This window comes from Cynocephalus volans, chromosome 10 (assembly GCF_027409185.1).
Source record: "Cynocephalus volans isolate mCynVol1 chromosome 10, mCynVol1.pri, whole genome shotgun sequence".
NCBI lineage: Eukaryota > Metazoa > Chordata > Mammalia > Dermoptera > Cynocephalidae > Cynocephalus > Cynocephalus volans.
In genome coordinates, this window is record NC_084469.1 from 104,522,523 (window position 1) to 104,653,771 (window position 131,249).

At 55.2% G+C, this 131,249-nt stretch overlaps 15 protein-coding genes, 2 non-coding genes and 1 pseudogene across 30 annotated transcripts; 7 read left to right on the top strand and 11 right to left on the bottom strand.

Annotated features, from left to right (window-relative positions):
* Positions 1–12,943: 12,943 nt before the first annotated feature.
* MAN2B1 (mannosidase alpha class 2B member 1) lies at positions 12,944–26,569 on the bottom strand. Of its 3 annotated transcripts, none has more exons than XM_063109695.1 (24): positions 26,387–26,569; positions 25,435–25,537; positions 25,101–25,274; positions 24,550–24,743; positions 23,865–23,997; positions 23,510–23,655; positions 23,032–23,148; positions 20,527–20,612; positions 20,311–20,431; positions 20,153–20,231; positions 19,857–19,966; positions 19,588–19,695; positions 19,131–19,247; positions 18,394–18,579; positions 17,004–17,101; positions 16,803–16,920; positions 15,615–15,733; positions 15,423–15,524; positions 15,173–15,260; positions 14,961–15,041; positions 14,525–14,752; positions 13,855–14,010; positions 13,647–13,749; positions 12,944–13,155 (listed from the first exon to the last, which is right to left on the bottom strand). In XM_063109695.1, the coding sequence occupies exons 1-24, from the start codon at positions 26,567–26,569 to the stop codon at positions 13,046–13,048; spliced, it is 3,060 nt and encodes a 1,019-aa protein (XP_062965765.1). In that variant the 3' UTR covers positions 12,944–13,045. The 3 variants fall into 3 exon arrangements, with proteins under 3 accessions (XP_062965765.1, XP_062965767.1, XP_062965768.1); XM_063109697.1 differs by having other exon boundaries at positions 26,328–26,408; XM_063109698.1 differs by lacking the exon at positions 25,435–25,537 and having other exon boundaries at positions 26,328–26,451.
* Positions 26,570–27,392: 823 nt separating this feature from the next.
* Positions 27,393–28,726, bottom strand: WDR83OS (WD repeat domain 83 opposite strand). Its single transcript, XM_063112762.1, has 4 exons — positions 28,619–28,726; positions 28,392–28,497; positions 27,867–27,964; positions 27,393–27,770 (listed from the first exon to the last, which is right to left on the bottom strand). The coding sequence occupies exons 1-4, from the start codon at positions 28,666–28,668 to the stop codon at positions 27,704–27,706; spliced, it is 321 nt and encodes a 106-aa protein (XP_062968832.1). The 5' UTR covers positions 28,669–28,726; the 3' UTR covers positions 27,393–27,703.
* Positions 28,727–29,014: 288 nt separating this feature from the next.
* WDR83 (WD repeat domain 83) lies at positions 29,015–34,296 on the top strand. Its single transcript, XM_063110222.1, has 9 exons — positions 29,015–29,156; positions 29,239–29,359; positions 29,442–29,547; positions 29,858–29,906; positions 29,989–30,115; positions 32,593–32,660; positions 32,749–32,857; positions 32,967–33,081; positions 33,990–34,296. Exons 1-9 carry the CDS (start codon positions 29,054–29,056, stop codon positions 34,137–34,139), a joined length of 948 nt encoding a protein of 315 aa, XP_062966292.1. The 5' UTR covers positions 29,015–29,053; the 3' UTR covers positions 34,140–34,296.
* DHPS (deoxyhypusine synthase) lies at positions 34,184–38,455 on the bottom strand. Of its 3 annotated transcripts, XM_063110219.1 has the most exons (9): positions 38,136–38,455; positions 37,048–37,212; positions 36,684–36,805; positions 36,507–36,603; positions 36,327–36,413; positions 35,685–35,790; positions 35,501–35,604; positions 34,477–34,602; positions 34,184–34,397 (listed from the first exon to the last, which is right to left on the bottom strand). In XM_063110219.1, exons 1-9 carry the CDS (start codon positions 38,340–38,342, stop codon positions 34,302–34,304), a joined length of 1,110 nt encoding a protein of 369 aa, XP_062966289.1. In that variant the 5' UTR covers positions 38,343–38,455; the 3' UTR covers positions 34,184–34,301. The 3 variants fall into 3 exon arrangements, with proteins under 3 accessions (XP_062966289.1, XP_062966291.1, XP_062966290.1); XM_063110221.1 differs by lacking the exon at positions 37,048–37,212; XM_063110220.1 differs by lacking the exon at positions 34,477–34,602.
* A 71-nt stretch (positions 38,456–38,526) lies between these two features.
* Positions 38,527–44,155, top strand: GNG14 (G protein subunit gamma 14). Of its 4 annotated transcripts, XM_063112748.1 has the most exons (4): positions 38,527–39,149; positions 40,099–40,160; positions 43,794–43,886; positions 43,986–44,155. In XM_063112748.1, the coding sequence occupies exons 2-4, from the start codon at positions 40,131–40,133 to the stop codon at positions 44,109–44,111; spliced, it is 249 nt and encodes an 82-aa protein (XP_062968818.1). In that variant the 5' UTR covers positions 38,527–39,149; positions 40,099–40,130; the 3' UTR covers positions 44,112–44,155. The 4 variants fall into 4 exon arrangements, with proteins under 4 accessions (XP_062968818.1, XP_062968815.1, XP_062968816.1 ...); XM_063112745.1 differs by having other exon boundaries at positions 43,794–44,155; XM_063112746.1 differs by lacking the exon at positions 40,099–40,160 and having other exon boundaries at positions 43,794–44,155.
* LOC134387063 (large ribosomal subunit protein bL33m-like) lies at positions 41,832–42,111 on the bottom strand (annotated as a pseudogene).
* Positions 44,156–44,694: 539 nt separating the features above from the next.
* On the bottom strand, positions 44,695–50,255 carry FBXW9 (F-box and WD repeat domain containing 9). 2 transcript variants are annotated; one of them, XM_063112656.1, is made up of 10 exons: positions 49,811–50,255; positions 48,299–48,438; positions 48,093–48,221; positions 46,764–46,876; positions 46,588–46,679; positions 45,705–45,853; positions 45,504–45,617; positions 45,294–45,383; positions 45,129–45,194; positions 44,695–45,050 (listed from the first exon to the last, which is right to left on the bottom strand). In XM_063112656.1, exons 1-10 carry the CDS (start codon positions 50,217–50,219, stop codon positions 44,976–44,978), a joined length of 1,377 nt encoding a protein of 458 aa, XP_062968726.1. In that variant the 5' UTR covers positions 50,220–50,255; the 3' UTR covers positions 44,695–44,975. The 2 variants fall into 2 exon arrangements, with proteins under 2 accessions (XP_062968726.1, XP_062968724.1); XM_063112654.1 differs by having other exon boundaries at positions 48,299–48,462.
* Positions 50,256–51,731: 1,476 nt separating this feature from the next.
* On the bottom strand, positions 51,732–66,482 carry TNPO2 (transportin 2). 4 transcript variants are annotated; one of them, XR_010024601.1, is made up of 25 exons: positions 64,819–64,946; positions 63,903–63,978; positions 63,674–63,823; positions 61,695–61,801; positions 61,468–61,601; positions 61,293–61,374; positions 61,095–61,217; positions 60,861–60,979; positions 59,630–59,690; positions 59,365–59,530; positions 59,047–59,199; positions 57,533–57,758; positions 57,161–57,332; positions 56,651–56,737; positions 56,461–56,568; positions 56,207–56,365; positions 55,864–55,951; positions 55,581–55,679; positions 54,955–55,050; positions 54,570–54,645; positions 54,242–54,341; positions 54,089–54,163; positions 53,840–53,967; positions 52,846–53,757; positions 51,732–51,900 (listed from the first exon to the last, which is right to left on the bottom strand). XR_010024601.1 is itself a non-coding variant. In XM_063110451.1 (25 exons), the coding sequence occupies exons 2-25, from the start codon at positions 64,915–64,917 to the stop codon at positions 53,674–53,676; spliced, it is 2,742 nt and encodes a 913-aa protein (XP_062966521.1). In that variant the 5' UTR covers positions 64,918–64,930; positions 66,406–66,482; the 3' UTR covers positions 51,732–53,673. The 4 variants fall into 4 exon arrangements, 3 of the variants coding, with proteins under 3 accessions (XP_062966521.1, XP_062966520.1, XP_062966519.1); XM_063110451.1 differs by adding an exon at positions 66,406–66,482 and having other exon boundaries at positions 51,732–53,757; positions 53,866–53,967; positions 64,819–64,930; XM_063110450.1 differs by adding an exon at positions 66,406–66,482 and having other exon boundaries at positions 51,732–53,757; positions 54,570–54,675; positions 64,819–64,930.
* LOC134389882 (small nucleolar RNA ZL2) lies at positions 55,748–55,822 on the bottom strand. Its single transcript, XR_010024835.1, has one exon. It is a non-coding gene; the product is annotated as a small nucleolar RNA ZL2 (small nucleolar RNA).
* On the bottom strand, positions 57,415–57,484 carry LOC134389865 (small nucleolar RNA SNORD41). Its single transcript, XR_010024821.1, has one exon. It is a non-coding gene; the product is annotated as a small nucleolar RNA SNORD41 (small nucleolar RNA).
* Positions 66,483–72,303: 5,821 nt separating the features above from the next.
* Positions 72,304–75,497, bottom strand: TRIR (telomerase RNA component interacting RNase). Of its 2 annotated transcripts, XM_063111645.1 has the most exons (3): positions 75,090–75,478; positions 73,040–73,117; positions 72,304–72,744 (listed from the first exon to the last, which is right to left on the bottom strand). In XM_063111645.1, exons 1-3 carry the CDS (start codon positions 75,432–75,434, stop codon positions 72,637–72,639), a joined length of 531 nt encoding a protein of 176 aa, XP_062967715.1. In that variant the 5' UTR covers positions 75,435–75,478; the 3' UTR covers positions 72,304–72,636. The 2 variants fall into 2 exon arrangements, with proteins under 2 accessions (XP_062967715.1, XP_062967716.1); XM_063111646.1 differs by lacking the exon at positions 72,304–72,744 and having other exon boundaries at positions 73,041–73,117; positions 75,113–75,497.
* Positions 75,498–76,931: 1,434 nt separating this feature from the next.
* GET3 (guided entry of tail-anchored proteins factor 3, ATPase) lies at positions 76,932–82,710 on the top strand. The gene is made up of 7 exons (XM_063112219.1): positions 76,932–77,092; positions 77,951–78,098; positions 80,460–80,608; positions 80,685–80,835; positions 81,620–81,727; positions 81,818–82,015; positions 82,360–82,710. Exons 1-7 carry the CDS (start codon positions 76,932–76,934, stop codon positions 82,489–82,491), a joined length of 1,047 nt encoding a protein of 348 aa, XP_062968289.1. The 3' UTR covers positions 82,492–82,710.
* Positions 82,711–86,572: 3,862 nt separating this feature from the next.
* On the top strand, positions 86,573–90,525 carry BEST2 (bestrophin 2). Its single transcript, XM_063112516.1, has 9 exons — positions 86,573–86,724; positions 86,900–86,994; positions 87,860–88,093; positions 88,178–88,332; positions 88,703–88,780; positions 88,962–89,114; positions 89,200–89,280; positions 89,474–89,628; positions 90,093–90,525. Exons 1-9 carry the CDS (start codon positions 86,573–86,575, stop codon positions 90,523–90,525), a joined length of 1,536 nt encoding a protein of 511 aa, XP_062968586.1.
* A 2,054-nt stretch (positions 90,526–92,579) lies between these two features.
* On the bottom strand, positions 92,580–103,126 carry HOOK2 (hook microtubule tethering protein 2). 2 transcript variants are annotated; one of them, XM_063110263.1, is made up of 22 exons: positions 103,003–103,126; positions 102,415–102,500; positions 102,272–102,344; positions 101,311–101,361; positions 101,087–101,219; positions 100,926–100,993; positions 100,504–100,566; positions 100,121–100,201; positions 99,866–100,026; positions 99,637–99,777; positions 98,818–99,019; positions 98,356–98,460; positions 98,158–98,245; positions 97,737–97,806; positions 96,908–97,045; positions 96,745–96,832; positions 96,524–96,558; positions 93,735–93,817; positions 93,551–93,651; positions 93,205–93,315; positions 93,065–93,136; positions 92,580–92,984 (listed from the first exon to the last, which is right to left on the bottom strand). In XM_063110263.1, the coding sequence occupies exons 1-22, from the start codon at positions 103,045–103,047 to the stop codon at positions 92,835–92,837; spliced, it is 2,145 nt and encodes a 714-aa protein (XP_062966333.1). In that variant the 5' UTR covers positions 103,048–103,126; the 3' UTR covers positions 92,580–92,834. The 2 variants fall into 2 exon arrangements, with proteins under 2 accessions (XP_062966333.1, XP_062966332.1); XM_063110262.1 differs by having other exon boundaries at positions 98,356–98,466.
* Positions 103,127–114,819: 11,693 nt separating this feature from the next.
* On the top strand, positions 114,820–116,646 carry JUNB (JunB proto-oncogene, AP-1 transcription factor subunit). Its single transcript, XM_063111152.1, has one exon. It carries the CDS (start codon positions 115,111–115,113, stop codon positions 116,152–116,154), a length of 1,044 nt encoding a protein of 347 aa, XP_062967222.1. The 5' UTR covers positions 114,820–115,110; the 3' UTR covers positions 116,155–116,646.
* Positions 116,647–119,011: 2,365 nt separating this feature from the next.
* Positions 119,012–122,110, bottom strand: PRDX2 (peroxiredoxin 2). The gene is made up of 6 exons (XM_063111497.1): positions 122,003–122,110; positions 121,412–121,523; positions 121,165–121,318; positions 120,453–120,575; positions 120,146–120,276; positions 119,012–119,319 (listed from the first exon to the last, which is right to left on the bottom strand). The coding sequence occupies exons 2-6, from the start codon at positions 121,512–121,514 to the stop codon at positions 119,234–119,236; spliced, it is 597 nt and encodes a 198-aa protein (XP_062967567.1). The 5' UTR covers positions 121,515–121,523; positions 122,003–122,110; the 3' UTR covers positions 119,012–119,233.
* Positions 122,111–122,304: 194 nt separating this feature from the next.
* On the top strand, positions 122,305–124,680 carry THSD8 (thrombospondin type 1 domain containing 8). Its single transcript, XM_063111498.1, has 3 exons — positions 122,305–122,458; positions 123,587–123,792; positions 124,558–124,680. Exons 1-2 carry the CDS (start codon positions 122,311–122,313, stop codon positions 123,784–123,786), a joined length of 348 nt encoding a protein of 115 aa, XP_062967568.1. The 5' UTR covers positions 122,305–122,310; the 3' UTR covers positions 123,787–123,792; positions 124,558–124,680.
* Positions 124,681–124,805: 125 nt separating this feature from the next.
* On the top strand, positions 124,806–130,068 carry RNASEH2A (ribonuclease H2 subunit A). The gene is made up of 8 exons (XM_063112488.1): positions 124,806–124,985; positions 125,212–125,283; positions 125,410–125,536; positions 125,646–125,733; positions 128,258–128,395; positions 128,501–128,588; positions 129,364–129,487; positions 129,596–130,068. The coding sequence occupies exons 1-8, from the start codon at positions 124,859–124,861 to the stop codon at positions 129,732–129,734; spliced, it is 903 nt and encodes a 300-aa protein (XP_062968558.1). The 5' UTR covers positions 124,806–124,858; the 3' UTR covers positions 129,735–130,068.
* The last annotated feature ends 1,181 nt before the right edge of the window (positions 130,069–131,249 follow it).

Below are 131,249 nucleotides of genomic sequence, written 5' to 3' on the forward strand. Positions count from 1 at the left end.
GGTTTCTGCTGTCAGCAGCATGATGTCTATGCAAATCCACTCTGATTTTCCACTTGAAATACCAGAAAGACCTGTGGATTTTCACAGGGCAATTATTGAAAGGATAATTGTGAGTTGCATACAGAGGGTATCATTTTGAGTAGTATCCTAATTTAGTAGAAAATGAGGTATATTTGGAATCCTCAAACTGAAATTTTTAGTGCCTTATTATGAGAGGAGTAGCTGGAAGCTTTGTGTCTCAATTGTCCACAAAGCACACTTGGCTGTTCACAGGTATGGTTTCCATATGCTAAGATCTTCAGTCCATGTTATGAAAGGGTGGGGGAAGAGTAATAGCTTTGTGTTTCATTAAAGAACTAAGGATCTAATCTTTGTGGTTTTTTAGTGCTAACTTATAATTTCTCAGCTTTACAGACTGTGGTTTCATAATTATTAGTATCTCACTTCATTCTCCTTCCAGTAATTCCTCCCATCCTACAAATGAAAGTTAAGCACAAGGAGCACAGTTTTACCCAAATTCACGTAGTGCAGAATAACAGAATTGCCCGGTTTTGAAGTTCTAATGTGTGCCACCACCCATACTGGGCAATGTCAAAACTTTGAAACTCAGGCACACTGCCAGTTTTATATAATTATGAACTTTTACAAATATGGCATCAAATTTTACAAACAGGACTCATAAGGCAACATGATGTTCCATTTATATGACAGTCTGGGAAAGGCAAAAGGTATAGGGACCTAAAACAGATCAGTGGTTTAGGGTAGAGGGATTCAGTACAAATGGGCACCACAAGAGTATTCTTTTGGGATGATGGAGCGTGAACTGTGCATTTGTGAAAAACCACAATTACACTTCGAATACGTATATATTCAAAATAATTAATAGAAAACAAATGCTTTTATATGCTAGGAGAAAGTTAAACTCTCCTGAACCTTGATTTTTATTTGTGCAACACTTCTTTCCACCACCTTGAGGCCTTTCTTGGTGGAAGCGAGTCTGGAGTTAGAAAACTCCCTACGGGCTACACCTGCCCTCACCTCACTAACTGGAGGGAAGTGAGAGGACTCCCGGAGTCTCTCTTTGAATTTACACGTTTCCTTGGTCAGATCTTCAGGAATACTGCGGTTCTGAAACAAAATCTTACTTCACTCTTCTTCTGTAGTGGGATCTGTCTGGGGACATCATATTTATGGGAATCAGCACCATGTCTTCCCAGGGCGTCTGGAGGCCATTTCCAGGTCTGAGTTTCCTATCTCACGCCTACTCTGTGCTTGCTTGCTGGGAAACATCTTCAGAAATCCACACCTGTTCACTCGGAATTTTCTCCAAGGCAATGCCAGGTGTCTGAGTCCAGAGGGCAGAAACAGTGGTAGAATGTGTCACAGGACACACGTCCGGTCACACCCATAAGCACTGTCACACGTAATCTCAAAACAGCCATTGACGTCACAAAGAGATGCTATGTCCTAACTATACAATCGCAGGCACCCCCATCCCAGAGCTCTCTAGAACATTCTACCCGCCCGGAGGTTCCCAGTGCCATGCACTGACCATGCACCGAGCTCCTCCTCATCTCTCAGCTGCACCACTCGGGGGTGGGTTGGCCTTGCCCCACTGAAGCCCGGACACACTTCTTCCTGGAACGCAACACGCCCACTGCTACCTGCTGCAGAGCTCCGGTCCCCATGTCCTATGGGGAAATGTCGATCTCAAAGCTCCGCCAATGCCCACGCTCACGGCCTCACACAGCTCCCAGAATGCAATGCGGAACCTCCGAGGATTTCTGCCTGCACGCAAGCGCGCAGGCGCAAGCGGCGCGGCCAGCCCCTGACAGAGGCTGCACTCAGAAGGCGTCTCAAGGAAGGGCATGCCCACGCCCGCATTCACAACAGCTTCCGTTCTTTTCCATGGTCCCGGAAGCGATATCCTCTTACTGGTTCAAACAACCCACACGGCCCAGCGTTAAGGGGGGGAAATCACACTGTGTTCATAGTGAGGAAATCACAAGTTTGTTTTATGTGGAATTGGAAGGTTAGGGTCAATAATGTGACCATGTACCATACTATTTGAATGTCCTTTGATGGGACGCTGCATTACCCATCATAAATTTAAAAAATATAGCAAAACTTTTCTTTTACGGAGTAGTCCTATCTGGTACTGACTGTTCAGCTCGCTCCATTCAGAATGGGCTTACTGTTGTTGAAGAAGAAAAGAGGCCAGGAAAGTGGAATAAAATAAATGAACCACAATGACTCCATTTTTTAAAACTTAATTGACTTGCCCAAGAAGCTGCCCTTTCGTTAGAATTTATTGCTTGACAGGCCGACCCCATCGCGCAGTCGGGAGAGTGCGGCGCTGGGAGCGCAGCAGTGCTCTTGCTGCGGGTTCGTATCCTATATAAGGATGGCTGGTGCGCTCACTGGCTGAGCGCGGTGCGGCCGGTCACAAAAATGACAAAAAAAAAAAAAGAATTTATTGCTTGACAAAGAAACTCCTTAGGAGATTTCGTTATAACCAAGAAACCCATTGTTTAGATGAATGCAGATGCCATTGTTCAGAAAATATCCTGGGAAAACAGGATGATTATTGATCTGTTGTTTCTTAAAATATATATAGGAATTACAAGTTGAATAGTCTAGATTAGAGTAGCCATAGATATTGTAAAAAGTCGGAGAAACAATTGTTCAATATGTCATAGTTATCTACTCCATCTTTATACAATGTTTGGAACTTGTTTACTGCTTAGACTCACTATAAAACTTCCTCACTTTTTCTGCTTGTTGGGCAGACTTACCCACACTGAGAGGTAGTTTCTTCCGTTTGCAAACCTAATAAATGCCTCATTTACATTTCCTTATAGACTGAAGTGTTTTGCTTTGACACTATTGGGTACCATTTTCAATGTTTTATATAAGTTAACTCGATATACATAGATTAACTCAATTATATACATGTACATAGATTAATACAGCAAATTATATAAGGCCATCCTATGACACCAACATTGCCCTAATACCAAAGTCAGACAAAAGACAAGAAAACTATAAGGGCTGGCTGATTAGCTTAGTTGGTTAGAGTACGGTGCTGATACCAAGGTCCAAGGTTCAATCCCTGTATGGGCCAACTGCCAAAAAAAAAAAAAAAAAAAAAGCGTAGAAAAAACTACTGACAAATATCCCTGATGAATAATTTTTAAGGAATTTACTTATTTATTGAAAAGTATTGATTGTCATGATGAATATTGATACAAAAATCCTCAAGAAAAAAATACCAGCAAACTGAATTCAGCAGCGTATTAAAAGGATTATATAACATGTCCATGGGATTTATCCATGAATGTAGGAATAGCTCAACATATGAAAATTAACCAATGTAATACACTACATTAACATTATGAAGGGGGAAAAAACCACATGATTATCTAAATTGATGCAGAAAATGCATTTGATAAAATTCAACACCATTTCAGTATTAAAAAAAAAAAAAAGACTAAGTAAACTAAGAATAGAAGGAAACTGCCTCAACATAAAAAGGCTGTACATGGGAGGGCAGTGACTAAGTCTGAGGATACTGCTCCAGGAGGAAAACCTGTCATATCCCCTCCTTTCTTCCACTTCCCATGGCAACCAATAAAGGCCATTTATACTATTAAAAATTTTTTTATTAAAAATGTCTATATATGAATAGACCACATTATACTAACATCATACTGAATGGAGAAAGACTGAAAACTTTTCCTCTAAGATCAGGAACAAGATAAGGATGCCCACTTTCACAACTTCTGTTCAATGCAGCATTGGAAATCCTAGCCAGAGCAATTAAGCAATAAAAAGAAATAAAGGGCATCCAAATTAGAAAGAAAAAAGCAAAATTATCTGTCTTCACAGATGACATGATCTTATATGTAGAAAACCCTAAAGATTAAAAAAAACTATTAGAACTAATAAACAAATTCAGCAAAATTTCAGGATACAAAATCAACATACAAAATTCAGTTGTGTTTCTATATACTAACAATAAACAATTCAAAAATGATATTAAGAAAATTCCATTTACAGTGCATCTTAAAGAATAAAATACTTAGGAATAAACTTAACCAAGGAGGCAAATGTCTTGTACACTCAAAACTACAAATGTTCCTGAAAAAAAATTAAACACCAATAAATGCAAAGACATCCTGTGTCCATAGATCGGGAGACTTAATATTAAGATGTCAGTACTACCCAAAGTAATCTAAAGATTCAATACAATGCCTATTGAAATCCCAATGATGATTTTGCAGAATTAGAAAAAAATCCATCCTAAAATCTATAGTCTCTACTGTACCACAAATAGTCAAAACAATCTTGAAAAAAAGAACAAAGTTGGAGATCTCACACTTCTTGACCACAAAACTTACTACAAAGCTACAGTAATCAAAACAATGTGCTACTGGCATAAAGACAGACATATTGACAATGGAACAGAATAGAAAGCTCAGCAATAAACTCTAACATATATGTTCAAATAATGTTCAACAAGGATGCCAGCACATTCAATGGGGAAAGGAAGTCTTTTCAACAAATGGCACTCAGACAACTGTACATCTACATGCAAAAGAATGAAGCTGGACCTTTACCTTACTCTATATACAAAAAAAATTAACAAAATGAGATCCAAGACTTAAATGTAAGAGCAAAAACTATAAAATTCTTAGAAGAAAACATAGGAATGAATCTTCATGATATTGGATTTGGCAATGATTTGGATATGACACCAAAAGCAGAAACAGCAAAAGCAAAAATAGATTAGTAAGCTACATCACATTTAAAACCTTCTGTACATGAAAGGACGCAACAAACGGTGAAAAGGCAACCTACAGAATGGGTGAAAATATTTACAAATTATATATCTGATAAGGAGTCAACATCCAGAATATGAAAAGAACCATACAACTTAACAACAAAAACCAAATAACCTGATTTCATAATGGGCAAAGAACTTGAATAGACATTTCTCCAAAGAAGATATACAAATGGCCAACAAGCATATGAAATGTTGTGCACCATCACTCATCATTAAAGAAATGCAAGTCAAACCCACAATGAGATATCACCTCATAAGCATTAGGATGGCTACTATCATAAACACAGAAAATAACAAGTGTTGGTAAGGATGTGGAGAAATCAGAACCCTTTTGCACTGCTGGTGAGAATCTAAAATGGTGCAGCTGCTGTGCAAAACAATATGGGGATTCCTAAAAAAAGTAAAAAAGAATTACCATATAATCCAGCAACCCCAATTCTGGGTAAATATCCAAAAGAATTGAAAACAAGGTTTTTGTTTGGTTTGGTTTTGGTTTTGGGGGCTGGCTGGTACAGGGATCGAAACCCTTGACCTTGCTGTTATCAGCAAAATTAGTTTTGGCCGTTGTTTGTTTGTTTGTTTGTTTTGGCAGCTGGCCTGTATGGGGATCTGATCCCTTGATCTTAATGTTAACAGCACCATGCTCTCCCAAGTTTTGATGCCCAGCCAACCCTAAAAACAGGGTTTCAAAGAGATACGTGCACACACATGTTCATAGCAGCATTATTCATAATAGCCAAGAGGTGGAAGCAACCCAAATGTCCATGGCCAGACAAATGGGTAAACAAAATGTATATACATGCAATGGAATATTATTCAGCCTTAAAAAGGAAGAAAATTCTGACACATGCTACAACATGGATAAATCTTGAGGACGTTTTATGCTGAGTGAAATAAGCTAGTCACAAAAAAAACCAAACACTGTATGATTCCACTTGTATGAGGCATCTAAGTCGTCAAATTCATAGAAACAAAAAATAGAATGGTGATTGCTGGGGGCTGGAGGAGGAGGGTATGAGGAATTGTTTTCTAAAAAAAAATTTTTTGTTTAGATTTTTGTTTGTTTGTTGGTTAGTGGCTGGCCAGTAGGGGGATCCAAACAGTTGACATTGGTGTTATCAACACCACACTCTAGCCAACTGACCTTACCAGCCAAAAAATATTTTTAAATTAAAAAAATCCATGTTAATAGCATCAAAAGGAATAAAATAAGAATAAATTTAACCAAGGAGATGCAAGACTTATACACTGAAAATTACAAAACATTGCCAATGGAAATTAAAGAAGACCTAAATAAATGGAACAACATCCATGTACATGAGTAGGAAGACTTAATATTGTTGTCTTAAAGTCTTAATATTGTTAAGATTGAATACTCCCCAAAGCGATCTACAATTCAATGCAATCTCTATCAAATCCCAATAGCTTTTTCTGCAGAGAGAGAAAAACTGTTTCTTTTTTTCTTTTTTTTTTTTTTTTAAAGATGACTGGTAAGGGGATCTTAAACCCTTGATTTGGTGTTGTCAGCACCACAGTCTCCCAAGTGAGCTAACCGGCCATCCCTATATAGGGATCCAAACCTGTGGCCTTGGTGTTATCAGCACTGCACTCTCCCAAGTGAGCCACAGGCCGGCACTTGGCCCCTGTTTCTAAAATTCATATGGAATTGCAAGGAATCTGAATAGACAAAATAGGTGTCTTAGTCTGTTTGGGCTGCAATAACAAAAATACTATACACTGGGTCCTGGAGGGAGGCAGAAAAATCCTCTGAGGCACATCCAGCAACCAGGGAGCTCAGCCATGTTCTTGCATAGGATCTGGTAGTTGGAAACACCCCCCAAACCAGAGAGAGAGTTAGAAACATTTCTGGGGGGTGGTGGTATCTTCCACAACCAAGCACCAGTAGGTACCATGTCTGGTCCCAAGGTGCCCTCCCTGGCCTCCCTGCTCAGCCTAGACTGGTCTTTCTGTTCAGAGAGGATCTCAAAAATATTTGGGGTAGGCACATCCTAAAATCAGGGTCCCCAAGACATGAGGTGGCCAGGGAGCTCTCCAGGAGCCTCCTTGTGTGGCCCAGCCAGTCCCACCTTATGATAGGGGACTAAGAAAACTTTATAGAAGCACCGCTGTGGAGTATATTTACATTTATAAAGCAAATATATTTCACAGAGTCTAGTTCCCTGTAGTTTCAAGTTTAACCTAACTTCTTAAAAGTACATATAAAATGTTGACCTTGCAAAAGACAGGAAATTTTCCCCATGCTATAGTCTCTGTTGTAAGATAAAGAATTGTAACACAGCTAGGTTGCTGGCTAAAGGACAGACAAGTTACTGATTGATATGTAAAGTTACTGGGAAGCTGCTGTTGGGAGAGAGAATGTTTGCTAAGATCAAGCTTTTGTTGGTGGATTGACTTAACCTCTTGCAAATTGCATTATGGAATGTCACTTTGCTTTTACTGAATGTTACCAGCCTATATTGTTAAACTATAACCCCACCTATGTTCTCTTCCTGTAACTTCCTGGTCTGGAGAATAAATGCAGGAAGAGAACCCCAATTCATGGTTAATTTCCCAAATGGAAGGAATGCCTCTCTCTTGAGGGTTCCAGGAGATTAACCCCTTTGGGGCTTCTCACTGCTCAGAAGAGATGGGCTTTGAGTACTCCTTTGCAGCTCCATCACCCAGGGGAAGAGGGGTAACAAATCTGTGGGAGGCAAAGCAACACACCACCAATGCCTGGAACCTGTTATGGGTTGAAATCCTAACTCCTGCCCCCTCTCCCACCTGCAGTACCTCAAAATATGGCCTTATTTGGAAATAGAGTCATTGCAGATATAATTAGTTAAGATAAGGTCATTAAAGTTGGCCCCAATTCATTATGAATGGGTCTTTAGAAAAAGGGGAAATTTGGGACTGGCTAATTAGCTCAGTTGGTTAGAGCATGGTGGTGATAACACCATGGTCCAGGGTTTGATCCCTGTACCAGCCAGCCACCAAACAAGGGGTGGGGGTAGAGACTTGGACACAGACACACCCGGAGAATACTGTGAAGATGAAAGAGACTGGGGTGATGCTTCTACAAGCCAAGGAACACCAAAGATTGCCAGCAAACACCAGAAGCTAGGAGAGAGCATGGACATTCGTCCTCACAGTCCCTAGAAGGAAACAACCCTGCCCACACCTTGAGCTTGGACTTCTAGGCTCCAGAACTGTAAGATGACACATTTCTGTCATTTAAAAACCACTTAGTCTGGGATACTTTGTTACAGCATCCCTAGGACACTAATACAGAACCCGCACAAGGCTGTGCTCTGGCTCTGGATGCCCTCCAGCAGAGTACTTAGAAAACTTTTTGGGAGGGCCAGCCCGTGGCTCACTCGGGAGAGTGTGGTGCTGATAACACCAAGGCCGCGGGTTCGGATCCCATATAGGGACGGCCGGTTCGCTCACTGTGTGAGCGTGGTGCTGACAACATCAAGTCAAGGGTTAAGATCCCGTTACCGGTCATCTTTTGAAAAAAAAAAAAAAAAAGAAAGAACTTTTTGGGAGATGCTCCAAATGAATGGAACCCACATGGGACCATGGCCATATCTTTGGCACCTGCCTTGGCCTCCCTGGCCAGACATGGCCCATGCCCTTCCCGACTTGAGGGAGACAGAAGAGAGTTCAAGAAGCACATCTGATGACCAGAGCCCCACATGGAATAGCAGCTGGGCCCAGGGAACTCTCCCACAGTGTCCCTACCAGGTTCAGACTGTCCCCACTCCAGAGGGGGCCTAGAAAATTTTGAGGGAAAAGCAAACCCCTCATGGGACCCTGGTTGACTTGTGGTTCCCTCCTTGTGTCTCCCTGTTCAGCCCAGGCTAGTCCCAGCCTCCAAAAGGGGACAAAGAAAACTGCTGGGGAGCAACTCCAACAACCAGGCCCCTCACAGGACCACAGCTGTGTCAGGTGCCCTGAAAATGTGTGCCTAGCTGGCCCAGGCCAGGGGGACTTGGAAACTCATGCAACACACTATGACCAGACCTGGGGTGCCTTCCCCAATCATCAGTGACCAGATAAGCCGGTCTCCACCACAAGTGGGGACTTGAAATGTGCTCGGGAGGTACTTCCTACAACCTGCCTGCATGCAGGACCAAGGACCCGGTCTCCCCTCTCTGCAGGGAAACTTTGCAAAATTTTCAGAAGGTGCAACTAGAGACCTGGCCCCATGCAGGACCATGTCTGGGCCAGGTCTGTCCTCCTTGGGCTTCCACTGCTGGCCTGGCCAGTCCTTACCTCATGAGGGATACTTAGAAAAAACAGGCCCCTGCACATGATCACAGGAGTCCCTAGCCCTCCCGCAGGGGGTCCTGGAAACATATTCAAGGGACAGATAGGAGGTGCAGGTGATTACTGACTGGGCCACACACAGGACTGCTGTCTTGCCAGGAGCAACTTCCTCCGGCCTCCTTTCTAGCACAGAAAGGATTCAGCCTCCTGAGGGGGACTTAGAAAACTTTCTGGAAGGCCCACAGGGGAATGAATCGTCCAGCGCATCTTACTTAGAACTTCCCTGTCCCAACAGGGCCAGCTCTCCCCGCCACGAAGGTGTTTCAGACCTGTTCCAAAGTACCCACCTCTGGAACTACCTGTTTTGCCAGGGATGGTTCTTACACAGGTTTTTGAAGGGTGTCCAATGAATGGCCCCACAGGAACTGCAGCTGGGACCTGGGTGCCGTCCCTCGGCTTCCCTGTCAGCCTGGGCCAGTGTCCCATCTTAAGAAGGGGACTTAGAAAAAATTTCAGGACGCACTTTCGGCGACGGTGCCCCATGCAGGTCTACGGCCAAGAGTGGGGCGCCCTACCAGGCCTCCCTGGCCACGATCCTGGCCCCATTAGGGGAACCTAGAAAAATTCTCGGGTGGCGCTCTCCACCACTTGGCACCGGGTAGAAAAGCGGCCGAGCCCAGGGCTCCCTATGTCGGTCACTACGACAGCACAAGTTGGTCCCCACGGGCGGAAGGGACCTCCGTGCACTCGTCAGCCAGCCCGCGCCATTCCCCGATGCCGCTCTCCCTGCCTTGTAGTGACAATCTCAGGAGAACCCGTTCTGAGGCGACGCGTATCGCAGCCAGGACGACCCTGCCGTCGCTACCGGCCTCCTGGAACTCGCCGGGTCCTCGTCCCACGCGCGCGGCAACCGAGCGCCGGGAACGATATAAAAGCGGCCACCAGGGGGCGCGCGACACCCGGCGCGACCCAGACGGACCCGAGGAGCCACCGCGTCCGGGCCTCATCGAACCGGGTATCTCGGCACACGGCGGTCGCAGGGTGGCCTGGTTCGCCCTCCATGGAATCCTCTGACTAGCCCAGGCTGATCCGGCCTCCAGAGGGGGCCTTAAAAATTTTTCGGGGGCGCCCTACATGGGCCTCCCTGGCAATGCCGGATCAGTCTCCCGCTCCCGGAGAGCTTAAAAATATTTCCGGGACCATTCAAAATCCTCTCTTCTAGCTATTTTCAGATACCTTTTTGTTGACTATAGTCACCCTACTGTACAATGGGACACCAGAATTTATTCTTCCTTCCTAATTGCAACTTTACCTGTTGGCCAACCTCTCCCAGTGTCCCTTCCCAAAATAAAAATAAAGATAAAATTTTTTTAAAAATATGTTTTCAGGAAGCCCATCTGGGGACCGAGCCCCACGCGGGATCGCGACTGGGCCCGGGGCACCCTCCAAGTAGTCCCTAGCTTGCCCTGTTGCCAGCTAGGAACATCGGTGGCCTGATAATCCACGCACCTCCTGATAACATATCTAAGTCCCCTTCCCCCACATAAACCTCTCTAAGTCGTCTTTTGGTGATGGTGACAGGCATAGACTTGCCAGAGAGACTCAGGGTGGGCACCTGGCCCAGGCTGTGGTTCTGCATGGGTCCTAGTATTGGACCCACTTGGTGGTACACCCCCCCCCATAACATACCCATGCCACCTTCCAAAGGTGAGGAACTGGCCTGGGCTAACAAGTAGACCCAGAGAAGGTGCCATGGGCCCAGGTGTTTTCTGGTTCCAGTCTCAGGAGGGCATCCTGAAGTTTCTATGACCTTCTGTGGAAGCCAGGACAGGCTTAGGCCACACATGGAAGCCCAAGGAGGGCACACTCAGCTCAGTTAGTGGGGCTCTGTCAACAGATGTGTCCCCCTAAGACATTTCTACATCCTGAGTTGGTGTGGACAGACCTGGACCAGCCAGGGAGCTCCAGGCTGGGGGCCTTGAGTGTGCAATGGTCTTGTGTGGGGACCTGTTTTAGGAGGCACCCACCAAAGGCATTTCTAATCCCCTCTGGTGATGTGGACTGGACTGGCTAGACCAGTATGTCCCAGGAGTGTGTCCATGGCCCAGATGCTATCCTTATGTGCCCTGATTATTGTATTCTTCCACCGTGGGATGGAGGGTACAGGCCAGTAGAGAGGCTCCAGATGTTCCCAGCTGGCCTGGGTTCATTCCTTTCCTCCCCACCCACCACCTCCCAGGACTTACAGATATTCTCTAGAGATCCATCCACAATCGGAGACCCACACAGGATGGCAGCTGGACCTGGGGTGCCCTCTGCTGGCCTCCCTCTTTGGCTGGGACAGGTCCCCATTACTGGCATGGGACTTAGGAACCTTTTCAGAGCCTCCAACAAATGGGCCCACGTGGGGCTGTGGGCAAACTCAGGTCACCATCATCAGACCACCCTGTTGGCCACGTCCAATCTCCCTTACTGGAGGGGGACTTGGAAAAATTTGGGGGGGAGACATCCTAAAACAGGGGCCATGGGTGAGCCTGGGGAGCACTCCACAGTTCTCCCTATCTTGTCCAGGACAGTCCCAGCATCAACGGAAAGACTTAGAAAATTATTCTGGGGGCAGTGTCACAGCTGGCCTGGGCCAGTGCACGCTCTCCAATGAAGAGTTGGAAATACTTTCCAGATGTGCATTTGACAAGAGAGCCATGCCACACTGGGCAGTGTCTGGAACGCCTCTTTGGACCTCCCTGTCCAGCCCAGGCCAGCCCCTACCACAGGAGGGGGACTTAGATGTGGGGGTACCTCCAATACCTGGACCAATGTGGCAGATGGGTTCAGGGAAACTTCCTTTGGTCTCACTAGCTGGGCTGGCCTGTCCCTCTCTCAAGAGGGACACTTAGCTGGCCAGTTAACTCAGTTAGAGCATGGTATTATAAGACCAAGGTCAAGTGAAACTTAGGAAAAGGGAAGCAAACCTGGTAACCAGGCCCTGTGTGGGACCACAGCAGGATCCAGTGTGCCCCTCTACCCTACCCTGACACTCCTAGCTGGCCTACACCAAACAGGCCCATTGGAGGGGCACTTGGAAACATTAAAGGGTTAACATACTACCACCCTCCCTCAGCTTCCCCATCCACCCTGGGCCAGTCCTTGTCATCAGAGGGTGACTAAAGAACATTGGTGCTCAGTTGGTGCTTTCAATGATTGGCCCCTATGTAGGACCATGGCCAGGTGAGTTACTCCCTCTAGAGGGAGACTTACAAATCTTTTGGGGAGGTGCATCCAGCAACCAGGATCCACACAGGAACAGGGTTGGGAACACCCTCTTCCCACGTCCCTTTCTGTCCCAGGCAGTCCCACTTCTGGAAAATGACTACAAATTACTGAGAAGCACAGCCAAACACTGATCTTCACATGGACTGCAGGTAGGCCTTGAATGTCGTCCCTTGCCTCTCTGAGCCACAAGGGATGTTCACAAGACTGCCAACTGGAGTGGACGTCGGTTCCTTTGGACTCTAAACTGTGGGCTTAACTGCAACATCTCCTTCCTCAGTAGCAGACCCCAGGGCACACCAGAAGCCTCTGCCTCCTCCACAAAGACCTCCCAGGTACCCTGCCCTCAGCACCCAGCTCCCCCCAGGCCAGGTGGGAGAGGACCCGGGCCAGCCAGGACACAGGTGTGAGGACTCAAGCTAGCAAGTGACCTCCCTGCAGGGCTCAGCCAGGGTTTGCTGATCTTTCTGGCTCATAATTCTGTTCTGCTCCAAAAAACAAGCACGCAAAACAACCCACACTCAGTCACATCACGACCTGAGTCTTAGTAGTGGCATTTTAATGGCTTTTGTTGGTGGGAGGAGCAGCAGTAAGAGGAGAGTCTGCCCCATCCCCCAAGCAAAGGGCTCAGGCTGGGAACCGGCCATCCCCACAGGCCTAGCCATCCTCTTTCCATTGGACTGAGGCCAGGAAGGTGCGGATTTCCATGGGCTGCAGTGTGACGGTGGCTGGGTCCAGCAAGGAAGGAGTGGGGTGGTGGGTAGGGCCTGGGGAGGGGCAGGAGAAGGAGGGGTGAGGGGGTGCAGACTTCCTCTGCCTCATTCCACCGTGCCCCCTCCCCTGGGCCTGAATACAGACATACACCCCCAAATCTGTCCCCAGAGTCTCACACTCAGATCCTTAAACTGCTTCCCTGGGCCTGAATACAACCTCCACGTCTCCAAATCCTTTCCAAAACCTGGCCACTGCCCTCAGACCCTCAAGCCAACCCCAGGGGTGATGGACACCCTCCCAGAACTAGACACTGTCAGAGACTCTCAAATCTTGTTCTTGAGACTAAACTCTATCCCCAAACCCTCAAGACCCACTGCTGGACTTGCTACAGATCCTTAAGCCCCTAACCTGGATCTGGATATGGCTTTAGATCCTCAAGCTCTACGCTGGGTCCTGGCCAACATTCCCACACTTCACACACTGCCCCCGGCTGCCAGCCCCAGGCAAGACCACACCTGACCACCACCCTGGGGCAGATCCCCACCTGTATTTGGTGTCCACTTGAGCCTGGAGGCGCTGGCCCGGAGCTGATTGGCTGCCAGAGTGGTCTCCTGCAGGCGGGTGATGGTGAAGGTGGAGAACAGGTCCTGTGCAGAGGGGACAGGCCAGGCTCAGTAGAGGCAAAGCCAGGTTTCCCCGGTGCCCCTCTTTCTTGCCTCTCTCATTTCTCCTTCCCACTCTGCCCTCCTCACCCGCAAATCCAAGGTCACGGGAGAGCTCAGGTTGCGGCCCGAATCCTCCCCCACGGCGAACTGGTGCTCCAAGCGCAGTAGCAGCATGTCCGGGGCCCAGCGGGCCAGCGTGAGCAGGTGCACTGAGGACGGAAGCTCCCGGCGCAGCCCTGAGAACTGCGGCAAGTGGGGCGGGCTGAGTCGGAAAGGGGAGGGGCTTGGACGGAGAGGGGCGGGGTCTAACTGTGGTCAGGGGCGGGGCTTATTTAGGAGGCGTGGCCAGGGCCGTTAAAGAGAGCGCTGAGCCAATGAGGGGATGAGGCAGACTCAGGGATGGGACAGTCCCAAGTTGGGGGCGGGTCCCAGCCCGGAAAGGACCGAACTGATCTGGCTCGAGACTGGATAATGTTAGAGCGGGGCTGAGGCTCCGGAGAGGCGGGGCTGGCCGAGGGGCGGGCTAGAGGGCGGGGCCGAGGTGAGCAGGAGGGAGAGGGCTGGGCTGGCACTGGGCGGAGACTGCTTGTGGGATGAGGTTAAACGGAGGGAACAGGACTAGCTTATGACCTCCGGGAGAGTGAGAGGCCGGTGAGGTGGGGGGGGGTCCCGGCTGAGCCTAGGAAAATCGGCACCCAACCCGCTCCCCGCAGACTTCATTCCGGTCTTCTCTTTCTGCCCACCCGCCTCCCCTCACCTGCGTGCGATGGGTGGTCCCGGGATGGTAGGGGGCACCGCCACCCGGGGCCAGCACCACCTGTGGGGCCAGGACCTCCTTCTCTGCCAGCAGCCGGTGCCCAGCGGCCGCAGTCCGGACCCGGTCCAGCAGCACGAGGTGCCGCCCTCGCACCCACACCCCCAATCCCGCCTCCAGCAGTGGCTCCCCTACTCCGCGTCCGTCGTCTCTCAGCAGCCTTCGGTGCACCTGGGGGGATAGTGGCCAGGAGAGGGTGAGGATTGAGGGTCTTGCGGGTGTCCCTGGGCCAGAAATCTGGACACAGGAATGGCGTTCTCAGTTTCGTCGGGGACCACAGCAGAGAAGAGGGACAGAAACCACCTTCAAGTTCCAGCAGGGGGCCAGGGTGGGAACTGCTAGGAGGACCCTGGCTTGGATGGGGCTGGGACCTACTGACCATGAGCTCCAGAGAGCCGTCTCGCAGGCTGCTGCCCCCCTGGGAGCGGTCGGTCAGCACAGTCAGCTGCATGTTTCCATCCTGGGGAATGAGGGGCGACAGTGAAGGGCAGGGCTTGGAGCCAGCCCCAGCCCCAGGCAGTTGGGAGATGCTGCGAGTGGGGGTGACTCCCGCTCTGTAGTGTGGGGAGGAGCAGGTGGGGGGAGGGGTACCGTGATGTAAATTCGGCTGTTGACTGGATAGTAATTTCCTGCCACCGGCTCAGTCTGGTTCAGGTTCCAGGTGGGTCTATAATCCCGCCTGGGGTGGGGTGGGATTTGGTCAGGCTTGGGGTCTAACTCTCCTCACTCCTCACGCCCCCTTCATCCTCTCCCTCCCACACTCACATGATCAGCCAATGTCCCCACCACCCCTGGGCCACACACACCACAGAGGACCCCTCAGTGCACTCAGTCACCCCACCTCCTCTTCAGGATCTCCCGGCCATTGCTGTCTGTGTAGAAGTGTCCCTTTGTCTCCAGTTGCGTGTCAAAGCGGCTGATGACCTCCTTCCCCCAGCCATCGCTGTTCCCAATGGGATGGCAAGATTGTGAGCCTCACCTAACCCCACTCTACCTTTGCCCCCACGCCCCAGTCCCAGCCTCTGCCACTCACCCCACAGGTATCGGTCCCACCGTCCACTCCAGCTCCAGGTGCCGCTGTCCCGGGTACAGGCGAACCACTTGAGAACACCAGGCTGAGAAGTTCTGGTGCACCTCCTGCACCAAGGCCGTCTGTGGGCACATGGGTGGAGGGCAGGTGTCAGCCTGCACGCAGGTAGAGGTGAGCCCTGCAAATGTCCCCTGGGCTGTGGACCCCACAAAGACCTACATCAGGATCAACCCAACCAGGGTCTGCCCCACAGAAAGTGGTCAAAGTGGTATGAACAATGTTCCTTGCCCCTTTTGCTCTGCCACTGGCTCAAATGCAGATGTGATGGCTGGAGCCCAAGCAGCCATCAGGGACCATGAGGTGGACACTGAATGTTGAGAAGACAGAGCAATGAGATAGAAGGGGCCTGGGGTGACTGTGGAACTGTCCCACCTTTCCTGGATGGCCCAGCCAAACTCTCTATTAGAAGAAATGAATCTTCTATCTTGTTTTAGGCACAGTTAATTTGGTAACTCTGTTCCAACAGGCAAAACTATATCCTAATACAGTGACCCAGGTATGCATACATTCACTGCAAGGGGAATCACGCTGAATATGAGTCTTGCCATTAACTATCCCATTCTTGCCCAAGAGGAAACTTCAGTAAGAGGCCCTGGAAACCGCAGTTCCCAGCCAAATGCACCCTCAGATATCCACCCAAGGTGAGACTCAACCAAGCCCTTTACCTTTTTGAGGGGGTCAGGGGAGCTGGTGAGTACTAGGATCCAAACACTTGACCTTGGTGTTACAAGGTGCCAAGCCCTACGGAACTGTGAGCTCTCATATATCCACCCCAGATATACACTCCTGTCACCACAGACCTCGGTGAACTCTTCGAGCAGCTACACTTGGGCCAAGTGGAAACATCCCAACCCCAGTTTCCAAAGCTGAGTATAATCTTGACACCCACAGCAGATGTGAATGTCTTCCTACACGCTTCCTCAGGAGAGACTCTCGTGCAACCAGCCATGAATATCAATCAGCCCTGTGCGAAGATCCTCAAATATTCCCCTCAGGTCTTAGCCCCTTTACCTAATGGAGAAGTAAATCCTCCCCGCAGCCTGCACCCTGCACATGTCACAACACCCTCCCAGGCTCCACACATCCCCGCTCCCGTCCCCAACTGCCCACTCATCATTCCTGGCCCCGGACCTTCACCAGGCGGGTCTGAGCCCAGCGGCTCACAGGCAGGGGTTTCGGTTGGTTAGGTCTGAAGATGTAGGCACCCGAAACCTGGCTGCTTATGCTGTCACCTATGCTGGCATTGTACCTGAAGCCAGGGCAAGGGAGAGTCAGTTAAGGGGCCCAGGATCCAAGCACCACCCTCCCCCTAACCTGGTGGTCCTCTCTCACCAGAAGAAGGCCTGGCGAATGGGCAGCAGGAGTTTCTGGTCCATGTTCTCAATCTCCATCAAGAGCCCCGTGTTACGGTCGAAGGTAGCCCGGATGTACTGGGCAGAAAGGGTGGACAGATGTTAATGACCATCACCTCAGCCAATTGCAGCTCCTTCCTTCCCAGGGCTCAGGACAAAACCTCAGAGTCACCCCTGTCTCCTCTCACTCTCTCATTCCTCATACTTGATACTATTAACAAGTCCCAACAGGGCCAACCCCGTGGCTCACTCCCGAGGCCGCAGGTTCGGATCCTATATAGGGATGGCCGGTGTGCTCACTGGCTGAGCGCGGTGCGGGCGACACCAAGCCAAGGGTTATAATCCCCTTACCGGTCACACACACACACACACACACAAAAAAAAAAAAAAAAAAAAAAAAAAAACAAGTCCCAACAACTCCATCTTCAACCTTATCCTCAATCTAATACTTTTATCCCTCCGTGGCTTTCCAGGACTAGTGCAGATGACTCCTTCCAGGTCTCTTTGCTTCTATGCTGGGCCTCCCATAGTCTGTTCCCCCCCCAACAGCCAAAGGGCAACTGTGACAGCCTAAATCCCATCACAGTCATCATCTGCTCCGGAACAGGACTGGCTTGGGCTTCTGGCACAGGAACCCTGGTGCCAGGACTAACGAGATTTGTGGATACCCAAGGAAATATTTTTATTTCTCTTAGAATCAGAAGAAAACATATATAATAATGAATAGGGCTGGCTGGTGAGCTCAGTTGGTTAGAGTGCAGTGTTATAATACAAAGATCAAGGATTGGGATCCCTGCATTGGCCAGCTGCAAAAATAAATAAATAAATAAATAACATATTGTAATGAAGCCTGCCTGGATTATATTTATCTTTATACCAATACCATCATAAAACATATTTTAAAACTTTTTTTTTTTAGGGGCTGGCCCATGGCTCACTCGGGAGAGTGCGGTGCTGATAACACCAAGCCAAGGGTTAAGATACCCTTACCGGTCATCTTTATAAAAATTTTTTTAAAAACTTTTTTTTTTATGGAAGAAGGGGCCCACAAAGGCAAAAGTACCAGGGCCCGTGTATCACCTTATCAGGAAGGCCTGACACACACACCCCTCTAAAATTGCAAACCCTCACCTGCCATCAACTCTGACATATCTGTCAGGTGTCATCCATGATCACACTGGGATCTCATAACAGCCCCAGGAAAGGACATTAGGGCTCAGATGAAGGTCACTCACTCAAAGACACACCATCAGGGGAGTGGTGATGGTTGACCATAAACCCAGGACCTGCTGACCCAGAGACCACGAAGCTCACCATAACACTTCAAATTTGTCACGGGGGCAGGGAAAGGGATCTGAATGTGGTCTCACCTCATTTTCGATGGCCAAGTCACGGGACCAGGACTTCTGGGGTCTGGAGAGGGGGATGCGGGCCTTGGGGTTCCGGCCAGGCACCTGGACTACTGAGTAGATGCTGAAACCGAGGGCGGGCACGGAGGCTGAGAAGAGCAGCTCCGGATGTTGCTCCTGACTGTCTGAGCTGGGAGGTATCACCACCTCAGGTATGGAAGGAGGGAAACTGAGTCAAGAGGCTGTGAGTACACATATAAAGCCACACAGACACAGAGGCATCAAACTCAAGGAAGGGGAGGAGTCCCGGGATGAGGAGAAGAAATCTAGGTGTTGGGGAGTGTCCCAGGAAAAGACTGCAGAGAAGATTCACAAGGTGGAAAACATCCTCTGCGGAGGGCGGACAGAGAAGTGAGGAAGAGGGAAGAGATCCTTGAGGCAGGGGAGTGTGGGACAGATTCCCAGGGGAGGAAGAGGTTCGTGGAAGAGGACTTCTGGGATGAAGGGGATATCCATGAACAGGAAGAAAATCTATGGGGGGATATTTGAAAGGGGGACCACCCGTGAAGGTACATGTTCCCAAGCGGAGCTGATTTTAAAGGGCAGAGGGGAAGATATTTGTGGAGGGGTAGGTATTGATGGAGAGGGATTGTATCCATGAGGGGGAGATACCCAAGAGGGAGGTGTCCATGGGGGGGAAGGGGGCATGTGCATGGGAGCAAGTGTCCAAGGAGGGAATATTTATTAAATGGGCTCACATTGCTCTGCACAGTCCTGCCATTGGGGTCTTTCACGAGGAAAACGCTTTTGCTGACTGGCAGCCGCACCATCCAATCCACGTTCCGCCCCAGAGGGTTATAAATGGTGACCTGGAACTGGGGAGAGACGGTCAGGGAGGGCATGGGTCACAGCTGGCCTTCTCCACCACGCACGACAACGTGTCTGGGTGATGCTGGTGCAGTCATGGCCCTCCAGGCCAAGCCCCCTGCTGGTGCAATGCTGTCATTCTTGCCCCAGCTTCACTGCGCCCCACGTGATCTTGCCTCAGTAGGGTCCTACAGAAAATTTGACCACCACCCTTTCTAGAGCCCCTCAGCCTGAGCCCCGCTTCCTCTTCGCCCCCCCCCACGATCCACCTGGTTCCCCACCCCCACCCGACTCTAGTCCCACCCACGGGACTTGCCTCCCGGCCCCGCCCTGCCCGCCCTGGCTCACCCGCGCCGCCGTCTGGCTGATCGGGCAGAGGCTGATGTTGAGATCGCGGCAGAACTTGAAGTCCTCCTTGGAACCGCTGAGCCGCGCCAACGCGTTGCTCACGAGAACCTGGGGAGCAGTGCAAAAGGATCCCACCCGTTCTCCTCCCCGCCCCTCCCACAAGTCCCGCCCCCACTGGCCCTCCTAGGCCCCACCCCATTGCCCTCGACCACGCCCTACAGCTGACCCCGCCCCTCCTTGTCTCCGCTCCCAGGCCCCGCCCCACGCACCTCGCAGGGTCCCCAGCCCTCCGCTAGCTGGCGCGCGTAGTCGTCGGCCACGTGCTGCCGGGAGGTGCCGCTGACGGCATCGTGGTGCTGGAGCACCGCCATCGCCTCATCTGCGGGCAGATGGTGAGTCCGGCGGGGTGCCGCAGGATTCTCGGGCCCGACCCCAAGGAGATGCGAAAGGTCCCATGCTGCGGGCAGGGTTCTTAGGGGCTTTAAGAGGGGACTCGAGGGAGTGTGACTTAGGGATGGTTTCCAGCTTCAGCCCCACTCCCGTCCCCTCATGGCCTGACACCTACTGAGTGGTGCACTGTCTCCCAAGCCATAGGATCCCACGTTGGCCGCCGGGCCCGCCAGCGCCTCCAGCTGGTTGCACACCTGGGGAGCAGAGGGTATGTTGGGGCACCGGGCCTGCCGGACCTCCTGGGCTGCCCCCTTGAGCCCGGAGCCCACCCACCTGCAGAAAGTTGTAGCTGAGGCGCTCGTAGCGTTTGAGGGCCGGCCGGCTGGAAAAATAGCCAGTCCAGAATTTGTGGGGGCCGTCCGCGTAGGGGAAGAAGTCGTCCTGTTTCACAGACCTGCAGTGGCAGGGGCATTGAGGGCAGGGTCATGACCCATGGGGCATGCCAATCCCCCCTCACCAAGCTCCCCGGTTCCCCCTCTCCCCAAATACCAGGTGAGGTTGGCCTTGTTCAGCTCCCAGAGGTAACAAGCCGGGGTGGAGTAGAGAACATGGACTCGGCTCCCGTTTGCCTGTTGCTGGGAGGAGGCGTGTGTAAGCCCTCGGGAGTCCGCGCTTTCCCGGGAACACCCGTGCGCACATACACACCTCCCCGCGTGGGCGCACATTCATGCACCAGGTAGGTGCAGATTCAATGAATACACATTTTAAGTGCAAACCAACAGTCAAGGGTGGAAATGAATTTTGGCCCAAGCCGAATATTACCATCCTTGAAAAGGATTTCAGGGATGCAAGAATAAACTTGAAATTTTCCTAAACATTTTAAATAATTTCAATTTTTTATTTCATTTTGTATTTTCTTCTTTTTGGCAGCTGGTGGGTAAGGGGAACCAAACCCTTATCCTTGGTGTTATTAACACTGCTCTAACCAACTGAGCTGACCAGCCAGCCCTAAATAATTCCTATTTTATTATTCAAAACTTTTGTGGAAAACTAAATGTGACATTATAGAGCAGGAAGAATCATTTTTCAGCACTGTCAGGTTACCAAAAGACAGCTTTTATACTAAACTCACTTTCAACTTAGTGAGGTGGAGGAGGAACAAGAAGGTGACTTCCACATGGAAAAGGATATTTGTTCTGCTCATGCTCTGTCACCAGTGTGTGCAGTAGGTGCTCGGTAAGCACTTTTTTTTCCTTAAAGATGACCGGTAAGGGGATCTTAACCCTAGATTTGGTGTTGTCAGCACCACACTCTCCCAAGTGAACCACGGGCTGGTCCTTCAGTAAGCATTTGAGTGAAGAAAGGGATGTGCATGGGCTACATGCCTTTATGTGCATACACATGTCTACACACCTCCACACACAGTCATCTCTCTGGTTACATACATAATACTCACACACACTGTTCACTCAGCAAACAATCACTCAGGTCTTCAGTATGCTCAAGATTGCGGACACAATCTAGAACCAGATTATAACACCGAAATCAAGGGTTTGGATCCCCAGACTGGCCAGCCGCCCAAAGAAAATAATAATAATAGAATCAGAGAGACCAGCCCCCACCCCCATGGCATGCACAGCCAAGCAAAGGAGATAGACACTGAAGAGTCAGCTGGTTGCAATTGTCCTGGATTTGGCACCACAGGTATTTGTGGGGGCTGATCTGAGCACAGAGGAAAGCAAAGTCTCCCCCTGGATTTTGGTGAAGGTTTCCTGGAGGAGGAGACGTTGCAGTTGGTGTCTTAAAGGAAGAGCAGGAGGTTTTCAGCCAGAAATAATGTAGCAAACAACCACTAACACATATTCTGTGCCAGGCACTGTCCTACTGATCTACACAAACGACCTCATTAAACTCTCATTAACAGCCCTATGAGGTGAGGACCACCATTATGCCCCTTTTATAGATGAGGAAACTTAAGCACTGTGTTTAAGAACATTTCTCAAAATCACAGAGCCAGTAAGTGGCAAAGCCAGGATTTGAACCCATGGACTCCACTTACAGAGTTTGTGAAATGGAGTTGGGCAAAGGAGCAGTCAATGGCAAGAGAAACAGCGAGAGGGTGTGACATCATGGTAGCCCAGGGATATGGATTTTGCAGGAGAAAGTGGTCGAGGTGCTGAAGTCTCCTCAGACACCATGGGCATGGGAGGACTGAGAAATATCTTCTGGAAGGCCTTCGGTGATGGTTACTGAGAGCTGTTTTGGTGAAACAGCAGTGCAGGGAGCGAGTGGGTGGTGAGGATGTAGAGAATACACAGGTGGTGAGGACAAGATTGATGAGAAGGGGCATCTGAGATGGAAGAGGGGAGACAAGTTTGTGTGCTGATGGGGAAGAGTGACTGCCGGTGCACACAGCCACAGCTGCAGGCCACTTACAGTGACACATCAAAACATCTGTAGTAGGAAGCATAATGGCCCCCCAAAGATGTCCACGTCCTGATTGCCAGAACCTGTGACTATGGTAGGTTACATGGAAAAGGAGAATCAAGGCTGCAGATGGAATTAAGGTTGTTCATCAGCTAACCTCAAAATAGGGAGATTATCCTGAATTATCCAGCAGACCCAATGTAATCACAAGGTTGTTTAAAAGTGGAAGGGGGAGGCAGAAGAGGAGAGAATGAGAAAGAGATGTGATTACAGAAGCAGTGTCAGAGGGATGCTCTGAGCTGGCTTTGAAGATGGAGGAAGGGGCCACAAGTCAGGGAATTCAGGGAAGCTTTCAGAGGCTGGAAAAAGCAAGGAAACATATTCTCTCCTAGAGCCACCAGAAAGGCACAGTCCTGCCAACACCTTGATTCTAGCCCAGTGAGCCCCATGCCGGACTTCTGACCTACAGAACTATAAGACAACATATTTCTATTGTTTTGAGGTGCTAAGTTTGTGGTAATTTGTTATAGTAGCCATAGAAAACTAAGATAGCACCCATAGCTATGCACATGACCCAAGGCCCAGGGATCCAAGCACACAGGGGTACCACGGGGTGGGCACACTGACCTGGGCATTGACCAGCCGGATGAGCTTGTCCAGGTTTTTGAACCACATGTTGGCGTTCTCATATTGGAAGTCCGAGCCCATGGTCATCACGGTGTGGTTGGTGCGGTAGTACTGGGCCTGCGGGCCAGAGGGGAGTCCTCAGGCTGGGGTGTCCCGGTCCCCCCCATGAATAGCTATGTCTTGGTATATATGTGGTTAAGAATGTAGGCACACATGCAGGCATGGTTAGGGGGGTGGGTGTGGCACATAGGAGAGTAGGGACACATATAAAAACAGCCACTAGCTGTTGAGCAGTTCTCCTGGGCCCACCACACAGATAAGGGCACTGAGGCACTGTCCCATGCCATCTCATGCACACAAATCCAAGAGGGGGACACAGTGATGGTGAAGAGAACAGTGCCTTCCTCCAAGGGGTATGAGGAGGTGTCAGGAAAGCCTAATAATCATCAGTCTGGCAGGTTCTGGACACCAGGGTTACCTGGGCAGCAGCCAGCTGCAGGAAGTAATCGACCATCTTCTTGGCGTTATATTCAGGGCTGCGGGGATCCTCCACCACAGGCGTGTCAGCACACAGCACATCCCAGCACAGATTATCCGGTGGGTTATAAATGTTGGGGAGCACACCTGAGGGCCAAACCAGGCTCAGGGGGGTGGCCCACGCCCCAGACTTGCTTTGGGTTCAATGCCTGCCAGGCCTCACCCAGGATGGGCTTCAGAATGTATGGGACCGAGTGCAAAACGAAAACAGAGGGCCCTTGTTCACAAAGTATTAAGAATTCTAGGACAGTGACAGCAGAGAATTCAGTCAAGCGCAGGGCCCTCCACCCCCTCACCAGTGAAGAGGTCGGCAGTTGGGGGCTTCAGGCTGTCGCTGGCCCGCCACACCTGCTCCATCTGCCGCTTTTCCTTCCGCACTTCTTTATCCTGATAATCGAGGCGCCCGAAGAAGAAGCCATCAAAGCCCATCTGGGAGTAGGGCAGGAAGGACAGTAGGAATGAGGGCCCCGCCCTCTCACCACCACGCAGGGCTCAGCTCGGGAGGTGTGGGTCAGAGCACAGGTAGGAAGCGGGGCTGAAAGTACGGTGGCTGCCAGTTTATTTCCAAGCTTGGGGAAGGGTCGGAACCCACTTCCACCTCCCCAGATCAGTGAAAGCCAAAAGAAGGCCTGACTCAAGGAGTGAGGGTCCCCTTTCCACAGCATGAGGATGGATGGGGTCAGAGTACAGGTAATGGAGCTGGTTTTAAAGCACAGGAGGCCTCCATCTGCCAACCGGCTTGTGGGCCAGAGCTGTAACAGGGGCGGGTCAGGGGAGGGGCCGGAGCCTGCGGGACTGGGGCATAGCAGGGCCTAGGCTAGAGCATAAAAGGAACATGAGTCGCAGATTCACAGGTCACCCAAGCGGGGGGGGGGGGCCTCAGTGGGCCTGTGGGTCAGGGCCTGGTCCGTGTGAGTTAGCAAGGAAAGGCAGGGCTTGAGTGGCTGAGTGGAGTCAGGGCGAGTGAAGGGGTGGCTGCACCTGGGCGAACAGTGAGGCCTGTTCCCGAGAGTGGCCGAAGGGGTCGATGTGCCAGGCCACACGGGGGCGCCCGTCGTTGCCGAATGTGTCCTCCAGGAAGCGCAGCCCGAGTGTCATCTGGTCCACAATGGCGCCATAATGGGTGGCCGCCTCGTCGTTCATCACCCAGCCACCATTGGCAAACTCCAGGCGCCCTGTGCAGGGAGGGACAAGGTCCAGGTTGGCTGTTGGGGGTGGGGCCAGGGTGGAGGATGCTGGGAGTAAGAAGACCTGCCTGCATGCTCAGGCCTGGAAGGAGAGGAGGGGTTGCTCCCAGGCCCATGTAACCAGAGACAGGAAAGAGAGCTCCCTGCATGGCAGGCTTTCAGGAGGATCCACTGGAGGTGGGGCCCTGGACGGTGCACATTTCTCAAAATAAAGGGAGATTCCAGGCAGGAGGAGCCGCATGCATGTACAGCCTGCACGTGGCATGATAAAATCTCAGAAACTAGGACTGCAGAAAGAGAAGCTGGGCTGGGCTTCCTCTTTCCATTTCCTTGGGGCAGGCTCACCCTGGCGCACCAGCTGCCGCACGGTTTCCTGTGTTGCATTTGTCTGCTGGTACCACCAGCGGGAGAAGAAGGCCATCTCCACATAGACGAAGCGGCGGGTGGGCTCTGCCAGCAGGGCGGAGATGACTGAGTCTAGGATGTACTGTACGCCAGCATGCTGGATGTCATTCTTGACTGTGGATACAGGGGTCAGGCAATCAGGGACCAATACAAGGGGGACATTCCTCAACACAGGAACCCAAGTTGGACATTGCCCCCACCCTAATGTGCAGGGCCTAGAGGGGCTCAGAGGGGCCATGGCAGTCCCAGGTGCCAGTCCCCACCCTCTACTCACTGCCATAAAAGTACTGGTCCACTGTCTTGAGCCAGCCCACGTCATCATGTGTGTGGGCCACCAGGTGCACGTTGAGCATGTCCGGCTGCACAGTGGGGCATGTCTGCACAGGGACCCCAAACACATACACACAGTCTATGAGCAACCCCAGAGTTAAGAGGAGAGGTGGGAGGTGGGGGGAGAGTCGCAAGCTAAGGCTTGATTTAGAGGTGAGTGACTCAGAGGGTAAAGAGGCCTGACCCCAACAGTGTGCAGAGGAGACCAAGCCCTCCCAGGCAGGACACACACATACAAGGGTATTTCACAAAGTTCATGGAAAGATTCCTGTTATCTTTCAATTCTATTTTGCCACGAATTTTGTGAAGTACTCTCGCAGTTGTGGTCACAGATACAGCTCCCACTTTGCACAACCCCACAAGGCAGCTCTCGTTCACACCGTGGGAAAATGATAATAGTAGTAGCTGATGTTCGTTAAGCATTAGCAAATGGCAGACAACCACCCGGGACGTAGAGCAATATTATCCCCAGTTTTCAGATGATGGCACTGAGACTCAGAGAGGGGAGATGACTTCCCCAAAGTAATACAGCCAGGCAGTAGACGAACCAAGTTAAAACTCCAGATAGGCTGACACTAGAGTCCCAGCTCTCAACAAGCTCCCCCCTCAATACACACACAGATGCTCACCCCCTGCCCCTCCAATCACACAGTTAAGCGCATGCAAAGTCCAGGCAAGCGACCCGGAGACACAGGGAGGCAGGTACAATCAGACACAGCCCCGTTCTCAGACGCGCACAGCCAGACCTCTCCATGACACAAAGCACGCACTCAGACCACACTGTCCCCTCAGCAGCCATTCACTAGGCACACACGGATCAGAACCACCCACACACACCTCCACACCGTCCTCGGGACTTCGACTCCCTGAGTTTTCCGCCCACGGGCCCCGCTGACCTCGTATCCAGCGGCTCGAGCCCCCGGCGCCGCCAGCAACAACAGAAAGAGAAAGGAAAGAGGCGGGAGCGGCGGACGCAGGGCGCGGGAACTCATCCAGGTCCCCGCTGCGCCCAGGCGGTCGCCGGCGCGGACCCCCGAAGCCAGCCAGCCGGCGCCCATTGCTCTGCCGCCGCCGCCCATGGCTCTGCCGCCGCCGCCGCCGCCGCCGCCGCCGCCGCCGACTCCTGTGGTTCCCAGGCCCTGCCCCCAGAACCCGGTCTGGCCAATCGGCGCTGGAGGGCGGGGCCTGGCGCGTCACGGGAACGAGTACGCAGTCCTGGGCACACTTGGGTTCTCCAGGAATGTGGGAAAGCGCCCGGCGTGTCCTACTCTCGGGACGCTGGTTTGACCATTGGCGCCTTTAAGCGTCTCGCCAGCTCCCTGGGACCTTGGAGTGCCTCCTTGTCCCCAGAGGGGCAGAGGTCTCAGATTTTCCTACGGGTGCCGAGTTCTCCTAGAGGGTGCAGTGTGTGCGTCCTGTACCATCATCACCTTCAGGGCTAGGGTTCTGGAGGGACCGAGCTTGGCTACGAGCGGGGGTTGATGCGAATCCTGTTCTATCCTGCGGGGACTGGAACGATGGATGAACGAACTGCCCTTGAGTGCTGGGGATGGGAGGCATCAGCCTGGTTGGGACGGATCCCTCGGACCCAGTGAGGAGGGAGGGCTGGCAGGTGGGGAAGGACCATGAGTCTTTCATGCCCTTCCGAATTCCTACCAATCCATCCAGTTGGCAGACATTACTCCATTCCTCTAATAAGAAAATCAAAGCCCAGACTGCTTAGCAGAGCCTCCAGAGGGCGGGGGTCAGTGTCCTGTCCCTGACACCTGACTTAAGGCATGCAGCTTGTGAAATAAGTAAGTGAAACACCAGAAAGCTCCAGACTGGGGCCCTGCCCCAGGCCTAACTGAGCGGAGGAGGGGAGCACCCCCACAGAACAGAAGAGAGAAGTCGGAGGGCAGCTACAGTGAAAAACTTTATTGACTGGTTTCAACAAGAAAACGAGTGAGTTTACCTAGAAACATGGACAACATCTCCCCTAGCAGCAGGCAGGCTAGAGGAGGCAGGAGGGGTAGGCCTCAGGGATTTCCCTCTATGACCCAGCAGAAGTGGGACCCCAGGGCAGGGGCCAGTTTCTCTCCATCCAGCTGGGCCCTTGAGACTCCCTCACTCAGGGAAGTCCAGTACAGCAGCTGAGGGCAGGAGACTGAGCAGCCAAAGTCTAGGGGAAGGTGGATAGAAGGGTTCCAGGATGTGACCTGGCTAGGCTGACATCACCAGGGGGGTGTCATGGGCTGAGGATTCTGCAGATAGGACATCACCACGGCAGAGATGGACAGCCTGAGACAGGAGAGAGGGGTCAAGCCAGGATGGGTAGGCTTGGGTCTCCCCTCCCCACTTACTCAGGAGCCCCTCCCTCTCCAGGCCAAGCCTCACATGAAGCTACTCATCATCTGTTTAGTGTCCTCTGAGCTCCGGGAGTTGGCAAAACTGATGAAGGAGCAGTAGACAGCGACCCAAGCGCACCACTTCAGCTGGGGAAATGTATAGGTGGGTGGGCCGGTTAGGTCAGTGAGAGGCAGGCCAATGAGCCCCCGAAGCCACATTCCCAGGCACCGGTTCCAGCCCACTGATTCCACCTTGTGCAGCTCTGACCTTGCCCCCCAGGAGTTGCTCAGTCCCGCCCGCTCATAGGGTCTCTGATCCCACCATGTCCCCTCACATCCCCAAACACTAAGGACCCTGCCCTTTCTCCACGAGTCCCTTTCAAGTTACTTCAAAACCTTGCCTGCCACGTACCCCACTGGGGCTTTCTTGGTCCTACGTCACCCCAGCCCCGCCCCCGGCCAACTTCAGGCCCCGCCCCCTCAGCGCTGGCCAGACGCCCCGCTTCATTCCGAACCCGCCCCCCGGCCTCGTTCTCAGGACGAGCTACGCCCATGGAAACTCAACCCCGCCCACCTTAAGCATGAGGCCGCACATGCTGAAGATCATGCCCAGCAGGTTCATGTAGTCCGGCGTCGGGTCGTCCAAGGCCGGGTTACACTCGCTCGGTGGGGGCTTGTACCTGCGACAGGCTCAAGGGTCAGGGGCGCTCAAGCCCTGCCCCCAGGATGGACAAGCGCTTGCCTGGGCCCCAGCCCACACCCACAACCTGAGCCACGTTGCCATGATCTTGGGATTCTCACCTCAACACTTTGTTCGGCCTCCGTGGGTCCGACATATTGTTCGTGGACATAGCGAGTCGAAGTTAGGTCACGCCTCTTCCGCTGCGGGAGGGGCAGCTTCCAGCGTAGAAATGGGGGGGTAGCTTTTAGAGTAACACCCGCAGCCATCGCACTTCAGTTCCTAACCGCCGAGGCGAGGACTGCCCTCCCGCCAGAGGACGGAGAATTAGGAGCAGCTAGAAGTGTTCCTTAAAAGCGAGAAGTGGGGAAAAACCTGAAGGAGAGTTTCAGTAGTCCCAATGCTGCCGCCAAAATGCCGAAATTTTAAACCCGGAAGTGAGAAGCAGGAAGTAGATCATGGAGGGCAATAATAAGGTTACACCCAAGCGTGAGTTTCGAAGCCTCGGAACCTCCGTACGGACCAATATTAGGCGGGGAGGAAGGGATCTCTGAGCCATGGCTTTCCCTGAGCCAAAGCCGCGGGCCCCGGAACTGCCACAGAAACGGTTAAAGACGCTGGACTGCGGACAGAGGGCAGTGCGAGCCGTGCGATTTAATGGTGAGCGCCTTCATCTTCATTTGGGTCCTTCTCCCGCCTCCTGAGGTCTACGGCCCAGTAACCACTGCCTGGTGTTCCCCAGTGGATGGCAATTACTGCCTGACGTGCGGCAGCGACAAGACCCTCAAGTTGTGGAATCCGTTGCGGGGGACGCTGCTACGGACGTATAGCGGCCACGGCTACGAGGTGCTGGACGCGGCCGGGTGAGCCGGGGGCCAGGCCGGGATAGGAGCGCTGAGGCTGGGACCGGAGGCCGACGCTGACCTTCCCTCCTCTGCCCTCTAGCTCCTTTGACAACAGCAGTCTCTGCTCCGGGGGCGGAGACAAGGCGGTGGTGCTGTGGGATGTGGCATCGGGGCAGGTTGTGCGCAAATTCCGGGGCCACGCGGGGGTGAGTGTTAACCTGTAGACCCTCATTAAGAGCGTGGATAGCGGAGGGGACCCATATTAGCGCGTGGATAATGACAGGGACACACACCCCTCCCATTACAGCGTCAGGATCCTTGCCCTTCCCCAGATGCTGCTCCCTCCTCCCACCCATGGCCGGGCTGTCACCAAGCCCTGTCCTTGGGGTTCCCCCCAAACCCTTCACCTCCTTTACCGCTAGCCTTTGCCCTTGCTTTAACCTGCACTGGGAACCCTGTCTTTATCCCAATCCTCCAAAGTCTAGCCTCCTCTGAGTGGCAGTGATTGTTTCTCAGAAGGTAAACACAGTGCAGTTTAATGAAGAGGCCACAGTCATCCTGTCCGGTGAGTCTGGGGCCTAGGCAGGGGAGCCCAGGGTGCTGCCCCCGCTCCCAAACCTGACCTCACCTTCATGCTGGCTTCACAGGATCTATCGATTCCAGCATCCGCTGCTGGGACTGCCGCTCGCGGAGGCCCGAGCCAGTGCAGACGCTAGAGGAGGCCAGGGATGGTATATCCAGCGTGAAGGTGTCAGACCATGAGGTCCTGGCAGGGTGAGTGGAGCCAGGACCTTGTCCCTCCCCAGGTTCCTCTGTGCTTAGATTAAAATCTACTCTCCTCACCACCACTTGTAATGCCTTGCACAGTCTGGCTCCTACTAATCTCTCAGCTTTTATTCATTACAGGGCTTAATTTCTCTCTCTTTTTTTTTGTAGCTGGCCAATACTGGGATCCAAACCCTTGACCTTGGTACTCATTTCTCTTAAACATTCCAACCATCCTCCCACCATAGGACCTTTGCAATTGCTCTTCCTCTGCCTGGACTGCCCTTCTCCTACTTAAAGTGTATTTGAGCACCTACTGCATGCCAGATACTTTTCTAGTTAATGGTCATACAGCAGTGAACAAATAGGAAAGCAGGGGAAAATCCTGCCTGTGTAGGGTTGTTATTCTGGTTGCAGGAAATAAACACTTTTTTTTTTAATCTCGTGCAGGGGCTGGCTGGTTGGCTCAGTTGGTTAGAGCATGGTGCTGATAACACCAAGGGCCAGGATTCAATCCCTGTACAGGCCAGCCAACAAAAAGAAATTTAAAGTCCCGTGCAGGACTTCCCAAGTGTTGCCACAACCTGAGAGAGTACCATTTCCACCATAGGGGGAATTAGGGCTGCCCAGCCCGTTAGATTGGCCCTGTTCCCACACATTTCTCCTTGGACCACACGTTTGGCTCCTTCTCATCCTTCAAGTCCCAGTTCAGATGTCACCTCCTCAGGGAGGCCTTTGTTGACCTAAAAAGAAATTGAGACCAAATACATGTAGCAGGGATTTATTGAGCCAGTGTCACGACTGCAGTGGGGGAGACACATAGATTGGGGATCCCTGAAAATGTGTTCCAAAGAGGGCCAGCAGAGCTTAACATTTTATAATCACAAGAAGGGGAAAGGGTCGAAGGAAAGAGAACCCCACCTAATTATCAGGCCTTCTGTTGGCAGAATGTGCCATATGGATTGGGGATTGTTACTAAGTTACATCCTACATGCAGGGTTCTAGGTCAAGGGTAATAAGTATTCTAGGTTATTTTATGGCTTTCTGGTGCCATCGTGGCTGCTTCTAAGTAAAATGGTCTTACAGTAACATATTCTAGGAGGCGGATGTGATTACTGACTTATCCCAGATATCTGAAGGCACTATAATTTAGCTGGCCTGGTCAGAGCGCATTCTTTTGGTTATCACTTTCCTAGATCTCCCTTGGTCAATGAATGCCAGCTCCATGATGGCAGAAACTGCACCCGCCTTGGTCATGGCTATGTCCCAGGCCTCCACACAGGGCCTGACCCAGAAGAGACACTAGGTACATATTTAACTGAGTCATCTGAGTAGATCCTCCTGATGGACTCCTAAGGAACTGGCTGTTTCCATTCTCCACTGGTAGAGAACACACAGTCCCCTCTCTCTTGGGCCACAGTCAGGCAACCAAGTACCCTGTGGTCCTGGCTCCCCACTGTCAGCCCCCACTCTGCCATGCTCAGCCTCACCTATCATTCACATAGTCATTCACTGGGGATTTGAGGCCTCCCAGCCAGGCCTGGGTCTGGGTGCCAGGGACACAGCCAAGAATGAACCAGACCTGGTCCTCGCCCTTTGGGAGCCCCTCTCTAGGGGGACAGATGGACAATCAGTAAAGAAATAAACACAGCTAACATAACTGAAGCAGTGGTAAGGGTCAAGAGAAAAGATGGGGTTGTGTGAGAAATTAACTTGGGGACTGGCCGATTAGCCAGTTGGTTAGAGCACGGCATTATAACACCAAGGTGAAGGGTTCCGATCCCCATATCTGCCAGCCACCAAAAAAAAAAATTAACTTGAGGACACTTTAGGTCATTGTTGAGGGGGTTGGGGGGGGACAGAGGGAAGGCTGTGTAAGCTGAGATGAAGGAGGATGAGGAGCCCGCTGGGGAAGAGCAAGTGCAGATGTCCCAAGGAGAAGGTGTTTGCGGTGCTACTGTGACTGGGCCAAGGTTGCAGAGGCCGCAAGGGCATGTAGGGGGAGGTGAGAGGAGGAGGTGTTCACAAGCTGACTGCACAGGGTCTGAAGGGCCTCCGGATCTGAGGTTAATGGAAAGGGAAGGATTGGGTCCCATGACTGTACTTTCAAAGGCGCTCCCTCTGGTGGCTGTGGGGAGACTGTGCAGGTGCTGGGCGACAAGGGTGGTGCTGGAGGAGGGGAACTGGTTGGATTCTGAGAGTACGTAGAGGAAGAGCTGGGGAGCGTGGGGAAAGGAATCCAGAAGGGTTTGGAAACGGGGTTGTGGATCTTGGAAATGGATGGAATGGGACCTGATTGGGTCCCGGGCCTGAGCCTCAAAGCCAGTGCCTCAGCATTGCACCCATGTGCCCAGGAAGAGCAGGCCCAGACCTGCCCTCAGCGCCCTGGCTGGGTGGGAGGTCGCAGGGTCACGGGGACAGGCTGCCTGGAGCCATGGAACCGCTGGCCCCACTCTACACTTCAGCTGGATCTACCCTCTCTGCAGCTCCGTGGATGGCCGCGTGAGGCGCTATGACCTGAGGATGGGGCAGCTCTTCTCCGACTACGTGGGCAGTGAGTGTGGCTGGGGCTGGGGGACTGGAAGAGGGCACAGCCAGGGACACCCTAGCCTCACCCGCCTGCCCCCCTCCCCTCCTCCCAGGCCCCATCACCTGCACCTGCTTCAGCCGGGATGGGCAGTGCACCCTGGTGTCCAGCCTGGACTCCACACTGCGCCTTCTAGACAAAGACACGGGGGAGCTGCTGGGCGAGTGAGTCTTCATAGTTGTGGAGCTCCTTCCCTCTGACCTCCCTTCCCCTTTTCCTCCCTTCCCCCCTCCCTTGCTGAGGACCAAGCCCTCCTGATCCCCTTGCCCCCAGGTACACAGGCCATAAGAACCAGGAATACAAGCTAGACTGCTGCCTGAGTGAGCGTGACACGCACGTGGTCAGCTGCTCTGAGGATGGGAAGGTGTTCTTCTGGGACCTGGTGGAGGTGAGACTCCCCACCCCTACTCCATACTTGGATGCCTGCCCTGTCCCAGCCTTATCCTTACCTTGGTCACTCTCAGGCCTGGAAAAGGGAGTGGTGTTAGGTAATCGAGCTGGGATCTTGAAGGAGGAGTGAGAGGATGAGGAAGGAAAGACATTCCAGGCAAAAGGAACAGCATGTGCTAAAGCTTGGAGGTGTGCCATGTGCACACATTGGTCATAAAACAGAAGGACTTCAGGTTGGCGGCAGCAGCAGGCTCCGGGTCAGGCAGGGCCGCAAATGCCAGGCTGAACCACTGGGACTGACCCGAATGAGGGGAACTGGATGGTGGCGTCTGACTTCGGGTGAGATGGGGCTGTAGTTGTTCAGGAAACCTGAGCTACATCTGAGTGTCTCCATGGGTGGTTCCAAGCCCCAAGCACTGTCCTTGATGTGTCCCAGCCTGGTGGAGTCGTCAGGCTGGGAATAGAACATCCTGGCTGAGGCTGGGGAGCCTCAGAGAAGGAAACGTCAGTGCTGGGGGTTGGCTGGAGGAACTAAGCTCCATAAGAGGATGGAGGGAGCTTTCGCTCTGGGAACTAACACAGGGAGAAACGTTCTACCTACTTCTTGCGGGCCCTGTAGACTGAAAGAGAAGATCAGCGGTCTCTGGACACAGCTAGAGGCAGAGCCAAGAGGACTTACTGATAAGGGATGTGAGGTGCGAGAGAAAGAGTTGCCAGATGTTTGGCCCAAGCACCTGGAAAGATGGAGTGACTGAGGGGCTCAGTTTTAAGCAGATGAGGTTTGCAGTGCCTGGGAGGTGATTAGGGGCAGGTGCATAAAGGTCAGGGGAGAGGGATGCCCAGGGACCTCGGGGGCCAGGGGACTGCCTGGCCACTCATCATGGCTCCTCACTCCTTGTTCCACAGGGTACCCTGGCGCTGGCCCTGCCTGTGGGTCCCAGTGTGGTGCAGTCGCTGGCCTACCACCCCACAGAGCCCTGCCTGCTGACTGCCATGGGGGGCAGCATCCAGTGCTGGAGGGAAGAGGCCTACGAGGCAGAGGGGGGAGCAGGCTGAAGCCAGAGAACCCACCACCAGGACCAAGGACCAAGACACAAGACTGAGGACCGCCAAGACCATTTATTCTAAAGACGCTTCTGACTAAGGAGTGAGAAAGGGGCTGGGTCTTCAAACTAATAAATAGAGGAGGGGGTCAGGCCTCCCTAGGGCCACAGCTGCTCAGTCTTCATTCTTCTCGGGCACGAAAGCATCTACCTTCTGGGCAAACGTTTCTGCCACAAGCAGGGGGAAGACCAGGGAGGCATCAGCATAGACCTGCAGAAGGAACCTGGGTGAGCCAGGGGACCTGAGGCCACATCCCAGGAGATGCTGACCCCCACCCAGAGGACCTTACCTTGACAGGCTGTGCATCCCCCCTGATCTTGCCCCAAGAGACGGCCTCATCTGGCCGGGCACCTGAATCAGAGCCATCAAACTCCTGGGCCGTGTTGATGTAGACAGCATAGTCGGCCCCGTTCCGCTGCGGGCAGGGGCAGGGCAGGCCCAGTCAGCCAGGCACGGGGGCAGGACCATAGCCAAAGAGGTTGCGGGGTGTGTCCCCGATGAAGGAAGCCTTGGGCAGTCCCTTGCTCCAGGGAGGAGCCTCACATCAATGCCTGGGGTCACGGGGGTTGCTGGGCATACGATGGGTAGTGTTTCCCTGGACCCACCCCATAGGTATCAACAACCCTCCCCCATCTGCTCTGCAGCAAGAGCCACCACCAGCTCTATCCTCAGCAGATCTCCGACCCACCCACCCCTGCCCTCCACAGACCCCATCACCGCCCTCCTGGACCCCCACTCTCTCACGCTCCACCATCTGTCCCCCCACAGCAGCCAGAGGGCACCTGCCAACACCTGAGGCAGGTCATCTCCCACCTCCCTCAGCAAAAGCAAAAGCCCTCCCTGCAGCCCAAGAGGCCCAGCATGCTTTGCCGCGTCACCTGCCGCCCTGACTACTTCCCACCTCCCCTCACCAGCCTCCTACAGGCACCTCAGAGCCTTTGCTGGCTCTTCCCTATGCCAGAAACTTTCTTCCCCAATGGCTTGTAGGAGGCATTTCCCAAAAACCTCTGCTCACAGGTCACATTTCCCAGAAGCCCCCTCCAACACCCTTTATTGAACAGCACCTTTTTCCTTCTCATCCCGTCACCCAGCCTTATTTTTCTGCACAGCAGTGACTGCCGCCTGACACACGTCACTGGTTTCCTGTCTGTCTCCCCCACTAGAATGTCTGTCTCAGGAAGTCAGGGCTCCTGGCCTCTCTGCTCCCTGGCCATCTCCCCAGTGCACGGCACAGGCCCAGCACACAAGCATGTCTGCACAGTGGCCTGGGGACCACCCCACCAGGCACAGGCACATGCACCACCCGCACTCACCATGAGGTTGGCGTTGGCGATGTGGTGCTTGACCAGGCCTCCGCCCAGGATGATCATCCCAGAGCGTTTGGCGAAGATGGCCTGTGTGTTGATGAGCCTCAGGTCTGGGGGGAAGAGGGCCGTGGTCAGGCCTCAGGCTTGTCCGACCCTCCTTCCCTGCTCCCCTGTGGCCCCCACGCCTCACCCTCAACGATATCCAGGACCAGGCCTGGATTCTTGTAGGAATGGAAGAAGATCATGTCGCCCAGTGAGCCATCTGTAAGCGCCGGGCTCAACACGGGGATGTGGTTCTGAGGGAGGACAGGACCAGTCAGCAGTGGACGCTCGGAGCCTGATGGGGGCAGCCTGGTCCCCGTCCCAGTTGCATCCCCTCCTCTCTGCCCGACTGGACAGGGTGCTTAATTCCTCTGGGCCTGTCTCCTCGACTGTAAAGGATAATGGCACCTCTCTCACAGATGAGGAGGCGTATGTGAGAAAACCCACCTAAAATACATATGATGGTGTCTGGCACATAAAGAGGGGCAGCTCTTGTTACTTTTCAGATTGTGGGGCTTCACAGCCTCTGGGGAGGGTGGGACCCTGAGCCAGGCCCTAGGGGAGTTGCTAAGCACTGCCCCTAACCATTCCCAGATAGTCTAGGAGTGGAGCCAGGAGACTGGGACCCCCAGTCCATAGCTGTGTGACTTCAGACAAATTACCTAAGCTATTTGTGGCTGAGGTTCCTCAGCTGAGATGATGACAGTAGGGACTCCCCAGGTGGTTGTGAAGACAAAACAAGTCAACACATGCCGAAGCCTGGGAACTCTGCCCCTACCGAGCCCCTCACCTTCTGGGCCCAGTAATACACTGAGTCTGGGTTGTTGATCTCCTTGCCAAGCCGGGCAATCATCTTCGAAGGAGTCCACTTCACGCCCTAGGAGGAGACATCAGCGTCAGCCCACACCTCCCCAGATTTCCACCATGCTGAACCCTCCCCCCACTCAACCTCTCATTATTCCAGCCCCACCTCTGTGTTCTGCTCCAGTACCATCTGGTCCAGAATGGGCATCAGCCAGTCCTCAAACTTGCAGTAATTGTCATTGGGCACCAGCAAGTTCCCAATCCTGGGGACGGGAAGCATGTGGGCAGCAGTCCCAAGGCCCTCAGCCCAGCTACCCTGCCCAGCACCACTCAGGGCCCCCACCTGTTGATACCGTTCTCCCGGAGTTCCTTCCCCCTGAGGCTGAACTCGCCCAGGTATGTGGGCGCCAGGCATTTGATAAGATCCTCCTCCACACCCCCGGCCGTTGTCACCAATACATCCACCTGCAGCCACAAGACAGGAAGGTTGGCCCAAGAAGGGGAGCTCTGCCTTCATCCTGGGCAGGATTTCTAACCTCAGTACTTATTCAGTGACTCTTAGGGGTGAGCTGTGCTGCAAAACAAAACTCGATTCTGTCCCTCTATTTAAAACTGACCTCGATCTCCCCCATCTCACTTAAGTGATCAATAACTTTATTGCCCATTAACCCAGAGAGGCCAGGGCCACAGCCCCACCAGGTCCACACCATGTTGTGCTGCACGAGGTAGCGAATGGTCTCACGGATGCCTGAACTGATGAGGTTGGATGTATAGCCCAGAAAAATGGTGCAGCCAGTGAGTGGGCGGCGGCTCTGGGTCAGGTCTGCATGCTGGTCTTCATCCTGCGACAGCGGCTCCAGCTTCTTCTCAATCTGGGAGTAAGGGCCAGGTAGAGATCTGGCCTCAAACCCCAGCCCAGGGATCCCAGGTGGGTTTCAGAGTCAGATTTCATCCCCAGGCTCTGCCCACTCAGGAATACAGGACCACTTCTACCAGGGACCAGTGAATGTCCCCTGTGCAGACTCTGCCTCTTTCCCAGACCCGATCTAAGGGCACACGTTCCGTCTTTATATATATACCCTTTCAGGAATCGGAGAGCATCTCTTTTTCACGTCCAGTAACCTTCCCTGCTAGCCAAGTTCAAACCCCACCCTGATTAAGGCTCCTCCTCCAATTCCCTCCCTAAACCACACTGTCTTGCCCCAGGCTCCACCCATCCCAGAACACTTTAAATATGCCTAGATGGGCTGGCCGTTTGCTCAACTGGCAGAGTGTGGTGCTGGTAACACCAAAGTCACGGGTTCGGATTCCCGTACCAGCCCGCTGCGCCAAAAAAAATTAAAGTAAGTAAATATTCCTAGAACCCGGGGCTGGCCCGTGGCTCACTCGGGAGAGTGCGGTGCTGATAACACCAAGGCCGTGGGTTCAGATCCTATATAGGGATGGCCGGTTGGCTCACTGGCTGAGCGTGGTGCTGACAACACCAAGCCAAGGGTTGAGATGCCCTTACCGGTCTTTATATTAAAAAAAAAAAAAAAAATTCCTAGAACCCGCCCGTACCTAGAATCAGACCCCACCACTTCTTATACTAGGATTTAACAACCGGATTGCAAAGTCCTTTCCCAGCACAGAAACTCCCGCCCATGACAGGCCCCGCCTCTCTCCAACCATTAGGACCGCCCCCTAGCGAAGGCCACGCCCCCTCACCGAAGGGAAGCCCCACCCCTCCAAGTACCGCATTGGTCCTATTAGAGGCCACGCCCCCCAGCCCGGTAAGTCCCGCCCCAGGACTTACCATGGCGTTCACTTGCTGCACCGCCCGCCCGAAGTTGGTTGCCTGAAAGCCGGTGGTGCCGAAGGCCTCCAGCAGTGCGCGGTAATTCACCCCGCGGCTGAAGTCGTAACCCCGGACCTGGACGCTCTCGGGCGGCAACGCCGAGCTGTGCTTTAGCACGGCGGCCAGCGCCGCCGCGGGCGCCTTCCCCTCTGGGGAACCCTCCATGTGCCTGCGGCCGGCTCTGTCAGGTCAGAGCCGCCCCAGGCCGGGCCTACGGCGGCCTAGAAACGCGTTAAGCCCCTGCACGAGCGACTCTGCTACTGTACCGGAAGTAGGGCTCGGGAAAAAGACCGGAAGCTGCTTCGTTACATGACCCTCTGTGGATCCCGTAGTTCAGGGAGTAGCTATTTTTGAGGGTGTGTTTCTTACTACGGAAGCCGCGAGGAGCCGTTATTCCTTTTCGCTTCACGTGTATGAGGATCCTTATTTTAATTCCGCCTGCTGGAGATCCACCGCATTGCGTGGCGTTTACCCATTCGTTTTTGTCCTCTGGACAAGAGGATGGCTCTTTAAGCGTCGCCCTTGGACAAGATTTGGGTACCAGATAGACACAGTTTCAGCCTGTCTGAGCCTCTCGTGTTAGTGGTACGGTGATCCCTCGCAAGTCTCCAGAGTTCCACACGCTGCGTAACCGTCCTTCCTTCCTTCCCCCGGCAGCTGCAGTTGTCACCCTCTGGGAAGCCTTCTCTGACCTTCCACTGGGTCAGGGGCCTCCTCTGAGAAGCAGGGCTGTCATCTTCACTCCAGCAAGACTGAGACCTCCAGTGGGGTCTGTGTCTCACGCATCCTCCTAACCGTGCACAGGGTCCAAAGGGGACCCCTTTATTCACTGGCTACAATTTACAGAATCTATGCTATGCGTTGGGTTCTGTGCTAGGAGCTGAGGATGTAGCAGTGAACAAGACGAAGATGTGTACCCTGCCCTCCTAGAGTCCACAGTCTGATTGCGAGGATTGAAGGCTGACAAAAACGGTAAGTTCTATTCAGGACTTAAACAAGATGGTTAGAGTCTTAAGGGTGAGAGTGGGTGGAGGAGTTGGTAGCTTTAGTTGGAGGGACAGGTGATTGAGGAAGGATGCTAAGGAGGTGAGATTTGAGCCAAGACCAGAAGACTGAGAAAGAGCCCATATGTGAAGATCTGGGGGGTTGGTCATTCCACCCGCACTGAGAGAGTGCACGGCCACTGCAAAGGCCCTGAGGCTGGAAATGAGCCTACTTATTGCAGGAACAGAACATCCTCGATATTCCCACTTGGATCTCAAAGTCGCCCAGTCAGTTGATCCTCCTGCATCTCAGCAAATGGCCCCACCCTCCACTCATCTACTAGGGGAAAAACTGGGGAGTTGAGCTATCAAGCTTCATCAGTTTTCCCTTCTCTCATGCCCCACATCCATCCATCAGCATATCTGCCAAGCTCACCTATAAAATAGGTCCCAATTCCAAATGCTTTTCCTCACAGGTCCCCACAGCCTCCCCACTAGTCTTCCTCCCCTACAGTCCGTCTCCTAGCTGAGGCTAGCAAGCTCTTTAAACATAAATCAAATATGTCATTTAGACATAAATTAGACACATCATTGTTAAAACCCTCTAGTTGTGGCTTCCCCTTCAGAGTAAAATCCAGGCTCTTCACCATGGCCTTCAAGGGTGCCTGCTGACCTCCCTGCCTCCATCTCCCACCACACTTGCCCTCCCTCACTCCCACCCCTCCAGCTACACGGACCTCTTTGCTGTTCCCAGAACCCACCAAGCTCTTTCCTGATCAAGGACCCATGAACCTGCTGTTCCCTGTGTCTGGAACATCCCCTTCCCCAGCTCCTCCTCCTCCTTTGAGCCTCAGTACAAATATCACCTCTGGGAGTCCTGCCCTGTCTACCCCTCTCACCTTTACCTCGATTTTATTTATTTACTTTTGTTTTGGCAGCTGACCACAGCGGGGGATCCAAACCCTTGACCATGGTGTTACCAGCACTATGCTCTAACCAAGTGAGCTAACCAGCCACCCCTTACCTGGATTTTACTCTTCATTCCTGTTCTCTTTCAAATGTTTTCTCTTTCCCTAATACATGTTATTCGTTGTTGCCTTTCTTTCTATGACTAGAATGACAGCTCCATGAGGGCAGGATTTTGTCGTTTCACTGCTAGTTTGTGCTTTTTGTACAGTGCTGGGCACATGTTAGATCTCAGCAAATATACTTAAGGGCCAAATTGTGTCCCCCTAAAATTCATATGTTGAAGCCCTAACTCTCCGTACCTCAGAATGTGATTGTGTTTGGAGACAGGGTCTTTAAAGAGGTGATAAAGTAAAATCAGGCTGTTAGGGTAGGTGCCAGTCCAATCTGACCAGTACCCTTAAAAGAAGAGGAAATGTGGGTATACTAAGAGATACCAGGGATGTGCACACACAGAAAAAAGACTGTGTGGACACAGCAAGAAGATGGCCATCCACAAGTCCGGGAGAGAAGCCTCAGAAGAACCAAACCTGCCGGAACTGGCCTGTGGCTCACTCGGGAGAGTGTGGTGCTGATAACACCAAGGCCACGGGTTCGGATCCCTATATAGGGATGGCCGGTTGCTCACCTGGGAGAGCGTGGTGCTGACAACACCAAGTCAAGGGTTAAGATCCCCTTACTGGTCATCTTTAAAAAAAAAAGAAGAACCAAACCTGCCAAGACCTTGATCTTGGATTTCTAGTCTCCAAAATTGTGAGAAAATAATTTCTGTGGTTTTGTGTGTGTGTGTTTTGTGTTTTTTCTATTTCAATATTTTTTACTGAGGGCTATAAATATATCTAAAAAGATAAATAAATTATATGAAGAACTTTCTTTAACTGCACTGTTTTTCTTCACAATGGCCTTCAAATCACAGGAAGCAGTGATTCTGTTTTTGGCAACTGGCCAGTACGGTGATCCAAACCCTTGACCTTGGTGTTATAAAGGCTGTGCTCTAACCAACTGAGCTAACTGGCCAGCCCCATTTCCTTTTCTTTTATTACACACTGCAAGGTTTCTGAACCAGTATCCCCACCCTCAGTCTTCTCATTTATAAATCAAATCTGAGGGGCTGGCCTGTGACTCACTTGGGAGAGTGTGGTGCTGATAACACCAACACCACGGTTTCGGATCCCTATATAGGCATGGCTGGTTTGCTCACTTGGGAGAGCGTGGTGCTGACAGCACCAAGTCAGGGGTTAAGATCCATTTACTGCTCATCTTTTAAAAAATAAATAAATCAAATCAAATCAAATCTGGGCTGGCCGGTTAGCTCAGTTGGTTAGAGTGCAGCCTTATAACCTCAAGGTCATGGTTTGGATCCATATACCAGCCAGCTGCCAAAAAAAAAAAGTATAAATCAAACTCATTTTTTTTTTTTTTACAAAGATAACCGGTAAGGGGATCTTAACCCTTGACTTGGTGTTGTCAGCACCACGCTTACCCAGTGAGCTAACCGGCCATCCCTATATAGGATCCGAACCCGCAGCCTTGGTGTTATTAGCACCACGCTCTCCCGAGTGAGCCACGGGCCGGCCCTCAAACTCATTTTCAGTCCATTGTTTATTTTATTTTATTTTTTAAAAAGATGACCGGTAAGGGGATCTTAACCCTTGACTTGGTGTTGTCAGCACCACACTCTCGGGCCGGCTCCTCAATCCATTGTTTAGAGGGAGCATATTTTTTTCTGTTCCACAAAGAGGACTTTTTTCTTCACAACTGGATCATGATGCAGGAGAGTCAGGATCTCCCATAGTCAACTCCTGGTGTTGAAGGACAGTCCTGTCCAGCTTGGCTCATCATCTACCAGAATGGTTCTGTTTTTCATTAGCTTTAATCCAACAAAAAACTACTCTTACGGGTTTCTTATGTTGGGTTATAAGCAAAGGCTGCTTTAGAATTTTCTTGGACTTGCTCCTGACAAAGGAGACCGTGGAGAGGGGCATGGCAACCACAACTGTGCAGTCTCTGTAACGCAGATTTCTGTAGTTTAAGCCACCTGGTTTGTGGTATTTTGTCATGGCAGCCTGAGCAGACTAATACAAGCTGAACGAATGAATGAACACAAGAGCATCAGAGTGATCCACGAGGAATGAGGGAGGGAGAGGTTAAGAAAGAAATTCAGACAGCCCAGACCAGGCACCCTGGTGGGCTGTGGTGAGGAGGTTGGGTTTTATTCTAAGAGTCTGGGAAACCACTGGAGAGTTTTCATTTCCTTTTTTGTTTTTGGCAGCCGGCCAGTACGGAAATCCCATTGGAGAGGTTTTTTTTGAAGTCCATGGAAAGAAAGATTTGTATTATCTTTCAATTCTATTTTTCCACGAACTTATTTTATTATTTTTATTTATTTATTGGCAGGTGGCCAGTACAGGAGCACTGGAGAGTTTTCAAAAAGGGATTGAGAGGGGCCGAGCCCGTGGCTCACTCGGGAGAGTGTGGCGCTGGGAGCGCCGAGGCCGCGGGTTCAGATCCCATATAGGGATGGCCGGTTTGCTCACTGGGTGAGCGTGGTGCTGACAAAAAGGGATTGAGAGTTATTTTTTAACAGATCCTGCTGGCTGCCTTAAGAACAGCAGGGGAGGGGACAGGGCAGAGGGTAAGCTGGACACCAGGCCATAGGTGACTGCACTGGTCCAGGTGAGTAAAGATGCAGGCAGGACCAGGTGGTATGAACGGTGAGAGAAGAGACTGGACTGAGAACCTAATCTGCAGGCTGATCTGATGGCTCTTGAGATAGGATGAAGTGTGGGGACACCAGAAGAAAGAGAAGAATAAAGGAGCTAGAGATTTGGCCTGAGCAGTTGGATGGACAGTGATGAACTTTACTTTGAGGAGGTGCGGGGAGGCAGGGGCAGAAGGTCTGGGGGGAACATAATCCAGGGTCCTGCTTGGCTGAGTTGGGTGAGAGACGCCTGAGAGGCGTTTTGACGTCTGGAGGAGGGAGACAAGTCCTCAGGTCTGGGGTTCAGGGAAGAGGCAGTTGGGACAGAGACAGAGGCCCCATTAACATAAGCAAGTGGATCGGGTCATCTGGTTGAAATCCTGGGCAGTGAGTGTAGACAGAGAAGGAGAGCAGGGCTGTACCCAAGCCCAGCCACACTCCACCTGATGGGTGGCAGAGGCTGGCAAAGGAGGCACGTTGGGGACAGCAGGGGATACATCAGGTCAGACAGAGGCCAGGCCCCTGAACTCCCCCAGCCAAGCTGCCTAGCCCAAGGGGACCCAGGTGACGTGACACCAGGATAGCTGCAGGACCTTCTAGGGCAGGGACCCCCTCGGCCAAGGCAGCTGCTGCTACTGCTGCTGGTGACATTTCACTCCATGAGCCCCTGACTGTCCTAGCTTCAAAGTCTCTCCAGGGGTGGGAGAGGGAGAAGAGGGGGTTGGAGAGGCCAGGTCGGTGTGGGGGAGGGAGTCAGAGCGGGGCGGCCGCTGGAGGATCAGGCAGCCAGGCGTCTTCAGCCAGAGTCCTCAGCTGAGGTACGTGGATCTGACAGCGGTCTAGGAACAGCCATCCCTATCCCACAGACCCCAGGGGACGTGGGAGGAGGTGTGGGGGCCCTTGGGATGCCCTAGGCTCAGAGTCAGGTTGGGCCAGCTGTCCACAGCCTTGGCCACCCTCCCCCAGATGTCCGGCAAGTTGGCCATTGGCAGCGACATCGGGCAGGCCCGCCGGGCAGTAGAGCAGCTGCGGATGGAGGTGGGCATCGACCGTGTGAAGGTGAGAGTCACAGAGGACATGGGAGGCGGGGTGAGGTGGGCACACCTGGGCGAGGGGCAGGTGGACAGCCTCAGTCTGGCTGACCGAATATGTCTGCAGGTGTCCAAGGCGGCCGCCGACCTGCTGCAGTTCTGCACCGAGCAGGCCAAGAGTGACCCCTTTCTCATGGGCATCCCAGCCGCCACCAACCCCTTCAAGGAGAAGAAGTCCTGTGCCATTCTGTGACCCCACGACAATGCCACCTAGTGAGCCCAGCAACCCAGAGGGCCTCAATAAACATGAAATGAATGCTCCTCAGGGCATGGCTTGGCCAGGCTGAGACTGGGGCCCAAGGAGGACTGCAGGCTGGCAGGGGACAGGCACACACCTGGCCCATCCTCCCTCCCCAGCCCACCCTCAGGTTCATGGCCAGGGCAAAGCATGCACACACCCTGGAGCCCTGGCCCAAAGAACATACTCCTCCCTTCCTTTCCCCTCCCCCACACCTAAGGGGTGGCCCACGTGGAAGGACTGCCGGAGGTGGGACAGGTGACACTCGGGAGGTGGTCCCACTCCCACAGCGCAGGTGCACATCCAAGGTTCAAGTCACACTCTACACACCCACAAGCATCACACGCCACACACACTTCTCACACAGGAGCCCATGATCCTCAGACTCTCCCTCTTACACACACACACACAGAGGGCAGCAGCTGATATGCTCTAATGCCGTCTCTCACACTCACCTCCAACCCGCCCTGCAGCATCCCAGCCCCTTGGCCACCCCAAGCTCATGCTCCAGGCCCAGATGCCAGTACAGTACATCAGGTTTATTTCTCGTGCGCTCTCAACGGAGAGCGGGGTGTCTAAGTCATAACAAAACCAGGACCTGAGGGTGGGAGCAGGTCCACGGATGGGCCACAACCCAAACTTCACCTCCCAGGGCAGGGGGACCAACCCAGGGCCCCTGCCTGATGGTGGCCCAGGCTCCTTGCGCCCAAGGCCTGCAGGACGGGGACAGAGGCAGCACCAACAAGGGGGAAGGTCCCCAAGAACAGAGGCCGAGGTCCAGCCTGCTGGCCGGCAGTAACCACATCCACATCCGCCTGCTTAGGCCTGTAGCCTCCAGACCTCCAGCGACAGGCCCCCTGAGGCAGCCACCACCAGGTTGCCCTCAGCACAGATCTGGGAGGGCAGGAACATGGGGAGTCAGGGGGTGGCACTCTGAGCTGGCCAGGCAGGGTGTGCAGGGCAGGGCCTTACCCCATTCAGCACATTGTGGTGGCTTCGGGTGCAGATAGTCTTTGGTGGGTCTGTGGGCACGTGCACCTGGTGATGGGCAACAGACAAAGGTCAAGGTGGGCCCCTGGTGGGTGGGGGTGGGGGTGGGCAACTGTTCTCAGGAAAGGAGCTGGGCTGGAGCCTCACCCGGATGGTCTTGTCAGTGGATGTGGTATACAAGGCTCCGAGCGAGTGTTTGATCCCCGTGATTTGAGACCTGTGGCCCACGTCAAAGGACTACGGGAGGGGGGACGAATGACACTCAAATGAGGCTCTACCAAGGCCAGCCCCCCACACCACCAGGGAGGAAGGAGACCCAGGGGCGAGAGATGGGCAGGGGCAAGGGCCCTGGCAGACCCGGACAAGCTGGAAGCAGCCATTGTGGTTGGCGAAGACGTGCAGCAGGCCCTGGTTGTCACCGGCCCAGAGCTGAGGCTCCTGGTAGGACATGCAGAGCAAGTAGGAGTCCAGCTGTGGGAGGGACATGAGACAAAGCAGTTCAGGCTGGGCCAGGATGGGCTGCAGCCCCAGTCCCTCGGGCCCCCGGGGGGGGCCCACCTGCAGCCGCTGCAGGATGCTGTTGGCTCGGCGGTCGAACACCACCAGGGTGTGGTCCTCGCTGCCCGAGATGATGTGCCGGTCATCCGCCAGCAGTGCCAGCACAGCACTGGAGTGCAGTCGCCGGCTCTTCAGCAGGGCCGGGCCCGCTTCACAGGGGATGGGCCAGGGAGGAGGGGGACATCAGAGCCCTTCGGAGGCCCCCTGGCCCACCCGAGGCTCTCAGGCCTCCATGTTCTCTGGCAAAACCCTCAGTCTGCTCGGTCCCCTGCCCCACAGGTGACCCGTCTCTCCTTTCCCACCCCAGGCCTCTGCCCCTCCCTGCCCCATCCCATCTCCCTCCTCCAGTTCTGTCTGTTCCTTTCAGTACAGAGTCACATTTGAAACGCCTTCGCCTGCAGGTGGGCCTGAGATATGTCCCCACCCTCCACCCCCACTAGGGCTCTGCCTGGACAAGGCTCACTGGCTTTTCAATTAAACAAAATAAGAACAAATAAGTAAGTAAACGAAGAGGCCTATGTGTGAGGCAGTGTTGGTTATAGGTGTCTTATGTAAACCAACTTACTTAACCCACCGCTGCTCTTATCATCATCTCCTGTTAACCCTGTGGGGCTGCTGGGGGTGTTATTATCTGGACTGTACAGATGGGGAAACTGAGGCTCAAGTTTGCCTGGGGTCACACAGCTAGGAAGTGGGGGAGGCAGGATTCCAACCCAACCCCTGGGGCTTTCTCTGCACCCCCTGCTCCAGTCGCGTTGGGCCCCACGACAGAACTGTCACTCTAAGTGTTTAGCATCTGGTTATGTGACTGTTGCCCCACCCAGACTGTGAAGCCCAAGGGAGCCCTGCTCTGCCAACCTAGGCCCCAGGATCCCTGGCTTACCTCTGGGGTCGTAGACTGTCACCTTCTTGTCATAGGTACCGGTCACCAGGATGTCAGGCCGGTAGGAGAGGCACAGCACAGCTGCTTTGCTTCTGGGGACACATGGACCACAGGACTCCGGCTGCAATCAGGCAGAGCCCTACCCACCCAGGCCTCCTGCCCATGATCCCTCATACTTTATCTCGCCAAACTGCTGCCCATCGGCCGCTATGTCCCAGAGCTTCACCGTGCTGTCCCAGGAGCCGGAGCACACGCGGTGGTCCTGTGCTGCCAGTGACCACACCCAGCCCTGCAGGACCAGGCACAGCAGTCACACACGGCTCCCCACCTCGTGGGCTGCAAATTAGCTCAGGCCCCTCACCACAGCCCATAGGGGCAGGGCAGGACCTGCCTGTTTCTGCAGATGAGGCTCAGAGAGGTCAAAAAGTTCACCCAAAGCCACACAGCATTTCCTTTCTGACACCCACTTTGACAGATGCTGCGGGACAACACAACTCTAGCTCCACATGATCATCCCCATCCCACAGATAACAAAATCAAGGATCAGAGAAGAGAGGGAGAGAGCCAACACACGAACTCAGAGCAAGTTCAAACCTAACTGAGATTAGAGTTTGGGTCTGTGGGTCTGTCTGACTTCAGAGCCCAGGACATGCACGCCCCACCCAATAACATTTCTAAGTCAAGTTCTGCAGAGGCTAGGCACCTGTGGTGGTGTGAGGCCACGTGACAACGTGCTTAAGAGTGCAGCCTGGGCACATCACATCCCCTCCCTCAGTTTCTTCATCGGCAAAATGGGCAGATGAACAGCCCCACCTCAGGAGCTGACATGCAGAGTGCTGGATGCTGGCTGACTCATTCCTCCAACCCTCTGAGGAGGGTACTGTAGTGGATCCCATTTTACAGATGAGGAAACTGGGGCACAAAAAGTTTGAGTCTCTCACCCCAGGTCACACAGCCAGAAAGTAGCAGAGTGGGGATCTGAATCTGCCTCAGAGCCCAAGCTCTTGGTCACTGGCCTGGACCACCTCAATGACTGATGTCCCTCTGCAGCCATGACTGTCATGCTCAGGGCTGGCCGACCCAAGGACAGCCTCATAGCTGCCCTGTGCTGTTCCTCTTAAGGTATACGTGCGGCTGGCCAGTTAGCTTAGTTGGTTGGAGCGCGGTGTTACAACACTAAGGTCAAGCGTTCAAATCCCCTTACCATCCAGCTGCCAAAAAAAAAAGTAAGATTTAAAAAAAAGTATGCCTGACATCTATTGAGCACCTGCTATGTGTCAAAGCCTGAGCTTAATGTATTCATATTAATGCCTATTCACCCTCACCCTAACTACCCACTGGACACAAGTAGAAACTTGCACAGAGAAGTCACACATCTTGTCCAAAGTCACACCAACAACAGCAGGGCGAAATTAAAACCTATGAGGTCTGGCACCAAAACCTAGGCTGTTAGCTATGGCACCATACCTGGGCTTCATGCCTCCTAGCCCCGCCTGACCCCTCACCTTGTGGGTGCTGTTCTGCTGGGTGCCCAGGGCTTTGACCAGAACCCGGCTGGGCTCCGCCCCCAGCTGCCGCAGGTCCCACAGGTTGACATTGCGATCTCGGGAGCCGGAGAGACAGAGCATCCCATCCTGGGAGGGGAGTGAGATGATGTTGTCAGGGCCACTCTGGCCCACCCCTCCCTGTCCCCCCGCTGACCCGGCCTCACCTGGAGCAGCAGCACCGAGTCAATGGAAGCAAAGTGCCCGTTGGCCAGGCAGAAGTACTCAGCCCAGCGTCCATCCTCTGCCCAGCGGGCCAGGTGCTGCTCCAGCTCAATGCAGGCCGCCGGCCAGTCAAAGTCCTCCTCTGTGGGCACCATGAGTAGGGTTCCTGGTGGGCAGGGAACCCGCCACCCAAACCAGCTGGCCAAGCTCACCCCTGGCTTCCAGGGAGCTCAATCTACACCAGACTTGGAGAGAACCCTCTGAATCCCTCACCCCACCCAAGTAAGTTCCAGCTCTGGCCTTGGGACCAGCTGCCCACCCCTCCCAGGCAGGTCTAGGACTACTCCTCACTCCAGTTTCCAGAAGTTGGAAACTGGGGCCTCAGGACCACCCTTCTAGGCCTCATCCCCCAACCCATGCCTGGAGGATAGCAGCCTCAAGACGTTGAGGTCCTTCCTCACCCCTGGCTGAGGTCTAATCTCAGCCCCTCAGTCCTCAGGCTGGACATAGGAGCTGGGGCCTCATAACTAACTCTTCTTGCCTCAGCCATCTGAACCAGACCAAGGGAAGTGTTTCTTAAACTAGTATCTGTAAACTGGGGAGGTTTGTCAAGATGCATAATCCAAACTCCAGGTGCAGAGATTCAGTGGTTTGGGTGGGACCCAAGCATCTATGTTTATCAAGTTGTTTGGAAGAGTCTGACCCCAGGGGTCGGAAGGCAACACCTTGAGAATCACTAATGCAGGAGTCCCTGCCCCTCTGTAGAATCAAAGCTTCCATTTTGAATAATCGACCACCCAACCTGTTATTAATGTTGGCTCAAGGGTCTGAGGATCCAACAATATCAGGATCACCAATATCAATTCACGGTCTCCAAGCTGTGTTCTGAGCAGTGAACTCAGGGGCAGGAGGAATGACCACCAGCCCTTGCCTAAGATGCCAGGCTAGACCTAGGGCTTGAAGATCTGTGGTTGCTGGTGTCAGGGATCTCAACATTTATACCCTAGGTTTAAACCTCAAGGGTTGCAGGCCCTGGACGCTGAGCTCCTGCCTCAGTGCCCCCAGCTCAAGGCTCCCTAGGGGTCAGGGGTTTTGGTTTCGCCAGTTGCTGCCTCAGCCTCTGGGCTAGACCCAGAGCCTGAGGATTCTTGGGCTTACTCTGAGCCCCAAGTGTAGATTCCCACAGCCTCAGACTTCAAGTCCCTGAGTCAATCTCTAACCAGGAATCAGAGGCTTGGTATCACCAGACCCCAAGCCTGCGGACCTCCGAATCCTGAGTTCAGGGATCCGATTTCTGGTGTACCTTTTCACAGTCTCAGGACCCCGAGCGTCTGCCTCATGTTCCACCCAAAGATCAGGAACTTTGGCACCACCAGTAACAACCTCAGCCTCCAGCCAGAGCCAGGACAGCCAGGAAGCCTGCTCCAGCGGCTATGCCCACAGCACTCAAAGGTACCCCCTCCTCTGTCCTAAGCCTGACCTGGGAGGGCGTCCCCGCCCCTGGGTGCGCGCACCTTCCACCACTGGGTAGGGCGCGCGTAAGCGGCGCTGCGCGCGTAGCCTCCAGATGACATGGTCGCGCACGAGGTCGCGCAGTGTGTGGCACACGCGCGGAAGGACGTGGAGCACGAGGCGCGCGTCCAAGTAGGCGCAGATCTCGAGGAGCAGCTCCGGGGGAAGACTCAGCAGGCCCGGCTCACCCATGGCCGGGACTTTGGACGCGGCCCGCGGCTCCAGGGCACCGGGAGACGCGGCGGACGTGGACAGCGGGGAGGCGCGAGGGGGCTCCAGGCCGGGTTTCGGCGGAGTGAGCACGCGGGCCACGTAGGCCTCGGCCTGCGCGTCAGGGTCGGGCTCCGGCTCCGGGTCCGAGTCATCGTCCCAGGCGCAGGGGTCGTCGCAGGGACCTGGAGGCAGCTCCATGGCGACCGGGTGGGCGCGGCCCGCCCGGCCCTGTCAGCTGCTGGCCCCGCGTCCTGTCTCCTAGGCAGCGCGACAAGACTTCCGGCGCCGCCTGATGACGTTGCCCCGGAGACAGGAAGCGAACGGTTCTCGGGGAAACTGGTTTGATTCCGAAGGCCCGCTGGGCCGAGTGGTCTCTTTCGGCAGCGGCGTCGGCCTTAGGCTGGAAAGTGCATATTTCTGCGTTTTTTAGACAAGCATCTCTGGTGGTGCTGCTGCAGAGGGCCAGCTGACTCGTCACAAAACGCGGCTCTGTCGGAGCCACCTGTTAAAAGTGACGCTGAGCTTAGATACGCAGAGGCCCTTTTCGGAGTTCGCAGTCTGGGGCAGAGGAGGGTTTCGAACTCCTGTCTATTCGATGCCTCTCTTCTTCCGGAGCCAGAAATATGCAGTGTTACACTGGAAGGGGGCTCAGTGAAACTGTTACTGTGTATTACCTAAAGTCATACTGATAAAAAAACAGCGTCTTATTTACTCTTTTGAGCCGGGCAGTTAACCGATCCACATAAATTATTTGAGCAGCACTTCCTGTTTCCTCTGCTTGACATTCTCCTCATGGCTATTTGTTCAAACATCACCTTCTTGTAAGGCCTTCCCAGGGCACCCTACATAAGATTTCGACCATTTCCTCCAACGTTCTATCTCCCCCTTCTATTTTTCTCTATGATGCTTATCACTGTTCCCCTATTTATAGTCTATTCCCTCTCACTAGAATGTAGGCATTGTTTGTCGAATGATTGTTGAATGTGTCAGCATGTTTTAGTTTCTTCAGGTTGATAACCGGTGATCTTTGGGCCATACTGAGGTTGCAACAAGATTTTATTCTTAAGATTGTGTTCCCCCAGAGCTGGAGGTATTTTTCATTTACCACAGTAACTTGCTCATGTTTAAATGTCTCCCACAGCCCTGATGCTGGGATGAGCCTTCTACGAACTTCTAACCTGCCGAGTGATGCAGAGTTGTGAAATCATCCGAAGATAATAGTGCTGCAAGGCCTTGCTCCTTGCCACTCAGTTTAGTGTATGGCACAGGGGTAATCTTGAACCTGGGCTATAACACCAATGGCTCCCCTTTAATGAACCGTACTTATGTTTCAGAGAACACATTGCACATTTCATGTACGTTACACATGGAGTCTTCCTTCTTTTACATTCACTTTCCCATTTTACAGGGAAGAAAACTGAGACTTAAGTTGCCAAGCAATGTGCCCGGTTTTTACTTCCCTGCTCCCTCAGTTATTTCCTGTGCATCCTCATTTTTTTTATAAAAGATGACCGGTAAGGAGATCTTAACCCTTGACTTGGTGTTATCAGCACCACACTCTCTCGAGTGAGCCATGGGCTGGCCCCTGTGCATCCTCACTTCTAAAGCATCCCAGGCCCCTCCCCACATCTCCACCACCAAAGCCAAAGATTTTGGACAAGGACAGGAAGCCAGACACGAAGTGTTTCACAAGAAACTGATCTTTACTCAACAAAGTTCTACACAAGTGGAATCTCACGCCACCTCGGCGCCAATCCCCAGCACAGCACAGTAACAAATGGACAAATCCGGGAGCCCGCAGGGGAAGAGGGTGAACAGGAGGGACTCAGGAAACAGGGAAAGAGGGACTGCGGATCAAGGCCAGTCTGGGTCCACAGCCCTGGGCAAGGAAGAAGGTTGAGAAGCTGAAACTTCGTTGTGCAAAAACCAACCAAAAATAAATTAAAAAATTAAATAGCTTTCTTATTTAAAAAAAGAAAGAAAAGAAGAACCAGGCTCCCCTTCCCTGCAGGTGTTTGGAGCCTCCCAACTTGGGTGGAGAGGGGGCTACCAATCCCATCAGCCAATCCATCCACACACCCCAAGACCCAGCAGAGGATGCTCCACATAACTGGAATTACCAGAAAATGTAATGGTATTAAAAAAACTTTTTTTTTTTTTTTTTTTTTTTAAACAAATGGTTTCCAGAGACCTGCTCAGGTTTCATGGTGGGGGAGAAACCAGCTGAGTTATGGAATGTGCACTAGGTGCCCCTTGGAATAGAGGCAGGGCCTGACCCTGTATGAGAGAAGACACAGGGCTAGGATGGGGGCAGGGTCTAGGGCCTCGGAGGGATGGATGGAGCAAACCCCAGCATGCAGGACTCCAGTCAAATCCCAAAACACAGGGGCCCCCAAAGAAGTCAAAAGCAGGGAAGGAAAAAAAGGAAAATAATAGTTCAGGGGGCTTCAGGGCCCGGTTTCCCAGCCAACTGGGAAGTAAGTACACCCACTCCTCTCTACGGGAGCCACTCCCACCGTGACCACACCCCCAAGCCATCCCAGAGGGCTCTCTAGCTGCCCTAGTCTGGTGGGGTCTCTGGGCCCACGGGGCACGTGATGAGCACAAAGTCTCAGGGCGACATAGTGGAGGGAAGGGAGTGCACCACCTTTTGCCTCCTCCAAGCCCTCGGGTTTCCTTCTTGCTGGCAAAGCGTGAGCATTTGTATTCTGTCATCATCAATTAAATGCCCCTCCTATGGCCCTCGAGTTAAAATTTGGGCCTGGACCTTGAGAAGGGGGCTCTCAGAAACACAGAGGGACGAGCTGCCCTTGAAGCTGCTTACCGGGGGTAGACGCCAGCAGCTCTGGCTGCCCCCAGATCTCTTCAGGAAAAAGGTCCCCGCCCAGCATCTTGAAAAGCTGCTGGAGCACAGGGGAGAGGGGGCAGGCAGGCTCTGGCCAGCCCCAGCCACTCCAGCAGTCCCCACCCTAGTGGCTAGGATGGGACAAGGACGGGGACACACTGGCTGAGGCTGCCACTAAGCTGGCAGGAAGTGTGTGGAGCAGGTCCAAAGCATGTGCGTGCTGACAGGGCAACCCCAAGGTGGCTGTCCTCCTCCCCCCGCCCTGGGGTCTCGGCTGAGGCCCCCAACCCACCCAGCCCTCCCCAATCACCGCCAGTTCTGGCAAAACAGCAGAAGCTTCTTAAACTCTAGATGCAGGTTACACGGAAGGCCTTACAGGCTAACTCAGGGGTTCACTAATTCTACTGTCTCCATGCAGTCGGGGAAATGGTGGGGCGGCTGGCCCAGCCTTGCCGGCTGCAGCGCCCGCACATGCGTGTGGCCACGTGTGTGCACATGGGAGTGGACGCGTCTACAAGGACCCCCCCCTCCCCGCCTGCTTTTCCCTTGCCTCATCTGAAGCCGGATTTGGTCGGCCGTGTTGATACCTCCCTCCCACGTGGCTGGCCCAAGTGAGCTGCCTGAGATGACCCCATTAGAGCCCAGGGGCCCTTACCCACCAAGAAGTCCCACCCCCCTCCCAGTTTGTAGGATGAGCATGGAGGCGCCACCCACCTGCCCGCCCACTGGCCAGACAGGGCTGGCAGGGCAGGTGGACGGATGGACGGACAGGGAAGGCATCTGGATTTGGGTCCCACTCACTCCTCCCTAACCCCCCTCGACCAGGGCACAGCGACTTCTGGACGCAGCGCGCTCCCCAGCAATCCCTCCGACGACGATGCAGACAGAAACCTGCAGGTGGAGGAGGAGGGTCAGTGCCCACTGGCCTTTGGCACCCGAGACAGCACTGGCCCGCAACCCGTGGCCCCCTCACCTGGTGGTCTCTCTGTTCGCCTAGACCCCGTAGAAGGCCGCCAGCCTCTCCTTGAGCAGCGGTGGGAACTGCTCAGAGAACTGCTGCCAGTTCTCCTCTCCCACTTGGTCTTTGAAGCCATGGAGAATCTGGGGTAAGGGAGGGGGTGAAGGGCGGGCAAGAGCAGAGCAAGAGAAACATCCCTTCCTGCACCAGGGTCTCCATCCCGCCCCCTCCGGGGTCTAGATCAGAGCCCAGTGGAAGCCTCACCTTATAAAACATGTCCCGAAGGTCATCCTTCGGGCTCACCCAGGAGGCTACAGCGTCACAGAAGAAAATAAAGTCCTGAAACGTGATGGATCCTATATGAGGGGCCGCCCGAGCCCAGCCCCAGCGCCTCCCTTAGAGCCCAGCTGCCCCAACCTGCACGACGCCCCCAGGGTTGACGCCAATCATCATGCAGATGCCCCGGAAGGCTGAGTCCTTCTCCTCATTGTCCCTGATGTTCCTGAGGGATGTGCACCTGTGGGAAGATGAACAGCAGGCCAGGGGTTGGGCAGGGCTGGGGCAGGAGGTGCATGTAAGGGGGGTGGGGCAGCAGGGGGTGGGCAGCTTGGTCTGGGACATATATCAAAGGTGACTGGGGTGGGACAGGGGGGTCAGAAGGCAGGTAGGGCTGGGGAGGGGGGCACAGGAAAGGGTCGGGCCTATCCTGCCCCCCCCATGGCAAGCCCCACAGGCAAGTACACACCAAGGCCGAATGAACTGCTGCAGCATGGGTGCCACCTCCTGTGGGCACACGTAGCCCAGGCGGCCGATGGTGATGGCTGGAATGGCAGAGGGACTCGTCAGGCGACCTGCAACCCCGAGCGGCCCCGGGACAGTACATGGCAGGGCCTCTGGAATGAGGCACTGAGCCCCGCCCCATGGGCCCCAAGGGAATGGCTCCTGCAACCAACCTGGGCTCCGGAGGTGGGCCCAGCCAGGCTCTGCTCCCTGCCCCACCTGGGTCTCTTCCTAGGTCTCCCACTTGGGGTTCCTCCCAGAACCCCCTTCTAGGTCCTTCCAGATACACTCCCTGGTTCTTTCCTGAGGCCTCTCATTGACTCCCCTCCCAGCCCAGGCCTGGTGCCCACCTGTGTTTTCCAGCAGCGTCTTGGGCGTGTTGGGTCGGTTAATGATCTCCACCAGGTTGTTGAGGACCATCTGCACGTATGGCTGCATCTCTGCCCCTGGGGGACCAGCACATCAGAGCCCTGCACAGCCCTCTCCACCCATAGTAGGCCCGTTAGGGGCACAGCCCCACCTCACTCGCTGACTCCCGTTCCATCCAGAAGCTGGCCAAGCACAATCAGTGAATGAACAAAAAACCTGCTGATCCCCTGCCCAGAATCTATGGCCAGTCAGCGACAGACCTCCTATCCCCCAATCCCAGCCTCCTCTAAACAGCAGAGGCGTCCCTGGAGTCACCACTGGGCACCATGATGACACCACACCACCCAGCCTCACCCCAGGAAAAGAAGCCAAAGTCACCCAACCTATCCCAGTGGCTTTTCAGCCAACTGCATGGGGGTTGGGGAAGTGGCAAACGGTCCAATCAGGACAATCACCCTGCCCTGCCTCTGTGATTGGAGAAACCTCTTTCCATGGCCACTCGGAGGCTTCCCTTGAGGGCACCTGTAAGTTAAAACTGGCTCCCACCCCCAGGCCAGGAACAGGCCAATGGGGAGAGGAATGGCCATCCCACTTGCCAGGCACTCACCCATCTGCATGCAGATCTCACCGATGGCCCAGGTGGCATTGTTGCAGACAGAGATGAACTCAGGATTCAGGTTGGTGCCCAGGATGGGCATGAACTCGGCTGGTGGGGAGAAAGCAGGGTGCTGAGCAGGCGGGCCAGCAGGGTGAGCTCCAGGACCTGGCCAGGCAGGCCCCATCAGCCAGTACAAATACATCCCAGCTCGGTCACAGTCCTACCCAGGCAGTTCTCCATCATGTGAGGCCGGGGCTGGGGTCATGGGTCAAAGACAAGATGAGTGTCATACCGATACAGGGCTTGACGTGTATGAAGCAGGCTTTGGTGAGGTCTCCCAGGAGGGCGAAGGAGCTCTGCCGGACCTCGGGCATTGAGTCCTGTGGGTCAGAGAGGGGTCAGCGTGGCAGGGCTCCCCTCTCTCAACCAGGGTAGCTGAGGGGGTGCAGTTCCTGGTGTATTTCCTGACCCTGGGCACTGAGGCTCAGGGCCATTCCTTAACCACTCTAGCCATAGGCCCACATCTGTAAACAGGATGGCAGTGCTCCACGCCAGGGACTTGGCACTACTACAGAGGGGAGCAGGTCTTGTGCTTTCAGGTTTTTGAGTGCAGCCTGCAAGGAGCACCCACCTACCTGCATGCACTGGAAAAGCAGTGTCATGATGTTGCTGCGGGCCACGAGCTGCTCCACGTGGACCCCCAGGCCCTCGGCCAGGCCGCTGAGCAGGTCCAGTGCCACGATCATGAAGTCCTTGTCGGGAGCCTCATACTGCTCGGGGTGCTGGGTGTACATCTGGGCAGAGATGGGGGCAAGGAGGCAAGTGAGGGGAGTGGGCCTGGGCTCCCACAGCAGCAGAGGGACAGGCGGGCAGGCCAGGGGGTGCTCACCATGGCCTGGGCCAGTGTCTTCTGCACCAGGGTGACACAGCGCTGGTAGACGGGTTCGCAGTAGGGCAGGAAGCCGCTCTGTAGGGCGGTGGCCACTGATGACAGGCACTAGCAGTGGGGAGGACAGGAGAGGTGAACTTGCGTAGGGTGGGGAGAGGTGAGGCATGGGAGAGGGCCCAAGGTCACTCACCTCCAGCAGGGGGAAGAGATCCTTGTCCTCATCCTTGAGCTCATTCCACTTCTGGATCAGTGGGGGCATCAGCTTCTGGATGTACTCCTGGAGGGGCAGTGGGAAGTTGGGGCTCCCTAGATGGGGGTGGCCTGGGACTCAGAGGTCCCAGTGATAAGGTCCGGGCTCCTTGCCATGGCTCAGAGGGCCCACAGGGCTCACCCTCCAGTCAGACCTCGAGGTCTTTTTTGTTCTTCTCACCTGTCCCCATCACCACCCTGCCCCTAGGAGCCTGGCGCAGCACCTCCTGGTTCCTGCAGGCCCCTGAGCTCCCCTAGCACAGCAATTATAACTGTCTCATAACTGTCTCTCCCCTGCTAGACTGGGAGGAGGGCAAGGGTGGGAGCCAGGTCTTATCTGTCTGCCTGTCCAGGTCACAGCCACGCCCCTGGCATGCAACACGATGTTGCCGCCAGGTCACCGGATGCTGAGGGCCCCAGGGACGAGGAGGGAGGCGTTCTGGGGTCTCACCGGCTGGTTGAGGTGGTGGCCCACAGAGTCGGCCAGGGTGCCGATGGCGTCGTAGAGGATGAGCAGGTTCTTGTGCTGGTACTTGCCGAAGGCAAAGACAAGGGTGTCCAGGATGTAGCTGAGGTAGGGCACCAGCTCTGTGCAGGCCTCCTCCTCCAGGGTAGCAAAGGCACTGGCGGGAGGGAGGGCAGGGTGGGGGGCTCAGTGGTCACAGCAGAGGGCCCTGGGCCTCGGGCAGTCGGGGAGGGCACACTCGGGATCAGCCAGTACGAATACGAGAAAAATCAGTGCAACATCAGCGGTCATGGGTGTCATCACTTCCCGGAGGGTGGCTAGGGTAGGGGAGCTGCGGAGTCAGGGGTCAAGGGTCACCTGCAGGCTGCCTCCTGCACCCTCTTGTTGCCATCCAGGATGCGTTTGAGCAGCTCTGTCATCAAAGGCTTGAGATGCATGTCGGGCGGCTGGCTGACCACCCAGTGGGCGTAGCGGCTCAGCGTCCAGCAGGCAATGGACCGCACCAGGGCCTTCTTGTCTGACAGGCACTGGATGAGGTGCGGGATCAGCTCAGGTAGGTAGGGCACCATGCCCTGCATGCAGCCTGCAGCCACCGGGAGACAGGAGCGGGCAGGTCAGCTGCAGCCCAGGGACAAGCTGAGCCCAGCTGGGCCCAGCCCCACCCACACTTCTGGAGGGAACAGTTCAGCCCCACCTGACAGATGGGGAAACTGAGGCTCAGAGGAGGTTAAATAACTGGCCCAGAGTCATTGCACAGAGCCAGTGAAAGGCAGGGGCAAGAGGGGAAACAGAGTAGACACACCTCATAACAGGGTCCTGTCATTATTTGGTCACTTGGTAATTCATAATCTCCTCATGATTCACAATCTGCCGGGCTGCATAGTGAGTCAGGCTTTATTGGGCAGCAGGGCCACAGGTAGATGGAAAGTGCTTTTCATTTGAAACCCTTCTCTGATATCTGATTTTTCTTTTTCCCTTTACTTTTTAATCATGAACACCTCTCTTTTAATTATAAAGAACACAAATAGCATCCCCCAATAATCCAAGACACAAGATCTATTTTTACCAGTTTGGGATCAACTCTTCTAGACCTTTTGCCATCAATATGTAATAAGCCTAATATAATCTATTAATTAATATATGCATAGGCACTGCATTATTACATGCCCTATCAACATAAGATACATTAATCATATACTATACACAAAAACCTTCCCTTAGACAAATTTTAAAAGCTGTCCAGGTTGAGGATTCTTACTGCTGTGTCTGAAATTTTTAGGATGCTGAGGTGCTCACATATGACAACCATAACAGACTCACAAAGGCCTTCCGTAATTCAATCTTTATGTCTCATTGGGACAAAAGGAGACTGAAAACCAGGCCAACTGCAGGAAACAGCAACCGCTGGGCACTTCTGATTCTGGCAGGTTATTTAGCCTTGCAGCCTGGAGCAGTTTTGAGGCCCAGACACACCTGGGTGACTTCAGGGAAGTGATGTAAATCTCTCTGTACCTCTGTTACCCCAGCTCTAAGACCGGGACCCAGCACCCACCTCCTTAGATGGTGGTGAGGACTGGGCTGCCCTGCTGCGGGGCCAGCACAGAGAAGTGCCTGTCATTATTGTTGTTGCTGTAACTATGCTTAGAGCATCACAGAATTCCCTACCCATGAGAATGCAGGAGAGGGCTTGCGTTTTGGGGTTTCGGGGATTCCTGTCAGGCCCATGGGCCAAGGGGAGGATTGAGATGGCAGAGCTGTTTGGAGGGGGGTGAATATGCCTCCATTCACCCACCACTGCCCAGTCTCAGGCCAGCACAGGGGTCAGAGGTCAGGTGCAGATAGGCCAGGTGGACACCCGCCTGGGCACTCACCCTCAGCAATGGCACCCAGCACCAGGATGCCTGACTCCTTGACCACCCACTCGGGGTGGAAGAGGAGGCCCTTGAGCAGGGGAAGTAGGTGGGGCAGCAGTTCCTCCCGGAAGACGTTGGCGAGGACGTCCAGTGCAGCTGCTGAGCACTTCCCTAGGACACATTGCGGGGCAGGCTCAGGGAAGCCCATAGGGCAGGCGTCTGGGCCTTCTCAACCACGCTCCCCCAGGGATCAGAGATCATGATTAGAATCTTCATGATCTGCTCCGCCATAGCAAGCCCAGGGCTTCCACCCCCACCTCCAGGCCAGACACACACTCAGATTCCAGTCGGACAAAGCATCGTCGTCATCATCGTCCTCTGTGTCCTCGGAGCCATCGGGCCTCTCGGCCTCATGGGGCAGCGTCACTGTGCGCGACTTGTGGAAGCGCGGCTTGATGTCCTGCTCGCTGTCAGGGACTGCTTCGTCCTCCTCCACGTCCCCCTGGGGGTCAGGTTGGGCAGACCACTAAGCACCACCAGGACCCCAGCCCCACCACCACTGCCCTGGCCCACCTGTGCCCAGCAGTCAGCCCTGCCTGACCTTGAGCAGGATGATGTCAATTTCCGAGTATTTCATCCCATTTACCAGAATGGGGATCAACCTGTCAGGAGAGAGGCTGTTCATCGGAATGCAGGGAACCCGGCAGAGGAGAGGCGCAGCCTAGGACAAGAGGGAAGCAGAGGCGCAGGCAGGGCCACCAAGCAGCCAAGGGGCAGACTGTGCCAAGCATGCTGATATGGCTTGTCCTGCATCCATTCATTTCCTTCCTGTTGGGGAACTAACCCAAGCTAGTCTCAGCCACCGTGATTAGGACAGAGCTACACCACTCCTGGCTCCACAGGGAGGCTCTTGATTCCTATCTGGCCACTCAAGGAATTCCAGACCCCTGAATACACTAAGAACCTTGGAACAGTGCCTGGTTCCTAGTACACATACAGGGCAGAGACACACCAGGCTGGGGAAGCTAACAGTCAGGGCAGCCGGCCCTCTCCGCTGGAGCTCACACACCTTGGAGTTGGAAACTGCTCAGCAAGGGTCGCTCATCACCCCCAGGGGCCATCCACCCAGCCCCAGACCCACCCCCTGCTTGTTATCAATAGTGATTCAGGGACAAGCAAGTGATCCAAGTTGGCTGAACAGGGTCAGCTCTAGGACTTTTGTTGGAAATACTGGTCAAGAAATTTCTTTACTCTGAGATTCCTAAACTGGAAGGATGCAGTGGGCCACGGCACTAACACGAAGGAAGGTTGTGCCTGAGAACAAAGCCAACACAGAGGAAGCAGATGTGAGGGTGGACAGCTGCCTTTCACAACCTTTCAGCACCCGGATCCTGCCCTGCCTGATGCCTTTGCTGATTATTGATAATTGTTGATTATGATATTCTATCGATTACTTAATTTTTTTTTTTTTTTTTTTTTTTTAAAAGATGACCGGTAAGGGGATCTTAACCCTTGACTTGGTGCTGTGAGCACCACGCTCAGCCAGTGAGCGAACCGGCCATCCGTATATGGGATCCGAACCCGGGGCCTTGGTGTTATCAGCACCGCACTCTCCCGAGTGAGCCACGGGCCGGCCCCACGATTACTTAATTTTTAAGTCATTAGAGCTACACTCTTGCAAAATCACCTGCAAGGTAAGTGTACTCAGGATTGAAAGGGAACTGACACAGAGGATGTGGACTGAGATAAGCACAGGGGGTGACCAGAAAGAAGGAAGAGGCACAGCAACGGGTTGAGGCTGGGGTGGGACAGGGGGCAGGAGTGGAACTCACTGGACCAGATGGGAGGCCAGGACTTCCTTGCAGATGGGCTGCTCAGCCAGCGTCAGCCAGAACTCGCAGGCCTCAAGGGCCACATTCTCATCATGGTCCTGGGTCCTCTGCAACATGTACTGGAGCAGGGAGGAGAGGCTAAGGTTCAGCCTGGCTGGGTGTGCTCCCTGACCCCCCCCATGGTCCACCCACCTGCCTGCACCTGTCCACCCAGTCCAGCTCGGTCATGCACACCTGGATAATGCTGTGCATGTGGGGGATGAGCCTGTCAATCCGCACTTCCAGAAGCATCACCAGGGCGCGGCATACATTCTTCCGCACCTCGGGGTCATCGTCCACGGCCAGGGCAAACAGGTGCTGCGGGGAATGGTGGGGTGAGATGCTGTAGGGCCCTCGGCCCTCCCCCTGCCCACCTCTGGCCCGGCAGCCCACCTCGATGAAGGTGTCAATATTGTCCATCAGTGCCTGGGCCCGGTCCATGATGAACTGGTTCACACAGGCTATGGCATGGGACCTGGCAGGGAGAGACATTATGTGTCACCCCAACTCTGCCCACCCACACACCCACTCCAGGCACCCCCGGAGACCCCAGGGGAGCCACACCCACCGGATCTTGGGGCTGCAGTGCTTGAAGAATTGCAGAAACTTGGGGATCATGATGTTGAGGGGCCTGTTGAGGGCATCACTGTCCAGAAGCTCAGACGAGTCTTCGCAGATCTTCTGCAGGGCCCCAAAGGCTCCCTGAGTGGACAGGTGCAGAGAGACAGGTGGGTCCCCAGCACGGCCCCAGCCCCAGCACCTACCTGCTCAGTGGGACCCCAGCTTGCTGCCTACCTCACAAGTGTTGTAATCCTCCGAGTTGAGCAGGTTGCACAGCTGAGGCAGCAGCTCGGGCCACATCTGCAGTTCGCCCTTGGAAGCGATGGTGGTGATCAGAATGCCTGGGGCAGCCAGGAAAGGACGCTGCCTCAGGATGGGCACCTGGGCCTCCCCACCGGGTGTTCACTGCGCTGCCTTTCCCTCCACTCTCCACTTGAGCCCCACAGCCCCCTTCGAGGTGGGTGCTCAGCAAACATCCTCTGAGCCTTACTGTGCACCAGCTCTGTTGCAGACCCTGGGATACAGCACGGAACACAACAAAACCCCTGCCCTTGGGAGCCAGAGGGAGGCCACGAGGCAAAGTGAAATCAGCAAAAGAACTGGGAGGCTATATGCCAAGGGCTAAGGAGGGAAATAAAGCAGAAAAGATGGCTAGACAGGGCGGAGGGTGAGGGTAGCAATTTTAAGTTGGGTAGCCAGAACAGGCCTCATCGAAGTGACATCTTGACATCTGAGCAAAGACCTGAAGGAGCTGAGAGGAGGCATCCAGGTACCTGGGGAAACAGCCTTCCAGGCAAAGGGATCAGCAAGTGCAAAGGCCCTAGGGTAGGACAGGTCTGGTGTGCTCACAGATGGGCAAGGAGTAAAGAGGGCTGAGCAGAGAAATTGTGAGGGGGGTGGACAGGGAGGTAGCAGGGGCACATCATGCAAGGCCTTGTGGCCACGAGGAGGTCTTGTACTGCCTCCAAGAAATACAAGTGCAACCTGCAGCAGGCATCTGGCCATGAGGCAGTGGAGCAGTCTGGCAGCAGAGCTGAACACGAGTGCTCTCAGTGTAGAAATGGCATTTAACGCCACAAGGTGGCAGTGTTTCCCCGGGACAGAAGCTGCCACTGCCAACACTATGATGACCCAGAATCATGAGTATTGAGAAAGGTGTTCCCTGAGATGGGTGCTGGTGCCAGCCCAGCAGTTCCAGACCCCTACCTGGCTGTGTGACATTGTCTACATCACCTAACCTCTCTGTACCTCAGTGCTCTCGGTCCTCAATGGGAGTCTTCAACAACTTAACCCAAGTACTTAGAGCAGAGTCTGGCACCTAGAATGAGCTCAGTAGGTCTAGATCCTCCTGCTGACCTCGGAGGGGAAGTGTTGGGGCTAAGAATCCCTTTTAATAGAGGCAGCAAGGCACAACATCAGCACTTCCAGGAGGCCCCAGTATCTACGTCAAATTTAATCCTATTTTTCTGTCCTTATTGCATTTATTTTTAGGAGTACCTTCCCTTTAAGGCAAGCAAATCTGTCTTTTCATTTCAATAGTTCTATACAATTTCCTATTAAAAGCAACTTTTAGGCTGGCCAGTTAGCTCAGTTGGTTACAGTGTGGTGTTATAACACCAAGGTCAAGAGTTCGGATCCCCATATAGGACAGCCGCCAAAAAAGAAAAAGGAACTTTTAAAGCATCTTTCTGCAACTTCCTCAAGCACACTTCTGGGAGTTGAGAAGGCTTCACCACAAACCTAATTCATGTTGCGCCTAAATCATTATCTGGTTTTTTTTGGCGGCCGGTGTGCCTATATCAGTATCAGTGAGAATTAGCTAACGATTGTCTCTGGGCTCTGAAAGTTGCACACAAGAGCAGGGAGCCTGCATATTTTAACTGCTATATCCCAAACACTCAGCCAGGGACCTAACAGAAAATTCTGGATGCTGAGTGATTGCCTCAGAAGCAAGAATGACAGTTTCAGGAGCGAGTGGTTCCAGAATGTGGACCGGCCCTGCCTGGGTCACTTATGACCCCTGCTTCTTACCAGGCAAGTCCCTTAATGTCTCAGTGCCTCTGTTTCCTCGTCTGTCAAATGGCAATAATAATGGTACTACCAAGGGTGCTGAAACACTCAGTGAAGCAATACCCTTAACATGCTCAGAAGCTTCTTGGCCAAGAATGAGGGCTCCGTGTGTCCTCAGAGGTGACCCTCTCTGCCCCTCTTACCGATGGTGGCTCGGATGAGCGAGGAGGCGTCGCCAATATTGTTGAGACACTCCTGTTTGATAAAATCAGCCACGGGCGGCGGGAAGCTCTGGTAATGTGCCTTCACATTGTTCTTGAGAATGAGGCCACTGAGAGAGCGAGTTGGCTCATCTGGGGGGAAAGAGTTGAGGTTCAGGGGACCACGGGGGAGAAAGCAGGGTCCAGCCCACTGGAAGGGCAGAGGGCATACCTTCTGACTTGAGTCTGGTCAGGACAAAGATCAGGTAGTTGTTGAAGTCAGGAAACTGGTTGAGTTGTTTGAGTTTCTGCTAGGCTGTTAAGGGACTTGGGAGACAGGGGCCTTCCCCAGGCAGGGCTACCTCACTGCCATGGAGCTGAGAGCACCTCCGACCCCTGGGACCAGGCTGCCAGCTCCTGGGATCCCACCCATCAACCCCAGAACAACACACAGCATTTCCAGACCATCAGATTCATACAGGGAGTAACTTGAGTGGAATGCCTACGCTTCCCACCACTCTTGAAGACCCGGTCAGAGCAGAAGAGGGTTGGAAAACCCTGTTCCTCTGAAGGTGGCAGCTGCCACTCAGCAGTGCTCACTAGCAGTCCTAAATGTTGCCAGATTTTTTTTTTAAATGCAATCAGATTTTCAAGTGAAACTTGCTAATGTTTTAAATATTTTAAATTTTTAACTTAAAACATTTTAAACAACCAATTGTAAAAAAAAATTTTTAACCACAAAGCCTAAAAAACCCAAGTACCAACTAAAGGTCCTTTCACTCAGGGCCACATTTCCCCCAACTCTGACAGGACAGAACTGGACTTCCCATCCTAACTCCACTGCATACTAGTTGCAACCTTAGGCAAATTGTTTAGCCTGTCTAAGCCTTGATTTCCTCATCTGTAAAATGGGGAGAGTAACAGTACCTACTTAATAGTTAGTGGAATAAGTGCTCCATGAACAACAGATATTTTCACTTATTTTCTACCCCTGAAGCTCCAGGAATGAGACCCAGGAATCCTAATCTTACTTGTCTGTCCAGGCCACGCACTGTCTGGGGATTAGGGAGTTGGCCCCTCCCTCTCTGGCCTTCAAGGGCTGCAGACATCTGCGTGGTTCCCCCAGCCCCGGAAGGAAGGAAGGATACATCCTGCACGATGCGCTGCGTGGCCGTGTTGGGCGACTGTGAATCTTTGAGCAGCTGCAGGACCTGCTGCAGGCCCTGCTCGTCTGGCTGCCAGTCCATAGCGCAAGGCGAGCTGCAGGGATAGGGGCTGGGGTCAGCGCTGGGTCTCTGGGGCTCTGTGTGAGACCGTGGTTGAGCCCCCGAGGTGGTAGCAGCCGCCTGACGACGGGAGCGCCCTCGGCGGACAGGCGGAGGCCGCCGATCCACGCCTGCCCAAATGCGGGGTCCCCGCCAGCTGCGCCATCCTCGGCCGCGCAGTCGTGGGCTTGGGATCGCGGGCGGGGGAATGTGGAAGCGGGCCACGGGCGGCGGTGGGTCCCGGAGGATCCTCATCGGGCCCAGAGAGGAGCCGTCGTCCCAGGGCGGTCCATGCCGCCGCCCCCCGCTGCGGGCTTTAAGGCTTCCGCCTCCATGGCAGCTGCTGGGTGAGGGCCCAGCAGCCTCCACGTCCAGGGGCCCCGCCCCAGACCGCGATAGTGCCCCGGCCCCCGTGGTCTCCCCGGTGCAGGCACGGTCCCCGAAGATTCCCCTTCTCCGAAATCTGGCCCTTTGGTTCCTCCAGATCCCAGCCCCCTCCTGCCCAAATCAGGTTCCTGAGCTTCTCTGGGTGCACTGTCCCAAGGTGCTCCGATCGTCCCTGCCGTCCCCGCCAATCCGGCCCTTCAAGCTCAATGAATGCCAGACGCCCCCCTTTCTGGCCTAACCAGACCCCGTCCAACGATTTCCTTTAAATCAGGCCCGAAGCAGTCCCCAGATAGGTCTCCGTTGCCTCTCCGAATGAGCCAGCTAAGACCGCCCAACCCATGACAGAAGCCCCCTGAACCGGTCTCTGTCGCCTTCCCCAATCAGGTCTGGCCAAGCTTCCCCACCTCCCACCCTCCACCCAAGTCAGCAGTTAACTCTAGCTGACAGATTTCTGCTGCCTCCCCCAATCAGGGTCGGCCAAGCCGCCCCCCCCAAACCTCGAGTCGGAAACCCCCTTCGCCCAATCCCTGCAGCTTCCCCCAATTAGGCCTGGCCGAACACCCCCAGAGCATTCCCTTCAACGGATCCCAGAGACGCCTCGCACTCAGACCCGGCAAAGCTCTCTAGGCCGAAGTCTTACGCCCCTCCTTAACAGAGCCCAACAAGCTTCCCCCCAACTTTTCAGTGCAGCCTCCCCCAATCAGACCCAACCAGGCCCCGCCGGAACTGGTCCCCACACACACCCGATCCTCGCGACGTCCCCCAATCAGGCCCTAAGCAGTCCCCAGACGCTTCCCCCAATCAGATCTCCTCCAGTCCGCCCCAGCCGCCCCAGTGGCCCGCTTTTCGCAGCTCCCCAACCTTGCCCGGCTCCGAGGCCGCACCCCCCAAGCTCGGCTCGGTACCCCCTCCCCCGCCCGGTCCTTCCTCTCAGCCTGGTGAATCTGGCCCAACCGGGCTCCCGGCCTTTCCCGGTCGGGCGCGGCCCCGACGCCCAGGCCGCGCGCAGCGCAGGCCCGTTGCCAGGAGGAGTCGACACAAGCAGGAGCCGAGCGAGTCAGGCTCTTAGTGAGGCCCACTTACCGGGCCCGGAGCGGCAGCGGCGGAGCCTCGCGATGCGGCTTCTCCTGAGACTCGGCGCGGAAGGAGGGAGCCAAAGAGAGGAAATAAAGAAACGCGGCCGTAAATGAGCCGCCGTGGCTTCCGTACTCCGTTCAAACTGGTCCCGCCAAGCCAATCGGGAGGTGCAGGCGTCGCACGTGGCCTGGCACTGGAGAGATCCCGGCTCTGCCGAGGCGGGTCACGTGACGAAAGAGTTGTGGCCTCTCTGGCCGTTCGGTCCTCCCAGCATCTCGTTTTCTCAGTCTCTTTGGCCAGCCTGAAGGCAGCTCTTGGTGAAGGCAGGAGTTTGGTAGCGCGTGGGGACTTTTGGTGTGTGATGGACCCGGGAACCCCTCGGCCAACTCCTGTAAGAACAGAACTGTGCCTGCCTTTCCCCATCCCGAGGATACTTGGGATGAGTACACTGCGTGCGCGCAAGAAAAGAGCAGAGGGACTGAGCCCAGGGTGGACTTTATACCCCAGAAACAAAGGAAAGGAAGCCGGACAAAGGGAGTGCGTGAGAAGTGCTGGGTTCCTGCAGAAGCCTGCGCCACATTTTGCGTTATTTATTTTCCAATATTGTTTTACAGTTATTACAAGGAGATGAAAAAACCATAAGGATATAAATTTTTTAATGAAATGGATAAAATAAACTATAGAGCAGAAGGTCTAATCCCTTTCCCTACCTGAAGCTGAACGAGGTGGAACAGCCCAGGAAATTTAGGTAAGGATAGAGTCATGAAGAAATCTTCGTGATCCTTGAGCTGTCTGAAAACAGGGCACCCTTCTTCCTTCTCTTGATAGCAGAGCGGAGAAGGGAGGAGCTGGAGACTTTAGAGCATCCCGGTTTCCCCTCCAGGCCCTGCCAATAGCAAGGTGGACGACCTCCTGCCACTTGGAGCCTCCGTTTCTCCACTTGTCAAATGGTTTTAAGAATAGTTTTATCGATTAAAGATAATCAAAGTTAAGCATTAGCAGGCCGGCCATAAATAGTTCTTTTAAAATGTTTCTCCCCCCCTCCGGCCCCCGCAAGGCTCAAGGCCGTCATTACACTGTATTCAGCCCTTCCCTAAACCAATATTTACTGAATCAACTTGTGCTGTAATCCCAACAGAGAACCCAACCCTGCCCCGAGGGACAATTGACCCTAGACCGCAGCACAGGCCAATTTTTGCCCGTGCCTGGAGGAGGGGGACAGGTTTCTCAGACCACATCCCGTTGGCAAAGCCGGTCCCAGGTCCGTTCATTTATGAGAAGTAGTTTTTGGGGCCTCCCAGGCTAAGGAAGAGTCGGCTGGCACCTAATTCCACTCTGAAAGTCGGGGTAGTTCCCGCTCCTTAAAACAGGAGCGGGGGGCCGGCCCGTGGCTCACTCGGGAGAGTGTGGTGCTGATAACACCAAGGCCACGGGTTCGGATCCCATATAGGGATGGCCGGTTGCTCACTGGGTAGCGTGGTGCTGACACCAAGTCAAGGGTTAAGATCCCCTTACCGGTCATCTTTTAAAAATAAAAATAAAAATAAACAGGAGCGGGAACTACCACCGTAGCCACCTCCGCTGGGCACAAACCCCGCTTGAGACACGCATGCGCAAAGGTCTCACTCCTAAGCCCTCCCACCCCAGAACTACAAATACCGTCATGCCAAGCGCCTGAGTCGCCGCGCTTTAAGGCTCTGACTCTAAGGCGAGGGCTTCTGAAGACTCACCGGATGGGTGTTGAGCGCAAGGCAGAGTGGGATTGGGGGGCGCGGGCTGGATTTGTGGGTTTCGGGGGGATGGAAACAATAGGAGCTTTCTGGTCAAACTGAGGGGCTGCCTTAAATAAGGATCAGATAGAGAGCGAGCTTGGAATGCAAGAGACAATTTGTTAATGTTCACCACCTCCTTTTAATATCGCAAGTTCACAGCGGCGCTGCGCAAGCCTCGGGAGAGTTGGGGCAGAACAAAGTGGCCCCTGCTGCATGTATAGTCCACACTGTTGGCCCTCATGTAGTCACGGAAGTCTTACTCTTCCCAGATAGCGAATTTGAGTGCCGAATCAGGACAAGTTGTTTTTTGGGTCACCCCCCCTCCCATTTCTTACGCACCACCTGCATGTCAAGAGGTTTCCAGATAAATGCAGATCAAAACTACACTGAGATACCATCTCACCCCAGTTAGGATGGCTAAAATCCAAAAGACTCTGAACGATAAATGCTTCCGAGGTTGCAGAGAAAAAGGAACTCTCATACATTGTTGGTGGGACTGCAAAATGGTGCAGCCTCTATGGAAAATGGTATGGAGGTTCTCAAACAATTGCAGATAGATCTACCATATGACCCAGCTATCCCACTGCTGGGAATATACCCAGAGGAATGGAAATCATCAAGTCGAAGGTATACCTGTTCCCCAATGTTCATCGCAGCACTCTTTACAATAGCCAAGAGTTGGAACCAGCCCAAATGTCCATCATCAGATGAGTGGATACGGAAAATGTGGTATATCTACACAATGGAATACTACTCAGCTATAAAAACGAATGAAATACTGCCATTTGCAACAACATGGATGGACCTTGAGAGAATTATATTAAGTGAAACAAGTCAGGCACAGAAAGAGAAATACCACATGTTCTCACTTATTGGTGGGAGATAAAAATAAATTCACACACACACAAAAGAAAAAAAAAAAAAACCGGGGGGGGGGAGAAGAAGACATAACAATTACAATTCCTTGAAGTTGACATGACAAGCATACAGAAAGGGCATTGTTGGGTGGGAGGGGGGAGAGGGAGGAGGAAAGGAGGTTTCGGTAATGGGCCACAATAATCAACCACATTGTATATCGACAAAATAAAATTTTTTTAAAAAAGAGGTTTCCAGATAATATCTCATTCAATTCTCAAAACAGCCCATGCATGGCAAACTTACTTCATTTCAACTAGAAGCACTCAGTGCAAAAGAAACTCAGGGAGCTAGTACCCAGCTGTGAATCTTAGATGGGAAACAAACGCTCTCTCAGTTTACAACAGCCTCCCTGCCTGAGCACTGAAGAGTTAAAAGGTCATTTTTCAAGCACAGCCCTCAAACACAAGTCAACTTCTTCACCCAGAAAAGCAGTGATAGCTGTTTTAAACAACGTTGGGGTTAAAGTTGACTGTATGAATATAACCCTTAATTTAGAACTTGACCCTTCTATAATTTACCCCTATTTTATAGATGAAGAACCTGAATCACAGAAAGGCTTAAGTGACTTACCCAAGATCATTTAGTCAACAGGCACTAGAATAGTTTGAAGCCAGAGCTGCGTGACTCACTAGAACCTGAACTTGATTCTCCTCCCCCTTCAGGCTTTCCTCTGGTCGGGTCAGAGCTGGTAAGCACTGTGAAGGGAGGTGCCTGAACTTTCAGCACCTCCTGCCTCTTGGCGATACAGAATAGAGGCTGAGCTGCAGCAGGGGCGACCTACTTCTCCCACTGTGTTTCTTTTTAAAGATCCAGTGGCTGCTCGTTGCTTTGGAGGAGGAGGAGGTAGGGATGGTTCCATTAGCCTCCTGTGTTCCCTCCCACCAGTCGACCCCCAAGTCCAAAGTCACACCTGGGCTCGCTCAGCATCCCCAAAATAAGAGGGAAAGACCTTTGAGCCCAGGTGGAAAATAAAGCAGACAAGCCTTATTGTGTGGTAGCAGGAAGTGAGACGGGGAAGGTATCCTGTTCCAAAGGCTGCTTGCTGTTTCTTCTTCGACAAGCCGGGTGTGGTCATGGTTTCAGCTTAGGGTCTTTGCGCCTGCTGTTCCTTCTGCCTGGAACACTCTTCAGGGGACCATCCTCGCTGCCTGTCCCACTCTTTTCAGGACTTGGAACAAATGTCACTTTGTCAGGGAGATCATCGCTGACCAAGTCAAAATTGCCCTCTCTCCCACTCTCATCTCGGTCACCCCTTTCATGCATTATTTTTTCCCACAGAATGTATAACCATCTGATGTGCTCTGTGTATTATTCTGTCTTGTCTGTTTCCCCAGCTAGAACATCAGATCCACGAAGGCAGGATTTTTCTTTTAGTAGCTGTTTTATGTCCACGGAGCATGTGCTCAGTATTTGTTACATGAGTAAATGTCCCACCCCAACCTCCAGACTGCATCTAGCAGAATTTCAGAGGCCAGGGTGGTACCACCTCAGTCCTCTCCCAGGACCATAGCCATCTGCCTTTCCTCCCTCTGCTTCCTCAGGTCCCAGGCACCAGGTGACAGCCAAGTCAGTGTTTCTCTGAGTCTTGATCCTCCCCCAATTGAAAGTGGAACCCCTTCTTGGCCCTGGGACGGGTGGAAGTGCTGAGGTTGTTCAGCATTCCTGCCTGGGAAGACTCAGGTTGTAGGTCCATACCCAGTGAGCCCCAACATCTAGTAGATTTGAGAAGGGGACGGGAGGCAAAGACATCTTAAAACATTTGATGTGGAGGGCCAGCCCATGGCTCACTCGGGAGAGTGTGGTGCTGATAACACCAAGGCCACGGGTTCGGATCCCTGTATAGGGATGGCCAGTTTGCTCACTGGCTGAGCGGGATGCTGACACCACCAAGCCAAGTGTTAAGATCCCCTTTAAAAAAAAAAAATGTGATGTGGAGACTTGGTGGAGAACAGGCAGAACCAGGCAGCTTCACACTCCACGGGGATGAGCAAGGGGGCCAGGAGGAGGGCATGGGATGGCAATAAGCACTAGAGAGAGCAGTGGGGGAGTCAGACTTCCTTTAAGACACCCTGTCCCCTGACATACCATCGATTGTGTTCTGCAAGGTGAGGCAATCAAGCCCCTTTGCCCTTCTTCTCCTGACAGTATATGCATCTGGGCAGGACAGACTGGCCACCCTGGCAGGGCCGCAAGGAGCTGGGAGGGCTGATCAGCCCCTGAAATCCAGATCGTAGTGCTCCTCATCTCCTCCACTGCCAAGACCCCATACCCTCCCTTCTCCCAGTCATGGCCTGGCCTCCTCGGTCTCCCAGGCTCTGCCTCAGCCCCTTCAGTCTATTCTCCAAACAGGAGCCACAGGGATGCTGTGAGGATATAAAACACATCATGGTCCTTCCTACTTCAAACCCCCCAAAGTGTTCTCTGCACTTGAATAAAGTCCCGACTTTTCACCCTACGTAGCACACGAGGCTCTGCATGTAATCCATCCATCCTTCCACACTCACATGGGGAGGCTCCCCACTTGGACCAGGTGCTCTCCACCTGTCCTTTCTCTTTTGGTGGTTGACCAGTCTCCACATGTCTTTACGCACTGACTGTTCCCTCTTCCTGAGAACATCCTCAGGACTCTGATCCAATGTCAACTAAAATAGACACCCTCGGGCCAGCCTGTGGCTCACTTGGGAGTGTGGTGCTGATAATACCAAGTCAGGGGTTAAGATCCCCTTACCAGTCATCTTTAAAAAAAACAAACAAAAAAAAACAAGACACCTCTCCTCCCCAGCCTCTACCCTGTATTTCTTAGCAGTCACCACCCAAAATGACTTCTCCTTTTTGTTTTTTGTCTATCTCCCTCTGCAAGTACAGGCCAAGTGTGATGTGTTCTGTTCATTGCTATGGCCCCAGGGCCTAGAACAGCTCTGGCACATAGTAGGTGATCATTAAGTTTCTGCTGAATGAACACAGTAACAACTTTGGCCCAGTGAAAATAGGACTGTGAAGAGAAACTGAACCTAAGGTGCAACAGTGGGGATTCAGCCAGGGGTGAGGGAAGATGGGTCTTGAGTCCACGCGTGCAGGAGGGGACGTGCTCCTGCACCTTCCTACCCCCCCACCCCTCCCTCACTGGGCCAAACCCAGGCTTTGGCAGGTGCAGTGCCAGCCAGTGAGGGAGAGCTTAGGTTAGAGCTTGAAGAAGACAAACAAAGCACATGGCTCCAGCACTAAGTCAAGTTCTTTACTTCCCAGAAGTGATGGCTAAGGGGGGGACAGGGAAGGTGGGGGACGAGAAGGAGACAGAAAGAGCCAGAGAGAGCGAGGAGATGGAAAGAGAGGGGACAGTAAACCATTGTGTTCTATTAAGTCTCGTGAGGCAAGTGCTCAAGGTAAAAAAGAGTCCTGGAGAATCGCTGGCGGCTGCGGGAAGCATCTCGGTTTCCTTCTGTTATAAGTCCTCCGGAGGGAGGCTGCTACCGCTGCCACCGCTGCCACATTAAATAGTTATGTACATCGCAGAGAGTCCCAGGCTGTGGGCAGGCGGGGGAGGGGGTCATTTCACCAGGGGACGAGTTTTATCATCATCACCACACTGGTGAGCTTTGTACTTTTTCACTTCTGCCATGTACTTGGCCCATGCATCACCTTTACTTGTTAATACCTGTGGGGGGTGGGGAGGGGAAGGGGTTGGGAGGGAGATGCCAGGGAGGCCAGGAACCCAGGTCAGGACTGTCCTGAGACAGCTGACCCAACCCTGCTGTCACCCTGAAGGCCCTGGGTTTGAGGTAAAGATGTGCAGAGTCAAGTTATTTGGGGAACTTATTGAAAGCCCCTCCTACCCCACCCACACACCCATCCGAGGCCCTGGTGCTGGACAGGGAGGGAGAGGGCTCCACCGCTGGCACGGAGGCTGGGAGGGAAGGGCACTCGGGCAGCCCCACACCCGGCCTGCTCACCTCATCCTCCGTCTTCTGCTTCTTGGCTACTATTCCCGTCTTGAGGGCTAGTTTGTTCCCGCCTCTGCGTTTGCCCACCTGGGTGAAGGGACAGAAGACTGCAACGGTTACAGGAGCCGGGCCCGCCCTTGGCGGCGCTGAGGCCCACTACACCTTCCTAGCCTGGCCCGGTGGCCCGTCCCGACGCCGCGCCCAGCTCCGGCAGCCGGCCAACCTGCGCAGCAATCAGAGAGGAGCACACGCAACTCAGCGCTGGCTCTGGGCCTGCGATGCCCAGGCAGTCCTGGGCCCTGGGCTGCCCTCCCAGGGAGCGAGAAGAGTGCCCACTGTGATGGGGGCCGGCTCTGTCCTCACTCTATGCTGAGGCCTCACCCTCCCCTAGTAGGGACCACATAGGTGTCAACAGCTCCCTCTATTGAGCACCTACTGTATGCCAAGCCCTGTGCCAGAGTGCTGTGGATGTATCATCTCCTTTCACTTTCAGTTACCCTAGGATGAAGGTTATAACCATCTCCATTTTATAGATGAGGAAACAGTCTTTGAGAAGAAGAGGTCATGGTGACAACAAACAATGGAGCTAGATCCGGGGTCACACGGTTCTAAGTCACTGGGCAGCACCCTTAGCCATCAAGCAACACTGTTTCCCTGTGCCTAACCCAGCCTCTTTGGAGGGGAGACTGCAATGGCTCCTTGATGAAAAAATGAAAAGGACGGTGACAACTACTGCTACTCCCATTTATGAAGGGATCCTCAACCACCACTCTCAGTTGTCACACCAACCTGGCTCCTGATGCTTTCCCCTTCCTCAAACAGAAGTCTTACTCTGGACTTTCATCCTGGAATCCCATCTTCTCTCACTGACTGAGGGCTTCCTGTCCCCCACTGCAAAAGACTTCACAGACATCATCTCATCTCTACCCCTCAACCAGGCATTAAGTGACCTGTGCTTCTGGGACTATTCTCACACCCATTTTTAATAGATGAAGAAACTATGGCTTGGAGAAGTTAGATCATGTGCCCCAAATCACACAGCTGGATCCTGGACTTAACCCCCAGTCCTTTATTCTCAAGTCAACACTTCTTACTCCACACCACAGGAATTTGATCGCAACACCAGAGACAAAGCAAGCTCAGAGCCGACAACCAATATATGTCCCATTTATTTAGCCCAGAGTTTCTCAATCTGGCACTAATGACACTTTGAGCTGGATCATTCTTTGTTGGGGGAGAAGGGGTACCTGTCCTGTGCTTTGTAGGATGTTTAGCAGCATCCCTGGCCTCTACCAACAGACGTCACTAGCAATCCCTCCCTCAGTTCAGACAACGAAAAATGTCTCCAAACTCTGCCAAATGTGGTGGTGGGGGAAATCGTCCCCAATTGAGAACCACTGGTTTAGTCCTTCTTATAAGACAGGCCCTGTGCTAGCCACTTTTCCAGGATCACCTCACCGAATCCTCATATCACAAGATGTCATGATATCCATTTCCGCAACTAGGGAAAATGACCGTTGGCCAACCCAGAGACTCCAGAAAAGCAGCGATCTTGTCTGTCATGTTCACCACTGCATACCCAGCACCTAGCACAATGCCCAGCACAAGGTAAGGTGCTCAATAACTGGACACTGGTCCAATGGAGATTCAGGGAGGTCAAGCAATTTTCCTAAAGTCACACAGTAAGCGGTCTGAGTCTAATGCACACAGCTCAGACTAAATTTGCTCCCCTTCCCCACAATACAGGGTGGTCCCAAGTACTCAAAGGCCAAGTACCACTCAAACAGGAATACTGGGATCCAGGTTTCCCCATCCCCGGAGCGCTGCTTCCAATGCAATTCCTCGGCTCCCGGTTCCCGCGGGCAGGGTCCGGGGGTCCTCACCTCCGCCCCCAGACCCCTATCGTAGGGAACCCAGGTTCCACATCCTTAGCGGGAGACCCGGACGTCCCCCTCATTGGGGAGAACAGTGGACCTGGATCCCAATCCCCCTTCTCCGACCCCGATTTCCCCAGCCAAGGCAGGCCCTGGCGCCTGCCCCCACCCCCGCGGCTCCTTACGAAGCTGAGTGTGGGGCCTGGGCCGCCCTTCCTCTTCGGATCCCCAGGGCCCGCGGCGGCGGCCTGCTGGTCGGGTCGCTGCGGGCCCGGGGGAGGCTCCTCCTGCCGCTGCCGCTGCTCCTCCTCCATCTTCCGCTTGAACAGCTCCAGGAAGCTGCCGTCGTTGGCGAACAAGTTCACGCCGCCCGACACCGGGCTCGAACCCGCGCCCAACACCTCCTCGTCCCCGCTCTCGGGCGACGTCCCTGGCCCTGACTCAGCCCATCGGCTCCCGCCACCTCCGCTACCCGCGGGGCCCGGCGCCTCCCGGCCCGGAGGCTCCGCCCGTCTCCCTCGGGCAGCCATTTTGTCACCAGGTGCCGCGCAAAGGACTCCGGGAAGGCCGCTCCGGCCCCGCGCTTGGCGCCCGACTTGCCTGGTCCGGAGCAGTGCATGCCGGGAAGAGCGGTCTGGCCCGCGAGCGTCCGCAGTCGGGAGCGGGGGCCAGGGGCGGGGCGAACGAGGGCATGACCTGGCGGGGCGGGGCAATGGAGAGGTGCCCCGCCCCGCGGGTTCTTACAATACAGCGATACTCGGGCTGGCGTTACGCAGATAGGGGCTCCTCAGGAATGGGGCCATCGTCTGGGACTGTGGCTCTAGCTAGCTCTTCGGAGTGGGGTTCCCGCTTGGAGCTGGGGGGCGCATTGGCTTTGCAGGCCTAGAATCCTCGTCTGACACCAGGGATACTCTCGATGAGGTGAAGGACCCCGTTTGGGGCAGTGTGATCATCTGACACCTCAGAACTTGAGTCCCTAGCTAGGTCTATGGAACATATCTAGCCTGGACCCCTCGACTAGAAATGGAGGTATCTGTGGGTTGGGTACCTTCCTCTGGGATGCTCACATTTGGGAATAGGGATACGGCTGGCTCCGTGGAGCTGGGGTCCCCGTCTGACAATAAGGTTATTTTACGGGCTGGAGTACTCATATGAAGCCTTGGGTATTTCTAGGCTGGAGTCCACCTCTAAGATTAAGAGTATTCTGGATTGGAGTCCCTGCCCACGGCCTGGGACCTAGCTTGTATTCCTACCCCAGGGCAGAGGTTCGAACAGGAAATTCTCTGGAGTCTACCTTCGAACACGCAACCAAGTGCGTGTAGATTTTCAGAAATTAGGGTCCCTTCTACGACAAGGAGCGCGGTTGCAGGTATGGTCCCTGCGCAGCGGGACAAGGGCCTGCGGATCCTGCCCACAACTAGAATCGTTTTCCCTGATACCCACCCGGAGCCCGGGGACTTGTCTCCAGCCAACTATTCAATTCGTCTCTGATAGGCAAGAGATAGGTAGTTCACAGCCAATTAAATAACAGAGGCGGCGGACCTGAAGCAAAGTTGGGACTCAACTTGGAGAAGGAAGTGATCGACACGAAGTTGAGCCTATGGGATCAGGCCAGGGCGGATCTTGGATCTAATTTCACCCAAAGGGCATGGAATGGGTGTTTGGACGGTTGCTAAGGAGAGGTTGGCGCTACCGGGGCGTGAGAGTGACTGGTGGAAGTAGGAAAAGATGTAGCCAATGAAAGGAGTGCTTCAGGACTTAGGGCCCAATCAGTGAAGGGGAGTACACTGGACCATACCTATATGTTCATCAGACAGGGGGAGCCTTTGGAAAAATATCGACAAGAAGTAGATAAAGTGAGCTCTGGAGGCTGAGAACGTTAATAATGTAGCTTCTATTAGCTCTTAAGATTCAGGCCACGAGGAAATTAATTCAGGCTCCTAACCTTCGTGGGGATGTGATAGAGAATTTCCCCTGCGTGTCCTTTGTATGGTGCGCTCCACTTGGTCACGTGAGCCGGTTCCAAGATGGCGGCAGGGGTGGCCGGGTGGGGGGTTGAGGCGGAGGAGTTCGAGGATGCACCTGATGTGGAGCCGCTGGAGCCCACGCTTAGCAACATCATCGAGCAGCGCAGCCTTAAGTGGATCTTCGTCGGGGGCAAGGGTGGCGTGGGCAAGACTACCTGCAGGTAAGGAGGCTGAGACCGGAGCCGAGAAGGCGGGTGGGATGTACCACTGGGAAAGGGGAGGCCAGGGACTGGCTTTTCCACCCCGAGCCGGGCGAGGGGGCTGGGCCAGGGTCTTCCGTGTTGTACTCTCCCGAAATTACTTGGAGCAAATGGAAGATACCTCCTCGATGCAGGCCTGGCACCCTCTGATTTGGACCATCCCCATTGGGGCTCGAGTGCTGAACCACAGTGAACCTAGCGCACGGGGCGGGGGGCGGGGGAGCACTTAGATGTCCCAATCAGCTGGACTGTACCCGAGTGAGCTCAGAGTAGGGGGAGGGGCACCAGAGCAAGCTATACTAGTCTGGTGAACCTTGCCATTTTATGCCCAGTGCGAGGATGGGGGTGGAAAACCAGGGAGAGGGCACTTGATCGAAGTGTCCCAGTCAGCTGGGAGAAAGGGGAGGGGTCCCTGGGGCAAATTATCATGGATTAGTGCACTGAAGCATTCTGAGCTTAGCAGGGAGTGCAGGGTACCCTTTGGCTTAGAGTTGAGGGAGGGGGCACAGAGTCAAGCTATGCAGTCTGGACAGCTGGACCATGCCACTCTCTGCCCAGGAAAGAAAAAGCAGGCAGCAGGCCAGATCGACTCAGTTAGCTGAACCTTATGACTCTAGTCCAGATGGAGAGGTCAGCAGGTGAGGTCTGAGAGGGTTCTCTTGCAGGGATTGAGGCTTGATCGCACAGTGACCCATACTCTCCTCTTAAGGCTTCTGCTCATCCCTGTGACCTGCTCCTGAGACTCCACATCTCCCGTTGCAGACCTGGGGAGCAGAGCCTGACCCTTCACTCCCCACCTTTTGATCTTTCTTTGCCCAGCTGCAGCCTGGCAGTCCAGCTGTCCAAGGGGCGTGAGAGTGTTCTGATCATCTCCACAGACCCAGCCCACAACATTTCAGATGCTTTTGACCAGAAGTTCTCCAAGGTGCCTACCAAGGTCAAAGGCTATGATAACCTCTTTGCTATGGTGAGTGGAGCAGGGCTCAGCTCCCCACTTTTGGCAAAAGTTACTCAGGTCTTTCCTCCACACACCCACCAGCAGCCACCATGTCCTGCACATGCTACATCCTGCATCTCCCCAGTTTCACTTCTCTTTCGCCATACCAGGGGAGAACCAAGTGAGGAATGTTCAAGGAGCAGGAAGGAAGCTGGAGTGACTGGAGCTTAGTGAGCAAGGGTTGGGGAGGGAGAAGTTGGACAAGCCAACCAGAGCCACATGGACCTTGCAGGCCACAGCGAGCAGTTTGGCTTTGATTCCAGGTTTAATGGGAAGCTGTTCATTTTAAGCAGGGCAATGTCATGACTAAATTTGTTTTGAAAAGTTTCCTCTGGCCACTATGCAGGGATTGGGTTATAAGTCAAGGGTGGAAGCAGGGAGACTAACAAAACAAAGAAGCTGGGGCTATAACCAGGCCAGAAATGATAGCAGCTGGACTCGAGTGGGGGCAGAACAAGTGGAGACATCCAAGCAGATTGCATGACAGTAGCTTAGTTATGTGAGCCTGGAGCTTGGAGGAGATTGGCATTGATTTGGAAGTTATTGTCCTAAGGGTGGTATTTAAATCTGTGTGAGTGGAGGAGAGTGCGGGAGAACAGAGAGGCATAGAAACAAGCCGGGGACACATCAGCATTTAGGGTCCAGCAGAGAAGGAAGAACCAGCAAAGGAGGCCAAAAAGGAGCCACCAGTGAGGTGGGAAGAAAGCCAGAGAGTGTGGCGTTCTGAGATCCAGGAGGGTAAAGGAATCCTGGACAGGCAGAGGTTGTTGGCTCCAGCAGGCACATCGGTTTTGGATTGACCACCCTGGTAGTGGGGGCAAAGCCTTCCTGGAGCAAGTGAGATGAGGAGGTGGAGACAGTGATTGTCACCATGGGAGTTGAGAAGTGGGGCTTTTGCTGGAGGGATACAGTGTGTAAGGAAGGCTTTTTAGAGAGAGGAGATGTTAGAGCATTTGCTGACTAAGTGAAGCTGCAGAGGGAGTGAGGGTGCTGGCAGGAGACGATTCTCAGGCGGGATGAGTTCCATCCAGCATACAGACCCAGAACTTGGGCTCTGCTAGGGTCAGGACTCGGAGGGAAGAGCAGGAAATTAGGGCATCTCCTGGGGGGAAGATGGTGTTGGCAGCCAGTGAATTCTCTTTCTCACCAAGGCACAGGTGAGGGCCTCAGCAGTGAATGGGACAGAAGAGCTTTGAGAGGGAGAAGATGCCACCTTAACACTTCTGAGGGTGGAAGGGGGACCCAGGATTGTCTGGCTCATCGTGTGCCCATTGGAGATTTGTGATCAGGAATGGGGAGCAGGGAGGGAATTACTCGTCAAGTGTGTTCAGGCCCTCGAGTGCGGTGATACCGGAGAGCTGGGAATAACCAGGGTGGGGATTTTGCCAATCACATAAAGAAGAGGGAGTGTTTGCAAAGGCACCCTGTGGAGCCTGGGCCAGATAAAGGGGCTGGCCAAGAGGGACACTGACAGCTAACAGGGGGCAGAGGTGAGGGGATGAGGTGGCCCAAAGAGGTTTAGAATAACTGAGTCAGGAGAGGGGTGTGGATGATCAGAGGTATCCCCGTGACTAGGAATTAACTATCAGGGGTGTGACTGTGGGTGTACAGGGGTGGGGTGATGGGTGGCAAGCTCCCCACAGGGGAATGACCCCTGAGGGCAGCGACTTGAGGGCTTGGCCATGGAACTCATGATGTCACCAGGAAGAGGTGACATGAGAGGAGGATAGAGAGGGAGGCATCAAGTCTAGGACTAGTCAGGGACCCTGGACAAGGCCATCTCTTCATAAATTTATACATGTTGAGGAACCACTGTGTGCCAGACACTGTTCTAGGCACTTGGGGACACAGCAGTGAGCAAGACAGAAAACCCCCTGCCCTCCCAAGCAGACATTCTGGTTAGGGAGATAAACACAATAAGGAAACCATGTGGGATGTGGGGAGCTGCATTGTTAGACAGGGTGGTCATTGGAGGAATGATCTGGAAGAGGTTGGGGGGCCAGTTGTGGGAGAGTCTTGGGCAGGCGAGATCCATGTGGGGAACCGCAATGTAAATGCTCTGCAGTGGGTTTCAGCTTCCTTTTGGGGACCTTGGTCTCAGTTTGATCTTTTACTTGTTTATGAAATGATTTGACCATTGCTGAGACTGTACGAGACCCTAAGGCCCCAAAGGAGGGCAGTGCTATACATCGGGGTCTTGGGGTGACCCCAGCCATGACCTAATGAGGGACCTGTGGTTGGAGCCCTCCACAGGCTCCCTCTGGCCCTGTGCCCAGGTGGGAAGGCCCCCAGCAGTAGCAGCGGCCTGAGTCTCATCCCCTCGGCCCCCAGGAGATCGACCCCAGCCTCGGGGTGGCAGAGCTGCCTGACGAGTTCTTCGAGGAGGACAACATGCTGAGCATGGGCAAGAAGATGATGCAGGAAGCTATGAGCGCCTTCCCCGGCATCGATGAAGCCATGAGCTATGCCGAGGTCATGAGGTCAGGCCCAGCCAGTGGGGTGGGGGCCACGCGGGGAAGTCGGGGTACAGCGGGCCTTACCCCCATCTCCCCTCAGGCTGGTGAAGGGCATGAACTTCTCGGTGGTGGTGTTTGACACGGCACCCACAGGCCACACGCTGAGGCTGCTCAACTTCCCCACCATCGTCGAGCGGGGCCTGGGCCGCCTCATGCAGATCAAGAACCAGATCAGCCCCTTCATCTCACAGGCAGGCGGTGCCCCGGGCATCCAGGCGTCCCCTGAGTGGTAGTGGGCCCCCAGATGTGCAGTTACAAAGGACCTTCTCACCCCCACTTCTTCTCTGTCAGGACTTCTCACTGGGTGCAACAGATCTTCACTGGGGGGACTTGGCAGGGACTGTCTCCCCCACTGCACAGGCAGGACTCAGCATCCCTGCCCCTGCCCACTAAGTGCCCCAGATCGAGCTTGAAAGGACCTACTCCAAAGCCATGTAGACCTCCTTCAAATCCTCTGTGCTCACGGTGTGACACAGCTGTGTGACCTCAAGCAAGTCACTTCACCTCTCTGGGCCTCACCTTCCTTGTCTGTGAAATAGAGATCATGAGAGTGCACCCATAGGTTATCACTGTGACAACCCTAAAGCCTGCACACTTCTGCACACCACCAGCACTACCCCCCCCGGTGTGTGTGTGGTCTCCCTATGGGGACCTGTGCCTCAGGTAATGACATTTGTTGAGCACTTAAATTTGTGCCAGGTACTGTTCTGAACATGTCACATGCATCAGCTAGCACAACAGCTCTTGGAGGTAAGGTTTACAGATGGGGAAACTGAGGCTCTGGGAGGTAAAGCCCCTTGGCCATGGTTTTCCAGAAGTGGCAGAGCTGGGATTTGACTGACCCCAGGATTCTGCTCAAGGGCCCATGCCACTGGGAGGGTATCAGGAGTTGTCCCCCAGGTGTTTAGCAAACCCCCAACTCGGGGTTTAATAGGCCCCAGGTAAGCTGTGAGCCCTCCTACATTTTCCCCACAGATGTGCAACATGCTGGGGCTTGGGGACATGAATGCAGACCAACTGGCCTCCAAGCTGGAGGAGACGCTGCCCGTCATCCGCTCTGTCAGCGAACAGTTCAAGGACCCTGTGAGTTGTGGTCGCACGGGCAGAGAGAGGCTCAGAGCATGGTGACAGCACCAGAACCTGCCCCTCACTGCCTTCTCCTGCCTCCTTCAGGAGCAGACAACCTTCATCTGCGTATGCATCGCTGAGTTCCTGTCTCTGTATGAGACAGAGAGGCTGATCCAGGAGCTGGCCAAGTGCAAGATCGACACACACAATATCATTGTCAACCAGCTTGTCTTCCCTGACCCTGAGAAGCCCTGCAAGATGTGTGAAGCCCGCCACAAGATTCAGGCCAAGTACCTGGACCAGGTGTGCCCACCACCCAGCTCAGGCCAGCTGGGGCACCTCTGTACCTTCACTGTATTCTGACCTTTTGCTCCACCTTCTGACCCTCTGCCCCAACTCCTGCCCTTCACCCCCACTTCATACCCTTCACCCTAATTCTGGCTCCAGAGGACTGTGGCTGAACAGGAGGTCTGGCCCAGTGATCTCTGACCTTACTGGCCCTACTCCCACTATGACACCATGAAGTCACTGCCTCATATTCTCTCCCTGACTTGGGAGGCCCCCATCCTGATCCCTTCTATCTATCTATACTCTGTCCCTTTTCTCCTGCCCCCTTACCTCTGCCTCTGTATTCTGTCTGGCTACAGATGGAGGACCTGTATGAAGACTTCCACATCGTGAAGCTGCCGCTGTTACCCCATGAAGTGCGGGGGGCAGACAAGGTCAACACCTTCTCTGCCCTCCTCCTGGAGCCCTACAAACCTCCCAGTGCCCAATAGCACCATTGCCAGCCCCAACCGCTGCCATTTCACATCCACCCTCCACCCCCCCACCCCTTGGGGGCAGAATTTGCACAGAGTCCCCCATAGTACAGGGGGAGCCATTTGGGGGGCGGGAGGCAGGGAGGGGATCTATTCCCCCTGGTGGGGCTGGAGGGGGGTGTAGTTGCCCCCCACCTCTTCCCGCCTCTCGCTCCTCAATAAACTTATCTTAAACCACTGTTTGTTGATATAGGGAGAGGTAAGCACCTTCCTGTACAGTTGCATAGGTTGTGCACTGCACAAAAATGTCACATCTAGGCTGGCTAGTTCACCCAGTTGGGTAGAGCATGGTGTTATAACACCAGGGTCAAAGGTTTGGATCCCTGTACCGGCTAGCTGACAAAGAAAAGTCACATTTAGAGGGGTACATTCACAACAGAGATCTAATAGTGATGCTGTTTATTGTGGCAATTTTGGAAGGTAGGTGTCTTGGGAAAGGGGATGCCTTTTTCTACTGTATGGGTAGGTGTCCCTGCTGGGACTGCAAAGCCTGGAATGGAGGAGAGGGGCATTTGCCCACTCCCTTGGAGGCTCAGAGCGTGGGAACCTGGAGGCCCCTTCGCCAGCCCCAGGCTGGTGGGAAGTGGATTAGTCCGGCAGCGGGCCCAGCACTGCCCGCTGTTTGGTTTGGGAATTAGTGGGCGCCCTGGGCAGAGGCTAGGCCTGCCAGACAGGATTAACTGTCTCCACCCCCCAATTCCTGCCCCCATGGGAGGGCATCAGTCCCTCCCAGCAAAAGGCTACAACAAGGGGGCCGATTATTAGGCAGGCTGACAGAGGGCTCAGGCCGGAAGGGCCCCGAAGTCCCATCCAACCTTCAGAGCTGTCTCACTGAGTGGCCTGCAGCACATGCTTCCTGCTGTTTGAGCTTCAGTCCCCTCATGCCTAAAATGGAGACCTAAGTATAGCCATTCACAGAGCCATGGCACAAATTCATCAGACTGTCAACACACTAGCCGGGAAGGCGTGGGCCCCCTTAACCCTGCCCTTCACTCCTCCCTCTGCCACTGCCTGGGCAGCCACCATCATTCCCACTTGAGAGACTCAGGATGAGGCATGACCTTGAGTGTTGGCAAGTTCCAAGCCGGAGCTGGTTAGGGTGGGGGGGACACACATGAGTCAGGAAGTGATGTTTAGAGCGTGCACACCCAGGGTCTGGGCATGCCAGTGAGTATATGTAAGGGGAACCCAGCCACGAGCCTAGACGTGTCCCCCTACTAGATTCTGCTGGGTGTGTGCAAGCGGGTGTGGACACGCCAGGGTGGCGCGCATAAACAAACACGGTGGAGCAACCAGTGGCAAAGATCCCAGGCTCCCAGGCAAATGGCCTGTTCAAATCCCAGCTGTTCCACAAACGAGCTGTGTCATCCAAACCTCAGTTTCCTTACCTGGACAGTGGGAATAACAAGGACACCAACTTCATATGCCCATTTGCAAGGATTCGGTGAGATGAAATACACAATGCCTTTGCAAAAGCACCAGGCACCGACCTGCCAAGGAGTGTTTGTTATGACTCTTACAATTATCAAGCATGTGAACAAGCCTGGGCAACCTGCCCCAGGCCCGGTGGGGGTCCAGCAGTCAGAAGTGTGTGGGGACACCTGTGAGCTGGGGGAGGGGAAATGAGCAGGAGGGGTAGCTGCAGTGAGTGTAGAGACACATCCTAGGGAGTGGCCGCTGCTGACCCGGAACTTAGCCCATCCGCAGGAAGCCTGCCCCCTCCCTGGGTCCCGCAGCTGGTGGCACCACGCCACTGCCCCCTCGGCCCCGTTTATGGGCTGTCCGGCAGCTGGACAGCGGAGGCACGGGTTCGAGGGTGGCCAGTCCAGGCCGGTTCCTAATTACCCCAGGTGGGGCAGACATCTGTCAGTGTGGGAACACAGCGTCCTGGCCAGCCGGGCCTTGGGGTGGGGCTGCGCAGAGCCATCCATAGTCCTAGAGCATGGGGTGGACTAGAGGGGCTCAGGGCCACCCCAGGGCACTCCTGCTGGGGCTGAAACCCTGAGCCTCCACCTCTCCCACACTGGGCTGTGCATTGATGTTTGAGAGGTTGGGATGGGTGGAAGCCGTTTGTACCAGACTGAGTGTCCCCTTGTAGGTGTGTCTGTGGAGAGGGAATATCTGTCCCAAATCCATGCCAAATGTGGGGACGAGCTTTTGTGTCCCCAAGCTTGTGTGTTCATGGCAACGCCAAGTGTATGGGTGTGTGTGTGTGCACACTGCAGAGGGAGTGCTGGGGAGGGGGTTGTCTTATGTATTGATGTGCACGTGCAAGTGTGTTTCACAAGGTGTTACAGTTGGTGGAACTGTTGGTGAGGGATCACTGTTGTGTGACTGTGTCTTTGCAACATTTGTGGATCTAAAGGACCACCATGGGCCCCTTCTGACTCTGGGACAGTGTGCCATTGTGTTGAAGGGAGGTATTCCTGCATTTGGTGTGTGATACAGGTACGTCTTTGTATGGGGAAGATCCGGGAATAAAACCGCTGTGCCATGGTGTGTGGCTGTGTGTGTGAAGGCATTCTAGGTTCTGGGTGGGGTCTGCGTTTGGCTGGTTGTATGACCTTGGGTGGGTCTTTGTTACATGGTGTGATCATGAGGGAATGTGCCCTCCTGCCTGTGTCCTCCTATGTGGCTGTTTGGAGCACTGTGTGTGTACCTGACAGCTGAGAACCTGGTATGTCAGGGTCCATCTGCCTCATATATATATATGCATGATGGGGGTTGGAGGTAGATCTAGGTGTATCTTGTGAGATTCTGAAAGTCTTTGTGACAGTGCTTACTCCCCTCTTGGTCACCGTGGTTGTGTGAGTTTGTGTTAAGAGAAGCTGAATTAAAAAAGAGAGAGAGAAGCTGAATTCATGTCTGGATCTGTGATGTATGTATCTATGTGCATCTTTGTGACAGCTGTGATTACAAGTGACTGTGGAGTGTCCCAGTCTCAGTGAGCAGTGTATCTGGGAGAGGAGTGTGTCGGCTCCCTCCACCAGCTCTAGATTCCAGATCCCTTGGACCTGCCAGTGAGTGATTGGGAGGGAGACAGGGAGGGGCGAGGGAGGACAGGGCGGATTTCTCCCCCCCCCCCGTCCAGGTAACAAACTGTCCTCGCTCCAAACTTCTCCAAACAAAGCTCTGAGGCTGTAGCCCAGCTGAGGGGGCGGGCCAGGGAGGGGCTGCCCACGCCCACTCCCCAGCCCCCTCCCGCCCAGGGTCTAGCTTCAACCCCACCCAATGCTGAAGCCACCGGCCCATCCTGTCCCTGTCCCCTTGCGTCCCTGCACCCGACACCCTCAACACAGGTGAGAAAGACCTAGGCCTAAGGGGATAGGGGTCCATCAGGACAGACGTGCTTGTGGGCAGAAATCCATCTAGAGTCCTCCCCGGGGTGGGGAGTGGGGGGCTAGGAAGGCTGGAGAGGAGGGGACAGAGGAAAGGTCAAGGTGGATCTTGGAAGAGAAGGGGGAGAGGGCAGAGCCGGGGTGATTAAGTGGGAGGCAGACAGGCTGCGGCAGCTCATGCAGCAGAGGGGGGACAAGAAGTGGGGGCTGAGGGAGAAGAATGGGGGGAATGAGAGCCCTAAGAACCTAGAAACCGAGGTGCTGAGGACTCAGGGAGTGGAGGAGGTGCAGGTGGCGTCCAGGTGAGGGGAATGCGATCGAGTAGAGCTGACTGTGGACCCTTCTCGAAGGTGGGGGATCGAGAGAGACAGCTTGGGGACTGCAAGGCACTGGGACCAGGAGTCCAGTAAAAGGGACAGCTTGAGAGAGAAGGTTGGGGAAGAGAACTGGGGACTGGAACAAGATTGAGAGTGAGCAAGGCTGGGAGAAGGGAAACTGGGCAAGGGCCAGGACCAAGGGGGTGGCTGGGGCATGGGTGGGGACACTAAGCTCAGTCGGCCCACACCTCTCCACCCCCACCCACAGCCCCCAGCCCGGCCCACTGCCAGCTGCCCCTTCCCCCATCACCCCCCATTCCTTGGCCCACAGGCTCTGGTCCAGTTCAGCCCTCTTCTCCTTGGCCCCACCAGCCAGCTGCTGCGATGACTGTCACATACACAGCCCGAGTGGCAAACGCCCGCTTCGGTGGCTTCTCACAGCTGCTGCTGCTGTGGCGTGGGAGCATCTACAAACTCCTGTGGCGTGAGCTGCTCACTTTCCTGGGGCTCTTCATGGTGCTGAGTGCCACCTACCGGTGAGGTGGCCTGGGATGGAGGGTGCAGGTTGGGAATGTGAGGTCTAAGGGATGAGGTGGCTGAGAGAGGGGGCTGAGGAGGGGCCTTGGGTGGGATGGGGAGAGGGGTGCAGCAAGAGAGATCTGAGGCTTGTGGGGGGGGCTCGTCCCTGACCCCGTGCCCCCTACCCTGCAGCTTCCTGCTGACTGAAGAGCAAAAGCGCTACTTCGAGAAGCTTGTCATTTACTGCGACCAGTATGCCAGCCTCATCCCTGTCTCCTTTGTGCTTGGTGCGGTCACACCCCTTAGCCCCCATTCCCGTGTCCCCTGGAAATCCATATCTATTCATGCCTTTTGGAGATCCCAATTCCTGCTCTTCTCAGACTCCCCTCTCAAATCCAATGCCCAGCCCCCAACTTCTGGATCCACACCATGAAGATGCCGGGTGTGGCCCTGCACTGCACAACCTTGGATGTCACTTGGTCACCGTGCCCCCTGAGGTGCCTCCATGAGAGTTCTGTCTCATGCACAGGTTTATTACTGGTCACCTCAGGGATTCCCACCTGTGTCTGCATGAGATTACTAGTGTTCCCCCTCACACACATCGTGGGCCCCAGGGACCCCATATGACTCCATCCTCTCAAGTCCAGCTTGGGGGGCAGTTCTCTGACAAGTCCTGGCCCCCAGTGCCCAGTGACCTCATGTGGCCTCAGTCTCCCTCCCTCCACCCATAGGAATGGGGTGACCAGCATGCCCAAGGCTACCTGACATAGACCCTGTGCCCAAAGTCCCTCACACGTTCCTGACTCAGGGGCCCCGTGTGGCTGTTGTAACAAACTTGTCCAGGTGTTCCTGATGTACAACTCCACAAGCCTGGCCTCCCTCCCTGTGTTTCAGGTCCCTATGCCCCCAGCGAATCTCCCTGTGGCCAGGGTGACATCCTGCCCACGTGCTCCTAACATGGGCCCTTTGTCTCTATCCCCATCCTGGGACCCCAATTCCCCATCCCAGGTGACTCCCAAGTAGCCAGGATGACCCAGCCTGCTCTGGTGTCCCTGATGCAGACCCTATTCGCGCTCCTCTTCTCACTACCTAGGTGTCCAAACCCTTGACCCTGGTGTCCCCGGTGAGCCCTCATTTCCGGCTGTCCCACAGGCTTCTACGTGACTCTGGTGGTGCAGCGGTGGTGGAACCAGTACCTGTGCATGCCGCTGCCCGACCCGCTCATGTGCGTGGTGGCGGGCACGGTGCACGGGCGCGACGAGCGAGGCCGCCTCTACCGGCGCACACTCATGCGCTACGCAGGACTTTCAGCCGTGCTCATCCTGCGCTCCGTCAGCACCGCCGTCTTCAAACGCTTCCCCACCATAGACCACGTGGTGGAGGCGGGTGAGTCCCGGGCCCGAGGCGCGGCGGGGAGGGGCGGGACACGGACGGGGGGCGGGGCGAATAATCCTGACCACGCCTCCCCAGGGTTTATGACCCGCGAGGAGCGCAAGAAGTTCGAGAACCTGAACTCATCCTACAACAAGTTCTGGGTGCCCTGCGTTTGGTTCTCCAACCTAGCGGCGCAGGCCCGGCGCGAGGGCCGCATCCGCGACAACAGCGCCCTTAAGTTACTTCTCGAGGTGGGCCCGCCAGGACGTCATATTCCTACAGAACACCAGGGAAATTGTACTCTACTCCCTGGAGTTGTGTTAGCGGCGGCCTGGCGCGCGCCTCCCACGAGACAGACTCCCCAGCAGCCCACCCCCTGCCCCCCGCCTCCAGTGCACCCTTATCCCCATGGGGCAGATCCCAACACCCTCAAAGACAAACCCTAGGTGCACGGCCCCACCCCAGGTGTACACTCACCACCAACTACTCTCCCTGGAACCTCCAGAAGCACACTCCCACCTCCCACCGGGTGACCACCCATCTCCATCCCAGACACCCCCACTTCATCTGCATGTGTGAGCTCACAGTTCGGGCCCCCTCATGCCCTGTATCCGCCTCCAGGAGCTGAATGTGTTCCGGGGCAAGTGTGGGATGCTCTTTCACTACGACTGGATTAGTGTACCCCTCGTCTACACCCAGGTAACCCCGCCGTGCCTCGGTTTATATCACTGTCAGAGACCCTGACGCACTGGTCTCAAGGGGAAACAGGGTCAGCTAAGACCCCATCACAGTGACGCCCGATCCTGGCTCTGGTCTCTCAATGGCCTCCTGAGGTCGGGAGAACCCTCACCTGGAGGACCCCCCCCCCCCCCGCCTCCAGGTGGTGACCATCGCAGTGTACAGCTACTTCCTGGCTTGCCTCATCGGTCGTCAGTTCCTGGACCCCGCGCAGGGCTACAAAGATCACGACCTGGACCTGTGCGTGCCCATATTCACCCTGCTGCAATTCTTCTTCTATGTGGGCTGGCTCAAGGTGGGTGGGGCCTCAAGGCTGGGGCTCGGGGCGTGGGCGGGCAGAGGTTCTCAAGGTTGCCCCTACCTATTCCCTCCCCCCTCAGGTAGCCGAACAGCTCATCAACCCTTTCGGAGAGGATGACGACGACTTTGAGACCAACTTTCTGATCGACCGCAACTTCCAAGTGAGACTCTCCCCGTTGCGACATCTCCGACCTCCCAAAGCGTTCCTGGCCCCATCCCAGTCAAGACGTGCCCAGGCCTCACTCCGAACCATCCCCTCTTTGGTCACCAGGCTCCCACCCACCTTGAGGGGTCCACCCCTGGGTCCTGCCTCTCTGCCCCTCCCCACCCCGCCCTGCGTGTCCGCACCCGCAGGTATCGATGCTGGCCGTGGACGAGATGTACGACGACCTGGCCATGCTGGAGAAGGACCTGTACTGGGACGCGACCGAGGCTCGCGCCCCCTACACGGCGGCCACCGCCTTCCTGCTGCAGCAGCCCTCCTTCCAGGGCTCCACCTTCGACATCACGTGAGCCGGCGGGCGGGCGGGGCCGCTCGGGGCGGGGCTTATGGCTCTGCGGGGCGTGTCTGATTGAAAGGGTTACCGGGGCTAGGACGCGGCAAAGGGCTAAACTTTGGAGATTCGCTTTGGCTGAATCTCTGAAGAGCTGAAATCTCCGAGGACAGGGACAAGAGCAGGGGCTGAACTTGGGGGCGGGGTCAAGGTCTGGGACCGGGCCACTAACTGGGGGCAGAGCTAAGGAAGTGGACGGGACGGAGGTGGTACCAAAGACGAGGGGGCGAAGCCACGACTTGAGGCTTTGAGGTCTAAGTGCGAGCTTGGCCAGAGCCAGTGGATGAGGCTAGGCTCTGGGGTGAGGGGCCAAGGTCTCTGGCGTGGGTGAGGTCAGGAAAAGGAGCGAGACTGGAACCCTGCTCTGCCGATCAAAGAGAGAGGCAAGGCAGCAGCGCTGACCCACTCCGGTCCCGCAGGCTGGCCAAGGAGGACATGCAGTTCCAGCGGCAGGACTGCGTCGTGGACGGACCGCTGGGCGAGGCGCACGGCGACTTCCTGCAGCGCCTCCTGCCGGCGGGCGCAGGCACAGCCGGCGGAGGCCTGCTGGGCCGTCGACTGTCCCTGCTGCGCCGCAAGAACAGCTGTGTGTCGGAGGCGTCCATTCCCGCCAGCTGTGCGTGCTCAGGCGCCCCTGATGGCACGGCCCCGGAGTGCGGCTGCGGGGAGCCGCTTCTCGACCTCGGCCCGCGGGAGCCCGAGCCCGATCCCCCTGCTGGTCCTGAGCCGCCTGTCCCCATCCCCGGGCCCACGGCCGAGCCCTTCACCACCGTGCCCATGCCGGGGACCCGGGGGCCGGCGCCGCCCTGGCTGCCCAGCCCTATTGGCGAGGAGGAGGAGAATCTGGCCTGAGGGCCCAGGATCCCCAAGGACAGAGAACCAAGCCCCCCCACAGCACTCAGGCAGCAATCCAGGTCGGCATAAGCCTATATGCCTGCATAAAGCCTGCCTGTCCACATTTGACCAGCTATCACTACCTGCGTGGGTCTGGCACTGTGCTAAGGGCGGGGGATTCTTCCAGCTTCTTTGAACAGCCCATCCTTACCAACAGCTCTACTTCCCAGCCCCACAACCAGAGAGGTCTCTAACAGTGTGTCCTGCCTTTATTCTTTCCTTTACGTGGACGTGGGAGTGCCTACTTCATGGAGTTGTCCAAAGGGTGAAATGAAACAACTTTGAAGCATTTGGCATTGGGCTGGCCGGTTACCCAGTTGGTTAGCACACAACCTTACAACACCAAGGTCATGGATTCGGATCCCCATACGGCCAGCCGCAAAAAAATAAAGTATCTGGCATCTAATAGGTGCTCAAACGTTGCTAGTCGTTTTTATTCAAACATTGGCAGCATGACTTTTACCAGGCATTATGCTAATAAGTAAGATTTGGGAATTCTTCCAGGTTTTTGATGATGGTTTGTTCACTTCCCAAACTCTGTTCTCTGAAATACCTACCTCAGTGCTCTTGGCTTTACTCATTAATTCATGAGCCAGCCACTGACGCAGAACCACACCTTCCTCTTGCCCCAAGCCCCTGAAATCTCAAATACCCCCTCAGTGCTCCAGGTCTTCATTTAATCATATGATAATGACTCCTGAATTTAGAAGGCCAGCCAGGAGCCCTTCCCTGATTCTAGACCCAGAGAGCCAACTGCATCCTGGATGTCTCCATGCACTTGGAACATAACACAGCCCCAAACCAACTCCCAGTTGGCTCCCCAATCTGCTCCACCCTGTGTCTGTCAGCTTTGTCCTTCCAGGTGACTAAGCCAAATCTTTGGAGTCATTTTTGGATCCTCTTTCACTCACCTCCACATCAACCCAGCAGCGAATCCTATCAGCTCTGCCTTCAAGTTGTGTCCAGAATCCAACCGTTTCTCACTCCTCCAGGGCCCCCACCATGGCCAAAGACCCCACTATCAACCACCCACCTACTCATCTGGACTAGAGAGACTCTGCCCTGGTCTTCCAGCTCTGGCCCTGCCCCCCCCCCGGCTGTTCCTCCCAAAGTAGCCACTAGAGGGCGCCTGTGAACACCTGAGTCCATGGCTCCCAGCTCACTTAGATAGAATAAAGCTAGAGTACATACTCCCTGCAGCCCAGGAGGTCCTGAACAATCTCCCTGCCCCCATCTGCTCCTACTCTCCCCCTCACTCACTCCACTCCAGCCACACTGGCCTCCTCGCTGTCCCTCTAACCCACCAAGCAAGATCTCATTCTGAGGACCTTCACACATGCTGTTCCCTCTGCCTGGATCACTTGTCCCCAAACACCTACATGGCCCCTCCCTCACTTCCTTCAGGTCTCTGCTTAAATGTCACTTGCTTGGTGAGGCCTCTTTTCCTGGCCTTTTATGAAAAATTGCCACCTCCCAAATCCACCTCCTGCATACTCACCATCTTTACTTTTCTCTGTAGCACTTCTCACATCAAACTTTTATTTTATCTATTTTGTTTACTGCCCATTTTGTTTATTGGAAATGTCAGCTTCACGAAGGCAGCTTTTGTCTGAAGCTTCTTCAAAAACCACCAACATAGGGCCGGCCCGTGGCTCACTTGGGAGAGTGTGGTGCTGATAACACCAGGGCCGTGGGTTCAGATCCCTATATAAGGATGGCCGGTTAGCTCACTTGGCAGAGCGTGGTGCTGACAACACCAAGTCAAGGGTTAAGATCCCCTTACTGGTCACCTTTAAAAAAAAAACAAAAACCACCAACATCACCCACACCCCCACCCTGTTACACAGATACAAAAATGATTCTTACCTCTCACTGGGTGCTATCAGTCACTCGCACTTTAGTAAGAACACAAGACAGGGCTTTCTTGAAAGCAATAGTCTGAGTTCCTTGCCCACTTTCTCTCCATCACCTTGGTGCCCAGAGTCCAGCCAGGACAGATTGAAAGTCTTTATTATTATTTTTCCCAAATATAAAATCAGACTCTCCCCAGGTAACACATTAATTCCAGGAAGAGAATCAAGGATAAGAATCACATTGCTAAAAAGAACAGGTCTATTCCTGCCACCCACCATCTGCCCCCCCCAACAATCTGGGAGAGCAAAGAGCAGAGGTCATGACATCAAGGCTCTCAAGTAGCTGGCTGAGGCCTGATGATGGGTGCCAGGTGAGCTGGGGGAGTCCAGAGTGGATGAAGCCCTGGCTAGCTGTCAGTGCTTGTCGGTGGGGCGAAGGTTCAGAGATGCCAGGCGTCCCAGGGGTCCACGGCGAGCGTTGGTGGCCAGCCGCTGCTGTGCCAGGAATGACTGCGCATGGGCGGGTGCCCGCTCTTCCCCAGTTCGCTGCTGCAGGGCCATGCCCTGGAGGGAGGGGGTGTGGTTGGGGTCAAGTAAGCCTATAGGAGCCCCCAGTACTCTAGCCGTGGTGATGGCGCACTCACCATATTATACCAGGCACTGATGAGCAGCTTTTCTTCCTGCTCCCGCTGACTTCGACTCTTCTCAAAGTCCATCTGCCAAGGAGGCAAGAGTCAGGGGCCTGGATATGCTGGGGGCACCACAAAGGGACAAGGACACCCACCTCCAGGTGCCGGATGCGGACGTCCCGCTCCTGGAGCTGTGTCCTCAGCGTGTGGAGTTCTGGGGGCGCCCCTCCGGGTGGCCGTTGCTTGGGTTCCAGGGTCTGTATGACCTAGGGGATGGGAAAGACACAGCCAGAGTGACTTTGACTTTGAAGCCCCCTTTGACATGTTAGGGTGCATTAAATGTGACAGCCCAGGGCAGCGGAGGAGCGTGAAGTCTGTGACTTGGTGAGGTGTGACAGAGGCTGGGATGAGGGACAGCGAGTTTTAAACTGGCAGGAGGCGTGAATCAACGGGAGGTGGGAGCCCCCACAGGAGGCCTGTGGGGACACCCAGCGTCCTCACCGTGCGCGCCTTGTCCACGTAGCGGCGGTACCGCTCCTCCATGGCCCTCAAATCGGCGTCCTTCTTCTGCAAGCTGTGCTGCAGCTCCTCGATACGCCGGGCTGCGGGTGGGACAAGGGGGCCCCTCAGCTCCACACCAAGCTCTGGGCTCTGCCCACCCATCCGGCTGCCGGGTCCCACTTACTGCTGCTGTCGGCTGGTGGCTCCAGCTCTTCCATGTACTCGCGCTTCCGCTGCAGCTCCAGATCTGCCTCATGCAGCTTCTGCCTGCGGGCAGCGGGTGGGCAGCAGCGGGCTGACCTCTGGGCTGGCTTCTCTTTCATCCCAGCCTTCCCAGCCGGCCAGAAGTGCCCCTGCACAGTCGCAGAGACCTCTCTGCCTGCCCCCCACGCCTGGGGGCTGCATACCCTGGCACCGCCACCTCCTTAGTCATCAGAGCCACAACCCTCTACACCCTAGCCAGGTGCCCCCTGGACCAGACCCCCACTGTCCAATTCTCCCCATCCCACAGCCCCCAGGCTGGTCCAGCCACTACCATCCCTAACCAGCCTCTTCTACTCTCAACCCCTCGGTTCCATATCCATGCAGTAGCCAGGGATCTTTCCAGAATGCAAGTCTCTTATAACAAAAGGAAAGGCAAGGGGCTGGCCAATTAGCTCAGGTTAGAGCAGAGCCTGACAACACCAAGGTCACAGTTTCGAATCCCTGTGCCGGCCAGCCAACGAAAAAAAAAAAAAAAAAGGAAAGGTAAGTTAAAACTTTATAATTCTGCCATCTGTGGCAAAACTCCAGAGGTCTGACAACACTCCCTGTAGGGGAGACTATTGTGCATTGGACATGGAATGTGATATAACATCTAATAGGGGACTTTTGGCTATGTCTACTAAAATTACAAAGGCATGTAATGCCCTTTAAGCCACCAATTCCACGTTTGTGATACATGTGTACACAAACAAAATGATGCAAAGACAAAGGTATACTCTGCTGCATTGTATGAAAATTGCACGTGGTGCTGATAACACGAAGGTCAAGGGTTTGGATCCCTGTACCTGCCAGCTGCCAAAAAACAAACAAAAAAAAAAAACAAAAGAAAGAAATTGCATATGGGAGTTCAAATTATAAGGGGAAAAAAATTGCAAATACCTAGAAAGGATGAGCTAAATACATTATGATATCCAGGAACAAAATGCTATGCCAGGGCCAGCCCGTGGCTCACTCGGGTGAGTGTGGTTCTGATAACGCCAAGGCCACGGGTTCGGATCCCATATAGGGATGGCCAGTTAGCTCACTGGGTGAGCGTGGTGCTGACAACACCAAGTCAAGGGTTAAGATCCCCTTACTGGTCATCTTTAAAAAAAAAAATGTTATGCCGGCCCTTCTTGATAGTTCCGAGAGAACTTTAAACCTTAATCCTCCAGTCAACCATCCTCAGTAAGTAAATAACTTCTCCTGTGCTCTGGGTCAGCACTAGCTACTCCTTGGCAGAAGTGAGAAAATAATCACACAAATCATTTTCTGTAAGGGCTGGCCGGTTAGCTCACTTGATAGAGTATGGTGCTGATGACACCAAAGTCCAGGGTTCAGTTCCTGTACTGGCCGGCCACCACAAAACAAAACAAAACATCATTTTCTGTAAGGCCTAAATTTCCCATGGAATCCCAGTTGACAAGGGCTTATAAAAAATAATAAGGAATCTCTCATTCATATGGAGAATTTCCCTGTTATCTTCTTAGGTAGGAAAAGCAAAATGCAGACTGACACACATTATATGCTTGCTACCTTTTGGATAAATAAGGAATAGGAATAAATATCTATATTCACATTTTTTGAATTTCTTTTCTTTTCTTTCTTTTTGTTTGGCAGCTGGCCAGTATGGGCATTTGTTTTCAAAACTCTGGAAGGACTGGGTTTGCTGGGGGTAGAGGAGGAGGGGGGAGAGGAGCTGGTGGAGGGTGGTGAGGATCGATTACACTGTGTAATGGTCGATGTGCTGATTGTCCTGATTTGAACATCACATGGTGTGCACTGGTATTGATGTTCGATGCTGTACCCCACAGATATGTACAATAAAAAAAAATTTTTTTTTAATGTATTAAGACTTGTTTTGTGGCCGAAAACAAAAGAGCCAAAAGTATCACACTTGTTTCAAAAAGGATGGCTCAATATCATGAGCTCTTATCACTCATTCTCCCTAAACCAAAAAATATTTTTCACACACTCTTGATTGTTGGGCTGTATAAAAATTTCTTATTGTCTGAAAGCCACCCAATAAACCGTTTTCCTTCTGTCTATCATAATAAAACTATACGACGTTAAAAAAATTTTTTTTTTTTTTTTTTTTAAAAGATGACCGGTAAGGGGATCTCAACCCTTGACTTGGTGTTGTGAGCACCACGCTCAGCCAGTGAGCGAACCGGCCATCCGTATATGGGATCCGAACCCAGGGCCTTGGTGTTCTCAGCACCACACTCTCCCGAGTGAGCCACGGGCCGGCCCTAAAAATTTTAAAAAACAAACAAAAAAGAAAACTCTGGAAGGAGTTCCATCATAAAGTAATAGAAATGTGGGCCGGCCCGTGGCTCACTCGGGAGAGTGCGGTGCTGATAAAGTAATAGAAACGTGGACTGGCGGGGAGGTACACCCCTTCTGTCTGTATAGCTTGCTGTATGTTCCGGTTTTTGAACCATAAATGTAATCGCTGTTTAAGAAATAGTTTCTTTTACAAAAACGTAAAAAATAAATGGAGCCTATCACTTTATCAGACTAGTTGCTGAAAGCCCCTCCCCGTGTTCCCCGGAAACAGCCCATACCGCTTCCCTCGGCCTCTAAGACCCTACCTGACCTGAGTCCTCAGTCTGTTTCAGGTGACAGGCTCTCCTCACTAAGCAACTCGCCATCCGGCCCCAAATCCATCCTCCACCCTTCGCCCCTGCCTTTTCCCCCATCAGGAATGCCCTCTTCTCTGCAACTTACAAATGTTCCTCCAGCTTCCTCTTCAGCAGGGTGGACTGTGTGAGAGAAGAGAAGGGGATGAGTGATTCACACCCTGTCCTGGGGTAAGGGCAGGGGTGCCACCCGGGCCCAAACTACTTACAATGGCCTGCACCGGGCATCGGGCAGCAAGGGAGAGAGAGCAAGGGAGGGTTACTGGGGGGCACAAGAGAGGGCCAGGCAGGGAGGAGGTGGGCACTCACGTCCTCGGTCTTGCCCCCCTGCTCCTGCAGGGCTTTCTGCAGGTCCTCCACCTGGGCCCGCAGCTCCGACAGCTGCTGCTGGTTCAGCCTGCGGGGTGGGGGGCCGCTCAGTGCCTGAGCCCGCCCTCCACGCACGCGGGGCCCCCCTCCGCCGGGCCCTCACCGGTGCTGCGTCTCCAGCCCGTGGCGCGCGCGATTGGCCTCCTCCAGGTGGCGCTGCAGCTCCTCCTGCCGCTCGCGGTCGGCCGCCTCCTGCTGGCACAGCCGCTTGTTCTCCAGCTGAAGCCGCAGGAGCGTCTCCCTGCAGACAGGGGAGGAGTGAATAGGACTGGGGACCGCTCGCTGCAAAAGCCAGCTGGGGCTCCTGGGCAGCCCGGCGGGGGGACCGGCGGGTGGAGCCAGGGGCGGGATAGAGCCCTGGGGAAGAGCCCAGCCAGACCATGGGGTACGATTACTGAGGACCCGCAGGGACACGGGCTCTGGCGGCGGGACTTAGGCGTGCATGGAGCTCTAAGCTGGGTCTGGGGGTGGGGCTAGGCAGGGCGGGGCTACAGAGGAGGGTAGAACACTGGGGATGGGGCTATGGGAAAGCAGGCAGCAGGAGTGGAAAGAGCTGGGGTGGAAGAGTTCTTCAGGGCAGGGCACAGGGGACTGAACCTAGCAGGAGCTACACTGAGGACTGGGCTGGATCCTGAGGGCAGAGATCGAAGTGGGCGGGGCTAGGGCGTAGGACTTTTGGACGGTGAGTGGAGACAGTGCAACTAATTTGTGTACTGAGGCTGAATCCTGGAGAGGTAAAGTCACCGATTAGGGCTAGAGCCTTGGGCCAGGTAAGAGCCGATTAGGAGTGGACGAGCCTAGGAGCCCGGCTAGGACTTGGGAGCCCAGCCAAGCAACCAGGGCTAGTGGTAGGTGCAGGCACTGCGGCCGAGGCTGAGGATGGGCCCTGGCAGGCGTGGGTGGGGCCGGAGATTTGAGTGACCCCAGGATACCTGAGCTCTGCAGGCAGGATCTCCGCTGCTAAGTTTTCCACTGCTGGGGAGGAGGGATCCAATGAAGGGTCTGGAGAATTTGAGAAGTCTTCAGTCCTCTGCGCATCTCCTGCCCCCTTACCCCAGGGTCATCTTTCCCAGGATCATCCTTGGAGACTCAAGTTCAACCAAAAGCCTGGCTTGACACAAGCGCCCGGCTTGATAGCCCTGATGCTTGGCCTGGGTTTGTCTGTGCCCCACCCTGAGCCCCTGCCTTCTCTCTGCCCATGTCACCTCTGTCCGCTCCAGTCTGGCCTACCTGTGCCCCCAGCTCAGACAAGCCCTGGGCCATTGCCTGTTCTGCCTGCCTTAACAGTACCCCAGGCCAGGTAAGGCCCCGGGCCACCCCGCCCTCTAGCCCTGGGATGAGCCTCCAGCTCACCAGCCTGGGTCAACCCCCGCGGCTGCAGCTGGGCGCAGCGCAGCTCCTCGTTGGCTTCCCGCAGGGAGTCCCGCTCCGCCAACAGCCGCTGCAGGGACAGGGTTCAAGAGGCCGCATGGGGCAGGTTTGGCCTCCTGGGCGGATGGGCTACCCCAGGATAGGCAGGGTGGGGATTGGGCCGTTGGACCTCAGCCTCACCTCCTTCTCCTTTATCACCAACTCATACTTTTCCTCCAGGTTGCGACACTCGAATAGCCATTTCTCGGCCTTCATGGCCTCCTCCTGCCGCTGGCTCTGCAATTCCTGCACCTGAACAGAAGGGAGGGGTGAGGACTGCGGGGATGGAAGGAGGGGCCGGGACTGAGTACAAGGTGAAGGGGCGGGGCCAAAGGGACGCGGCAAAGAACTTGGAGGGGCGGTGCTTCAGAGAAGGGGCGGGGCTTACAACACCCAGGCAAGGGAGGGTCTGGGGGGAGGGGCGAGGCCTAAAGGGCGTGGCCTCTTTCTCTCGCTGTATGTATGTGTATATACATGTATGTATGTACGTATATGTGAGGGAGGGGCTCAGATCAGGGCTGAGGCGGCAGAAAGTGAGGAGCGAGGCCTCCCAGGGCCCCCGCTGCCTCCGGCCCCTACCCCAGCCCCGGGCCCCACGGGCACCTGCCGCCGCTGCGCCTCAAGCTGGGCGCGCAGCGAGCCCGCCCGGCGCAGATCGTCCTCCAGCTGCCGCGTGCGCTCGGCGTGGCCCGCGTTGCGCTCCTCTAGCTGCCGCACCTGCCGCCGCAGCTCCCTCAGCTCGCCCAGGCGGCGGCGGCAGCTGTTCAGTGTGGCCTCCAGCTGCCCGGCTCGCTCCGAGGACTGCCTGAGGGAGGGAATGGAGAGCAGCAGGCTGGGGTCTGTGGTCAGAGCTCAGCTGAGATGCTCTCAAGGCCAAGGAGGGTGTCAGCCGGGGGTGTTTGGGTTCCAGGGGAAGGGGTCATGGGAGTCGGAGGTCAGCCCAGGTCTGGTGCTGTTAGGGATCATTAGGGCAAGGCTTAGCCCAGAATTATAATCGGGGATCCTGAAGGATGCAATTTTGGGCACACAGAAGGGCTGCAGGCTTGGTTAAAAGGGGGAATGGAGTGCAGAGGGACTGAGGATCCCCCAAAGACACCTTAGGGTGATGGGGGAGCTGTGGGGCAAGAGCACTGTGAGGTCCTTGGAGGTGCAGTGGGGGTCTGGGCAGCACAATGTGGAATAATACGGGGGTAGTGTGGGCTCCTGCAGAGCCAGAGGTCTAATGGGGTTCAGGGGACATGGTGTGGGTCGGGATAGTGCAGTGTGGCCTGGGGGTTATAGTGGGGTTCAGGATGGTGCTGTAGAGTCTGGAGGGTATTGGGGGATCCACTGGGTACTTGGGGGTTAGAGGTTCTGTGGCATCAGAGGGGCACTCTGGCAATGGGAGGGTGTGTGTTGGGGACCCAAGGACCCACCACTCACCGCAGCTCGTCCATCTCATCCTTCAGGGCCTGTGCCTCCTGGGCCAGGCTGGTCAGCGCCTGGTTCCGCTGTTGCAGCTCTGTGACCTCCCGCTCCAGCTGCGCACAGCGCAGACGCTCGTCCTCCCTGCCACTCTCCAGCCTGAGGGTGGTGGCAAAGAGGCACATGAGGAGGCTGCCCCCGCCCCAGTCCCCTGAGCCTGCCTGACCCCATCCTCAGGTGACCACACCTGAAGTTCTCCTCCTGCAGCTGCTCCAGCTGGGACTGCAGCAGCAGCAGTTTCTTGGCAGTGAGGCCTGAGGCGCCCTTGCCCTCAGGCTGGCCCACCTGCTCCCGCAGCACCATGTTCTCCTGTGCCAGGCTCTGCTTCTCCTCTGACAGGAGCACCAGCTGCGGAGGGCAGGTAGATAAGCTGGAGCTTGGAGGGGGCTAGGCAGATAACACTGCCCCAGGAGCACCTGTGGTCCCCCGACCTCAGCCCCACCTGCCGCTCTAGGTCCAGACAGCGCTGCCGCAGCTCATCCCCCTCCTCAGCCTCCTCGCTTAGGAAATAGTACCTGCGGGACTAAGATGGGGGGGGCACAAGGGAGCAGAATTCAGAGATCCAGGAGAAGGACTTGAGGGAGGGAGGCTGGGATCTCTAGGGGGATGGCAAAGGGGGCCAAGGGACCCTCAGGGTCTAAGAGAGGGCTGGGATCTCAGGGCTGGAGGAAGGGCAATGCAAGAATTCTGGGAATTTGGCAAGAGAAGAAGCTAATACCCTGTGGGATGCTGATGATTTACAGGCTTAAGGACAACACTCCTCCTTAGGCAGCCCTGAGACTCATAATGGGGCTGGGACCGTTAATAAGACCCCCCACTCCTTACCTGGCTATCAAAGTTTCCATAGGTCTCTGTCGACAGGGAGTCAGGGGGGTCTTTGGTCATGAGCTGAGGGGATAGGGAGGCATTGTGATGAGCTAGGCTCTCTGAGGGCAGCCTTCAAGGCTTCTACTATCCAGCCTCAGAACCTCTCCATCCTCCCGTCTTCAAGGCCACTTCTGCCTGACAACCCCAGCCCAGGGGCTGCCTTCCTGCCTACAGCATGGACGGAAGCTAGATCTTTTGAGCCAGCTAGATTGTGACTTAGAGCTGGTAGGAGCTGGCAGACACATGAGACAGCACTATCTGGCCAGCTGAGTTCCAGGAAGATCCCAGACTTCACCAAGGCCTGTGCCCAGTTGGTTCTGCCCTGGAGATGTGCCCTCCCTTGAAGCTCCTTGACCAACACCCTAGCCACCCCCACCCACCTCCTGGATGGCTTCCATCACCACATGCTGAACCGATTCCTCCAGTGTCATAATTCTCTGGATGTGCTCTGGGGATCAAGTGGAGGAGACTGAGACCCAGGTTGGAGAGGAAGGAGGCTTTCCTCAGTCCATCCCCAGGGACCCCCTTATCTTCACCATACCCTGCTTTTTCTCACAACTGATAGCACAGCCCAGCACCAGTTGAAGCAGCTTGCCAAGCTCTGCAGAGTCTGACAACTTGCCAATGAGATTCACATCTGGGAGGTGCTCTTCGGACACAGGATGCGCCAGAACCTGAGCACAAGGGGAGGAGTGGGTATCAGCGGCTCATGGACCCTCCCCTTTCTCCTAACGCAACCCCCTAAATCCTTTTACAGTTACTCACATCCTGGGAGTACTCCATTAGGCTCTGTAAGATCGTCTTCAGGTTGCTGACCTGCAGAGGCAAGGAGCTATGTACAGGGGTCTACACCCTGAATCTGTCCACCCGGGTTTTCTCCACCTCACTTCTCATTCTTTGTTCATGTCATCCTATTTGGCCCCATTCTCTGATTCAATGTCCCCTCCCCTAGGGGTGACCTGCCTGGCTGTCTGCCCTTTTTGTCCACCTGACCATCTTTGATCACACGTCCCCAGAATCCAATCACTTCTCACCCCCTGCCCTGCCCCCCTTTGGCCCTAGCTACTGCCATCTTTCACCTGATTATTGCACCAGCCACCGCTCGTCTTCCACTCACTGTTGCTGCCTACACTCTATTCCTCTCCAAGCAGCCAGGGGGAGCTTTTAAAAGCCCAAGCCAGGTTGCATCTTTCCTCCACTAAAACCCTTCCTTGACTTTCCACAACACTTAAAATAGAATCCACACCCCCCAGCACGGCTCGCCAGGCCCCTGATGACCTCATCTCCTACAATTCTTGCCCTCTTGTTCTCTGTTCCGACCTTCCCGCCATTCCTCGATCACACCAACGTTCGTTATTCCCTACTCAGGGCCTTTGAATTTGCCGTTCCCTGTGCCTGGAATACTGTTCCTCCGAATCTCACGTGGAGATCAGGTCATATCGAGTAACCACCACCGTTGCGCTCTCTCATGGCCCTGCTTTTATTGTTTTCATAGAACTATTTCCATCGGAAGTTAATTTTTATGTTTATGTTGTCTATCCATGTTACTAGAACGATGGCTGTGTGAGGGCAGGTTTTTGGGTGCTATAAAAGGACAAACAGTCGGCTGACATCCGTCCCTTTTTCTGGCCAGGTCTGTCTGTCCATCACCCAGGACATATATCTAGCTGACCCTTCCCTGGTCATCTCTTCACCAATCTGTCCCCGTCATGAGTCCACTTGTCACCTTCAGCCTCCAGTTGGGACCTGGGTCGTCTGAGATGCCCTGGAGCCATGCCTCGTTGAACCAGGAGGGGTCTCTGGGGAAGAGAAGGTGAGATGAGCTGGCTGGGGGACCCCTTTGGGACCCTCCCCCTCAGCCCCACTCACATCTGGTTCAGCACGTAGGCTATAGCGAGGCCGCTGCTCAAGTCTTGGGGGCTGGCGCAGGGGGGCGGAACCTGGAACGTCTGCAACTGAGGGGGAAAGGAAAGGGCAACTGGGAGAGTAGGGACCTGGGACCATGGAACCACTCCCCTTTTGCAGACTTTTCCAGCCAGCAGGAACCTCACGTGGTTGGGCAGGCACTGGCCTGTTGCTCCGCTATGCCAGCTCTGCAGGGCAGAGGCTTCTGCTCACCTGGCACCGGAGGGGGCGTGGCCTCACTTCACCTCTGCCCAACAAACCCCGCGCGACCAGGCCAGGGCGGTATCACAACTCACCTGAGCACCACGTGACCAGGCCAGATTACCTGTGCCCTCACCCCACGTGAGCCAGCCACAGAGGGGCGGGGCCTCACCTGTTCTTTCCTGCCACCTGACGGGGGCGGGTACTCAGGGCAGAGTCCGACGGCCCAGCAGGCCGAAGACCCCTTCCTCTACCCGGTCCCCGGACCGAGGGGCGGACAGAGCCAGGGCCAGGGATCCCAGGCGAGAGAAGTGGGAGCACACCTGTCCCCAGCCCCGCCCCCCGACCTACCCAGGTGAGCAGAGACCCGCATAGCTCGGCCTTGTCCACGCTCATGGCTTCCGATCGGATTCGACCCCGGCGACGGAGCCCCGGCGCCGCAACCGCCTCCGGGTCCGCTACCAGCGAGCGCCCTCAGCCCCGACCTCCCGCTCGGCCTAGAGCGCCGCCCCGCCCCGCCCCCTAGGCGCAGGCCACGCCCCAGGCACATGATCTCTTCCCAGTACCCGCTCATGCCTCCAGCCCCGCCATCTTGGATCCGGGCAGCGTTCAGGCGCCCGCCCAGCCGCTAGGGGTCAGTCTGGCCCAGCCTTGTGCATCGGAGGGTGGCCCCACCCCCCGTCCTCCCCCGGCTCTTTTAGGGGTGAGGAGGTCCTCACGATCCTTCTGAGGCGGAGCTGCCCCACCCTGTTATACAGGCGCGTTCACGTCCTTTCCCCGCAGCTGAAAGAAATCCTTCTGTCTAACCACTTTATGATCGGAGCCTTGATCTGTGCTGGGGAGGGGCGAGACATAACACATCTTGTGGACTGGTAGGGGGGATCCCAAAGGGGTCTTGTCCCTGGGTAGACAAGGGGACACGGGTAGGTCCTACGTTGAGGGCAGTAGGAGTCAGACAGACGCACGTCCCGGGTGATGGACAGGCACACTTGCCCAGCCTGGACCAGTCTCCCATTGAGCTTCCCCTGCGCCTTCCCTTCCCTAGATGGGCTCCTGGCATCTCCCTGCCCCAGAACCCAGCCCCAGGCCGAAGCTGCCCGTCGCCCGCAGCCCACCAGGGGGCGCGCAGACCGCAGGAACGCGGCCTACTGGGAAGAGGGTGCGCCCACCCGAGACCCTGCTGGGGCGGTGGAGGGGGCTCAAAGTAACAACACTTGTGGTTAACAATCAAGTCGCAGTCACCGTTTAGGGGGTGCTTACTGGATGCAGTCCCTGCGCTCAGAGACTTAAATACATAGAGTGCTGGGCTGGCCGGTTCTCGGTTGGTTAGAGCGCAGCCTTAAAACACCAAGGTCACGGGTTCTGATCCCAGATCCCGGTACCCGCGGCCACACACACACACACACACACACACACACACACACACACACACACACACACACACACACACACTATTGAATCCTTTGCACAACTCTAGGTGGCAAGTGTTGTTTCAATTATCAATTTTGTAGCCGAGGAATCCGAGGCTCTGTATAGACCCGGCTTTGACGGCAGGGGTCAAGTCCCGCGCCCTTTGACCCTAGGGTCCCTCGGCAGCCCCTCCCTCACGGGCGGGTGCGGTAATGTGCAGTAATTAGAGGTTATTAGCTGTATCCAGAGGGAGGGGCGGGTCCAGGTTGGAGGGGAGAGGTGCGGCTCCCAATAACCCAGAGAGTCTGGCTTTGGCGATCCTGCCCCGGAACGGGGTGGGCAAGGTGACAGTAGTCCCCCGCTCGCGTCGCACGAATATAGTCACTCTACCCAGACACTCGGTTACAACGCACTCAGACGCCTCGGCGGCTCGTCCACACCCCCACACCCCCCTCTTGCGTTGTTTTCCAGACTCCAACCCCTGGGAGCCGGTGTGGGGATAGGGAGGAAGGGGACAAGGGCCGGCAGAGCCGGCTTCCGGACTGGGCTGCCTTCCGGCGGGCGTGAGAACAGCTGCCGCTGGCTCCCCCATCCCGCACCCACCGGAGGAAAGGGTGCTGCCAATAGGGGGAAACGGGGCCACCGCGCCCACAGGTAGCAGTGGGAGATGAGCCGGGAACCATAGCTGTTACAAAGGATGGGGGGGCTGGACATGCTGGGACCGCCAAATATTCAGGGTGGGGGGGTCACAGGGATCTTGATGTTTAGGGGAAATCTAGGAATCCAAATATTTGGGGAATGGACTTAAATTGTTCAAATGTTGGCATGATGTGGGCGTCCCAGATGTTCAGGGAGCCAAGAGTCCCAGATTTAAGGAAAGATCCCCAGGTGTCCTCAATCTGGGCGGAGAGCCACAACCTTCCACTTTGGGGTGGCAGGGAGTCCTACGTCCGGGAGAAAAGAAGGAAACTTCCAGGTTGGTTGGGAAGAGCAGCCGTCTCTCTTTTGGAACGCAGGGAGCCCTGCTATGAGGGGAGCCGGGTACCTTCAATTCGACAAAAGGGGCCACCAACCCTTCATTTTGCGCAGAGAACCTATACTTAGGAGAAGGATGCAAACTTCCATTTTAGGTACAGGGAGCCCCAAAGTTTGGTGGCTGGTCTGGAGGCCTCTATTCATAGAGACATAGCCCCCATGTGCAGGTCTGGACCAGCAGCCCCCAGCTGGTTTGGAGACCCCACCCCCTCCTGCCTGTTTCCAGGAACAGCTGGGCCCAGCCTGGGTTGTACTGCTGGGAAGCGGGTGACTCAACCCCTCCCTGCGGCCACAGCTGGACCCCGGCCCACCCCCTCTAGCCTCCACATCTGGGCTGGGACCCAGTCATCAGGACTGGGATGGGGACCCCAGGTCCCACAACTGGCAGGGACAGCACCTCTCTCCCCCCTGACCACAGGCACTGGGTAGACCCCATGCACCATTGCCATAGGGGACTTCAGCAGGCCCCCTGCCCCGAGATGCTGACATCCTGCCAGGAATTCGTATCCTGCCCCCCTCCTCGTGTCTATGTGTGTCTCTGGGTGCATGTGGAGTGTGCTCATATCTGTGTAGGTGTGAGATGGCGGGACTCTTGATTGTGCGTGCATGGGTATGTGTGTCTTCGGGCTCTGGAGTTTGTGCAGGAGGCTGTTTGTGATTTGATGGTGGGAAGGGGAGCTGTAACATCCTTGTCTGTGTGTAACATCCATTGTTAGGGGTACCAGGGAGCCTCTTGTGTGTGCCCATGTGTATGCAGAGTTTGGGTGGCTGTCTCACTCCGATTGTGCCTTTTTGTTTTGTGTGTCTATGTCTAACATGCTCCTCTATATGGGATCTAGCTTTGGGCCTATATCTGTGTCATTCTTTGCGTGAGAAGTATGTGACAATCAGTGCTTCAATGTGGCTTTAGTTTGTCTGTGACCGTGTCCTAATTTGTCTTCATCGTGTGTCTTTCTGTGATAGGGTGACCCTATCATGTGTGTCCTTGGTTTATCCACATCCCCTGTCCTCGTGACAGAGTATCCCCTGTGTGTGGCCTTGTGGGTTTGTCTCTGACTGTATCTTACTTCGTGCACCCTATTTGTGATAACCGTGTCACAGCATGACCATCGTGTGGGTCCATCTCTACCATGTGTCTCTGTGCCACCGCAATCTCCATGTGAGCAGTATGGCTGCGTGACAAGCCGAGCCTCGGTGTCCAAGACTTTGTACCTGTTTGTGTTCTACTTTGTCTCCATGGTGTGGCTTTATCAGAGTGTCTGTATCTGCCACCTACCTGTGTATGAATATGACTGTGTCCCTATCACAAAAGGTACGTGATCGATGTGCGTGCGTGACTATCTGAGTATCCGTCCCTGGGTGTCCGTGTTCGCTGCAGGGCTGGCTGGACTAGTGAAGAATGGTGCCAGCGTGTGACAGATGTATCCTGTGTCCGTGTGATACTGGTTCGGAGAGTTTGTTTGTGACCTTGAGAGGGGGAAGAGCGGGGGTGGCAAAGTCACACCAGACAGCGGCCTCGGCGGGGGCGGTGCTATGCGCAGGGGGCGTCAGGCTACCCGCGTCCCGTCCCGCGGCTCTCGGCCGGGGGCGCGTGCGTCGTGCGTGACGTGAGACACGGCGGGGGGGCGCTGCGTGCGCGGAGCCCGACGCGGTCGTGCGTGCGTGCGAGCGCCGGCGGGGGATGGGCGGGCTGCATGCGCACGCGCGGGGGTGGCCGTTGGGGGCGCACAGGGGCCAGCCCCGCCCCGCCTGAGACTTCAGGGCGAGGGTGAAACCCGGGAGTGGGGGGCGGGGGCCGCCGTTAACCCCTTCCTGCCCGACCTGAAACTTGTGGCCCCTCGATCGAGCGCGCAGGGGCTTCCCCGGTACGCGGGGGGCAGTCCCTGCGGGGGAAGGAACCCCCCATGGAGCTGAGACAGCCCCCCGGTTGCCATGGGAACCAGAACTCCCTGCACTTCCCGGCGCATGCTTCCACCCCCCTCCTCTTCTTCCCGCTGCTCAGGCCACCGGCAGTGCGCTTCCCGCTCCTGGTACCCGGAGAAGGGGACTGGGGTCAGTGAGGCAGGGGTACGCGTGACTCAGGCCAGTCCGGGGGTCCCCTGGCCGCAGCCCTTCTCGTTCCCCCTTCTCCACCCCCGTGACTCACCCCCTCCCGGCTTTCCCCATGTGTGACTCAGGTCCCTGGGGAGGGGGCTGCGGACTCTGGGACCCCCTCCAGGCAGAGGAGGCTGAGAACCAAGCTCTGGGACCTTGCGCTGGGGGGGGATAGGGACACCCTCTCCAGCGAGAAGCGGCCTCCCCCCTTAGCCGGCCCTGGCCAAGGTCACTAGAGGCGCTGCCCCCACCCCTGAATTGGCAGCGCTTCCTCCCCCCCAGGCCTCCGGGAACCCAGCCCCCAGCCCCTCCTCCCCAGCCCACAGGAAGTTTTGGCAGAGCCCGGCGTGGCGATGAAACGGTTAAAGCCGTTTTCTTATTCATTTCATCCAGGGGCCCATTTTGACTCAGAGCAAGTCTGCGCCCCCTCGAGCCGGGCCTCCCGGGGGCCTGAGTTCTTACCCTACCCCACAGGTATCATTTTTAGAGAGGGGGGAAGGCGGTCGGTGAGCTGGCTGGGGGTCTTGGGGTAGCATACAGAGCTTGGTTCAGATCCTGTCTCTGCCCTCGTTGCTCTCTGGACCTCAGTTTCCCCATCTGAAAACGGGGGATCATTATGTCCAGCTCATTGGGTTATTGTGGGGATTAGGTAAATAATGGACGGGACGCTTTGCATCCAGAGCTGGGCACAGGAGCAGGGAGCGGGTTCCTCCTGTCTCTCAGGCCAGAGTGTTGGGGTGCCCAGAAGAAGCGAGGGCAGGCCATGCCCCACCCAGGCCCTCTGAGGCCATGGGGTTCATCTTGTCCACCTCCTGCCCCAGGCGGGCACCCAGGAAGTGAGAGGCGGGGCAGGAATGAGGCGGAACCTGTTGGGCCCGTCGCCTCCCCGCCCCCTACCCTCATTCCCCTGCCTTGACAGGCACCCCCCCCCACGCTGCAGCCCCACCTCCGCTACCCTGGACGCCTGGGTCCTGACCTGCGGGTGGCCGGAGGGAGGAGATGTCGGATGGAGACGGTGTCTCGGGAACATCCTGTGGACTGCTGGCTGGACAGACGGGAGGGTCAGCCCCTCCCCAGGCAGGGCAGACATTGGCTGGGGGCAGAGTAAACATGGCCCAGGGTGACCAGACTGGGGGCGGGGGTCTGCAGGAATGTACACACACACAGTCACCCCAAGACAGAGCCAGTCCAGACACACAAACCCCTGTCACCCTGGCCACAGAGAGACTGCCAGCCAAGGACACACAGACAGGGTCAGACATACATCTGGGCAGAGGGATGGCTGACATATACACAGTGACAGAGCAGACTCAAAAACAAGGCAGACACTCTGTCAAACACACCAAGATGTGGACAGGTCAAAAACATGCAGGCAGGGTGTGTGTGACACCGATAAGTCAACTTGACACACAAGTGGGAATAGACACACTGACACACACACACACACACAGAAAGACATTGACATTCAGGTGAGCAACACACACCAAGGCAGGCATCATGACCTGCTCACACACACCGAGGCAAGTGCGACAGGCCAGAAACACACAGGCAAGACAGTCACACAGAGAACCGTGCCGCAGACACAGCAGACAACACATGCATGTTGATACTCAGAGAAGGGACAGTCACTTTTAGCAGATCAGCCTGAGAGCCACCAAGAGATGGGTCTAACACACAGATGCACTGTTAGATTCTGATACACAAGAGAAGGCAACACACACATGCGAGTCCCCCAACTCAAGAAGATGGGCTGGCCTTCTAGTTCAGTTGGTTAGAGCACAATGGTATAACATCAAGGTCAAGGATTCAGTTCCCCATACTGGCCAGCTGCCAAAAAAAAGAAGATACTCAAAGGCAGGAGAGACAAACGTAAACCTATGGACAGAGAAGACAGATACACACCCTGACAGAGAGCCCCAGGCACCCCCCCCCCCCACCATCTCTTTTGCACACACACTTGGAGATGCACTGAGGGACCCATGACTAGGCCTTGCAGACATGCACCACCTCACCAGCAACATACACGTTGGACCCACCACCAGATTGGGCAGATGCAGGCAGACCGACTGACACATTAACAGACATGGTCTGACCAGACAGTCACACCCAGCACAGAGAGGCACGGACAGGCCACAGTGGGACATTCATAAACACACCCATTGGCACAGAGATATCCTGACAAAACCTGTTGGCTAGCATACACACAAACAGCCACACACGCAGATCAGCCACAGATCTTTTTTTTTTTTTAAAGATGACAGGCAAGGGGATCTTAACCCTTGACTTGGTGTTGTCAGCACCACGCTCTCCCAAGTGAGCCACGGGCCAGCCCTTAGCCACGGATCTTACATACACATATACACACACAGATCAGCCACAGGTCTTACACATGCACACACATACAGATCAGCTACAGATCTCACACACATACACAGATCAGCCACAGAACACACACAGTGGTAAGCCACAGACCTCACACATACACATACACAGATCCAGCCACAGATCTTACAGATCAGCCAGAGTGTACACATACACACACGCAGATCAGCCACAGATCTTTCTCTCTCTCTCTCTCTCTCACACATACACACACACACACACACACACACCAGCCACAGAACACACACAGTGGCAAGCCACAGACCTCACATATAAATACACACACACCAGCCACAGATCTCACATGCACACATGCACACACACATCAGCCACAGAACACACACATACATGGTGGCAAGCCACAGACCCCACACATACACACACACAGAGATCAACCACGGACCAAACACACACAAACCAGCCACAGACCTCTCTCTCTCACACACACAGACCACTCACAGACTATAAACACAGATACACATAGACCTGCCACAGACCTCACACACACACAAACATACATAAACACCAGACACAAATAGGTTAGCCATATGAACTCCAAAGCAACCTACACACACATACATGTAGGCCAGCCACACGCAACCCATTCCACAGGCCACACACACGATACTCACCCATCTGTTCACCGCACACACATACACACACACACAGCAGAACAGAACCCTACACAGACAGGCCCTACACCCCCTGCAGGGTTGGGCCACCATACAGACACACACACTGAGGCAGGCCTCACATGCTTACACGCCTGGACATGCAAGTCACACACAAACTCACAAGCTGTGCAGCCACACACTTGCCCCCTGGGACCTCAATGAGGTTCTGCAGGGCGCTGGGCTCCCCAGCCTGTCTCTGCCCCCTGGAGATCCCAGCACTTCCTCTCCCAAACATCACCCCACTGCCTTCCATCCTGTGTTTGCCACTTCCCGTAGGGGAAGCCTCAGCAGCCTCAGGCCCTGCTGGGGTGTGGGTCTGCTTTCTCATCCTATCCCCTGGAAAGGGGGCGCATGGGATCTCAGTGATGCTCAGGCCCGCCAAGACTTCACCAGCTGTGGAAGGAACAGAAGCAGCTTTGTGGGAAACTCCCCCTATGCCCAGCTTAGTCAGCCCGAAGAAAAAGACTCTCCTTCCTGCGTCCAAGAAAACCCAGTAGCTTCCTATCCAGGAGAAGGGGTGAGGGACCCCCAAACCACAGAATTGGGGGAGGGAGGGCAGTGGCAGGCCAGGGGTTCCTGGGGGAGGGCCTCCGTGATCCTCAGCCTCTTCCTGCCCAGCCGCCTGTCCACACCCAGGGGCAGGGACGCAGGAGGCTGGGTGCTGTGACTTGTGAATTCTCGCCCTGGCCTGCCCACTGGCTGACTCATGCAGCCCCCGGCCCAGTTTCCTGGTGAGGGACCAGCCGGTCAGTGGGGCCAGGGGGAGGGGGGCTACCAGGCTATTTATAAGAAGGAGAAGTCCCTCATGCCAGGGCCAAAAGCCCCAAAGAGACCCGTGGGTGGGGGTGGGTGAACTTCCTCCTTGTCCTGCCCCTCAGGCCCCAAGCCCCAGGGCGACGGGGGAGCCTGGGCAGGGACTGCTCAGCCAGATGCTGGTCTGGAGCCCAGGCCTGGGCAGTACCCAGCTGCCAGTCTGGGCGCCCAGGCCAGGTGAGGGAGGGGGCTATCTTCACACCCTCCTCACGGGGCAGGCCTGGCGCCAGTGAGGTGGCATGAGGGGGTGGTGCCCAGGCCACAAGGGTGAGACTGGCAGGGGCCTGGAACCAGCTGTACCAGCTTGGCTGGGCCCCCGCCCTCCCTGGCTGGTCCATTCTCCACCCCCTGCTCCAACACCCCTGCACAGTGCGTGGAATGACCCCACTGCAACATGCCTGCTTGCCCGCAAACACCAGTGTTCCTCCCGGTGCCCAACTTCATTTCTCCCCTAGTTACAGGAGACCCTCCGTGAACGGCTCTGCAGAGCTGGGCATGCAGTTGTTACTGCATAAACGCCTCTCTGGTGGGGATCATCCATACTACAGAGCCAAACAGCTCAGGTTATATCCTGACTGTAGCAGTTACAGATGTGGGACGTCAGGCAAGTTCCTTATCCTTCTGTGCCACAGTTTCTCATCTGTTACATGATACAAATAGAATGCATGTCGCTGATCGTTACAAGCAGCCAATGACTTACTGTATATAAACCACTTAGAAGACTGCCTGGCCCATGGTAAGAGCCATATAAGTGTTAGCTATTAAAATAATAATTATTATTTCTCAGCCTGTCTGCCTGTCTTAAGTAGTTCCCAGTCTCACTGTCTGTCTGCATGACGCTGACCCTGCCTCTTTTTGTCTCTCTGAGCATCTCTCCCTGCCCTGACCCCCTGCCCCCATACACCCACTCTTCCTTGTTCAATCCCTGCCCTCCCTCCTGACCCTTTCTCTCTCCAGGACTCCCTGCTGGTGTGGCCAGCCTCAGCACTGACTCATGTGGCCTCCCAGCCCTTGGGACCTGTAGGTTGGCTTCCCAGGGTACTGCCCTCCGGCCTGCCCTGCCCAGCCCCCCAACGCTGCCCGCTGCGCCCCCGCGGCCCGGCCAGATGTCAGCTGCAGTTATTAGCATGGGCGGGAGACATAGGCCTGGCAGCCTGCCTGCCAGACTCAGCGGCCTCCGGAATCTCCCTTGAGCCTGGGGTGGGGGAGGGGAGCCATTCAAGCAAGGGGAAGAGGGGAGAGAGTACTTAGGGGTCACAGGGACCCTCCAAAGACGGGACGCCCCCAGCTTCTCCTGGGATCTTCCTCCCCAACACCACTGATCTGCTGGACTTCCCCCTGCCCCCACGTAGCTCAGTTTCTCTTCTGTCTCTTTCATTTTCCTTCTCTACCCCACATTTGGTGAGCTCTGTGCCAGCCCCACAAAGGCTGGTTAGCCCCTGCCCCTCAGCTTCTCTCTGCCCTAAAGAAACTTCCATCCTCCAAGAAGACAGAGGCCTGGGAGGCTGAGAGAAAGAAAGAGAGAGACTGGGCTTTTCACCTCTCCTTCCAGTGGCTTCACCCTAACTGCTTGGAAGTCCCACCTTAAGTCTAACTGGAAACTTCACCCTCTAAACTTCCATCCAGTCCTTCCTGGGAAAGGAGCTCCGGGTTCGCTCCTCATATTCTCCGCTTGGATTTTCAGATCCCCTCTGACTGGGGGTGCAGGGGCCCTCCTATGAGGGAGTCACCCTGGGGAGGGAGGGAGGCTCCCTGTAGGTATTCTGGATGGTTGACTGGACGCCCAGACTAAAACGGGTGTGGGACCCCTGACGCACATGAGTGAAGGAGGGGTACCCCACAGTCTCGAGGGCTGTGGGGGAGGGGCCCCAGACCTCCTGGCAGAAGGGAAGGGCACCCCGCCCAGGGAGGAGGGAGCCGCCGTGCCAACCCGCCCAGGCGCCGGGGGCGCCTCGAGGCACCGGTCCGCCCCCTCCGCGCCCAGTCGGGCCGGGGGCGAAGTCCGACCCAGGCCCGCGGGCAGGCGGGGACCTGCCGGGCTGGGTCGGGCCGGGCTGGGCCTGGAAGGACGCAGCCCCAGAGCGGCTGGGTGGGGTCGGGCCAGGCGGCCGTGGAGGCCCTGGGGGCGGCGGCCGGGGCTGGTCGGGACTAGCCGTCCGGGGGCCCGGGCGCGCCCTGGGACCTGGCAGATACCCGGGCTCCTGGCCCGGGGACAGCGCTGATCCCACCCCTTCCTGTGGCCTAATATGGGCGTCGGGGAGAGACTCCGGGGACCGCCCCGCCCCCAGTCCTGCCCGCGGACTCCAGCCTGTTGCCATGGCGACCAGGCCCCGCTCCAGGGCTGCATCCCCCTCCGTCGGGCTAATGGAACCGTCCCTGTGCGGCTGGTCTTCGCAGTCGCCTACGGGCGCCGCGGACTGAACCATTGTTGGGGCGGGGGAGACGACGGTGGCTAGAGGCTTCTGCGGCTGGGCGGGCTCGGAGCACCCAGGCCTCCACCGGGGTCTCGCGCCCAGCTTCCTCTTCCGAGGCGCAGAATGCGGCCGGACCCAGGGCGGGGCGCACGGTCCCGTAGGAACCGAGTGACGGAGACAGGGCCGGGCTCCTTCCCCCGGGGCTGTTGCCACACTTCCTGCCTCGGCGCTCTTTCCCCAGCCTGTTTCTAAGGAAGGGAGTGGGGTTGGGCGACCGCGCCCCGGCGGTCAGGCTGGGACCAAGCTCCAGGAGTCGACACGGTGTCTGCAAGTCCATGGTCACTAGGGGAGGGCTTTGGGATGCGGGACAGTTTACAGATGCCTAGGGGTCACCCACGAGGGCGAGCGCCAGTCATGGACGATCCAGCAGTCCCGGTCCTTGGGACCCTGAAAGGCCCCTTGTCCAATGTCTCAACGGGGTACCCTCCTGTCAGTGTCCTCTCAGCTCTGAAGGTGTGACTTGACCCTTCTAACTCTCCTTCATCAGAGCTCCACAGCCAGTGATTCCCGACTGACACCAACAAACATGTCCCCACCTTCTACTCCACATATTTTACCCGACTCAGTGTACCCCAGAGCCCTTACTCATTTTCTGCATACCTAGGTTCACCCAATTCTCCTTCCCACTTATGAGAACCCTCAGACTCTCCCACGGACTCCAGGACCCCTATTCATTTCTTGCATAATGGGTCCTGACCCACTCCCCCTGAGCCCTTTTGATCTTTCCCCTCCTCTCTCCTGTGAAAATTCCAGTCCCTCAACTTCTCTGTGCGCGAGACCACCCGTCGATTCCTGGGTCAGCCTTCTCCTCACCACTCCCGATTTACACGTTTTAACCCTCCCTTTTCTGCTTTTTGGGGTCTCCCAGTGTATTGGCAGTTCTTCTGACCCCTCTCGCACGGCCAGGCCTTTCCCTGTACGCCTTGGAACCCCCTCCCCACTTGCTCTGTGCTAGGTCCTCGTCTCCGTCCGGTGTGCTCTAGAGGAATCATCATCCTCTCCCCAAGCACTCCCCCGTATGCCTGGGCCCCCCAGCACCTCCTACCACGTTTATTCCGGGGTCCCTCGAGCCCCTCCCCCTGCAGCAGCTCTGAGCCACTCGGCCCGTGGCTGCTGTTTACAAGGACACGCGCTTCCTGACAGTGACGCGAGCCGCCTCCTCCCCTTCCCCACGCTCGGGGAGGGGGGCGCGGGGGCCCGGCTCCGGCGACAGCCAATGGGAGCGCACTTCCGCAGCTGACAAATGCCGTATAAAGGCGTGCGGCTCGGGCTGAGCCGCCGGGACCTTGAGGGCGGCCAGGCCCGCATCGGAGCCAGCTGGGAGCGGGGAGCAAGGGGGGAGCGACGCGGAGAAAGCGAGGGCGCCAGAGAGGGCGCGAGGGGATCGGGAAGCCGGACAGAGCTTTCGCGCACAGCAGCCAACTGGCTGCTCTCAGCCCGTGACAGCCCCCGAGAGCGCGCGACCAGACACCCAGTCCGGCCACCGCCGCGGACAGCGCGCGGCTCGCTTCCGCGAGGCCCGGGGCGGCCCCTCAGGGACCACCCCCCCCATCCCCCAGACCGCCTGGGCCGCCCGGATGTGCACTAAAATGGAACAGCCCTTCTACCACGACGACTCATACGCAGCGGCGGGATACGGCCGGGCCCCTGGTGGCCTCTCTCTGCACGACTACAAACTCCTGAAACCGAGCCTGGCGCTCAACCTGGCCGACCCCTACCGGAGTCTCAAAGCACCCGGGGTGCGGGGCCCCGGCCCGGAGGGCAGCGGTGGCGGCAGCTACTTTTCCGGTCAGGGCTCAGACAGCGGAGCGTCTCTCAAGCTTGCCTCATCGGAGCTGGAGCGCCTGATCGTCCCCAACAGCAACGGTGTGATCACGACGACGCCCACGCCCCCGGGACAGTACTTTTACCCCCGTGGGGGTGGTAGCGGCGGAGGCGCGGGGGGCGCAGGGGGCGGCGTCACCGAGGAGCAGGAGGGCTTCGCTGACGGCTTTGTCAAAGCCCTGGACGACCTGCACAAGATGAACCACGTGACGCCCCCCAACGTGTCCCTGGGCGCCAGCGGGGGGCCCCCAGCTGGGCCCGCAGGCGTCTACGCCGGCCCGGAGCCGCCTCCCGTCTACACCAACCTTAGCAGCTACTCCCCGGCCTCCGCGCCCTCCGGAGGCGCCGGGGCAGCCGTCGGGACCGGGAGCTCCTACCCGACGGCCACCATCAGCTACCTCCCACACGCGCCGCCCTTCGCCGGCGGCCACCCGGCGCAGCTGGGTTTGGGCCGCGGCGCTTCCACCTTCAAGGAGGAACCGCAGACAGTGCCGGAGGCGCGTAGCCGCGACGCCACGCCGCCGGTGTCCCCCATCAACATGGAAGACCAGGAGCGCATCAAAGTCGAGCGCAAGCGGCTGCGGAACCGGCTGGCGGCCACCAAGTGCCGGAAGCGGAAGCTGGAGCGCATCGCGCGCCTGGAGGACAAGGTGAAGACGCTCAAGGCCGAGAACGCGGGGCTGTCGAGTACCGCCGGCCTCCTCCGGGAGCAGGTGGCCCAGCTGAAGCAGAAGGTCATGACCCACGTCAGCAATGGCTGCCAGCTGCTGCTCGGGGTCAAGGGACACGCCTTCTGAGCGCCCCCCTTCGAACGGACACCCCCCCAGCCTGGACGGCTGGGCGCACGCCTCCCACTGGGGGCGAGGGGGCAGGCGGTGGGCACCCACCCCGGTCCCCCCGGGGGCGCCGCAAACCACACTGGACTCTGGCCCGCCCGCTCTGCGCCCAGTCCTTCCACCTCGACGTTTACAAGCCTCCCTTCCGAGTTTTTTTGTATGTTTTTTTTTTTCGATTCATATTGAATATAATATATTTGTGTATTTAACAGAGAGGGGAGGAGGGGGCGATCGCGGCGGAGCTGGCCCCGCCGTCCGGTACTCTAGCCCGCGGGGACACTGGGGAGGGGACCCCCGCCCCCTGCCCTCCCCCCTCTGCACCGTACTGTGGGAGAGGAAACACACAATTCATCTCCAAATACTTTATTTTAAGATTTGTGTGTGTGTGTGTGTGTGTTTGTTCTGACTTTTTATTGAATCTATTTAAGTAAAAAAAAAATGGTTCTTTATTAATTTCTGTTGTCTTTTTTTTTTTCCAAGCCGGGCGGGCGGAGGGAGAACACTGGGAGAGCACCCTTACCCCACTGCTGTTTGTGGCTCGCTCCTGCATACGTCTCCTTGGTCAGCTCCTCCCAGGCATTTTGCGGTCTCAGCCCGGGCGTCCAACCCTCCCAGCGTCCCCTGATCTCCGGGGTTGGAAGGTCCGGGCACGGGACACTGTCCAGCCGCCCAGCACCCGGGGGCAGGATGCCCGGGGCGGGGCGTGGGTGCGCAGGCGCGGCCCCGCCCAGCCGCGCGCGCCGGGGCTTTCCCCGCTGACGCGGCGGAAGCGCTGCCCATATATGGGCCGATTCTGTCCAGTGACGCGACGGCGGTCTCTGGGCAGATTCCGGGAATCCCCTCCCCCGCTCTGCCGGGCAGGGCCGCGGCGCCGGGAAGGGGGCTGGGATTTTCCCGGGCGGTCGGCTGCCTGGGCCCGGAAAGCCCCAGGCCTGGATCCAGAGCGCCCGCGGTGGGCGGGTCGCGCTCCTGGGCCCCGGGAGCCACCCCCGATTCTCCCTGCACAAGCTGGCGCCTGGGTCCCGCCGAGCCCACGCCCCCTCCGTCTGACCTGACTGGGGCGGAGGGTTGCTGGGGCCTCTGCGTCGTTGCGGACGCCGTCACCGCCACCCCCCCACCCACCCCCGGCCAGGAAGGGCGGCGCCCGCCTGCCAGTTTCCCCTCCCGGGTGCCAGGGCAGGAGCGGGGCGACTGCCAGGTCTGGTTCTGCCGGGGCGGCTGCTCTGGTCTCCAGCCGCGCCCACGCGCCCGGCCCCCTCCCCCGAAGCTGGGCTGGGGGCCGGGGACCGGGGGTGAGGGTGGAGTTGCTGGTGCGTGCCGATGGAGTCTGGCCGGTTTCGGAACTGGAAGCCCCCAGAGCAGGGGAGAAAAACAGGTGGAGAAACCGGGCCACGACGGTGGAGTGTACGGGACAGACACTTGAATTCATTTATAAAATACTGAACAATCAGGCCCTGGAAACACAGTCTGGACCACGGCAGACAGACAATAAACAAGCAAACATGATTCGGAGATGGTGGTAAGTCCTAGGAAGAGAAGAAACAGGTCATGGTGCTAGTGATGGGGCAGGAGAGGCAAGCTGTTTTGCATAATAGATTGGGAGCACAGACCTTTAATGAGGTGAACTTTCAACAGATTTGAAAGATCGGGGCCCTGAGAAAATCCTGGGTAACGAGCGTTCTGGTCAGAGGGAACAGCCCATGCAAAGTTCCTGTGGTCAGAACAACATCAGCCTGTGAAAGAACAGCAGGAAGCCAGTGTGCCTGGCGTGGAGAGACCCACAACAGGGTAGATAAGGTCAAGGGAGACCACTCAGGGCCTTGGGGAAGGAGTGTATATTAAATTCCAAGGGAGAAGAGTGGCCCTTAGAAGGCAGTAGGCTGGGTAGCAGTATTAGTAGTGGGTCTGTGGATTAAATAAGCATATTAGCCCTGTTCTGTGGGAGGAAATTGGGGCTCAGAGTGGCAAAACCTCTTGCCCGGACACACAGTACCAAGCTGCACCCCTGGGAACACTGCCTTGCTCCTAACACCTGTCTGCTAGCCTAACCCTCACTCTCCCACCCCAGGGGCAGACAGGCAGCCCTTTCAGCTGGGGTGGGGCAGGTGGGGCAGAGCTCACAGCAGGTGCACGTAGCTCAGGCTCTCACTGGGTCCCCACCCTTTGCCTCAGAATACTGGACTGGGCTTCTTTCAGCCCCAGGGAACCGTCCTAGGAACTATTAACTGGACCCTGAACTTTATCTCCTTTAAATTGTATGGTGATCTGCGTTAGTAGTCTTTATTCCCATTTTATTGATGAAGAGACTCAGGGAAGAGCACAGCTTTCTTTTTTTTTAAAGATGACAGGTAAGGGGATCTTAACCCTTGACTTGGTGTTGTCAGCACCATGCTCTCCCAAGTGAGTTAACCGGCCATCCCTATATAGGGATCCGAACCTGTGGCCTTGGTGTTATCAGCACCACACTCTCCCAAGTGAGCCACGGGCCGGCCCCTAAGAGCACAGTTCTTAAGTAGCATTTGAACCCAGGCTGGTTGATGTGGGCGCAGCCCTGTATAGCCGGGTTTCAGGATGTGGGGCATACTGGGACTTGTTCCCTCCGAGGAGCAAACTGTACACCCCACCCCTTGGAAACCGCCCTCAGGCCAAGGAGTAAACAGTGAGCATGAAGTAAGGTTGCCACCTTGTGGTGATGATGAGGAACTACAGGATCAGTTTTCCAGGCCTGAAGAGGGCGGGGGAGAAGAGGGGAAGAGGAGGAGGGGGAGGGCGGGGCGGGTGAGAAAGCCAGAACAGAGCACACCAACGCAGACTCACATCTGTCCTTAATACTTTATTGGTCACGTCTAGGCCTGTGTCCAGCTGGGTGGGCTCCGAGGAGGGGGTCACAATTCACCAGCTTCGGGGGCATGAGAAGGCCTTGGCCTAGCCCTCCAAGGGTCTCAGACTGAGTTAGGAGGGGTAGGTCTGGCCTTTCCTGGGTCAGCACAGGGCACCCAGATGCAGGCCAAAAGCACAAGCTCACTACCCATCTGCCAGCTTAGTTGTGTTTGGAGAAGTACTCCTTGCTGTCTTCCACGTTGGGCTTGATTGTGTCACTGCCCGGCTTCCAGCCAGCAGGACAGACTGTGGGAAGACACAGGGATGCACAGGTGAGACCACATCCCCGTGTTCAAGGTGAAGGGACAAACAGGCCAAGCAAGAGCCTGAGTTGCAGATGAAAAAGCTGGGAGCCAAGTGGTCAGGTACAAAAATATGCAGGTTGAGAGAAGCCTTCCAAGCCCAAGACCTGAACCCTTGACCTTGGTGTTATAACACCAAACTCCAACCAACTCAGCTAACTAGCCGGCTCCTCAACTTTGTATTTTCTTTCTTTTTTTGTTTTTTTGTAGATGACCGGTAAGGGGATCTCAACCCTTGGCTTGGGGTTGTCAGCACCACGCTCAGCCAGTGTGCCAACCATCCATCCTTATATAGGATCCGAACCCGTGGCCTTGGTGTTATCAGCACCGCACTCTACCGAGTGAGCCACGGGCCGGCTCCAACTTTGTATTTTCTAGCTGACATTTTTCCTGCTCTTATCCTTCAGTTTCTTTTTGTCCCTTTAATTCTATTTTTCTCCCTCACTCCCAGCCCTACTGGCCTTTGAGAGTCTATGGTCAGGCTGTCCCCTCCATATGAGAAGGTACTCTGTTCCAAGTAACATTATTCAGTCTGACTTGGAACACGCCTTCTCAAGTACCTTCTGTAGATCTCTGTTACCTCCCAGCTCCCCACCTTTGTATTGGGGTATCTCCCCCACCACACAGAAGCTTCCTGCAGACAAGGCCCCAAGATGAATCGTCTCTGGGGCCTGCACAGGTGGTAGGGGAGGCAGTGAATGTCCCCATGAGTGACAGAGGGGCTCAGTTTGTGTCTATGTGTGAGCACGCTGGAGTGTGTATCCACTCACCTTCCCCGTGCTCATCCGTGTACTGGAAGGCCTGGACCAGCCGCAGAGCCTCCTCCACAGAGCGCCCCACGGGTAAATCATTAACAGTGATCTGGCGAAGGACACCCTTGCCATCGATGATAAAAAGGCCCCTGAAGACGTCAGGGTTCACAGTGAGGAGCTGGGAGCTTCCACTGCCAGGGCCAGGGAAGGGAACACCAACCCGCTGCCAGCCACAGAGCTAGGGGAAAGGAGGGCATCATCCAAGAGCGGTTCGATCACCCTGGGTTTGGGGGCTCCCTGAGCTGGGCTGAGGGTCCCACAGTACCTGTATGCGATGCCCTCATCTTTTTTCAGCACGCCATAATCGTGGGACAAGCTTCTGGTCACGTCGGCAAGCAGGGGGATGTTGAGGGGGCCCAAGCCTCCCTCCTTCCGGGGGGTGTTGATCCTAGGGGTGGGGGAGACAGGGTTAGGACCTCAGGATGCCAAGCACAGCAGAGTCCAGGTGTGATAAGGACTGGAGTAGGGGTGCTGGAGGCAAGAGATAAGGGGCAGGGCCCTGCGAGGCCCACCCACCCCACCCTGGGGTGGGTACAGAGGTTGTATCCACGCAGCTGGGAAGAATAAGCTCACAACCTAAAGCTCCAGCCCCGGGCAAATGGCTTCACATGTGCTCGTGGCCTCCCACATCATGCAGAAGAAAACCTGTGTCAGAGTGCCCATCCTCCTCTAACTCCGTGTCCTGAGCCCAGCCCTTCACTTCCATGAACTGGAGTCTCCACCTTCACGAAATAGGGCAACGCAGCCTCCCTCTTGACAAATGAGATAAAGCATCTGCAACTGTATGTTCCAGAAAACAAGTTGCCAAATGCTAATTACTGTCATCATCGTTAAGGACTTGGGCGTCCGTATTTCCATGATTTTCAAAATGGGTAAAAAAGGAGGCCCAGAGGTTGTGCAAGGGCCAGCAGGCGACACAGCTCCGACCCTACGTTGTGCGCTTAGCTGCAGCCTCCCTCCCCGGTCCCTGCTCATACCAAGCCAGGTGGGTGAACTGGGAGTCGACAGAGACCCCCAGCACCTCGCAGCCCAGCTTGCGGAAGTCCTCAGCATGCTCGCTGAAAGCGATGATCTCCGTGGGGCACACGAAGGTGAAGTCCAGCGGGTAGAAAAAGAGGACCACGTACTTCCCTGGGGAGCAGGGGAACAGAGCAGGAGTGAAGGCCCAGCCCCTCTTATGCGTGGGCCCCGCCCCCACCTCGACCCCCTCCAGGCCGCCCTCACCTCTGTAGTCCGAAAGCTTCACCTCCTTGAAGGCGCCATCCACCACGGCGGTGGCCTGGAAGGCGGGGGCGGGCTCTCCGATGTGCGCGTTGCCGGAAGCCATGACTGCAAGCTGAGACCCCCGCCCGCCCGGTCAGTGCGCCGAGGAAGGCCCTTTGTCCTCCCTTCCCAAGGTCACGCTGTGTGCTGGGCCTTGTTACTGAGTCAGACCCGGGGGTCGGGGGGCAGCAGCACCCACCCTCACCCTCCCGGGTACCGGGTCTGCGCGGCGCGGAGGGTACCGGAGACCCGCCCCCCTGACCACAGCACGAGTGACCCAGCCACTGCCTCCAGGTCCCCCACTTGCAAGTCGGCCGAGCGCGGTGGCGCAAGCCCCCAGTCCAGAAGGAAACGGAGAGGGCCCGGTGAGCAGGGGGCGGGGAGTCCAGAGACCCGGCCTGCACGCCAAGGCCCTGGCCTCGGTTTCCCCCGCAAGGACAAAGGCGGCCACTGCGGCGGACGGAAAACAAAGGCGGCCAGCGAGGAGGTCCGGGAAGGGCCGAAGATGCTCGAAGGGGGACCCCCAGCCCGGTGCACTCCGGGCGTGCATACCTGCTTGGGCAAGGGCCGGACGCACGGACCACTAGACGCGCAGACTCGCGTTCTCAGCGCAAAGTGCGTCCCGGGCCGCCGAGCCTTTTATGCACGGCCCCAACCGTGACGCGAAGGACGTGGGGGTGGGGAGCCGGCGAGCGGAGCGGTCGGGTCCACTGTGCCCGCTGAGAGGGGGAGCGCAGCGGCCGGTCCATGCGCCTGCGGGCGGCGGGGGGGGACGCGCAGCTGCCGGCCTCGACCACCGCAACTGTAGACTCGGCGCGCGGCCCCGCCAGGGAGCGCGCCGGGAGCGGTTGGAGCCGGGCATGGCCTGGAGCCAGCCGGCGCTGCTGTTGCCCCCTCTGATGCTCCTGTTGCTGGCGACCCCTGCCCAGGTCTCTCCTGACTACCAGTACTTCGGCCAGCAGGGAGTGGGTGACACCTGGGAGCAGCTGCGGCTGCAGCATCCAAAGGGTAAGCACAGGCGGCGCGGGTGACGGTGCCGAAAGTTTCCCCCTTGCCCATTTCACCAGCTGGCTGCAAACAGACCCTCCTCCGTGGACTTTACATCTCCACCCAGCTCGGCCCTGGCGGCGTCCCCTTGGGCTAGTTACTTTTCTCCGATGCTCAGTTTTCTCATCTGTAAATTGAAACAGACACTGCCTTTGAGCAGCACACAGGAGCAGAGGGGGCGTGGGCAGGCAATAAACACCAGAGCCACACGTCCATGAACTCGTGGATCGGTGCTAGGAAGGGCGGAGACGGAGAAAGAAGGGGGCGGGTAAGCTGGGGAAGTCAGAGAAGGCCCGGCTGGAAAATATAGGAAGCCAGTGCAGCCGGAAAGACAGGCAAAAGCCAAATATGCAAAGATTTGGGGAAAGCGTGTCCCAGGGCGGCGGCCCAGCAAGTGTCAAGTCCAAAAGGTCTGACGCAGGAATGGAAAGAGGCCGGTGTGTTGCGGTGTGGCGAGACCTTGCGAGGTAGGGCATGAGGTGTCAGGCTTTGTGAGTTGTGGAGCTGGGATGGGACTGTGTCATAGGGGCAAAGGGAAGAGTTAGCAAAAGAGCGCTGGAACGGTCAAAAAGTCGTAGCTGTTTCAAAAGTGATCATCATAATTGTTTTTGTTCTACATGCTAACACAGCACCGGGGGCTTTAAGTACCTTCACTATGTCAATTATGTCATTTAATTTACCACTTGATAGCCCTGCTGGTCAGGTGGCACTGCGCCCGCTGAATAGGCCTATGATCATGCCCCTGAAGACAGGAGTCAGCTTTGGATGGCGGGCGCCCGGGGCGTTCTACCACCGTCCCCACTGGGCAGGCTGGCACAGGTTAGAAGTGTCAGTGTGCCATCCCTCTGGGCCACTCACCAGACGTGTGAGCTTGGAGGTGTGGCTTGCTCTAAGTCTCAGTTTGCCCACCTGGGACTAATGGAAAGATTAAATGAGATCATCTATGGCCGGGTGCCTGGCACACCGGCAGAGTCAGCAAATACAAGCTGTTGTTATTTGTCAGTATCTTTATTCTCTTCCCTCTCTAGAGGAGGCAATTGGGGGCAGGTCCCCCCTACGTGGATCCTCATCTCCGCCCTCCATTTCTAGACGTGGAAAACTCGATCCTTGGCCCGTGGGGAAAGTGGCGCTGTCTCTGCGATCTGGGCAAGCAGGAGCGCAGCCGCGAGGTGCTGGGCGCGGCCCCAGGCCCGGTGTTCATGGACCGCGAGAACCTGGTCCAGGTGAGGCCCTGCCGGCAAAGGGATTGTGCATCCTGCAAGCCGATCGACTGCGACTGGAGGACCTGAGTCCCGGTGAGAGACGGGCGCAGAGGAGGCGGGCCTGGGCAGGCTGGCAAGTCTGGGGCGGCGAGTCCCAGGGGTGGGCAGAGAGAGAGGAAGGGCGGTGGGGGACGGGTACGAGACGGGAATGGGGAAGGGAGAACTAGGGCCCTAAATCTGAGGCTTGAGTCTGGTGGGAGAGGGGCAGTTGAGTCAGGAGACTTGAGCCCCGCTGTTATCTGCGGAGGAAGGAAAAAGGGTGGTGGGGACAGGGAGGGGTAAACACAACTGGAGGAACCCGAAGTGAGGAAGGGGCATGGGCCTGGTGAGGGGCGGGGACCCACAGGCATAATGAGCCTGCGTGGTGAGCGGAGACCCTGAGCAGGAGTCTGCTGAGGTCCGGGATCTCTATTGGGGGTAGTCGGGGCTTGGCCCGAATGCAGAGAGGGTAGGAAGCAGAGATCCTGTGATGGGGGTGGGGGATCCAACAGAGGGAGGGAGTTCGGGGACCCCAAGTCCGAAGGCCTGAGCCCAGTGGAAGCGGGGCTGCCTACTCCGGGGGGCTTAGAATATGTGGAGGGGCAGGGACGCGAAGTACAAGGGCCTAAATCCAGGCGGGGGACGCAGTGAAGCGGAGACCTGTTCTGGGAGTGTGTAGTGAAGTTTTATCTTCTAGGCTCCAAAAGGGCGGGGTCTCCAAACCTGCGCTTCATAGCACAGCAGCTGTGATTAGGAAAGAAAAAAGAAAAGAAAAGCCTGCGCCTCAGTTTCTCCTTTATTTCTCTGTTTTCCCATCAGCATCCGCGGGCGGGACCCCAGCGACCTCGAGGCGGAGCTTGAAAAGCGACCCCACCCACGCCGCTCCCCAAGGCAAGCCTTTGGCTGTCGTCCTTGGGGACTACAGTTCCCAGGAGGCTGCACGGCAGCGACGCCGGCGTCCGCTGCGAAAACGTCAACGCCGACGGGAGCGTCAGGGGCGTGTCCTGCAAGCTGATTGGTCTGGAACGAGTGCCCCTGCTGGGCCCGCGGAAAACGCGCGCCGAGACCTGAGCCGGCGGCGGCCCTGTTTTCTGCAGCTGGTGGCGTCGGCCGGGGCGGCATGGATCTCAGCGATCTGGAGAGAGACAATACGGGCCGCTGTCGCCTGAATTCACCTGTGCCTGCGGTGTGCCGCAAGGAGCCCTGCGTCCTGGGAGTCGATGAAGCGGGCCGGGGTCCCGTGCTGGGTGCGCCCCCAGGGCCAGGGAGGGGGAGGGTAGTGATAAGGAGAGAGCAAGTTGCTCTGGAACACGAGTCGGGATTGCACCGTACCCGGGGAAGGGGGGTGATAGTGATGGCATGGCATCGGTGATGGCACTGAAATAAGCGGCGACGATGGAACAGGGAAGGCGGCTTTCACGGGCTCACTGGTTAGATCCCCGCTCCCGGAAATCTGACACCCCTCCTCCCCAGGCCCCATGGTCTACGCCATCTGTTATTGCCCCCTGTCCCGCCTGGCAGATCTGGAGGCGCTGAAAGTGGCAGGTGAGCTTGGGGTGTATGTTTGAGGAGGAGGATTCTGGGTGTGTGCAGGGACAGATGATAACTGGAGGGGTAGGGCAGGAACTGGGAGAACCAGTTGTTACCCTTTTCTCCCAACTCTTCTCGGAGACTCCAAGACCCTGTCGGAGAGCGAGCGGGACAGGCTCTTTGCAAAAATGGAAGAAGACAGGGACTTTGTGGGCTGGGCGTTGGACGTGCTGTCTCCAAACCTTATCTCTACCAGCATGCTCGGGAGGTGAGGTGTCCCCGGGAGGAGTCGGGGAGGGGGTGGGGGGCAGAAAGCATGGCCTGGGAGGGCTCTATGGCTGGAATGGGGTTAAGTGGGCTCTGTTCCCCCGCCGCAGGGTCAAATACAACCTGAACTCCCTGTCCCATGATACAGCCACCGGGCTGATACAGTACGCGTTGGAACAGGGTGTGAAAGTCATTCAGGTGAGCTAACTGTTGGCTTACCCCCATTTGATCACCTCGGGATAAAACTGGGGTGAAATACAAGGGACAGAATCAGTGTCATGTGTCTGGAGTGCCCCAAGCATATTCATTGTGGGTTTCCTGTTCCTGTTCCTGCCCTAAATTTATGCCCCACTGAGGATCATGGTGGAATGCCCAGCCCCACCACCATCAAATCTATCCCCCTATCCTAAAGGCTCAGTGTCTAGAACAAATCCCACATCTGTCCACCTGCCCATAGCCTCTGTCCAAACCCAGCCCTCCCCTCACCTGGATTCCTGCCCAGCTTCCTCCTTGGTCCCTCCACCTCCAACTCCCTCCCCTTCAATCTGCTACCCACGCAGCAGATTGTCGTCTTTTTGAAATGTAAATCTCGACATTTAATTTTCTGATCACAGTGGAAATGAAATCAGGAAAACTCACAGTCATGTGGGGGAGAATGTGATTAAATCACCAAAGAAAAACATAAGTCTGCGTTGCATTAAGTGCTCTGTGCCCAAGGCTGTTTTGAGAGAACAAGGGGGAATAAACATGAGATAGGGAATACAGCAGGGGAGGCCTCACTGAGGAGGTAACCGAAGCCCAGGCCCAGAATGCAGAGCTGGTGATGTGCTGGAGCAGACAGACAAGGGCCCCCAGGGCCTAGTCTGGGGAGACATGGTCAGCTGGAAAACAAAAAATAAAGGTGATTTCTGAAAACAGTAACTGCTATGCAACTTGCCTCTATCACCTCTTTAACCTCATTTCTCTGCTCCAGCCATGGGCCTCTTTACTGCTGCAGAGCATTCTCCCCCTGGTCCCACCCCAGGGCCTTTGCACTGGCTGTTCCCTCTCCCTGGAGCACTCTTTCCCAGATCTCCACATCGTTCATTTCCTCATCTCCTTCAAGCCTCTGTTCAAATGTCACCACCTCAGACAGTCTTTCCTTGAAGCTTCCTCACCATTGTTTAAAATTATAACTCCTCTCATTTCTCCTCTAGTCTTTATTATCCTTTTTCTTGTCTGTGGCCTTGCAAAAGTTTTCACTTGATAAAGGCAAGGATTTTAAAACATTTTTATTTTAATTAATACATTGTAATTATACATGCATAGGGGGTACAATCTGATGTTTTGATGCATACATACGTTGTATAATAGTTGGGTTAGGGTAGGTAACGTATCAGTCATCTCATGCATTTATCATTTCTTTGTGGTGAAAACATTCAGAAGCCTCTCCTCTAGCTGTTAGGTAATACACAAAACTTAACTGTTAACCATAGTCACCCTACTGTGTAGTAGAACATCAGAACTCATTCCTCCTATCTAATCGAACTTTGTACCCCATCGCCCAGCCTCTCCATTTTCCCACCCCTACCTCCCTTCCCTGGTCTCTGATAACCACTGTTCTCTCTCTGCCTTTATAATATCAACTTTTTTTTCTTTCTGGTGTTCCACCCATGAGTGAGATCATATGGTATTTGTCTTTCTGTGCCTGGCTCACTTAACTTAATGTGCGCCAAGTCCATCCATGTTGTTGCAAATGACAGGATTTCATTCTTTTTTATAGCTGAATAGTGTTCCATTGTGTATATATACCACATTTTTTTTTTTAATCCTTTCAAAGGCTCTTGGACACTTAGGTTGATTCCATAGCTTAGCTATTGTAAGCAGTGCTGCCATAAACATGGGAGTGCAGGTCTCTCTTTGACATACTGACTTGATTTCCAGCTGAGCTTTTTGTTTGTTTTTGGTGACTGGCAGTATGGGGATCCAAACCCTTGACCTTGGTGTTACAAAGCTGTGTTCTAACCAGCTAAGCTAACCAGCCAGCCTCTGACTTCACTTCCTTTGGGTATATACACAGTAGTGGGATTGCTGGATCATATGATAGTTCTATTTTTCAGTTTTTGAGGAATCTCCATACTGTTTTCCATAATGGCTGTGTGGGCAGGAATTTTTATGTTTTGTTTGTTTGTTTTGGCAGCTGGCCAGTATGGGGATCTGAAACCTGGCCCTTGGTGTTATAACACTGTGCTCTAACCATTGAGTAACCGGCAAGCCCCTTTTGTCTAATGTGTTTGGTGCCACATCCTTAGCACCTAGAATGGCCTCTGGCATGTAGGAGGTGCTCAATAAGTGTAGAATGGATGCAGCATGAACAAAGAAATCCTCTTTGGGAGGTGACATTTGAGCTGAGAACCTTGATAGAAAGATCTAGCCTTGGGCTGGCCCATGGCTCACTCAGAGTGAGGTGCTGATAACACCAAGGCCACGGGTTCATATAGGGATGGCCGGTTAGCTCACTGGGTGAACATGGTGCTGACAACACCAAGTCAAGGGTTAAGATCCCCTTACTGGTCATCTTTTTTTCAAAAAAAGAAAAAAGAAAGATCTAGCTTAGGGACAGGCTATGAGAAGAGTATTCTGGGCAGCAGGAGGGCAAGTGCAAAGGCCGTGAGGTTGGGTCATTTGTGCAGTTGTTCTTCTGGATGTTTGTTGAATGAATATGTTTGTGTCTCCTTGACAGGTATTCGTAGACACTGTGGGGCTTCCAGAGACTTACCAAAAGCAGCTGCAGCAGCATTTTCCCGGCATTGAGGTGACGGTCAGGGCAAAAGCGGATGCCCTCTACCCCGTGGTCAGTGCTGCCAGCATTTGTGCCAAGGTCAGCCTCCTGCTGGCCGTGACTGGCTCTCAGCATCCCCTTGGGCAGGGGGCAGGCATGGCTGACATGGGGGAGGGAGATTCTCAGTGCCTTTCCTGCCCACAGGTGGCCCGTGACCAGGCTGTGAAGAACTGGCGGTTCGTGGAAAAACTGCCGGACTTGGATGCCGATTACGGCTCGGGCTACCCCAATGGTGAGCAGATAGGTGGCAGTCTGGCCTCTAGAACTGCCCTCAGACAGCCACCGTGGTAATTACATTGACATGGCCAGGGCTGAGCACACTTCTGAGGTTTTCTAAATTGTTCTGGTCACCCTGCTCCACAGCAGAAAGAGGCTAAGTCCCAGATAGTGATGTCACTTCCTCACGGTCACATGGCCAGTGAGTGACAGAGCTGAATTCTAGCCGGTAGCTTCCCTCCTCTCTTCCTCCCTCACTCTTTGCTGTCTCTCTGGAGCCCCAGTGAGGGACTAAGACCCAAGGTGGGCATCTATCCATTTGTTAGGGGGAAGGGGACAGGAATGAGGGGCATCGACTCATGTCTGGTGGTCTCCACTTAGATCCATTGTTTTCGCCCAACCAGGAGGCTCAGTCTCCTTGTCTGTAAAGTAGGAATGATCATGCACCCCCCCAAACCACACGCACACACAAACAAGGGCAGATTTGAAGATTCAGTGGCTTGGTTCAAGGAAACTTCTGGTCTTTCTGAGGCCCAGGGAGGGGCTGGCAGTTGGGTGCTTTAATGTTGTCCTTGTGGGTGAGGGAGATGTCCCAGAGGCAGTCTCCCTAAACTGCACCGTGAGCAACCCTTGGCCAGACGCAGAGTGGGAGGGACCTGCCTATGCAAAGGCTCTGAGGTAGGAAGGTGCCTCAGGTACTCAGGCAGAGCCCTCAGATGAGTGGCGAGGAGCTTGGATGCTATGGCGTGGCTCAGGGGCTGTCACCATGGCCCTCCCCCACCCCACCGCAGATCCCAAGACGAAAGCGTGGCTGAAGAAGCACGTGGAGCCCGTATTCGGCTTCCCCCAGTTTGTCCGGTTCAGTTGGCGCACAGCCCAGACCATCCTGGAGAAGGAGGCAGAAGACGTTATGTGGTGGGTGTCCCAAGGGTGCTGTGGGGAGGGAGGGAGGCCAGGGCTCGGCCCTGCCTGGGAGGGCTGGTCCCCCCGGAAGTGGTCAGTGTCACTGCCTGTCTCCCACAGGGAGGACTCGCCAACAGGAGATCAGGAGGGACTCGGGAGGATCACATCCTACTTCCTCAAAGAAGGCTCCCGAACCCGCCCCCACCTCCCCTACCGGTACTTCCAGGAGCGGGGCTTGGAGTCAGCCACCACCCTCTAGGGGCCATCCTGTCTTCTCCCTTACCTGCCCCCCCACCCCGCCTCCAGCAATTAAAGTCGTTTAAGGATAACCAAGCCTAGGGGTCGCACTTTGGGGCAGAGGCCAGTGGGAGTGTGCTCCGCAGCAGGACCCAGCTGCTGCTTTTTGGAACCTAAACAGAGTAGGCATTGGTTGATGGACTTGCTTTTATTTTTATTTTTATTTATTTATTTTTTTACTTTATTTTTTTGGTGGCTGGCTGGTACAGGGATCCGAACCTATGACATTGGTATTCTAAGGCTGCGAGATTTGATTTTTTTTGTAATTTTTTTTTTTTTTTGAGATTGGTTTTTAAAATACAGTCAGCTATCCATATCCGCATCTATGGCCAACGGATTGAAAATATTCAGGGAGGAAAAAAGATAACGATTAAAAATAACAATACAACAAGTAACACACATTTTAAAAAACAATACATTGTAATAACTGGTTCCATAATATTTGCATTGTATTGGGCATCATAAGTAATCTAGAGATGATTGAAAGTATATGGAAGGATGTATGTAGGTTATATGCAAATACTATACCATTTTATATCAAGGACTTGAGCATCCCGGGTTTTGGTATCCATTGGGGTCCTGGAACCAATCCCCACAGATACCGAGGGACATGACATTTGTATGATACAAAATTAGAAAGGAGCACATTGAGAAGCCTGCCTCCCACCCTGCCCCAGCCCACTGGTGGCTTTACGGGTACCTTCTGGGTCCTTTCAGAGATACACATAAATAGCACACAAATGCACAGATACACTCTTTCTTTTTTTCTTTTTTTTTTTTTTAAAGATGACTGGTAAGAAGATCTTAACCCTTGGCTTGGTGTTGTCAGCACCACGCTCAGCCAGTGAGCTAACCGGCTGTCCCTATATAGGATCCGAACCGCCATGGCCTTGGTGTTATCAGCACTGCACTCTCCCGAGTGAGCCACGGGCCAGCCCCGAGATACACTCTTTCTTGAAGTTTAGCTTTTGTTTTTGTTTTTGGAGAGAGAGACTCAAAACTGAAGTTTTTTTTGTTTTGTTTTGTTTTTTAAAGGTGATTGGTAAGGGGATCTTAACCCTTGACTTGGTGTTGTCAGCACCACGCTCTCCCAAGTGAGCTAACTGGCCATCCCTATGTAGGATCCGAACCCGCAGGCTTGGTGTTATCAGCACCACACTTTCCCAAGTGAGCCATGGGTCAGCCCTGAAGTTTCCCTTTTTTTTTTTTTACACAAATGAAAGCAAACCACAGTCATGTGATGTGTAATGATATCTTGGTCAATGACAGACCACATATGGTGGTCCCATAAGATTATAATGGAGCTGAAAAGCTCCTGTTGCTAGTGATGTCATACCCGTCTTAATGTAGTACAATGCATTACTAATGTAGGAGCAACAGACTGTGCTGTAGAGCCCAGGTGTGGACTAGGCTGTACTATCTGGGGATGTAAGTATACCCTGTGATGTTTGCATGACAAAACTACTTAGCGACGCAT

What these genes read in the sequence shown, in the direction of transcription:
- MAN2B1 (XM_063109695.1), bottom strand. Translation starts at nt 26,569, where the DNA reads ATGGGCGGCGGCGGCAGAGCAATGGGCGCCGGCTGGCTGGCTTCGGGG. An exon ending in ATTCGCCAGGCCTTCTTCTG is followed by an intron (nt 16,921 to 17,003) that starts GTGAGAGAGGAC and finishes CCCTGGCTTCAG; the next exon opens with GTACAATGCCAGCATAGGTG. An exon ending in CAAGTGGACACCAAATACAG is followed by an intron (nt 13,156 to 13,646) that starts GTGGGGATCTGC and finishes GCCCCTCCCCAG; the next exon opens with GCCCTACCCACCACCCCACT.
- WDR83OS (XM_063112762.1), bottom strand. Translation starts at nt 28,668, where the DNA reads ATGTCCACGAACAATATGTCGGACCCACGGAGGCCGAACAAAGTGTTG. An exon ending in TGTGCGGCCTCATGCTTAAG is followed by an intron (nt 27,965 to 28,391) that starts GTGGGCGGGGTT and finishes ACATTTCCCCAG; the next exon opens with CTGAAGTGGTGCGCTTGGGT. An exon ending in CAGATGATGAGTAGCTTCAT is followed by an intron (nt 27,771 to 27,866) that starts GTGAGGCTTGGC and finishes CTCCTGTCTCAG; the next exon opens with GCTGTCCATCTCTGCCGTGG.
- WDR83 (XM_063110222.1), top strand. Translation starts at nt 29,054, where the DNA reads ATGGCTTTCCCTGAGCCAAAGCCGCGGGCCCCGGAACTGCCACAGAAA. An exon ending in AATTCCGGGGCCACGCGGGG is followed by an intron (nt 29,548 to 29,857) that starts GTGAGTGTTAAC and finishes ATTGTTTCTCAG; the next exon opens with AAGGTAAACACAGTGCAGTT. An exon ending in CTTCTCCGACTACGTGGGCA is followed by an intron (nt 32,661 to 32,748) that starts GTGAGTGTGGCT and finishes CCCTCCTCCCAG; the next exon opens with GCCCCATCACCTGCACCTGC.
- DHPS (XM_063110219.1), bottom strand. Translation starts at nt 38,342, where the DNA reads ATGGAGGGTTCCCCAGAGGGGAAGGCGCCCGCGGCGGCGCTGGCCGCC. An exon ending in ACCTCGTGCAGCACAACATG is followed by an intron (nt 36,806 to 37,047) that starts GTGTGGACCTGG and finishes TTGTGGCTGCAG; the next exon opens with GTGGATGTATTGGTGACAAC. An exon ending in TGTATTACTGGGCCCAGAAG is followed by an intron (nt 35,791 to 36,326) that starts GTGAGGGGCTCG and finishes GTCCTCCCTCAG; the next exon opens with AACCACATCCCCGTGTTGAG.
- GNG14 (XM_063112745.1), top strand. Translation starts at nt 40,131, where the DNA reads ATGGTGTTACCAGCACTATGCTCTAACCAA. An exon ending in CAGCACTATGCTCTAACCAA is followed by an intron (nt 40,161 to 43,793) that starts GTGAGCTAACCA and finishes ACCCTCCCCCAG; the next exon opens with ATGTCCGGCAAGTTGGCCAT.
- FBXW9 (XM_063112654.1), bottom strand. Translation starts at nt 50,219, where the DNA reads ATGGAGCTGCCTCCAGGTCCCTGCGACGACCCCTGCGCCTGGGACGAT. An exon ending in CCACTGACAAGACCATCCGG is followed by an intron (nt 45,195 to 45,293) that starts GTGAGGCTCCAG and finishes GCCCATCACCAG; the next exon opens with GTGCACGTGCCCACAGACCC. An exon ending in ACCACAATGTGCTGAATGGG is followed by an intron (nt 45,051 to 45,128) that starts GTAAGGCCCTGC and finishes CTGCCCTCCCAG; the next exon opens with ATCTGTGCTGAGGGCAACCT.
- TNPO2 (XM_063110451.1), bottom strand. Translation starts at nt 64,917, where the DNA reads ATGGACTGGCAGCCAGACGAGCAGGGCCTGCAGCAGGTCCTGCAGCTG. An exon ending in GACCAGACTCAAGTCAGAAG is followed by an intron (nt 63,824 to 63,902) that starts GTATGCCCTCTG and finishes CTTTCCCCCCAG; the next exon opens with ATGAGCCAACTCGCTCTCTC. An exon ending in GGCTGGCGGCCTTCTACGGG is followed by an intron (nt 53,758 to 53,865) that starts GTCTAGGCGAAC and finishes CTCCACCTGCAG; the next exon opens with GTTTCTGTCTGCATCGTCGT.
- TRIR (XM_063111645.1), bottom strand. Translation starts at nt 75,434, where the DNA reads ATGGCTGCCCGAGGGAGACGGGCGGAGCCTCCGGGCCGGGAGGCGCCG. An exon ending in CAGGCCCCACACTCAGCTTC is followed by an intron (nt 73,118 to 75,089) that starts GTAAGGAGCCGC and finishes CCCTTCACCCAG; the next exon opens with GTGGGCAAACGCAGAGGCGG. An exon ending in AGCAGAAGACGGAGGATGAG is followed by an intron (nt 72,745 to 73,039) that starts GTGAGCAGGCCG and finishes CACCCCCCACAG; the next exon opens with GTATTAACAAGTAAAGGTGA.
- GET3 (XM_063112219.1), top strand. Translation starts at nt 76,932, where the DNA reads ATGGCGGCAGGGGTGGCCGGGTGGGGGGTTGAGGCGGAGGAGTTCGAG. An exon ending in ATGATAACCTCTTTGCTATG is followed by an intron (nt 78,099 to 80,459) that starts GTGAGTGGAGCA and finishes CTCGGCCCCCAG; the next exon opens with GAGATCGACCCCAGCCTCGG. An exon ending in TCAGCCCCTTCATCTCACAG is followed by an intron (nt 80,836 to 81,619) that starts GCAGGCGGTGCC and finishes TTTTCCCCACAG; the next exon opens with ATGTGCAACATGCTGGGGCT.
- BEST2 (XM_063112516.1), top strand. Translation starts at nt 86,573, where the DNA reads ATGACTGTCACATACACAGCCCGAGTGGCAAACGCCCGCTTCGGTGGC. An exon ending in TACCCCTCGTCTACACCCAG is followed by an intron (nt 88,781 to 88,961) that starts GTAACCCCGCCG and finishes CCCCGCCTCCAG; the next exon opens with GTGGTGACCATCGCAGTGTA. An exon ending in TGATCGACCGCAACTTCCAA is followed by an intron (nt 89,281 to 89,473) that starts GTGAGACTCTCC and finishes CCGCACCCGCAG; the next exon opens with GTATCGATGCTGGCCGTGGA.
- HOOK2 (XM_063110262.1), bottom strand. Translation starts at nt 103,047, where the DNA reads ATGAGCGTGGACAAGGCCGAGCTATGCGGGTCTCTGCTCACCTGG. An exon ending in TTGAGGCGCAGCGGCGGCAG is followed by an intron (nt 98,467 to 98,817) that starts GTGCCCGTGGGG and finishes CCTTCTGTTCAG; the next exon opens with GTGCAGGAATTGCAGAGCCA. An exon ending in AGGGGGGCAAGACCGAGGAC is followed by an intron (nt 96,559 to 96,744) that starts GTGAGTGCCCAC and finishes TCTCTCACACAG; the next exon opens with TCCACCCTGCTGAAGAGGAA.
- JUNB (XM_063111152.1), top strand. Translation starts at nt 115,111, where the DNA reads ATGTGCACTAAAATGGAACAGCCCTTCTACCACGACGACTCATACGCA.
- PRDX2 (XM_063111497.1), bottom strand. Translation starts at nt 121,514, where the DNA reads ATGGCTTCCGGCAACGCGCACATCGGAGAGCCCGCCCCCGCCTTCCAG. An exon ending in CAGTTCACCCACCTGGCTTG is followed by an intron (nt 120,576 to 121,164) that starts GTATGAGCAGGG and finishes CCCCACCCCTAG; the next exon opens with GATCAACACCCCCCGGAAGG. An exon ending in CACGGATGAGCACGGGGAAG is followed by an intron (nt 119,320 to 120,145) that starts GTGAGTGGATAC and finishes GTCTTCCCACAG; the next exon opens with TCTGTCCTGCTGGCTGGAAG.
- THSD8 (XM_063111498.1), top strand. Translation starts at nt 122,311, where the DNA reads ATGGCCTGGAGCCAGCCGGCGCTGCTGTTGCCCCCTCTGATGCTCCTG. An exon ending in GCGGCTGCAGCATCCAAAGG is followed by an intron (nt 122,459 to 123,586) that starts GTAAGCACAGGC and finishes CTCCATTTCTAG; the next exon opens with ACGTGGAAAACTCGATCCTT.
- RNASEH2A (XM_063112488.1), top strand. Translation starts at nt 124,859, where the DNA reads ATGGATCTCAGCGATCTGGAGAGAGACAATACGGGCCGCTGTCGCCTG. An exon ending in GGAGGCGCTGAAAGTGGCAG is followed by an intron (nt 125,284 to 125,409) that starts GTGAGCTTGGGG and finishes CTCTTCTCGGAG; the next exon opens with ACTCCAAGACCCTGTCGGAG. An exon ending in CTGCCAGCATTTGTGCCAAG is followed by an intron (nt 128,396 to 128,500) that starts GTCAGCCTCCTG and finishes TCCTGCCCACAG; the next exon opens with GTGGCCCGTGACCAGGCTGT.